The following is a 144,179-nucleotide window of genomic DNA, read 5'->3' as shown; positions in this document are numbered from 1 at the left end:
AGGAGTTAAAATCAGTGACTGCCGGGGCTGACATGGCATTCTGCTTATTTAGGTCAGTGTCGGATATTGAGCAAAAGCAAAGATGGAGGCTTGATGCTTATAGGGATGAGGGAGCGGAAATTTCAAATGTGGTACTGCCCCCTCGCACCGTGCGATGTCACTTGGTTCCATGGTGAGATGGAGCTGCTAGGGGCTCCACAACTTGCCTTCCATGCATGCACCACTCTGGCCCTCAATGAAATGTTCCAGATGATGCCAGCAGAACACTCTGCCAGCCCTTGCACTCAGTGATTTTAACTCCTGATGATGCCGATGACAGAGACAGCTATTGAAAGTTCAAGTATTTTATTCAAAACTATGCGGCTCGTAAACCAAGAAGATTTTATTGAGTCATGGTATTCATTGTAAAAGCTTTTTTCAAAGAAGATAATATGTAAGGGATTTTTGAAACTGACGTTTGGTACAACTGTTTAAAAATGAGAATCAGTGAAATTGTTTTACATAATTTGAATGTACCGTATCTATTCATACTGATTGTCTCCAGCACAAAAGCGTTGACTGACTTCTTTGATAATTTCTCTATGTTGAACTCAGCAATGGCACAAGACCTGTTAGTAGTACTTCCAAGCACTAAGGTTCAGCTCTTGGAAATATTTTGAACAGCACAAGCGTGTTATGGTACAAGCTCACAATGTGTAGCATGTATTTACATCACTTGGACTTCACTTGCTGAAACAAGATGACAGACAACAGAAAGCAGAAGATCGAGAAATCCAATGACATTCGAAAACTATAATTTTGTGCAACATATTGCAAAAAAACACTTTTGCGTGGATTCATCTCCAAAGACAGAAACAGCTCCTACAACCTATTTATAAAAATGTAGATAAGCAAATCACCTTTATTTACAGAGCTATTTCAGTCCTTCCAGTCTTTTCACAAACATATGTATTAATACAAAATGTATCAACTGAAATACATCAAATGGCTACATAAATAAATAAAAGTGGTCTACAAATACTGCCCTTGTGCTCACATTATTACATGCTGACTGTTCCTTGATTTGGCTTTCATAAGGGAGTGTATACAGAGAGAGACTGTATGCAGTCTCAAAGATGTGGTTTTGACAAAGCTACAGAACAAAAATTCCTGTGTTGATATATTCTGTGACTGGCCGAACTATTGGATTCTGCGCTTCGTAACATTCTACATAAAGATTTATGTAAGGTTCAGAACTGGGTCCACTACTTTTCTTTCAGTGACTTCAATGGAAGTCCAAAAACTTTAATTTTAGTGGATTTGACGTGATTTACTGTTTTTATTTTTGAAAAGCTTACAACATAGTATTAAATCCCTTTTCCAACAATAACCTTTTAACAGCAGCTCTGATTGGCTTCTGTACTGAGAAAGAAATGTGTGATCTTGATGAAATGCTCTCGGGTCTCCAGCCAGGTGGCAGTGTTAAAATGCTACAATGTTTTGACGAGTGCATATCATCATCTTCTGGTGAAGAAGATGGTGAGTATGACACTCATTGAAATGTTGAACACTGCCACTTTGCTGGAAACCCGAGAGCTTTCCATTTCTGGTAGCACAAATCACAAACAATTGTTCATTTGGCATTTTCTGTGATTTGTCAATGCCTTTGTGTAGATCATAAAATTCTACCGGTGAAACTAAAATGGTTTCTGCATTTACATTCATACTGTGCAAAACACTGACATGCATGGCAAAGGTACTTGTACCACATATTAATGTTTCTTCCTGGTCCATTTGCATTAGAACTGTGGAAATAATAACTGCTGAAATGTTTCTGTGTGCACTGTAGTTAGTCTAATCTTGTCTTTTCAGTCCCAAAAAAGTTGTTATTAAGGGGACAGTAGTATATTTATAGATTAATAACCTAACACTTATTCTTGAAACATTGTAAGTAGGTACTCACGAAATAGTTGGTGTCTATGTTCAGTCCTCTGCCAATTCAGTTTATCTGTGGTGCTTTTCTATAATTTAAACAAACCTGTGACATTTAATGATGGCCTTTTTTGTATGAATTATTGACACACTGTGTCTGCTGAACAATGTTCAGATCCACTGTATTGACTTCTGTCATCCAGGTCATGTTTTTGATGTTATCTAATGTGGAATGGGTTGTTGTATACACATCTAAACAGATTCTGCAATTGAAAATCTTCTTGTATCTAATGGTGATTGGTAACAATCGAAAATGATAACAAGAATAAAGAATTTACACAGTAGATTTTCAGTAAATATCTATATGCTGTGGGGACCAACTAATAAAAATACTTCTGTAACAGTCAATGACTTACTATTCAATATAATATATGGCACGCTGTCCAAGAATCCCTCAACCCAACCACAAATTTCTTCAGTTTAATATGGTTAAGAAAGGGGGTTAACTCAAGATGAAAATTCTGTGTAGGATATGATGAGAATTCCATCATGTTCTGAAACCTGTTTCAGTTTTGGTGATTTCAGCTCTTTTTCAGTGCTACTGATACTATAGCCTGTTTCACATATGACGGTACTTCCGCACATAGAGGCAGAGCAATAGGGAGGGGTGGAGGGGATGAGGTTTGCGCATGCGTGGCGGCAGAGAGCGGGCAAACGAAGTCCCTGTTGCTGAGGAGTGTTGGTGCGGACAACAGTCATACTCATTTGCCTGCCATTTATTGCTATTTGGAATGTATTAAAAGTAAAAATGTAATACGTAACAAAATAAACTTCAAACTAAAACCAAAATCATTACATTTGTTTGACAACTGCCTCTACTCCATATATTTTTTAAAATGTGAATAATGTGCACATGTGGATGTGTTTCACTGCTGTTCAGTGTAAACCACTATGCATAAAAAAGAATTACTGATTGCAAACATAAGTGCAAAAGATGATTGTAAAAATTGTCAGTATGTTATCGTATTTTTCAGTGTCAAAATGCATTAGGAGTTTAAACTAACTCATTTGACATTAAAGCAGGAGAATGCATTTATGATCTATTGAACAAGTGAACAATTAACCATCTTCTACATCTACATCTACATCTACATCCATACTCCACAAGCCACCTGACGGTGTGTGGCGGAGGGTACCCTGAGTACCTATATCGGTTCTCCCTTCTATTACAGTCTCTTATTGTTTGTGGAAAGGAGGACTGTTGATATGCTTCTGTGTGGGCTCTAATCTCTCTGATTTTATCCTCATGGTCTCTTCGCGAGATGTACGTAGGAGGGAGCAATATATTGCTTGACTCTTCGGTGAAGGTATGTTCTCGAAACTTTAACAAAAGCCCGTACCGAGCTACTGAGCGTCTCTCCTGCAGAGTCTTCCACTGGAGTTTATCTATCATCTCTGTAACACTTTCGCTATTACTAAATGATCCTGTGATGAAGCGCGCTGCTCTCCATTGGATCCTCTCTATCTCTTCTATCAACCCTATCTGGTACGGATCCCACACTGCTGAGCAGTATTCAAGCAGTGGGTGAACAAGCGTACTGTAACCTACTTCCTTTGTTTTCGGATTGCATTTCCTTAGGATTCTTCCAATGAATCTCAGTCTGGCATCTGCTTTACTGATGATCAACTTTATATGATCATTCCATTTTAAATCACTCCTAATGCGTACTCCCAGATAATTTATGGAATTAACTGCTTCCAGTTGCCGACCTGCTATTTTGTAGCTAAATGATAAGGGATCTATCTTTCTATGTATTTGCAGCACATTACACCTTTCTACATTGAGATTGAATTGCCATTCCCTGCACCATGCGTCAATTCGCTGCAGATCCTCCTGCATTTCAGTACAACTTTCGATTGTTACAACCTCTCGATACACCACAGCATCATCTGCAAAAAGCCTCAGTGAACTTCCGATGTCATCCACAAGGTCATTTATGTATATTGTGAATAGCAACGGTCCTATGACACTCCCCTGGGGCACACCTGAAATCCCTCTTACTTCGGAAGACTTCTCTCCATTGAGAATGACATGCTGCGTTCTGTTATCTAGGAACTCTTCAATCCAATCACACAATTGGTCTGATAGTGCATGAACCATGGACCTTGCCATTGGTGGGGAGGCTTGTGTGCCTCAGCGATACAGATGGCCGTACCGTAGGTGCAACCACAACGGAGGGGTATCTGTTGAGAGGCCAGACAAACATGTGGTTCCTGAAGAGGGGCAGGAGCCTTTTCAGTAGTTGCAGGGGCAACAGTCTGGATGATTGACTGATCTGGCCTTGTAACATTAACCAAAACGGCCTTGCTGTGCTGGTACTGCGAACGGCTGAAAGCAAGGGGAAACTACAGCCCTAATTTTCCCCGAGGACATGCAGCTTTACTGTATGATTAAATGATGATGGCGTCCTCTTGGGTAAAATATTCCAGAGGTAAAATAGTCCCCCATTCGGATCTCCGGGCGGGGACTACTCAAGAGGACATCGTTATCAGGAGAAAGAAAACTGGCATTCTACGGATCGGAGTGTGGAATGTCAGATCCCTTAATCGGGCAGGTAGGTTAGAAAATTTAAAAAGGGGAATGGATAGGTTAAAGTTAGATATAGTGGGAATTAGTGAAGTTCGGTGGCAGGAGGAACAAGACTTTTGGTCAGGTGATTACAGGGTTATAAATACAAAATCAAATAGGGGTAATGCAGGAGTAGGTTTAATAATGAATAAAAAAATAAGTGTGCGTGTTAGCTACTACAAACAGCATAATGAACGCATTATTGTGGCCAAGATAGACACAAAGCCCATGCCTACTACAGTAGTACAAGTTTATATGCCAACTAGCTCTGCAGATGATGAAGAAATTGATGAAATGTACGACGAGATAAAAGAAATTATTCAGGTAGTGAAGGGAGACGAAAATTTAATAGTCATGGGTGACTGGAATTCGTCAGTAGGAAAAGGGAGAGAAGGAAACATAGTAGGTGAATATGGATTGGGGGGAAGAAATGAAAGAGGAAGCCGCCTTGTAGACTTTTGCACAGAGCATAACTTAATCATAGCTAACACTTGGTTCAAGAATTATAAAAGAAGGTTGTATACCTGGAAGAATCCTGGAGATACTAAAAGCTATCAGATAGATTATATAATGGTAAGACAGAGATTTAGGAACCAGGTTTTAAATTGTAAGACATTTCTGGGGGCATATGTGGATTCTGACCACAATCTATTGGTTATGAACTGCAGATTGAAACTGAAGAAACGGCAAAAAGGTGGGAACTAAAGGAGATGTGACCTGGATAAACTGAAAGAACCAGAGGTTGTAGAGAGTTTCAGGGAGAGCATAAGGGAACAATTGACAGGAATGGGGGAAAGAAATACAGTAGAAGAAGAATGGGTAGCTCTGAGGGATGAAGTAGTGAAGGCAACAGACGATCAAGTAGGTAAAAAGACGAGGGCTAATAGAAATCCTTGGGTAACAGAATAAATATTGAATTTAATTGATGAAAGGAGAAAATATAAAAATGCAGTAAATGAAGCAGGCAAAAAGGAATACAAACGTCTCAAAAATGAGATCGACAGGAAGTGCAAAATGGCTAAGCAGGGATGGCTAGAGGAAAAATGTAAGGATGTAGAGGCTTGTCTCACTAGGGGTAAGATAGATACTGCCTATAGGAAAATTAAAGAGACCTTTGGAGAGAAGAGAACCACTTGTATGAATATCAAGAGCTCAGATGGCAACCCAATTCTAAGCAAAGAAGGGAAGGCAGAAAGGTGGAAGGAGTATATAGAGGGTTTATACAAGGGCGATGTACTTGAGGACAATATTATGGAAATGGAAGAGGATGTAGATGAAGATGAAATGGGAGATAAGATACTGCATGAAGAGTTTGACAGAGCACTGAAAGACCTGAGTCGAAACAAGGCCCCGGGAGTAGACAACATTCCATTAGAACTACTGATGGCCTTGGGAGAGGCAGTCATGACAAAACTCTACCATCTGGTGAGAAAGATGTATGAGACAGGCGAAATACCCACAGACTTCAAGAAGAATATAATAATTCCAATCCCAAAGAAAGCAGGTGTTGACAGATGTGAAAATTACCGAACTATCAGTTTAATAAGTCACAGCTGCAAAATACTAACGCGAATTCTTTACAGACGAATGGAAAAACTGGTAGAAGCGGACCTCGGGGAAGATCAGTTTGGATTCCGTAGAAATGTTGGAACACGTGAGGCAATACTAACCTTACGACTTATCTTAGAAGAAAGATTAAGAAAAGGCAAACCTACGTTTCTAGCATTTGTAGACTTAGAGAAAGCTTTTGACAACGCTAACTGGAATACTCTCTTTCAAATTCTGAAGGTGGCAGGGGTAAAATACAGGGAGCGAAAGGCTATTTACAATTTGTACAGAAACCAGATGGCAGTTATAAGAGTCGAGGGGCATGAAAGGGAAGCAGTGGTTGGGAAAGGAGTGAGACAGGGTTGTAGCCTCTCCCCGATATTATTCAATCTGTATATTGAGCAAGCAGTAAAGGAAACAAAAGAAAAATTCGGAGTAGGTATTAAAATTCATGGAGAAGAAGTAAAAACTGTGAGGTTCGCCGATGACATTGTAATTCTGTCAGAGACAGCAAAGGACTTGGAAGAGCAGTTGAACGGAATGGACAGTGTCTTGAAAGGAGGATATAAGATGAACATCAACAAAAGCAAAACGAGGATAATGGAATGTAGTCGAATTAAATCGGGTGATGCTGAGGGAATTAGATTAGGAAATGAGACACTCAAAGTAGTAAAGGAGTTTTGCTATTTGGGGAGCAAAATAACTGATGATGGTCGAAGTAGAGAGGATATAAAATGTAGACTGGCAATGGCAAGGAAATCGTTTCTGAAGAAGAGAAATTTGTTAACATCGAGTATAGATTTAAGTGTCAGGAAGTCGTTTCTGAAAGTATTTGTATGGAGTGTAGCCATGTATGGAAGTGAAACATGGATGATAAATAGTCTGGACAAGAAGAGAATAGAAGCTTTCGAAATGTGGTGCTACAGAAGAATGCTGAAGATAAGGTGGGTAGATCACATAACTAATGAGGAGGTATTGAATAGGATTGGGGAGAAGAGAAGTTTGTGGCACAACTTGACTAGAAGAAGGGATCGGTTGGTAGGACATGTTTTAAGGCATCAAGGGATCACAAATTTAACATTGGAGGGCAGCGTGGAGGGTAAAAATCGTAGAGGGAGACCAAGAGATGAATACACTAAGCAGATTCAGAAGGATGTAGGTTGCAGTAGGTACTGGGAGATGAAGAAGCTTGCACAGGATAGAGTAGCATGGAGAGCTGCATCAAACCAGTCTCAGGACTGAAGGCCACAACAACAACAACAATGCATAAGCTCTTACTTTGTCCATTAAACGACTGTGGGGAACTGTATCAAACGCCTTGGGGAAGTCAAGAAACACGGCATCTACCTGTGAACCCGTGTCTATCGCCCTCTGAGTCTCGTGGACGAATAGCACGAGCTGGGTTTCACACGACCGTCTTTTTCGAAACCCATGTTGATTCCTACAGAGTAGATTTTTAGTCTCCAGAAAAGTCATTATACTTGAACATAATACAGGTTCCAAAATTCTACAACTGATCGATGTTAGAGATATTGGTCTATAGCTCTGCACATCTCTTCGATGTCCCTTCTTGAAAACGGGGATGACCTGTGCCCTTTCCAATCCTTTGGAACGCTATGCTCTTCCAGAGACCTACGGTACACTGCTGCAAGAAGGGGGGAAAGTTCCTTCACGTACTCTGTGTAAAATCGAACTGGTATCCCATCAGGTCCAGCGGCCTTTCCTCTTTTGAGCGATTTTAATTGTTTCTCTATCCCTCTGTCGTCTATTTCGATATCTACCATTTTGTCATCTGTGCGACAATCTAGAGAAGGAACTACGGTGCAGTCTTCCTCTGTGAAACAGCTTTGGAAAAAGACATTTAGTAGTTCGGCCTTTAGTCTGTCATCCTCTGTTTCAGTACCATTTTGGTCACAGGGTGTCTGGACATTTTGTTTTGATCCACCTACCACTTTGACATAAGACCAAAATTTCTTAGGATTTTCTGCCAAGTCAGTACATAGAACTTCACTTTCGAATTCATTGAACACCTCTCGCATAGCCCTCCTCACACTACATTTCGCTTCGCGTAATTCTTGTTCGTCTGCAAGGCTTAGGCTACGTTTATGTTTGCTGTGAAGTTCCCTTTGCTTCCACAGCAGTTTTCTAACTCGGTTGTTGTAACACGGTGGCTCTTTTCCATCTCTTACGATCTTGCTTGGCACATACTCATCTAACACATATTGTACGATGGTTTTGAACTTGGTCCACTGATCTTCAACACTATCTGTACTTGAGACAAAACTCTTGTGTTGTGCCATGAGGTACTCTGTTATCTGCTTTTTGTCACTTTTGCTAAACAGAAAAATCTTTCTACCTTTTAAAATATTTCTATTTACGGCTGAAATCATCGATGCAGTAACCGCTTTATGATCGCTGATTCCCTGTTCTGCGTTAACTGTTTCAAATAGTTCGGGGCTGTTTTTCACCAGAAGGTCTAATACGTTATCACCACGAGTTGGTTCTCTGTTTAACTGCTCAAGGTAGTTTTCAGATAAAGTACTTAAAAAAATTTCATTGGGTTCTTTGTCCCTGCCACCCATTATGAACGTTTGAGTCTCCCAATCTATATCCGGCAAATTAAAATCTCCACCCAGAACTATAACATGGTGGGGAAATCTACTCGAAATATTTTCCAAATTCTCATTCAGGTATTCAGCCACAACAGCTGCTGAGCCAGGGGGCCTATAGAGACATCCAATTACCATGTCTGAGCCTGCTTTAACAGTGACCTTCACCCAAATCATTTCACATTTTGGATCTCCGTCAATTTCCTTCGATACACTGCACTTCTTTATCGCTATAAACACGCCTCCCCCTTCACTGTGCAGCCTGTCTCTGTGGTATACATTCCAATCTGAGTTTAGGATTTCATTACTGTATACGTCTGGTTTCAGCCAACTTTCTGTCCCTAGTGCTATACGGGCGTTGTGACTGTTTATTAATGAGGGCAGTTCTGGGACCTTTCTATAGACGCTCCTGCAGTTTACTATTAGCACATTAATATTGTTATTCCCTGTTGCATTTTGCCTACTCCTACCTTGCCGCATCTCAGGAGGCATCTTGTCGGGCCTAGGGAGGGAATTCTCTAACCTAAAAAACCCCCATGTGTACTCCACACGTACTCCGCTACCCTTGTAGCTGCTTCCGGTGTGTAGTGCACGCCTGACCTATTCAGGGGGACCCTACATTTCTCCACCTCATAGCGGAGGTCAAGAAATTTTCACCCCAGATCTCCGCAGAATTGTCTGAGCCTCTGGTTTAAGCCTTCCACTCGGCTCCAAACCAGAGGACCACGATCGGTTCTTGGGTGAGACCCCCTGGCAAGCAGACAGAGTGAACACTGGCCTTCTTCCCCGACCTTTCCGCCATTTCCCTAAGGGGCTCCATCACCCGCCTAACGTTGGAGTTCCCAATAACTAATAAACCCCTCCCCCCCTGTGCCTGCTCGGACCTTGCTGAAGGAGCGGCCACATGTCCACTCACAGGCAGAGCGGGCGATGCCACACGGCCAGCCTCCACATTTACCCTCCGCCTCGTGCGCCGCGAACGCCGCTGAACCCACCACTCCCCTTGGGGAGAGGGTGGCCCAACCGCGCCCGGTACCCGCGAAGATGTCTCGACAGCAGGGACAGTGGGTGAAGCATGTAACACCTGGGGTGTACCATGCGACACACCAGACTCCCCACTGCTGCTACACTCCGAGGCAGCAGCCTGAAGACGGCTGACCGCGGCCATCAACACGTTCAGCTGTTTGCGAACAGTGGCCAGCTCCTCCTGCATCCGTACACAGCAGTCACACATCGTATCCATCCTAAGAAATCAATTTACTGTAGAGAGTTAATCAACTTTTAACTAGACTGCTAATTCACTAAAGGTGGCTGATTGTTGACTAAACTTTGGTTGCTAGCCACTTCTTGTAAAAAACAATGAAAATAGCACTACATGTCTCTGGACTGTATTGAAAACAAACACTAGCACTACTGGCACTATGGTTGACTAAAGGGACTCTCTCTGACTGTATTCAAAACAAACACGAAATCTATGGAACACTATTACTAGCACTCGACAAAGCTTCCTAAAAGCAAAAACACACGGAAGAAGAAGTGACAAGTAAGAAAATTACAGTTAATACTTAAATTAAGGCAGCTCGCTGCACAGCAGACATGAAGCGGACGGCAGTTACGATGACACTGACACATCTTCTGTGAATAACTTGACGGAATGCTGACTGATAACGTTGAAAACCACCAATATCTCGACAAGCAACCCTCCCTTTCATTTTAAGGCATTTTCCAATTTGTGCCATGAAAATGGCAGTTGGAGTTTTTGACAAATTTATCCAGCCACATTCTTGCATGTAATACAACAGGCGGGGAAAAGTTCAACTTCTCCTTGGGCAGTGTGTTGAACATTATAATCTGATACTTCACAGGCTACATATTCCTAACCAATAAATCTAGGCAGTTCTCACGTACAGTGTATGCAATTGATATGTTGACAAAAACGTTAAACCATGAGTCTTTAAAACCAAGAAAGATCATTACTTTCTCTCAAAGTCTACATCGTAATACCATATACTATCTGAGTCCATGTCTGAACCATCTGATTGTAAATTTAGTATGATACGTTCAAGTTTTTTATCCATCTTCACCTCCCTGTGAAAGTCTTATTTTTGAAACTTTTCAGTGTGACACACACAGTGTACCCATGCTGAAAGTGGATGTTGTCTATTGCTTCATGCATAAGCCTTTCAGTATCTGTCTTATTTCCTCACATAGCTTGTAACCTGTGCACAAATTAATTCTGTCATATTATACTGACAGTAATATGTGAGTAAACACAAAACTGTATTATCACATTCACATGCAAGAAAGTCCAGTTTGTACATTCTGTCGCATGTCTTTTATAAATTAATGAGCTGCAAGAGCTCAGCACGAGTCTGGCTTATATTAGAATATTTTTATTTTTCAGCCAGAACACAATATCCCCTTTCCTGGTGCTCATACTTGGTCATTTCTCTGTAACAGCTGAATGATAACTGGCATGGCAATTACAATGACTGAATTTGAAGCTTTCATTTCTGAATGGTAGTCATTACTGTCTTTCTTACATCTAAATACGAGTTTACTCTCAGGAACCAAATCAGAAGAAGAGCCAGCATGTAGAAAAAGTATTTGAGAACCTTTTGTTAAAGGAACTTTAAAGCCGCCAGTACCATCACTCATTTTCCAGCAGTTATTCATGGAATGATTCTGATTCATCCATGTTTCATCAAGGTGTGTATTGTGTATTGAACCGGGGACCTAGAAATGATGGAGAGGCTTTGTCCCACCGTAGCCCTCTGTGCTCCACAACAGACCACTGCAGTCCACCCGCCCCACACCCACACCAAACCCTGGGTTATTGTGCAGTTCAGCCCCCAGTGGACCTCCCAGGAACATCACATACCAGGTGTGTGTAACCCCATTGTTCGCGTGGTAGAGCAATTATGGTGTATGCATATGTAGAGACAGTGTTTGCGCAGCAGTCACCAACATAGTGTAACTGAAGTGGAATAAGCAAAACCAGTCCACATTCGGCGAGGCAGATGGAAAACCGGCTTAAAAACCATCTACAGGCTGGCTGGCACACCAGACCTCGACACTAATCTACCGGGCAGATTTGTGCCAGGGACCTGTCACACCTTCCCACTTGGGAAGCACCGTGTTAGACCGCGCGGCTAGCTGGGCAAATTTCATCAATGTAATGCACTGTAGAACTACCTCCTCCTCTTGTATTGTACATCTTTATAATGGATGTGCTTTGTGCTGCTTCTATTTCACTTCTTCCAATTAAAAACTTTCTTCTTAACATGTTAAAAACAATTGAATTTTAAAATTCTTTTACATTGACGTAGCGCTACCTTTGAAGTCAATTTTCTCAGGCATAATTGTAATAAGTTTTTGTGATATTGGGTGTTCCCTTCTTATACATATTTCAAACATGGAGTGCATTAAAATATTGTTGTCCAAACCATCTGTTTGTGTTACAGGTTTCTTGCAATTTCGATGATTTACAGGCGACACGAAAACAAAATTTCCTGATTAATGAAATATTGTAGAACAGAAGCTAACTGGTGCTTTTCATTTATTATAATGTTGCTCTACCAAGAACCGATGGAAGATTCTGTTAAAATTTCTTGAGTTTTCTACAGCTCCGACATTTTTGTTTACAATTCTCTATACAGCTCCGACACTTTTGTTTACTATTCTGTATATAGTTCCTTTGCCGACACATGCTTCCGCAGTTTGTTCTTGAGTCTTAGAAACATCAAAAATAGAAGTATCTGTTTCAGATTCAGATTTGAAGAAGTTATAAATGCGGGACATAAACTTCCTTGACTGCTCGTGAAGCATCTACATCTACTTGATTACTCTGCAACTGACAATTAAGTGCCTGGCAGAGCGTTCATAGAACTGCCTTCAAGCTGTTTCTCTATCATTGCTCTCTCGAACGGTGCACAGGAAACAAGAACACTTTTATCTTTCCTTGTGAACTCTAATTTCTCTTATTGTATTATGATGAACATTCCTTCCTATGTAGGTGGGCGCCAACAAAGTATTTTCACACTCTGAGGAGAAGGTTGGTGACTGTAATTTCATGAGATAATCCTGCCACAATGAAAAATGCCATTGTTTTAATGATTGCCACCCCAATTCACATATCATATCCATGGCAGTCTCTCCTCTATTTCATGAAAATACGAAACAAACTGCCCTTTGAACTTTTTTGATCAATTCTATCTGTTGTGGATCCCACACCTGACAGCAATACTCCAGTAGAAGGCAAAAAAGCATGGTGTAAGTAGTCTCTTTAGAGGACCTGTTGCATTTTCTAAGTGTTATACCAAAAATTGCAGTCTTTTGTTTGCTTTCCGCACAACATTATCCATGTGATAGTTGCATTTTAAGTTATTTGTAATTGTAACCCTTAAGTGTTTAGTTGAATTTACAGTCTTTAGAATTGTGTGTTTTATCCTGTAAACTGAATTTTGTGAATTCCCTTTAGTAACCATGTCGATGATTTCAGACTTTTCATTGTTGTTGTTGTTGTTGTGGTCTTCAGTCCTGAGACTGGCTTGATGCAGCTCTGCTCGCTACTCTATCCTGTGCAAGCTTCTTCATCTCCCAGTAGACTTTTCATTATTCAGATTCAATTGCCACTTTTCTCACCATACAGGTATCTTGTCTAAGTCTTTTCTAATTTGTTTTAATTTCTGACGACTTAAGATGGTAAATCACAGCATCATCTGCAAACAGTCTAAGAAGGCTGCTCAGATGTCTCCTAAATCTTTTACTAGATCAGGAACAGAGGAGCGCCTATAACACTTCCTTGCAAACGCCAGATGTCACTTCTATCACTTTCGCTTTAGTCGATGATTTTCCATTGATTACTACATACAGTGATCTTTCTGACAGGAAATCACGAAGCCAGTCACACGACTAAGATGATACTCCATAGGCTCGCGATTTAATTAAAGTTGCTTGTGAGAAACTTCAAATTTATTGCTGTCACATGACATTTTTATTTGGAAATCACACTCAAACGTTTATGGATACACATTTACAGCTATACTGCTACAAGAAAGTAACATCGACATCTGAATGAATAATTCTGTCACTCTGTGAATGACACTGCATTGTCACACAATACGGCAACAGTGCAGTATGCAGGAGAGAGATTCTCGCAGTCCAGTTTGTAACTTGCGGCTAGCCGCTCGGAAAGAGAATGAATCTTATTGGCTACTAGCAGTTAAGGTTTGGAACATGGAATGTGAGGACACTACTGCAAGCAGGAAAGCTAGAGAATGCAAAACAGGAGATGAAAAGGAACAGATTAGATGCCCTCGGTTTATGTGAAATAAGATGGGGAGAGAATGAGGAGATAGAAAGTGGCGATTATAAGCTCTTTTACTCAGGGGAAATCAAGAGTGGTGAAAACGGAGTAGGAATATTGATAGGGCAAAAGTTGAAAAATAAGGTAATGAAGGTAAAATATACTGATGGAAGACTGATGATGATATGACTGAAGGGTAGTTCAAAAGATTTTGTATTAATACAGGTATATATGGCAACCAGCCAGCATAGAGATGAGGAAGTGGAAGAATATTATGAGAAAATACAAGAACTCACCGAGAAAGAAAATAGAAATGTCTGCGTTATCATCATGGGGGATTGGAAAGCAGTGGTGGGTGAAGGAAGAGATGAAGATACAGTAGGAAAATTTGGATTAGGAATAAGAAATGAGAGAGGTGAACAACTAATTAGTTTCTGTAAAGAAAATTCATTAGCAGTGGGTAACCATTATTTGCACACCACAAAAGGAGATGTTACACATGGATATAAAATTTGAATAGGGAAAGATATCAGTTGGACTACATCCTGATACAAAAAAGGTTTAGGAACTGTTTGAAGAATGCTAAAGCTTATCCAGGAGTGGATATAAATGCAGACCACAACCTAGTAATGGGAGAAATACAAGTGAAGTTGAAAAAAGTCTGGAGAGGTAAAGCAAAGGAAAGAATAAACATAGAAAGACTCAAAGAGGTAAGAAAGGCATCAGGTTTGGAGAACAGATTTATGGAAAAATGGCAAAGAGGTGGTGTTGATGAAAGTGTTAACGATAAATGGATAAAAATGAGGGAAGGACTCATGGACTCTGGCAAAGAAGTACTAGGAATTAGAGTATCCCTAAGCACCAGGAAAAAATGGATAACAGAAAACATGTCGAAAAAGATGGAAGAGCAGAGAAAGTGGAAAAGTGTAGAAACTGAAGAAGGCAAAAAGAGGTACAGGAAACTGAATAATGAATTAAGAAGAGAAACTGAAGAAGCAAGAGAAAAATGGATGAAACAGAAATGCGATGAAATAGAGAAAATGGAGAAAGAGGGAAGGTATGAAATGATGTATAGACTGGCTAGTGAGGTAGTTTCTGAACGTAAAAGAAATAGGAATAACATGGAAATAGAAAGAGCGGATGGTACTCTAGCAGAAGAACGACAGGAGGTTTTGAACAGATGGCAAGAACATATTGAATGTCTGTATAAGGGGGATGAAATGCAAAGCAAAATTAAGGTTAAAGAGGAGCAATATGTGCCGGAAGATGGAAAGGGATTTACCATCTTGGAAGCAGAAGTAGAAAAGGCACTGAAAGAGATGAAGAATAGGAAGGCATGCGGAATTGATGATTTGCCAGAAGAACTGTTGAAGAGTCTGGGAAACAAGGCAAGAAAAGAAATAGTCTACCTCTGTAACGAGATATATGACAAAGGGGAATGGCCAGAGGACTTCCTTGCAACAGTTATGGTACCAATAGAGAAAAAGAGAAACACTAAAAAATGTGAAGATCACTGGACCATCAGTCTAATTTCTCATGCAGCTAAGGTCTTGCTGAGAGTGTTGAATAGAAGGTTATATGGCAAGCTGGATAGAGGGATTGTAGAGAAGCAGTTCGGATTTAGAAGAGGAAAAGGAACAAGAGATGCTACTGGTCTGTTAAGATCTATAGGGAAAAGATATATGGAAAAAGGTAGAGAAATCTTTGCTGTTTTTATAGATTTAGAAAAGGCTCTTGACAGAGTTCAGTGGAACAATCTGATGGATATTTTGAAGAGGAAAGGAGTACATTGGAAAGAGGGATGATTGATACATAATCTATATTTACACCAGAAAGTAAGGATAGGGATTGGAAATGAAATGTCAGAAGGAAGCAGCATTCGACGAGGTGTTAGACAAGATTGTTGCCTTTCCCCACTGTTGTTTAACGTATACCTTGAACAGATTATTGTGAAAAGTTTAGATGGGAAAAGAGGAATATGTATTGGTGGAAAGAGAATATAATGTATAAGATTTGCTGATGACATGGTATTAGTGGCAGAAAGTGAATAACATGCTGAAAGATCTGAATGAAGCTTGTGTGGAATATGGGATGCAAATAAACACAGCAAAAACAAAGAGTATGGTCATCAGTACAAGATGAAGACTGTCCAATATTAAAATAGGACAATCTACCATTAGCCAAGTAAGTGCATTTAAATATCTTGGAAGCACAATAACTGAAGACTTGAGATGTCACCAGGAGGTGAAAACTCGAATTGCCATAGTGAAGGAGGCACTCAACAGAAAGAGGAGACTCTTATGTGGCAAATTAGATAAAGGATTAAGGAATAGGCTTGGCAAATGTTTTGTCTGGAGTGTGGTACTATATGGGGCAGAAACATGGACGCTGAGACGATAGGATTAAAAAGAGCTTAGAAGCATTTGAGATGTGGATGTGGAGGAGAATGGAGAAAATATGCTGGATGGAAAGAGTGAGTAATGAAAGGGTTGGTGAGAGAAGATGTCTGCTGAAGGTTATAGGAGAAAGAAAAAAGAACTGGTTGGGACATGCATTGAGAAGGGAGTGCTTGCTAGCAGATGCTTTGGAAGGATTGGTTTGTGGGAGAAGACTGAGAGGAAGAAGGAGATACAAGATGATGGATGACATAAAGGGAAGAGGAAATTATGCATCCCTGAAGAGGATGGCAGAAGACCGGACAGCCTGGAGAACTACCATGTGAAAACTTGCCTTTTGGCAGAACACTGTTGATGACTAGCAGTTAATGGTGGGGGTTGCGCAGAACTGCTGAAAACAGGTCTGCCTTCCAACATGATGTGTGCTATAATATCTATATAACTCATTGTAGCAGTGATGTGCTGATTAAACTGGGGCAGTAATTCTAGGAATTACTTTGTAAAGGAATATTTGTAAGTTGAGTTCATATTCCTTCTTTTGCTTTGCTACCCTGTATTTCGATTATTATGTCATCCACGAGAGTCTGAAACCTTTGGTGCCACCAACATCCTCTACATATGATCAGAATTTATTTGCATTTTGTGAGAGGTCTCTTGATAAGATTCTGCTTTGATAGTCATTAAAAACTTCATGCATTACCCTTGTGATGGATAAACATTTTCTTTAGGATGAGTAGCTTTATACTTTGTTTTACATCTATTGTACAGCAACTGCTATTTCTTTAAAAGTTCATTTACATTTTTACAGATACTGTATACCATGGAGTGGCCCTCCCATCACAAATTGTTCTAGTTGGTACAAATCTCTGCAGTGACGGTCAGTTATTCTTTTAAATTTTAGCTACAATTCTTCTACATGTGCCCTCTCAAAAATCAAATGAAGTTCGTGACTGAACTGAAGACTTCTTTTTAGGGAGGATGTTATCTTGTATGAAGAATCAGGCGTTGAATTAACTTCAGGCATAGCCCAGGGATTTGTGTTGGGATCTTTGCTGTTCATTTTGTACATTAGTGAGCTGGCAACAGTATTAACTTTAACCTCTAATTTCTTGAAGATAATATACTTATCTAAATGAGAAAATCTGAAAAATGCTGCACAAATATCCATTCGTATCTTGATAAAGGTTTCAAAGTACTTGCATTGTAGGACCAACAAGAGATACTGGAAATATACAAAGAAGGATGGCATGAATGGTCAGTTTGTTCGGTCCATCAGAGAGAATGCAGTATATTAAGTTGATCAAGGCCATTCATTTGATGTCACCGTTGGATTTTTCTTTCTTCGATTTCAATGGTGATACTCTGGTTGTGCGGTAATGTGTTTACTATATTTGTAAAGCCTTTTTTAGTGAATATGCACTTCTATTTCATGAGCTATTATACAGTAATGGAAAATGTCGTGCACTGTTGAGAGATTGATAAAATACAACCTAGTGGTACAGCTTCTTTTGACATGCATTGTGTATGGCAAGTAATGTGTGCTGTGCAGTTTCAATGTAACACAGCCACCTGTTCAAGAAATGGCAAGTTTTCAAACTGAGAGAAGAAATTGAGGAACTGTAGCACTTTATGTTCTTTTTAGAGATGTCAAAAATTAAACAAATGATTAACTTTTAGTATCAGATACCTCTTTCCTGAGTTACAGGGTTATATTAACCAGAACCAGACATGGCCAGGAGAAACTGGCCGACTGGCTGTGGACATCGATGGTGAGTTGCCGATACACACTGAAAAACAACAGCAATGGATGGACAACAAAGACGACAGGGCAGAATGACAAGCCTGGAGAGTGAAACAAACAGAGATCCTAGACATAGCAATATCATGAACCAAAACAATGATAAGTGCAATGATGACTATGAGAGCGTAGTCAGGACATGACTGAGGTCCGGGCTCCTGTATTGCTAGCTTCATAGCATGGATGCAGGTATTGACAGGCCGGTGCCTAGGGCATGGTCTGCACCTAGTGGGTAAAACATTAGGAGTGCTGCCTTGCAATTAGTGTCCTCGTGGAGGAGCCTGTCAGTGGTGAGAAGGAATGAAGGATGTAGTGCAATGCGCTGGGAAACTACGGTGTGGGAGATGGCTCTTGAGAAGTTGGATACTGCGGTGTGGTGTTTGATGCCATTGGTGTTGCAGTACTGTTCAAAGGCCGCAGCCATGAATTAGGGTCCATTATCTGACACAAGGGTGCGAGGAAGCCCTTCAGTAGTGAGAATCTGAATAAGTGCATTGAGTGTGGTGGATGTAGCGGTGGATGCCATGCTAACCACTTATGAGTAATTGAAATAAACGTCTATAACAATGATTCACATAGAACCCAGAAAGGGACAAGCAAAGTCCAGATGAATGCAGTCCCAGGGATGTTGGAGAGTGGGCCAGGGTGTGAAAGACTGAGGTGGAGCAGCCTGACGTTGCATAAATACAGAAAACAGGTGTGCACTATGACCCCTACATCTTTGTTCAGTCCTGGCCAGTAGGCATGTTGCCTAGCAAGGGATCTCACCCAATGTCCATGATGGAGGAGTTCCAAGACATTAGAGGACAAGGTAGTTGGGATAACAATATGGTGGGTACCTGCCTCCACATCCAGCTGGAGAACATCAAAGACGACAGACAAACAATGAGAAACGTGAGCCAAGGCCTGGAGTTGTGGTCAGCACATTTTTAAAAATAAGGCCACTCTTGTAGCACACAGTGCACACGACGCTACAAGACAGGGTCACGGTGCGTGCCTACAGAGATTTGAGTAGAAGTAATGGGGAACCCATCCAAAGTGAATTGTCATTCTATGTCACTGTGAAAACAGGAGATCTCCTGTTGGTCAAATGATAGGTCTGGTCCTGAATGTAGGCAAGAGAGTACATCTGCATTTACGTGTGCACATAGTGCACACGACACCACAAGACAGGGTCACGGTGCGTGTCTACAGAGATTACTTAATGGTATAATTGTAAGAACTGAGGAAAAGAGCCCAATGATGAAGTCTTTGAGCTGTCCACTGTGGAAGCAAAGAGTGTGGCCCAAAGAATCAAAACAGAGGTTTTCTGTCAGTAATGAGAGTAAACTTAGTCCCAAAAATGCACACACAGAATTTCTTAATGGCAAAGATGATCACCAAAGCCTCTTGCTTGATCTGCGAGTAGTTTCATTGAGCAGGTGTCAGTATCCTTGAAGCATAGGCGATGGGTTGCTCAGTACCATCACCATTACAGTGTAGCAGCTCTGCACCAGTGCCATAACAGGAAAGTGTCTGTAGCCAAAACAAGGGACGTGATGAAGAAAAGGGCAAAAGGCTGGGCACTGAGCATAGCGTGTGCTTCAGGTGGGTGAAAGCAGCTCACAAGGCAGTTGACCACCAGAACTGAATGCCCTTTATCCACAACAGGTTGAATGGGTTCATTAATGTGTGCTTCTTATGGGAAGAACTTATAATAATAATTCACTTTATCCAGGTTTTGGAGATGTGGGAGAGTGTCAACAGCCGCAAAGCTCAGTGGACTGAATCCCATCTTTGTTGAGCAAGTGTTCAAAGTGTTCCACTTGCTCCTGAAAAAACCAACATTTGTGTAGGCGGCACATGAGCCCTGCTTCATGCAATGTTGTAAAGATGGTGTAGGGGTTATGCAGGTGGTCTTGGAGTATAGCACCTTTAACTATTAAGGTAATTGGTACAAGCGGGAGTGGACATAGTTAACTGTTCCAGGTATCTCTGAAAGATAGCCAGAGCAGACAAGATCTCAAAGGGCAAACATTTGTATTTGTACAAGAAAAAGGATGTATTGATGACCATAATGCACTGCAATTTCTCATCCAGTGGGATCTGTACATAAGCATTGCCAAGGTCTATCTCAGAAAAATATTCACCACTGACAACCTTTGTGAGGAATTCCTCTTGATGTGGTATGGGGTAGTTCTCCACGTGTGCCTGGGCATTAATTGTTGACCCAAAATCTCACCAGAACAGGATGGAGCCATTTGGTTTCTTAATCACTACCAGAGATGTGGCCCAAGCACTAGTTTTGACAGGTTCAATTACCCCACCATTATGAAGGCAACAGAGTTCACTCCGTAGGCAGACCAGAAGCTGACGTGCCTGATAGAAACGGGGTACTGAATCTGGACATTGAGAAATATGTGCCTCAAAATTGGCCAGGTTCAAACAGGGACGTGAAGGAATCACAAAGGTTGCCAAGTTCCTGGAAAGGAACTGTGTCCAGTATGATCGAATTTTGTCCGTGATGGAGAACCCAAATATTGAGAAGGCATCCAGGCCGCAAATGTTGCCAGCTGAGTGACTATTGACAACAAAGTCCGCAGCTTGTGGTCTTGTGGTAGCGTTCTCGCTTCCTGCGCACGGGGTCCTGGGTTCGATTCCCGGCGGGGTCAGGGATTTTCTCTACCTCGAGATGAGATGGGTGTTGTGTGTCCTTCATCATCATTTCATCACTATTGACTCGCAAGTTGCCGAAGTTGCGTCAACTCAAAAGGACTTGCAATACGGCGACTGAGCTTCCCCGCAGGGGGCCTCCCGGCCAACAATGCCATACGATCATTTAATTTCATTTCATTGACAACAAAGAGTGTTGTTGATCATGTAACCTTCTCATACGCTGCTGTAGTTGTGAACTGATGGAGTTCATGCACCGACCCTTGACGCAAATGTGGAATTGGGTTTGACTGTCCTGATTCCCGATGGCAGACAGTTCAGAGATGCCCAACCTTTCCACAATGGGTGCAACGTGACCAGCAATCTCGACAGTTTGCACGTTGGTGCATCGTGAAGCAGTCAGTACAAGATGGGAAGGGATTGTCCAGTTTGAGGGCTGCAGTGTGTACTTCTGGATCAGGAGTCAATTGGACCACCACGTCTCGATCTACAAATATGAGATTTTGCAAGAGCGGTTTGTGCAAGTGAAATCACAATGTCGACTCAGTCCTTGCAAATCTGTCACCCACAATCATTATAACTGATCTGGTTGGTTGTGGTATTGATGAACTAAAGGCGCGACGTGACCACGTTGGGAACAATAGTTCGACAGCAACGTATACACATTATACTGAATGTGAGTGGTGAGTGCAACCAGATTTGAGGGGGGAACCAACTTCTTTAGTAAAAAAAATGTATCCGTGGATGCCCAAGAAAGGAAGAATGACCACTGGAGAGCATCATCAGAAATCCAAAAAGTGGTGAAGTGCTATTTTAGCCACTGCAAATACATGTCCTAATCTTCTTTGGAGTAATTAAATGTCAGAAACGCGGGTGGGCAGTACTCTGCCTGGGAAGCGACCACAGCCTGGATGTGTTGACACCCTGAACTTGGAAGCATTCAGATAAAAGCTGAATTTCTTGACTTGACAAGTCTGTTTGCTGCGACAACTGCTGTTGGAGCTGCTGCTGCAGGAGCAGCTGTTGCTGTTGCTGATCAAGTTGCACGAATTTTACATCCATAAGATATTGTTAACTTTTTTGCTTGTCACCAATTACAGTAATTGGAATCGGACATGGCCAGGTGACACTGGCCAACTGGCTGAAGGCATCAACAGTGAGTTGTAGATACACACAGAAAGACACCAGCAATGGGTGGACAACAAGGCAGAATGACCAGTCCGGATAGTGCACCAAACCGAGAGCCTAGATGGGAACCAAAACAACAATAAGTGCAAGCAGTCCAGGGCCTGGACCTCTGTCGTGTTCTGACTGTGCTCTTATATTCATAAGAGCACAGTCAGAACACGACAGAGGTCCAGGCCCTGGACTGCTAGCTTTGTAGCACAGCTGCAGGCACCGATGGGCTGGTGCATAGGGCGTGGCCCGCGTCTATTGCCAAGGCAGTGAGAGCAGTACTCGCAAATATTAGGAGCGCCATCTAGTGGCTGTCATCTAGGTCCACACATTCTGGCGGACTTTCGAACTTGTCGGGCCAGATACCAGATATTTTATTTTCTCCAGCATTCTGGGCTCTGGTTTAAGCTTCACAGTTATTGAAAACGCAGGAGTGGAAGTTTATACTTGCTTGTCTGTACTACTTTATCCATTTTGATTCTGTCTCATCCTATTCAGATGCATTATTATTCTCGTACTGATGTTTTGGCCTTTAGTAATTAATTTTAATTGAAACCAGAAGTGATACCATTATCTTCATGGCCACCTACCTAGTGGGTTATGGAGTCTCTTTAAGTGTTCTCATTTTCTGCTGAGTGGAATCAGTGTCTACGCTGTGTAGTTATCTCTTGTGCAGTCTAGTTTAACCGATATATTTACTGACTATGTCTCTTTAGTTTTTGGCAAAGCTTCGCAACATTGGATATTGCATACTGAACGGCTGACTTTTTTCTTTATGGGCCCCTTTTATTAGAGTACTTTATTTTGTATTTTAAGATTAGATACATAATTTATACATCCTGTATGTGTAAATATTTTGCAAGATGATTCAGTACGCGTGTGGCATAATGAGAAAATCATTCACCCATCAGCCACAAACTGGTCCTTTATTTATTTATTTTTTATACGGTTCTGCACCCTTGTCAGAACCTTCACACAGAAAATTTTACTAACACTCTGATCTGGTGGGATGAACTATAATGATTGTCTTTTGATGCTAGGCTTCACTCAATGAGCTTTTATTTATTTCTGTTGGGAGACACAGGTGTCTTGCATTGTCTTGAGTGTTGTTTGGTTTTGGAGTCTTCACCATAGCCCCATCATTACCATCTGCAATGATTTTAGAAAAAAACCTGGGTCAGTCTTGTACTGGTTTCTTAAATAACTGAAAAATTGTTTACAGACCCTTACAAGGTATAGTGTGGTAGGACAGCACTCTCACCAAGTGTTATTCGTTTCCATTCAATAAACTATTTGAATGGGAATAATAAGTCCAGTCCCAGCACAATTTCAGCATGAATTTGTTAGTAGTTGCTGAAAGATTACATACCCAATAACTGCTGATCTCGTTGATCTAGGAGATTTCATTGTTTTCTTTACCTGCAAAATGATCATCCCAACATCAAGCATGGCCTGGGTTTTCTTATGTTTAAATAAACTCCACCAGATTGGAAATACTTTTTGTTAAAGATTATATTTATTCAAACTTTTTTTTCCGAACAACACTACTTGCAATGTAAGTTTGCACTTCTTAACATTTTTACTATCATCATTGATTATCTGACTCCGTTATACATCACTGGACGACTGTCTTCCTCCAAGACTGAAAAAAAGTGGCAGGCAAGCCAACATGTGTCCGGAAGTTGCAGATATTCCCACTTCTTAGTTTCTTTGGTCTACTGACCTTGTACACTCCAAAGATATATATATATATATATATATATATATATATATATATATATATATATATATATATATATATATATATATATATATATATATATATATATATATATATATATATATATATAGCATCAACATCTTAAACAAGTTCATTATTTATTAAAAAAGGACATATTCATAATTAAATTAATAAATTAAGCACTTTTCTGGCAACATAATACAGTCATGAAATTACTTCAGTTCTTTACTACGGGTATCCTACTTTTCACTTTAGATAAACCTTATTTCCGATGGTCAATTACATTAGTCTGTAGCTGTTACTTCAAAACATGGCATATTTCCACTTTTTGGTGGTCCATCAGAACATGAGGCATCAATTTGGCATTCCCAAATCTTGTTACAATTGAACTGAGCTACAAGATACTCCTGTTAATTTCACATATGTTCAGTGGTACGTTGCTCAACTTCCAGCACAAATTTAAAGTTTCTGTTCAACATTTTCAACTGTTCAGGCAGTTGCCAATCAGTATGTTTTTAAATGAGAAAACCATGCATACCCTAGAATCTCCCAAAGTGTCATCTTTGTAAGCTGTATCCAGCATCAAAAAGTGTGGTGTTTTCCCCAAGCAAGAAAACTTCACAGCTGTATGTTTTTCACTTCAGTTTGGTTGCTTAGAAAGAGAAGAGAGCAAAACAGTTGTAATGAAAAAATTCACAAAATGCAGAAAAAAAAACTTAGTGGGAGATACTACAGGCATTAGTGAACTAGGAAGGAAAGGTATAGCACACTCCAGTAGGAGAAGTGCACACTACCCAAGCTCCATCCGAGGCAGCACTATTCTAGGCAGTTTTGGGTACATCTTTGCTCATCCACGTATTCATTTATTCATTGTGCACAGTAACAGGTGACTAATACATTAGGTTACGTTTGCTCCCACACTGTAAAAGCATGTTCAAAAGGAGATGGTTTGTATTGTCTTCTTTGACTGCTTCAATCAGTATCAGACGTGCATATGAACAATGTAAACAAGAGATACATTCACTACCAAGTGTAGTGTAATAACAGTGATGATTAGTACATTTGGAAACCAAATGATCAACTTTAACATCATGAAGACTATTTGCTCTTCGACATAGCTTAGTTTTAATCTCCTGAGCTAAATTGCTGGAATTTTACTCTGAGTTATGATGCGGAATTTCAGCTATACTGTAGGACAGCTGAAACTGTGGCAGGAAAGGAAAAAATCAGCTCTTCCACAAACTGTGTTCTCTTTAGGGATGGGAAAAACAGACTGGTTTAAACACAAACCCGTTATTTTAGTTCTGAATACGGTAACTGGTTTTGTTTGGTCTCAGTTACAACATGTAATTTTAATTTTTTACTAATAACAAAGTAAAAAAAAAAAAACTGAAATATCAATTAGTCATAGTAGCAATGTTGAAATTTTTCGTTTTTAAGCAAATCTTTTTTAGAAAAAGGGTAATTTTTATTCATAAAATTTGCATTGGTTTGAAACATTGCATTATTATAGAAAATAGTAAAAGCAATCAAATGTAATAACAATGCAGACAGAAATGAGCAACTAACACATGGCATAAGAATTGGTACAGCACTGCTGAAACAATAATTTCCCAGTTGCCATGTGCTGTGGCTTAAGGTATGCCTATATGTGCCATGTGCAAAACTTTCCCCCTATCTAATCTGTATGGTAGTCTCTCTCTGTTGTTGCCAGCCATCCGTTATATTGCAGAATGGCACCAATCCTAGTCTGGAAATATTTTTATGAAGTGACATAGAAATGAAGTACGATGCTTCATTTGCTTTAAAAGAGTAAAGGTTTGTCTGTATTTCTACGAAATAATAAAAGAGGAAGGAAATTATAATAAATTGAAACTTAAAGAGTTCATTCACAGTGTACATTTAAAGTAGAAAGTAGCCGATCTGTCGCCTGTGTCTACATAATTTGTCTCTATCTGCTTGTAGTCCTTGAAAATGGATGAATTAACCTGAAAAACAGAACCTTCAGCAATGACTATTCGTAATGCCCAAATAGTGATATGAACCCCAATTATAATATGATTTTTGAGTGAGTTTCAAAAGATTACAATCAATAGGAGAACACTGGCATTTTTTTGTAGAATTCAACCACTTATCACTTTTGAGAAAAGCAACGAATGGTGGCTGGACAAGTTTTCTTTTACTTGCCTATTAACTTAATATTTTCATTTTATGCCTCTTGAAACAAAGTGTTCAAATTTTTCAATCTTTGTTCTATTTTTATGTTTATTACAGGAAATAACAGGATTAAAAAATCACAAACGGGTTATTTCAGAAAGCTTTATAATCTGGTTTAACAGTCAGGTTAAATTGGTACTCAAAAGGGGTTGTTTCAGCAATAACTGTCATCCCTAGTTCCCTATTGAGAGTACCAATGAGAAGCTTTTATATCGACCAATGGCTGTAAACACCTGTGGCAGTCATGATGTAATTTTTACTTGTGATGATGTTCAAGCAGCATCACAAGTATATGGTTGTAAAACAGATATCTGATGATGATTATGTAGCAATACTGTGTTGGATTTGCATAGCTACTGCTGGCATGCCTCCCTCACTCAAGTCCCCAACAAAAGAAATAGAACCCGTATTTCGTGCTTTAGACCAAAGTTAAAACAGTGAAGGAAAACTAATGAATGCATTAATAAAGCTGAAATTGCTTTACCTGTCAACAGTTGTGCAGTAATATATTCTGATACTAGTTGTGCCTCACAATTTAACAGTTACGTCTAAAAAATGCCCGTGAATGTATTTACTCCAGTCTTCTATTAGTCCATCTCCCCCCCACCCCCCCACCCCACGCCATAAAGTCAATTTCCTATTCCTCTCTTCCTGTCCATCTCCTCCCCTCCACTCTCACTGTTCCTCCTCCTCTTTCCACATGATCACTCCCCTCCCCCCTCCTCCCACATGAGGCAGTATTTCTTTCCAGGTCGCAACTAATGTGTATACCAAATCTGGTCGAAATCATTCCAGTGATTTACGATTAGCTTTTTACCCACACCTATGGCCGCATATGCATGACAAATTTAACGTGTACTCTGTACACATATTTTGCCTGTATCTCTAGTGAATTTCGCCCTGCAGTTTCATTTTCTCACAGCACAATGTTTATGATGTCGCATCTCCTGAACTATGAGTCGTACAATGACGTAACTTTGGACATAAATCCAGTGGTATATGTAGCTACTGTTGGCAAAATGTGTTGTGAATAAATTTGATAGTAAAGAAGCAGTAAATCAAAACACCACGCAGGATGTGACAGTTTTTCACACATTTCAATATTTGACGTCATACCTCCTGAACTATGTGTCACACAAAGATATATTTTTGTAGGTACATTCAATCATGCAGATACTCTCTGTGAAACATGTGAATATAGTTATCATCAAAGAAGTAATAAAGTTAAAGGTCATACATGATGCAGCACATCTCAGTGTTTGACATCACATATCCTCAACTGTCGTACAATGACAATTTTGTTAGTACATTCAGTGGCATATCTGAATACTGACTGCAAAAATGTGTCACAAATACAGTTACTAGTAAAGAAGTAATAAATTAAAACATCATGCTTCATGCGGCAGTTTTACTGCACGTACAGGGAAAATTATGTTGTTGTTGTTGTTGTTGTTGTTGTTGTTGTGGTGGTCTTCAGTCCAGAGACTGGTTTGATGCAGCTCTCCGCCATAAACTTTTTCCTTTCATCATTTTACGGGGGTTGTCAGTGAGAAAGTCTTTTATAAAGAGGTTTGAAATTATGTATACAGTTTATTACAAGTCACTAACCCCCCATATGAGTACATACTCTTTAACATTTATGACAATGTGCATTGTAGGATATATGATGTTTTTAGCACACAGAACACAGCATGTTGTTATCAATGGAGAGACGTCTACAGACATTAAAGTAACGTCTGGCGTGCCACAGGGGGAGTGTTATGGGACCACTGCTTTTCACAATATATATAAATGACCTAGTAGATGGTGTCAGAAGTTCCATGCGGCTTTTTGCAGATGATGCTGTAGTATACAGAGAAGCTGCAGCATTAGAAAATTGTAGCGAAATGCAGGAAGATCTGCAGCGGATAGACACTTGGTGCAGGGAGTAGCAACTGACCCTTAACTTAGACAAATGTAATGTATTGCGAATACATAGAAAGAAGGATCCTTTACTGTATGATTATATGATAGCAGAACAAACACTGGTAGCAGTTACTTCTGTAAAATATCTGGGAGTATGCGTGCGGAACGATTTGAAGTGGAATGATCATATAAAATTAATTGTTGGTAAGGCGGGTACCAGGTTGAAATTCATTGGGACAGTCCTTAGAAAATGTAGTCCATCAACAAAGGAGGTGGCTTACAAAACACTCGTTCGACCTATACTTGAGTATTGCTCATCAGTGTGGGATCCATAGCAGATTGGGTTGACGGAGGAGATAGAGAAGATCCAAAGAAGAGCGGCGCGTTTCGTCACAGGGTTATTTGGTACACGTGATAGCGTTACGGAGATGTTTAGCAAACTCAAGTGGCAGACTCTGCGAGAGAGGCGCTCTGCATCGCGGTGTAGCTTGCTCGCCAGGTTTCGAGAGGGTGCGTTTCTGGATGAGTTATCAAATATATTGCTTCCCCCTACTTATACCTCCCGAGGAGATCACGAATGTAAAATTAGAGAGATTCGAGCGCACACGGAGGCTTTCAGACAGTCGTTCTTCCCGCGAACCATACACGACTGGAACAGAAAAGGGAGGTAATGACAGTGGCACGTAAAGTGCCCTCCACCACACACCGTTGGGTGACTTGCGGAGTATAAATGTAGATGTAGATCTTGCAAAATAAGAAGAAATAAATTAAAAATTTAATGATTTAACAATAGCTTTGGTTGCTACTTCTGTATAGAACTGTTTAATCACAAAGATTGATTGTAGCTGAAGCAGATGTATTTCCCTCAAGGAGTTTCTAATGACCGTGGACTTGAGCAAGAATGTAACTGACCTGAAAGCATAAAAAAAAAAAAAAGGTGGAAAAAGGAGGAGGGAATGGTGATAATCGTCCATACTTGGTTCTCCAGCTGCCACTTTCACTGCTCACGAGGTGTAGTAAGTGTAATGCTACTATTTTGTTTACGTATGTGACTAAATGCCACAGATTAAAACTTACCGCATCACTGGTGTCTGAACAAACTAACATTGGAGCAAGAAGCAGTCGAGTATGAGAGTTCTGCTACAAAGACAGATGTAAATGTATGCATAATGTCAAACCATATTTAGAAGATAATTTGTAACAAAATGATAAAAATACTGGTTTGTATCTTTAGTTTTTATTCAAAATGGAAAATGTACTTGCTTTTATTGAAACTGAACACAGATAAACATAATTGTTGGACAAGAAGTGTTCTTTCTCATTATGTTTGTAAGTAACCACACTAAAATGGTATACAAAAATAATTTTTCACATAACTGACCTAACAAGTACAAAATTTTAGCTAATAGCAACTGCAGACACTGTTAAAATTAGTCACTTAAACTGTGTTGCATAATGAATCTTTCTCAAAAAATGTTTTATCCTCAAATTATCTGCCCCCTGTTAACAAGACAATCATAATAAGTTATTGCTTTGCAGTAACACATATACGTGTATTTAGCTCAAGTGTCCTTAGTTACATAAAAACTGTATTCAAAAATAGGTACTCTGACATGCATTTTTAGGGCTAAGTACATTTTATTCAGTTATTTACTGCTGTGAATTGGGCTGCTTTCAGCACATAATGAGAAATTTTATAAACACTAGATTAGACGAAATAAAAGCTGTCAGATGTACATTGTCTCTAGAAAATCCAAATGGTGCTCCTATACACAAGAGAAAGATACCAAGGACAGTATTCTCCAATTCATAAATAATATTTTCTTTGAGCACCCTTTTAGTTATTTTGTTTGTTTCATCTGAATATTAACTCTCTTTTATCACTGTATTCAGAAACTTAGTAATATACTGTAGCAAAATTTAACGAATGTCAACTTGCGCACATTTTACAGGAAACACAAGTTGCTCATTAACAGTGAACTGCACAAGCTGCTGCTTCTCACAACTCTGTTATCAGTATCACAGCCACACATTCAACTCATTTTTTCCCACTTCCTTTGCCATCACATAATAAATATGTTTCCTTCCCCTGCTGCCATAGTTATTTATCAAGAAACACAATATTTGGAAGTGCTGTTTCTGATCAAAAAGATGGGTGTTACAGTTTTGGAGCAGGCGGTGCAACAAGATGATGAGAAAGCCACCACATTAATACAGGCTGAATACCAGCCATAAATAACAAAAAATATATTCTTCGTTTGTTTCCTGTTGTGGTCCTGTATGGATCATGCTGAGGTCCACTTACTTCAGGTAGCACTTGAACCTTTAAAGTACGGACCTAAAAAAAAAAAAAAAAGTTTTAGATCCCAAGAATAAAAAAGCTAAACTACTACATTTTTTACCAATCACTACATTCCTGAGAACTTACCAAGAAAAATGCCAATGATAAGCCAAAATATAGCAGTCCAGCATAATAACCAGTTTTCTGAAATACCAAACTGAGGAGCATTGCAAAAATCATCCTGAAATGCAAGGAAAGAAACATGTAAGGAATGGTGTGTTACAGTATTTCACAAGTAATTTTACATGTAACAGCTAAGAAACAGGTAGTGATAAGGGTAAAAGAAAATGTTACTGAACAGTTTGGTTACACTGATAGCATTCATCTCCTATTCCTTCATTGTGCTTGTTTATTAGAATATCAAATTAACAATTAAAATATTAAGTTAAACATTTACAAATACTCCTTAAGATTCAGTTTTCTCAGTGTGATGCTAAAATACTTAACACCTAGTATAATATAGCTGGAAAAATAAAAAAAAATATTCATCAAGTGGTGGCAGGAGAAAATGTACATGAAGGTTAATGAATTTGTAAGCTTCTGGAGTCAGTTGCTCATTCTTCTGGCAGAAGGGTTGAATGGGAATCTTGCCAGTCCTTTTTTTTCACCCCTCTTCCTTTGCCTTCAGTACTTACTACAGTAGTACAAGTTTATATGCCAACTAGTTCTGCAGATAACGAAGAAATTGATGAAATGTATGATGAGATAAAAGAAATTATTCAGATAGTGAAGGGAGACGAAAATTTAATAGTCATGGGTGACTGGAATTCGTCAGTAGGAAAAGGGAGAGAAGGAAACATAGTAGGTGAATATGGATTGGGGGGAAGAAATGAAAGAGGAAGCCGCCTTGTAGAATTTTGCACAGAGCATAACTTAATCATAGTTAACACTTGGTTCAAGAATCATAAAAGAAGGTTGTATACCTGGAAGAATCCTGGAGATACTAAAAGCTATCAGATAGATTATATAATGGTAAGACAGAGATTTAGGAACCAGGTTTTAAATTGTAAGACATTTCCAGGGGCAGATTTGGATTCTGACCACAATCTATTGGTTATGAACTGCAGATTGAAACTGAAGAAACTGCAAAAAGGTGGGTATTTAAGGAGATGTGACCTGGATAAACTGAAAGAACTAGAGGTTGTAGGGAGTTTCAGAGAGAGCATAAGGGAACGATTGACAGGAATGGGGGAACGAAATGTAGTAGAAGAAGAATGGGTAGCTTTGAGGGATGAAATAGTGAAGGCAGCAGAGGATCAAGTAGGTAAAAAGACGAGGGCTAGTAGAAAACCTTGGGTAACAAAAGAAATATTGAATTTAATTGAGGAAAGGAGAAAATATAAAAATGCAGTAAATGAAGCAGGCAAAAAGGAATACAAACGTCTCAAAAATGATATTGACAGGAAGTGAAAAGTGGCTGAGCAGGGATGGCTGGAGGACAAATGTAAGGATGTAGAGGATTGTCTCCTAGGGGTAAGATAGATACTGCCTACAGGAAAATTAAAGAGACCTTTGGAGAAAAGAGAACCACTTGTATGAATATCAAGAGCTCAGATGGAAACCAATTTCTAAGCAAAGAAGGGGAAGCAGAAAGGTGGAAGGAGTATATAGAGAGTCTATACAAGGGTGATGTACTTGAGGACAATATTATGGAAATGGAAGAGGATGTAGATGAAGATGACATGGGAGATATGATACTGCATGAAGAGTTTGACAGAGCACTGAAGACCTAAGTCGAAACAAGTCCCCGGGAGTAGACAACATTCCATTAGAAGTTCTGACAGCCTTGGGAGAGCTGGTCCTGACAAAACTCTACCATCTGGTGAGCAAGATGTATGAGACAGGCGAAATACCCTCAGACTTCAAGAAGAATATAATAATTCCAATCCCAAAGAAAGCAGGTGTTGACAGATGTGAAAATTACCGAACTATCAGCTTAATAAGTCACGGCTGCAAAATACTAACGCGAATTCTTTACAGACGAATGGAAAAACTGGTAGAAGCTGAACTCGGGGAAGATCAGTTTGGATTCCGTAGAAATATTGGAACACGTGAGGCAATACTGACCCTACGACTTATAGATTAAGGAAAGACCAACCTACGTTGCTAGCATTTGTAGACTTAGAGAATGATTTGGACAATGTTGACTGGAATACTCTCTTTCAAATTCTAAGGGTGGCAGGAGTAAATACAGGGAACAAAAGGCTCTTTACAATTTGTACAGAAACCAGATGGCAGTTATAAGAGTCGAGGGGCATGAAAGGGAAGCAGTGGTTGGGAAGGGAGTGAGACAGGGTTGTAGCCTCTCCCCGATGTTATTCAGTCTGTATATTGAGCAAGCAGTAAAGGAAACAAAAGAAAAATTCGGAGCAGGTATTAAAATCCATGGAGACGAAATAAAAACTTTGAGGTTTGCCGATGACATTGTAATTTTGTCAGAGACAGCAAAGGACTCAGAAGAGCAGTTGGACGGAATGGACAGTGTCTTGAAAGGAGGATATACGATTAACATCAACAAAAGCAAAACGAGGATAATGGAATGTAGTTGAATTAAGACGGGTGATGCTGAGGGAATTAGATTAGGAAATGAGACACTAAAAGTAGTAAAGGAGTTTTGCTATTTGGGGAGCAAAATAACTGATGATGGTCGAAGTAGAGAGGATATAAAATGTAGACGGGCAATGGCAAGGAAAGCGTTTCTGAAGAAGAGAAATTTGTTAACATCGAGTATAGATTTAAGAGTCAGGAAGTCGTTTCTGAAAGTATTTCTATGGAGTGTAGCTTGTAACTTGACGAGAAGGGATCTGTTGGTAGGACATGTTCTGAGGCATCAAGGGATCACCAATTTAGTATTGGAGGGTATCATGGAGGGTAAAAATCGTAGAGGGAGACCAAGAGATGAATACACTAAGCAGATTCAGAAGGATGTAGGCTGCAGTAGGTACTGGGAGATGAAGAAGCTTGCACAGGATAGAGTTGCATGGAGAGCTGCATCAAACCAGTCTCAGGACTGAAGACCACAACAACAACAACAAATTCGAATTCCACCAAACACCGCATGTTACTTTCCGAAGCATTGAAATCGAGATTGCGATGTGTATTTGTAAACCAGTCACAGCTCATGTCACGTAATCTTGCCAGCTGATGACAGCAGATATTCAGAGCTTTCGGACACATGGTGTAGTGAGCCAATAGCAACATCACTGTTAATGCGAGATGCCTTCAATAGGTTCCACAACGAAACATTGTCTCGAAATTTGGTAGAAAATTCGAAGAAATTCTGGTCGTATGTAAAGTACACAAGCGGCAAGACGCAGTCAATACCTCCGCTGCGCAGTGCCGATGGTACTGTTACCGACGACTGTGCTGCTAAAGCGGAGTTATTTAACGCAGTTTTCCGAAATTCCTTCACCAGGGAAGACGAATGGAATATTCCACAATTTGAAACACGAACAGCTGCTAGCATGAGTTTCTTAGAGGTAGATACCTTAGAGGTTGTGAAGCAACTCAAATCGTTTGATACGGGCAAGTCTTCAGGTCCAGATTGTATACCGATTAGGTTCCTTTCAGATTACGCTGATACAATAACTCCGTACTTAGCAATCATATACAACCGCTCGCTCACTGATAGATCTGTACCTGCAGATTGGAAAATTGCACAGGTCGCACCAGTGTTTAAGAAGGGTAGTAGGAGTAATCCATCGAACTACAGACCTAAATCATTGACGTTGGTTTGCAGTAGGGTTTTGGAGCATATACTGTATTCAAACATTATGAATCACCTCGAAGGGAACGATCTATTGATACGTAATCAGCATGGTTTCAGAAAACATCGTTCTTGTGCAACGCATCTAGCACTTTATTCGCACGAAGTAATGGCCGCTATCGACAGGAGATCTCAAGTTGATTCCGTATTTCTAGATTTCCGGAAAGCCTTTGACACCGTTCCTCACAAGCGACTTCTAATCAAGCTGCGGGCCTATGGGGTATCGTCTCAGTTGTGCGACTGGATTTGTGATTTCCTGTCAGGAAGGTCACAGTTCGTAGTAATAGACGGCAAATCATAGAGTAAAACTGATGTGATATCAGGTGTTCCCCAGGGAAGCGTCCTGGGACTGGGACCTCTGCTGTTCCTGATCTATATAAATGGCCTGGGTGACAATCTGAGCAGTTCTCTCAGGTTGTTCGCAGATGATGCTGTAATTTACCGTCTAGTAAGGTCATCCGAAGACCAGTATCAGTTGTAAAGCGATTTAGAGAAGATTGCTGTATGGTGTGGCAGGTGGCAGTTGACGCTAAATAACGAAAAGTGTGAGGTGAGCCACAAGAGTTCCAAAAGAAATCCGTTGGAATTCGATTACTCGATAAATAGTACAGTTCTCAAGGCTGTCAATTCAACTAAGTACCTGGGTGTTAAAATTACGAACAACTTCAGTTGGAAAGACCACATAGATAATATCGTGGGAAAGGCGAGCCAAAGGTTGCATTTCATTGACAGGACACTTAGAAGATGCAACAAGTCCACTAAAGAGACAGCTTACACTACACTCGTTCGTCCTCTGTTAGAATATTGCTGCGTGGTGTGGGATCCTTACCAGGTGGGACTGACGGAGAACATTGAAAGGGTGCAAAAAAGGGCAGCTTGTTTTGTATTATCATGTAGTAGGGGAGAGAGTGTGGCAGATATGATACGCGAATTGAGATGGAAGTCATTACAGCAAAGACATTTTTCGTCGCGGCGAGATCTATTTACGAAATTTCAGTCACCAACTTTCTCTTCCGAATGCGAAAATATTTTGTTGACCCCAACCTACATAGGTAGGAATGATCATCAAAATAAAATAAGAGAAATCAGGGCTCGAACAGAAAGGTTTAGGTTTCGTTTTTCCCGCGCGCTGTTCGGGAGTGGAATGGTAGAGAGATAGTATGATTGTGGTTCGACGAACCCTCTGCCAAGCACTTAAATGTGAATTGCAGAGTAGTCATGTAGATGTAGATGAATTAAACACTTCGTTTCAAATATATTGACTGCCTCAGTGGAAAATATTGATAAAAGAAAATTTCTTCAGCAAACCGATAAAAATAACTTCATTGTTCTGCATGGCAATTAATGCTTGACTGTCAAAAGGTGGAAATAAAATAAAATCTGAATTAATAACGTATTTTAGCCTTCCGTAATTATGTGAATGTATTTTATTTCACACGATAGCTCCCGGCCACAGAAATCAATTTTGTTTTCATTTGACGTGAGTGCAGTAGACAAAGAGGAAACAGCAAAATCACTAAAATGTAAACACGGGTCACATGGAGACTACCCGCTCCCCTATTATAACTCAGACTGCTCTGCGCTTCAGCCCCGTATCTACGATATTTCCGAACCGGGGCAATAGTAGATAAAGGCGTCCCTCGAGCGTTTGAGATAGGACATAAAAAATTTAAAAAAATCGAACTTTCAAAAATATGTTCATTTTGTAGTTCACATCTTTCTGAAGAGTCTGAGAAACATGTGTCCGAAGAATTGTAAGACATATTATTTGATCTTAAGTGTGCCAAAGTGAACTGCCACACCTCTTCACACAGCATTCTTCTATCACATGTAATTGTATTTCGCTCTGTGGAAATGAAACGTGTATATTTTGTAATGGATGCCATCAAACTACATTCAGGACAGTGGAAATTAAAATGTCCTACACTCCTGGAAATTGAAATAAGAACACCGTGAATTCATTGTCCCAGGAAGGGGAAACTTTATTGACACATTCCTGGGGTCAGATACATCACATGATCACACTGACAGAACCACAGGCACATAGACACAGGCAACAGAGCATACACAATGTCGGCACTAGTACAGTGTATATCCACCTTTCGCAGCAATGCAGGCTGCTATTCTCCCATGGAGACGATCGTAGAGATGCTGGATGTAGTCCTGTGGAACGGCTTGCCATGCCATTTCCACCTGGCGCCTCAGTTGGACCAGCGTTCGTGCCGGACGTGCAGACCGCGTGAGACGACGCTTCATCCAGTCCCAAACATGCTCAATGGGGGACAGATCCGGAGATCTTGCTGGCCAGGGTAGTTGACTTACACCTTCTAGAGCACGTTGGGTGGCACGGGATACATGCGGACGTGCATTGTCCTGTTGGAACAGCAAGTTCCCTTGCCAGTCTAGGAATGGTAGAACGATGGGTTCGATGACGGTTTGGATGTACCGTGCACTATTCAGTGTCCCCTCAACGATCACCAGTGGTGTACGGCCAGTGTAGGAGATCGCTCCCCACACCATGATGCCGGGTGTTGGCCCTGTGTGCCTCGGTCGTATGCAGTCCTGATTGTGGCGCTCACCTGCACGGCGCCAAACACGCATACGACCATCATTGGCACCAAGGCAGAAGCGACTCTCATCGCTGAAGACGACACGTCTCCATTCGTCCCTCCATTCACGCCTGTCGCGACACCACTGGAGGCGGGCTGCACGATGTTGGGGCGTGAGCGGACGACGGCCTAACGGTGTGCGGGACCGTAGCCCAGCTTCATGGAGACGGTTGCGAATGGTCCTCGCCGATACCCCAGGAGCAACAGTGTCCCTAATTTGCTGGGAAGTGGCGGTGCGGTCCCCTACGGCACTGCGTAGGATCCTACGGTCTTGGCGTGCATCCGTGCGTCGCTGCGGTCCGGTCCCAGGTCGACGGGCACGTGCACCTTCCGCCGACCACTGGCGACAACATCGATGTACTGTGGAGACCTCACGCCCCACGTGTTGAGCAATTCGACGGTACGTCCACCCGGCCTCCCGCATGCCCACTATACGCCCTCGCTCAATGTCCGTCAACTGCACATACGGTTCACGTCCACGCTGTCGCGGCATGCTACCAGTGTTAAAGGCTGCGATGGAGCTCCGTATGCCACGGCAAACTGGCTGACACTGACGGCAGCGGTGCACAAATGCTGCGCAGCTAGCGCCATTCGACGGCCAACACCGCGGTTCCTGGGGTGTCCGCTGTGCAGTGCGTGTGATCATTGCTTGTACAGCCCTCTCGCAGTGTCCGGAGCAAGTATGGTGGGTCTGACACACCAGTGTCAATGTGTTCTTTTTTCCATTTCCAGGAGTGTATATTGCCTCTCCTGCTTCCAGTCAGCTGGTTTGACATCCATCCCTCTTTCTTTTTAACTCTTCAGAAAATTTGCACTCTTTATTTCCTATTAGCTAACAACTTGCTGCTTTGTGTGACATAAAATTAAGTATAGGATACATAAAACCAGTAAAGACAAGAGACAAGCAAGACAGTACACATTTCTTCAAACCTTAGCTCCTAGATTCTTTTTCTCTCTAATCTTGCTATAGCTTTACATGGCGTGCTTTCCTTTCTGCGAAAGAATCTGTAACCTCATCAAAGTTCGTCAAACACTTTGCTGCATGAAAAATCGAAATGTCGTTGTCTAATACTGAAAAAAGCTGTTAATACAAATAGGACCCAAGACTGGTGTGGTTTCTCGACCTGATTACATGTATTTTGTCACTGTCTGCTAGATAAAGCAAAATAGGCCTTTCTAATACTGCAGCAATTGTAACACACGCCAAATAAACGAGACTGTTTTGGCACAAATGGTCATTTTTATAGCACAGCAGAATATAATTCACAAAGTACCAATATCAAATGCCTATTAGGCATACTACAAGCAAAAAGCTTTACGTTAACAAATAGTTTTACACTTCATTCATACGCTCCAGTTTGTCAAGCATGAGATCGAAAAGTAGTAGTGCGAAATTTTTATATAAATTTGGAATCATCATATTCTTCCATAATTTAAGTGGTGTCCCAGTTTCTTCTCCTTCCTCATTCTAACAAACAATGTTGTCATCACTAATTCTGTATCTATTCCTGCCATTGCCAAAACATATTCACCGATTAACTTCGCTAACCCCTCCAGAATCACCGGTTTAGTTATCCCGCTTTCATTCTCCGGTTAGGCATTGTTACGTGTTCGTACAATGCATTTTCCATGCTACTTCCAGAATAGACCTTAAGGCAGCTGCCAGCCGGGGACCGTACAACTGGCCCTTACTAGCCAAAAATTTTCTGACAAAATTTCATTTTCTTGGATACACCGAGAAGATAATACGTAATCTTTCTGTTATTCCTGTTAGTCTTTTATTCGCACTCTGGTAGTTTGAATTGATGGATTTTGCTGATAATCATAACAACGCTCATCATTCGCAAATCCAATCAACCACATAATCAGACAGTGGTTGGCTTTCTTTTGTTCAGCTATACTCTGCTCAGCTCGTATAACCACTTTTGTCTGCAGTAAAGTTTATTTCTAGATGTGACCAGGATTCCACTGACAGAGACATGACATACACTATGCAGAAACCGACAGGGACACGTTTCAAAGTCATATGAACAATCGATAGACCAACGTGCGTTGGATGCTAGGCGCTTTGTGAAACAAGGTTTTTTTCCTCAAGAATATTAATTTGCCCACCCTCCCCCCTCAACTCCTAGATCCAGGGCTGTTGTGCATGCATGAATCTGCCAGTACCACCCCCTTGCCCCCGCCCCCCCTCCCACTGCGAGTGCTTACACAGCCAACAGCCATGTTTCTGTAGCCAGAAGCAGAAGAAGATACTACTGAACTGCGCATGTGCATGATTCCACTTGTAATTGCTAAAACAAATCTATTGTTAACAGTTGTGATGTCATGCTCATCGGAGGCAATTTGTTGTTACGAAGCATTGCATAGTCCTCCTAAAGCTTTTGAAACATTTTGCTGTTGGCAGACGCCTGTATGAGCACTGTGTTTTGTTGTTGTATATGGCGCATTTCCTTTGCATTTAAGTTTTATTTTCGTTTTTTCTCTCGTTCATGTTTTATTGTTGCAGTATTATTCTGCAGTAGCAGGATACAGTAATATCCTTTGTTAGAGTATTGGTTCCTACCAGTCAAAATTACAAAAATTTAACTGAGAACAAAAACAATGAAAAATTACCGGAATTCAAAAAAATTCCTGGGTTTTTCCCGGATCCCCACTTGTCCCGGGTTGTAGACACCCTGCTACTACATTTTGAGCTATCAGAAATGTCTAGCAACTGTTTCATCAACAGGAGAACAAAGTAAAAATTTATGGAGGGAAAAAAGGCGAATCTCAACTCTGCATTAGGAGAGAGATAAATGGGGGAACGAAATGTTAACAGCTGATACTGGAATTTCAAAGATTTTACAACAAATAAACTTATCAAAATAAAGTTTGTGTCATTCATTGTAGTACTTCTTACAGTGACCCATTTCTGCAAAAAGCAGATATAAAACTCGAGACAATCACGATGTGGACATCCATAACATGTGACAGATGGCACTGTTACAGGCATTTGCAAAAAGATTAGCACAGGTCATATAAATGGTGGGTGAAGAAAATATGTACATCACTTTATGTATCAGAAAATTATAGAAAGTAATGTAACTCCCAAATGACAGACATCTGAAGAAATTAAGCATACTTCAAACAAATCACAGCATTTCTCTTGCCCTAACCAAGTACACAAAGAATACTTTTGGGCTGAATGTAATATGGAGAAATTTTGAGATACAAACTAAACAATCATGCATTGCAATATGTATGACATAAAAATAATGAAAATACAGTTTTCTTTATATGTTGAGAGACTACAGTATTACATGGCAACCAATGCTGAAGGTGTGTAACATGATTCCTCTTCCTTAATTAAGTATTACATTAAGCAACACCATTGAAATACTCGAAACTGAGACACCAATAAAATGAACATGTGCAGACTTTGTCTTGCTCTTACAGTAATGCAACTAGATTTGTGTAAGAAATATGATGGAAATGGGGAGATGAGGGGGATGGAGGGAGGGGGGAGAGAGGGGGGGGAGAGAGGGGGGGGAGAGAAGGAGGGAGGGAGAGGGAGAGGGAGAGGGAGAGGGAGAGGGAGGGAGGGAGAGAGAGAGAGAGAGAGAGAGAGAGAGAGAGAGAGAGAGTACTGTAAATCAGAGATGCTGCTAGCCATTGAAAGAGTTATGAGAGATGGATTGGACTGATTTAGTTCATCAACTCTTGTTGAGTAGACACTAAAAATCACACTAATGTTAAAATGTTGCTGCCTCTCATTAGATGCCATTTTATAGTAATGAAGTAGTGTTATTCATTTTGACATTGCCTCATGTTCCCCATTCATATTAAAACATGTACTTTGTGAGGCAAGCAAATCATAATTCCCATCGTATCACAGTAAGCCTCTGATAGAAGGTATTCACTGTTGGCTGCCTATGTTCATCATCACCGTCTTCTAATGGCCATGCCTTGTCACTGCTGCACTGTTTATTTTATGCTGTCCTCTTCATTTCTTGATAATTCTGACACTTTGTTACCTCAAATATATCTTCCACGATTTTATTTCTTGATTTCCTCTTTGTTTTCAATCCCAAAATTTTCCCTTCCATTGTCTGCTAAAAACTTAGGACGTCTAAAAAGCTTCAAAACATTTTGTTTTACTTTCTTGGATAGCTGCTAATCTCTTCCAGAATATATTCATTGGATTTTCTTTTTGTCCAGCTGCTTATCATTAGCCTTTTCAAAGTTACTGTTTCTGATTACTTCTGTCTATCTTCAACAGTGTCCAGCTTTTACAGCTATGTAAGACCACACTTAAAAGTAAAGTTTTTGACAGTTTTTTTCTGTGCTAAATGACTTGCTCACTAGTAGTTGTCTTCTTTTATGGAAATTTAACTGTTGCAGTAATGTTTCTGATTTCCATGCTGCATCTGATGTCTTATGTAATTAACTCATTAGTGTCAAGGTTACGTTAATGGCACACATGGCAGGACTGCATTTTTATTGAACAATGAACTACTATAATACTGTCATGTTTTGAACATTTTTTCCACAGCCAGAACCGAATCACAACATGGATAGATTAAGTATAATAATTAACATTCATTAGAGAAATGTCTGTATTTGACAGTGTATGTAAAGTTCACTGCAGTGTTCGTTCAGACATGCACGCAGAGACTTCAATGGAAACGCCACTGTCGAGTTGCAACAAACTATTATGCCTACAGGTAGCATCGCAGGCATCCTCCAAATTGAAGAATACACTGACTAGATGTTGTTTACGTGGGAAAGCTTGTTGAATTTCTGCTCTAGCAGGGTCAGGTTATTGAGTGTGGGGGGTACTACCTTCAGAAACCTCCACTGGGAGCAACTTCGTAGAGAGCTGGTTTTGAGAACCCACACTATTATCCACTTCATAATGACTGACCCCTGACTCTGAGCTCATATTCTGGTCACAATGCATTACAAATATTGATATGTTATACATTGCTGGAATTGTGGAAATGTCTACTTTTATTTAGTGTATGAGTACCACATCTCAGTTGAAACCAGTGCAACATACACGGTAATATTAAAAGAGAAACTATGCTTATCCTAGTTTTTTTGGTGAGTTTCAACTTTAAGTATGCATAACAATCAGACCATAATTAGGAGAAAAATTTCCTTTGCCCATTTTAAAGATACAATCTCATTCTACTTACAGGTGGATTTTTGTTATTTTCTGATTGCTCATTTCATCACTACAATGTCAAACGCAAGATGCCGCGATTGAGCTTACCATTGTAGCTATGGTGACAGAGAAGGCACTGGTGTTAAAGCTTGAACGTTTGTTGGTTACATTGCATGTCTTACTAATGAATACTCTTTGTGTTTGTTAGTTAAGAGTTTGTAAAGCAATTCTGTTAGTAGCTGCAATATATGGGAGGCTGTGATGAGGCATAGTTGTTGCTGTTGTAATGCACCATAAGCACCTGTTCATCAGTGAAGAAAGCTGCATTTCAGTACAGCACTGCCATGTTCAGTTTTTGTTGCAAGTACTGGGAAATTGCAAATAATTGCTCAATATGCAAGCAGCTCACAATAAACGAAAAACTGTATAGCATTTCACAATATATAGAAAAGTCGCTTAGCTTGAATAAATTTTGCAGTAAGGAATGATGACTGAAATAAAAACTACCTAATTGCTTTCGCTGCTGGCTGAGGTCTTGCTGCTGCTATTGCAGTATCTACTTGGATCAGCAGTGGTTCTATTGCTATGTCAAGACAGTGGGCTCTTTGTGCATAGCTGTTTTCAAGATTGTGTACATGACTCACTGAATTCCTCCAAACACTGTGGGAAACACTTTGTAGAGCAGTGCAATGCAACTGTAAAGTATCATTTGTCTTAATATTCTTGTTCTCCTCTGCTACCTTGTTCTTGACATGGCAACTAACTATGTTAAGAGCACTGTCTCACATATACAATAATGAATGGGTGCACGATTGTTTCCTATTTGATGGGAGGCCGCGATGTAAACACTGCAACAGTGAACAATGAAGTGGAAATACTGCTCAGAGGTCTGACAACATAGCTCATGCGAGCACACAGTGCATAGAAACGCAAAAGCAAACACATTAAAGATGTGATATTAGAACTTTATTGTAGATTTACGCGTATAAAAACAACAACTGTGAAAGGCAACTACAGAGCTCGCATTTACACTTTTTGTCTTGTTAATACATATCACCATTAGGCAAACTCCAGCAACCTACGTCCACCATTATTATGACAAAATAACTAATTGGAAAGCAATGGTAATTTGTCTGGAAGTTGAGTATAGTTGTATCTTTAAACCACACATAAAGGAAATTTTTCTCCTAACTGCGGTCTGACATCTACGACTCCTTGAATTTGATACTCACCAAAGAAAGGTTGAAAAAGCACACTTTCAATTAAATATTACCATGTATGCTACTCCATTTTGAACTAAAATGGAATAGTCATACACCAAATAAAGGTAGACACTTCCATAATTTCATCACGATTTAACACATTGATGTTCATCAGTCAATGTGACCAGAACATGAGCTCAAAGTCAGGGGTCAATCATGAAATGGATAATAGGCACTAGTTGGCCATATGCTACAGTGTCTTTCCTATGCAGCTAGTGAGACTGACGCTATGATAACTATTGGGATCAGTATGATCCTTTCCAAGTTTTAAAATCAGTATTAAAACAGATTCTTTCCACAATCTGGGATCTACTGCAGGCACCCAATTTCATTATGGTAACTTTTGGCTAGCGATATCACAAAAAACCTAAGTCATGATAGCTGGACATGGATTTGAACTGTCACCCTTCCGAATCCGAGTCCAGTGTGCTAACCGCTGTGTCTCCTTGCTCGGTGTGTTGCATTTAGTCAGACTTGTTCTAGTAATAAGTGTTTATGGCCATGTGGCAAACTTAAAACCGCTTATTATGCTGTAGACTTTGAGGACATAGGCTGAGTTACAAATAGGTTCTGAGAACTGCAAAGGCATATTAACTATTTTAGTTCTGTAAGTGGCTATGAACACACTCTACTATTTTATACTAGTCACTTAAACTAAATTATCTAAAACAGTTGCAGAGTAATACTGGTCCTAGTAACAGTCTAACTGCCTTAGGCTGCACAAGGTATCCTAACAATGTCAGAACTTTTAATATTTCCTATCTTTAATTACAACTACCATCTGGTCTTTAATTACAACTACCATCTGGTTTCACACAGTCCTAAAAAGCTAATTTTATTATTATTCAAGATTATTTTGAGTTCTAATTTCCCTGCTTTTAGTTGCTTCATTATAGTCTATCTTCATATGTTCATCTCTTTCTTAATACGAGGGCAGTTCAATAAGTAATGCAACACATTTTTTTTCTCGGCCAGTTTTGGTTGAAAAAACCGGAAATTTCTTGTGGAATATTTTCAAACATTCCCGCTTCGTCTCGTATAGTTTCATTGACTTCCGACAGGTGGCAGCGCTGTACGGAGCTGTTAAAATGGCGTCTGTAACGGATGTGCATTGCAAACAACGGGCAGAGATCGAGTTTCTTTTGGCGGAAAACCAGGGCATCTCAGATATTCATAGGCGCTTGCAGAATGTCTACAGTGATCTGGCAGTGGACAAAAGCACGGTGAGTCATTGGGCAAAGCGTGTGTCATCATCGCCACAAGGTCAAACAAGACTGTCTGATCTCCCGCGTGCGGGCCGGCCGTGCACAGCTGTGACTCCTGCAATGGCGGAGCGTGCGAACACACTCGTTCGAGATGATCGACGGATCACCATCAAACAACTCAGTGCTCAACTTGACATCTCTGTTGGTAGTGCTGTCACAATTGTTCACCAGTTGGGATATTCAAAGGTTTGTTCCCACTGGGTCCCTCGTTATCTAACCGAACACCATAAAGAGCAAAGGAGAACCATCTGTGCGGAATTGCTTGCTCGTCATGTGGCTGAGGGTGACAATTTCTTGTCAAAGATTGTTACAGGCGATGAAACATGGGTTCATCACTTCGAACCTGAAACAAAACGGCAATCAATGGAGTGGCGCCACACCCACTCCCCTACCAAGAAAAAGTTTAAAGCCATACCCTCAGCCGGTAAAGTCATGGTTACAGTCTTCTGGGACGCTGAAGGGTTATTCTGTTCGATGTCCTTCCCCATGGTCAAACGATCAACTCTGAAGTGTATTGTGCTACTCTTCAGAAACTGAAGAAACAACTTCAGCGTGTTCGTAGGCACAAAAATCAGAACGAACTTCTCCTTCTTCATGACAACGCAAGACCTCACACAAGTCTTCGCACCCGAGCGGAGCTCACAAAACTTCAGTGGACTGTTCTTCCTCATGCACCCTACAGCCCCGATCTCGCACCGTCGGATTTCCATATGTTTGGCCCAATGAAGGACGCAATCCGTGGGACGCACTACGCGGATGAAGAAGAAGTTATTGATGCAGTACGACGTTGGCTCCGACATCGACCAGTGGAATGGTACCGTGCAGGCATACAGGCACTCATTTCAAGGTGGCGTAAGGCCGTAGCATTGAATGGAGATTACGTTGAAAAATAGTGTTGTGTAGCTAAAAGATTGGGGAATAACCTGGTGTATTTCAATGCTGAATAAAATAACCCCTGTTTCAGAAAAAAAAAATGTGTTGCATTACTTATTGAACTGCCCCCGTACTACAGGGCTTTGCTTGGACCACCTCACTCGCCCTCCTGTCGCATCTCAACATCTGAGTTCTGTGATCAAAAGTGTCAAAATTATTCTCAGGGTTCTCCATCGTTGCTGTACTTTACTAATATTGCCAATCAACTTGACCTGGCTCCAAGTATATCGCAATCAAGGTGCAGAAGGTGCATGAACAAAGGTTTACTTTTACAATCTAACAAATGAGAGTAAGGGACTGGAGGCAACAAGATTTGTTAAGTCTAAAACAGGAAAATTTACCAGATTCTAGCAAAGGAAACAGGACATGATATGACGGAACAAAAAGAATCTTGACAATCAAATTTGGACAATGACCACGATTAGATGAGTGAGAGAAAACATAAAACTGGAAGCACCAAAGAAATCAGAAAGAGGAAGCATATAGTGCAAAATCAGCAGCCCAGTAACAAATATGGGGAATGAGAAAAGAAGCCACAGCATTAACTCCATTGGTGGGGTGTGTGGGGACTAGCTACAATCCAATTAAAATTACTTGATAGTTGACACTTCATTTGTTTGAGCTGGTTTCCTCCAATCAAACTGCTCATCATGCCAAACCGTTTGCTGTTGCTGAACAACAATTGGTCAGTTAATTTCAAATTCTTTGTCTGGCTTACTTTCTTGATGTGTCTGGATCCCGAATCTTGGGTTTGGCCTCTTTTTATTTTATATTTCACCACACACAATACACCCCCCCCCCCCCCCACCACCACACACACACACACACACACACACACACACACACATGCACAAATGTTACATTAGATAAGCTTCGCACATTATGTGAAACCAAATTTTTGAAGGCTGCGATTCATCCATGTGACTGGATCTCCAGAGTCACAAATAAAACATCATAATGCAGCACAGTGGTGGAGTACAGTTGTTAGCATATAAACTTGTCATGTAGGAAGATGTAGGTTCAAATATTGTCAAATGCAGTGAAATTTTTTTTATTTCTAAATGTAATCAAAATACTTTGATTATTATTTTTAATCAGTTAATTGGTTCAATGTGTGATTATTTTAAAATCACAATACTTTGCCATATCACTTTGCCCATTGTATTGACTTTTTTTTATTTGTGCTTACTTTCTTTTCGATCATTCTTTTTTTGCCTGGAATCTTCCTGTGTCACCCATAACCTGCAAGCAACAGCCAACCAGCACTGCTCACCAGTTGGTAATGTGGCAACTTGTGCAGCCACTGTGAGGATGGTTTCAGGGAACCAATCAAAGTGAAAAATTGAAACTGAAAATTTTCTGTCTCAAGTTTGTTCGCAGAGATTTGCTTTAATTGCCATGAACAAAGTGACTGTGACTTTTGTTCTGCTGCAGACTGTCGACTGCTGTTTTCTCATATACTTTGCACATCAGGAGGTTGTGGTTAGCTTAGGACAGCTGTTTAAATTCAGGACTACAACTAACAATATTGCTCCACATTCCACATTAACAACAACTGTGAAGTGACCCGCCACATTTGTGTGTAGCCAGTAACTGAGCAGCAATCAGCAGCCATTGTGCCAACACTGTCGCGGGAAGTGACAAACATCAACTGTCCAGTAATTTTAATTGGAAAATAGTTATGTGTTATTTCAGGAAAGCACTCCAACATTTGCCCAAAATGATTTCTGGGAAATGCATGAAGTATCTAAATTAGGATTAGAAATCAACTACTCCAATTTCTGCATTTTAACCACAAAACAATCTTTTAAGCTATGTGAATTTTTGTCATAACTTGTGTTGGTTTCCCATGCACTTGATCACTGGTAAACTTTTTGTACGAGTTCACAACATCTCTGTGGCAAAATCAGTCAAAGCAATGAGGCAGTTCCAATTACCAATTTAATCACATCACTTACCCAACATACTTGTACCCTCCAAATGCAACCAGGTCTAAAGTTTTGAGTTTTGTTTGTATGCTGGTTACATAAAGTGTTATCATCTCAACCACAATCTCAACAACTAACCACGCCAATGCAGAGCTTGCATGAATACCAATCATTTCTGGACTGAACCTGAAAATGAGCCATGGTCTTAGAAAACACAAGTTCATAATGAGTACTTTTCTTTATGACAATTAAGCAAGAAATTAAAAATTCAAATAATGATAACAATGATAACAGTAACAGTAGTAGTAGTAGTAGTAATCATAACAACAGAAGAAAGCATTGAATTCTCATTCATCTTTATGTATTAGATAAAACAAGAAATGTTAATGAAATATGAAGTGTATAACTAAATTTAATTCAATTTCATCAGATCCTGTGGAATCATTAGAACAAAATCTTCTTGTTCATGGAACATGTCACTACATAAATCACAGAAAGTTGATATTACCAGTTTCAAAATGAACAAGTAGATGAAAAAAAAAAACAATTAATATTTACACCAGTGTACATTATAAAAATAGGTCTGTTCAAGCAGCATTCCAAAAGAGCCACATGCATGCACAATGTGAAAACAGCATTCGAGCAGCACAACTGACTTCTTTCACTTGTCCTTGATGAGCAACAAGCTGTTTGAGTGGCAGATCCAAACTGGCCAAGGATGGCTGGCAATTGTCAAAACTAGTCTGAGGATTTTCCTCACACTGCTCTAAACGATAAGTCTTGTGCATACCCAAAGCTCCTGTTTGCACCTGTTTGTTGCACGTCATTCAATTCATGCCTAGTGTGCAGTTCTCCAACTGAATTAATTAGGATTTAATTTATCTCTGAATTTTATTTTATCTTTAAAGATTGCATATGAGAGGTGCAGAGTCAGCAAGATGTAGCATGAGCAATGACATCAACAGGCACATCAGCTATGTGCTTGTGTAGTGAATGAACTAGCTCATTCCTGTAGTGACTGTTTCAATGTTCACTTTGTTTGTTTGACTATGTTCAGAAAACAATAACTGAATCATAGACTAATAAAAGTAAGTAGTAAGGAAATTGTGTATAGTCTGAGCTGTGAAACTGTGTGCAAGTTGCTGAAGAATGAGGTTGATCCACACCATCCAATCAAGATCAAAAGTATTTAGTGACGTATTGGTCAGGCTAGGGTTATATCTGAGAGTAGCTCTTAGTGCACAGTGAATAAGAATAAAAGGACAGACAGTAAAATTGGATCATTCACCATGCTAAATTAGAAACATTTAGTAGTTGTTTGTTGTTGTGGTCTTCATTCCTGAGACTGGTTTGATGCAGCTCTCCATGCTACTCTACCCTGTGCAAGCTTCTTCATCTCCCAGTACCTACTGCAACCTACATGCTTCTGAATCTGCTTAGTGTATTCATCTCTTGGTCTCCCCCTACGATTTTTACCCTCCACGATGCCCTCCAATACTAAATTGGTGATCCCTTGATGCCTCAGAACATGTCCTACCAACCGATCCCTTCTTCTGGTCAAGTTGTGCCACAAACTCCTCTTCTCCCCAATCCTATTCAGTACCTCCTCATTAGTTATGTGATCTACCCATCTAATCTTCAGCATTCTTCTGTAGCACCACATTTCGAAAGCTTCTATTCTCTTCTTGTCCAAACTATTTACCGTCCATGTTTCACTTCCATACATGGCTACACTCCATACAAATACTTTCAGTAATGACTTCCTGACACTTAAATCTATACTCGATGTTAACAAATTTCTCTTCTTCAGAAACGCTTTCCTTGCCATTGCCAGTCTACATTTTATATCCCTTCTACTTCGACCATCATCGGTTATTTTGCTCCCCAAATAGCAAAACTCCTTTACTACTTGAAGTGTCTCATTTCCTAACTAATACCCTCAACATCACCCGACTTAATTTGACTACATTCCATTATCCTCGTTTTGCTTTTGTTGATGTTCATCTTATATCCTCCCTTCAAGACACCATCCATTCCGTTCAACTGCTCTTCCAAGTCCTTTGCTGTCTCTGACAGAATTACAATGTCATCGACGAACCTCAAAGTTTTTATTTCTTCTCCATGGATTTTAATACCTACTCCGAATTTTTCTTTTGTTTCCTTTACTGCTTGCTCAATATACAGACTGAATAACATCGGGGAGAGGCTACAACCCTGTCTTACTCCCTTCCCAACCGCTGCTTCCCTTTCATGTCCCTCGACTCTTATAACTGCCATCTGGTTTCTGTACAAATTGTAAATAGCCTTTCGCTCCCTGTATTTTACCCCTGCCACCTTTAGAGTTTGAAAGAGAGTATTCCAGTCAACATTGTCAAAAGCTTTCTCTAAGTCTACAAATGCTAGAAACGTAGGTTTGCCTTTCCTTAATCTTTCTTCTAAGGTAAGTCCTAAGGTCAGTATTGTCTCACGTGTTCCAGTATTTCTATGGAATCCAAACTGATCTTCCCCGAGGCCGGCTTCTACTAGTTTTTCCATTCGTCTGTAAAGAATTCGTGTTGGTATTTTGCAGCTGTGGCTTATTAAACTGATTGTCCAGTAATTTTCACATCTGTCAACACCTGCTTTCTTTGGGATTGGAATTATTATATTCTTCTTGAAGTCTGAGGGTATTTCACCTGTTTCATACATCTTGCTCACCAGATGGTAGAGTTTTGTCAGGACTGGCTCTCCCAAGGCCGTCAGTAGTTCCAATGGAATGTTGTCTACTCCGGGGGCCTTGTTTCGACTCAGGTCTTTCAGTGCTCTGTCAAACTCTTCACGCAGTATCGTATCTCCCATTTCATCTTCATCTACATCCTCTTCCATTTCCATAATATTGTCCTTAAGTACATCGCCCTTGTATAGACCCTCTATATACTCCTTCCACCTTTCTGCTTTCCCTTCTTTGCTTAGAACTGGGTTTCCATCTGAGCTCTTGATGTTCATACAAGTGGTTCTCTTATCTCCAAAGGTCTCTTTAATTTTCCTGTAGGCAGTATCTATCTTACCCCTAGTGAGAAAAGCCTCTACATCCTTACATTTGTCCTCTAGCCATCCCTGCTTAGCCATTTTGCACTTCCTGTCGATCTCATTTTTGAGACGTTTGTATTCCTTTTTGCCTGCTTCATTTACTGCATTTTTATATTTTCTCCTTTTATCAATTAAATTCAATATTTCTTCTGTTACCCAAGGATTTCTACTAGCCCTCGTCTTTTTACCTGTTTGATCCTCTGCTGCCTTCACTACTTCATCCCTCAAAGCTACCCATTCCTCTTCTATTGTAACATTTAGTATAAAGCTAAAAAAGGAAATAAATTATTTCAATAATGTGTAATTTGACAGATAATTATGATTCCCATACAATGAATTACGAACACCTAACAATGAGAACACTGCTTCCCCTTTAAAGCTGACAAGTCTTCTGGGCATCTGCTGCACTCTACAAAATGTTATAAGTGGCTTAAGATTTAGCTGCAGCAAAATGGCAAATAAGTCAAAATTACTAAAGGTAAAGGAAGCCCTTTGTGTGAAATGATGGTAATATTTACCAGCCATTCAGAAGTACAAAAAAATATTATATTATATTATATTACCATGGAATGATATTAAGAGCAAAAGACTTTTTAGCAATGGTTTCTAATCTGAAATGATCTATTGTTAAGCATATCTGTTACGATAATATATTCATGACAAACACATTATTAATATTTAGCCCTGAAATGACACTCAGTCATTATCACAATGACAAATTTAGAAAACTTCAAGAAATGGCTCAAAGCAAATTAATTCCAACTTTCTGAGCAGTGTAAGTAAATAATAATGCTTCTTGTCAGAACATTTATCTTTTCTTCTTGGATGGAGGAAATGATAAACTGTGCTTCACAAAGAGGTGTTCCTATTAAAAGCACCAAGGAAAAACTTGAAACATTTAAAAATATTACATTCACACCGGATAATACAATTAAGATCGTTGAAGAAATGTTTTGTATAACAGGATAAAACAAGTGGGATTCACAAGCAAAAATAAGCAATTAGTGGTGCAAGATTTTGACATGATAATGGAACAATTAATTGTTAGTTTACAGTTAAATAACAGTAAAGACAGTGAGAATAATAGTGGTGGAAGCAGTGACGATGAAAGTTACATGAGGTGCTGATACTGCCATTAGCAACAGCGACAATGACACAAGTGGAATCCTGAGATTTCAGCCCCACTCTGAGGGCGTCTCTCGTTTGACGCCCTAATATTTTTAAAGTGGGTAGTAACAGGGTCCGCACCCCCTCTCCCACTTGTCGTTCCCCAGACGCTGCTATTTTCTTACCATGATGAGCATCTCACAGTTCATGCTACATCTCGATGGCTATAAAGCACAATGATGCCGGCACAAGGCTGGCCAGAACCCCAATGTTTTGATGGCATTTTGGATATCCATACCACAATTAAGTCCATGGTCCACTGGAAAGGCAAACATCTGAGTAACCTTTCCAGGTTAACAGTAAATATGTTGATATCTACTGAGAATGAACTGATTGGATTACTGACATAATGAGAATAGTAGGCAAAATCTGTTAAAAATATTAACGTTATCGGTATGAACTATCTTTAGGTATGTTAGGTGCTTGAGGTTGCTACCATATATGTATTCCTTACTAGTAACCTTTCTGAGCGTTATTACTGTCCTCAGCACCTGACTCTCCACCCTCCCCACCACTTTTAAGGTTGCATCACTGCCACCAGTATTGAGTCGCCAAACAATTCATGGGTTTCACATATTAGGCACACTCAGGCCCTTGCGGTGGTGATTATATTGATGCCTTAATATTAAATTAATCAGTTCTTAGATTTGCGTAACTCTGAGACCATCTATGGACTTTGTCATGAAGAAAAATTCACAAACAATTGCTTTTGATTTTTCCTCAATTCCATGGTTATGAATTTGTTGAGACATCATTTTTCAGATGCTGTACAGATGAAAACTCTTATGTGCTTATCAGAGTTAATTGTATGGAATAATAAGCATTTCTTATTTAAATTCATTTCACTGGTTTGGTTTTTACATATCACTGATGAAGTAAATATTTTGTCAAAAAGTCTACTAGAAATCAATCTCTTCTACATGCTTATCTGCAATTTCACAATAATTACATAAATTTAGTTTCTAATTCAAAATATAACTTCTGAACATTTTAATCTGTAACATTACAAAATGAGAGGACGCACAAATTCATTTACCTGTTCTGTGTGCCCAGCATCAAACCAGCAACAACAACATACGTCAAGTATGCCATAGTTGGTATGTACAAATCTGGAGCATTAACTTCATACCTTGGTGCAACTGGTTCTTCATGCTCGTATTTTATAGACCAATCCTAAAACACACAATAGTGATGTAAATGTTATCCAAACAGCAATACACAAAATGGCTAAAATTCAATGTTACAGTTTAAGAGTCTGGCAATGTCAGTACTAGAGATGATATAGGAAGAGCAGAAAGTCTACAAGCCCTGCGCCAGATGTATAATTAACTGATATCGAACCATCTCATCACTAAAGGCCACAACGAAAGACGAGTGAGGAGAGGGCTACAGAATTACTGTAAAATAATTGCAATATAAACGATGTACAGATGTTTTTCATCAGTCATGATTACATGAGGAAAACGACACATCAGTATATGCGCATGATAGGTTTACACATAGAGAGGTGGCTGTTAGGAATTGCTGAATTGATAAAAGTCATATGAGATTGATTGCTACAGTCCGCTTGCCAATAGACAGCAACCTTAGCAAGCAGGTAACACAGTGTTTAGTGCATTTACAAAATAAAAACTGACACATGGAGCAAATAAGTACTGATAAGTTATGAGTGATTGAGTTCAATATCATCTTATTTAAGTGTTATTTTCAAAATGTTTTCCTGTGGATAAAATACTTCCTGGAACTCCTTGTGCAGTACATCTATGAGTGGAATTATTTTCCACAACTTGTTATACACCACTATGTTTTAATTATGTGTGGAGTAAATCAGGTGCAAGAGAAGTTCGTATATGTTGTGAGACATAACGTTTGCTGGAACAGAATTCTGGCATACTGGTTTGGTTGAACAGTAGGATTTGATAGCACAACATTCGTTCAAGCCAGTTGCGTAACTATTCTCAAAAACTTCTTTATCACTTCCATACATATCGGGATCCCCTTACTGATTCTGCTGTGGCTTGACATTCTGGCGCTACAGATAACTTGCTATTCATATCTGTTAGATCCAACTATAATTACATCTAATACTTCATTTTCCAAAGGAATCAAATGGTGAACTGTTTCTTTAAGGGGATTCTGCAAACAGCTTTTGTTTTTGCATGCTTAAAATTATTCATGACTTCTATGCTGAGGTCTCATGTTGGACATTACGATTTTTTATGTTATCCAATTGATGTTGTATATGTTCATGGACAATGTACGGATTATAAATACAAAAGATAGGACTGCTAAGTGCAGTGTTGAGAGGCTGGCTGTGCTGGGGGAGAGTATGGGGGGGGGGGGGGGCAGAAAGGAAGAGGAGGGAAGTAGAAAAAGGGAAAGGACTAGTAGGCACTTTGGTAGTATAGAAGCCATGTGTATTGCTGAAGTAGGAACACAGAAAGGGATAGGCAATTGAAGGACAGTAACTAGTGAAAGTTGAGGCCAGGGGGGTTTTGAGAATGAAGGATGTTTCCCCTCTTCTTGCTGTGGGTGGGGGTGGGGGGTGGGGGGTGGGGTACTGGAGACTGGAGAACGTATGCAGTCAGGTGACAGAGACCCACACACGTGGGGGAGCTCTGCACTTGGGCAGAATTCTTGGCTGCCCCTGAATCAGTTGCAGAATAAAGATCATATACAGGTTTCTTGATTGGAGGTATATCGTATCCATTTAAAGTATTAGCCTTTGCAATAAATATCTCAGTTGTAGTTTTTATTCCAGGTTTACACAAATAGTTGGGAAACGACTTAGTGTAAAATCTAACATGTATGAGGTGGAATCCAAAATTTTCAGGACGGGTGCTGCCATCTGGAAAGTAGGAGTAGTAGATCTTTGCACCACCAGGTGGCGAGAGCTGCATATCTGATGAGTCAAGTGTACTGGGAGGACGTGTTGCATGTCCACAGTGATATCCGTAATACTCTGTGTTTGGTGTGTGGCGATTTTACGATGGATCTGCAACAGAACAGCGCGTGTGTATCAAATTCTGTGGGAATCTTGGGAAAAGTGTTACAGAGCATGAGCTGTCCCAGTGGAAGAAACCGGGCTCTCCAAGACCAAAAAAAGCAAGACAGGTGAAGAGCATGATCGTCATTTTCTTTGATAGCAAGGGAATTGTGCACAAAGAATTTGACCCACCCAGCCAAACTGAATTCCGCGTACTACTGTGATGTTTTGCACTGGCTCCGTCAAAACATGCGGAGACGGTGGCCCAAACTTTGGCGTCAAGGGAACTGGCTGCTGCATCACGACAACGCACCCTGTCATATGTCCTCGCTCACATGAACCTTTTTGGCAAAAAACAACATGGCGGTTGTACACCACCCACTGTACTCGCCAGATTTGGCACCTTGCGACTTCACGCTATTTCCTAAACTGAAACTCAAGTTGAAAGACCGTCGGTTCTACACTGTAGAGAGGATTCAAGAAGCATCGCTGGTGGTGATCAACACCCTCAAAGAACAGGACTTCCTGAAAACGTTTGACCGGTGGCAGAAGCGCTGGCACTGGTGTGTACGTGCGGACGGGAACTACTTCGAGGGTGATGGTGACCATTAGTCCAAAGGTAAGGTTTACAACAGATGGCAGAACCAGTCCTGAAAATTTTGGATAGCACCTCATATATAGATGATTTATTTCTAGTTTTCTAAGTCTTGTGATGGTTACTGTAAGTTGCAGCAGAGAATCAATTATCTTAATATCGATCAACCGAAACATTGCTTAACCAAAAGGGTTCCAATCTGCAAATTTAAATCCGTGTGCCATACACTTCTGCTAATTCTTTGGCACTGATGCTCTTTCCCTCTCCTGCCATCATTGAGCAATGACGTGCCTCGCCTTGAGCCTGCAGATGTCACTATCAGCAGAGTGTGAGCCTTTGCTTTTGATGTCGCACTCGAGTTGTAGCATTAGCGTGGCAAGTAACTGTAAGCATTTTGTACTCAGTGTATACGATAAACTTAAAGTAATAGACCGATTGAAGAACGGTGCTAGTGGATGAAGTTTATCTAGGGAATATGGAGTTGGGCGTGTTATAATATTGGATATTTAAAAACGTACTGTAAAAGTACCACCCAGTGAAGAAACTTTTCACTGCCTTGAGATGGCTGTTAAACCATTCGAAAAACGAGAAGAGAGTGATTTCCAGTTGCAGTGTTTAAGACATATATGAGCTTTGTTGGCAAAAAAGCATGTGTCAGTTCTGCAGCAAAAGTCAATTTTGGACTTTTTTTCATAACCTGTATGGCTACTTTAACAGTAAATGACTACTTTATTACGGTATGTACAGTATTTGTAATACATATAAAATATACATATTATGCAAATTTCTTGCAGAATGTAGATGCCTAGGATTAAAGGACATCGCCCATCAAAAAAAACAGAAAGTGTTGCATTGTCCATTTACGAGATAGAGTAAAAATAACACACACACACACACACACACACACACACACACACACACACACAAGGTACCCACTAGACTGACAGTGCCAATGCTTGTTTTGGGTAGGCGAACTGGTTGTGAAGGGGGCAGTGTCGAGTAGGGTAAGTGGTGGAGAGGGAGGGGGGAGGCAGGGAGAGGTGTCAGATTTTCAGCCTAGTAATGCAGAAGGAAGGAGTGACAATGTGGGCTGGCATGATTGTAGTTGGTGGTGGGAAGCAGCACACCCCGAAGGCAACATGGGGACATGGATTAGGAGGGGATGGCAGGGCAGAGCGAGGGGAAACTGTTGGGTGCAGGGTGCGCAGACAGTGGGTTACCCGATATTGAGGCCACGACGATTACAAGAGTGGAGGATGTGTTGTAAGGGTAACAGAAGCACAGAGAGACAAAAAATGAAGTCTAACAGACCAGTGAGAGGATGCAAAAAACAACTGGGGTCATATGCGCCCAAGTCAAAACTATAGAACACAAAGACAGAGACGAGTTAAAAAACAACTATACATAAGTCCCAATTGACATAATAGAAGACAGCTAAAAACAGGCACATGGAAAAAGGGCTAAAAACATACAGAAACTGAGGTCCAAAACTGAAATTAAATCGCCATCGCCATATTGCTTTGGCGGATAAAAACGCGGTAAACAGCCTGTGTGTCATTTGCTAAAATGGCAGATAAATCAGACGGAAAACCCAAGCGGCAACGTAAACGGTTAAAAAATGGGCATTTCATCAGGATGTGACAGACAGTTAAAACTTGGGCACTATGTGTAGAAAGTGGTGGGGCAGCGCCACTTAGCAAATGACGATGACTAAAGAGGCAGTGACCAATACACAGCACACAAGGCAGACAAACGGCATGCATACCTGCTGAGGAGAAAGTCACGGCAGTAGGACAGGGGTAGTTAAGCAGCTTCAGCATACACACTCTCAACTGGGCTAGTGTAAAAAGCAGCCATAGCCAAACGGATGCCATGATGGTGGATAGTGTTGAGACAGCGTAAGAGGAATGGACATGCAGACGCATAAAAAAAAACACCCATAGTTGAGTTCCAAATGGACAAAGGACCAATATAAACAGAGGAGGGTGGTTCGTTCAAAACCCCGGGAAGTACGTTTGAGGACATGTAGGACATTGAGGGACCAAGTACAGTAATCTGCCAGGTAAGACACCTGGGAAGACCAAGAGAGTTTCCTATCGAGCATGAGCCCCAAGAATGGCATAGTTTCAACGAACGGAAGGGCAATGGGTCCAAGATGTAAAGATGCTGGCAAAAATCAATTGTGTCGCAAGAAATTCATACAGACGGTTTTGTCAATGGAATAGCGAAAGCCATTCTCAATGCTCCAGGAGTAAAGATGATCTAGACATCGCTGAAGACGCTGCTCAGTGAGACAAGTCCATAGAGAACTGCAATAGATGGCAAAATTGCCAGCAAAAAGGCAGCCGGAGATGCCTGGCGGGAGACGGCAAATATAGGGTTAATGGCAACAGTAAAGAGGATGACACTCAGGACGGAACCCTGAGGCACACTGTTTTCCTGAATAAAGGTGTCTGACAAGGCAGAACCCACACAAACACACACCTTGAAAACTCGGTCTCTTAAAAATGTCTGAAGGAAACAGGGCAGGCGGCCACCTAAGCCCCACGCGTAAAGAGTATGGAGGATACCAGTTCTCCAGCAGGTGTCATAGGCTTTCTCCAAATTGAAAAACACGGCCACAGTCTGGGATTTCCACAGAAAACCATTCTTGACATGGGTGGACAAAATAACGAGATGGTCAACTGCAGAACACCGCGCTCGAAATCCACACTGTGCATTCATCAGTAAAGTGCGACACTGGAGCCACCATACCAGCTGGGCATTAATCATATGATCCATCACCCTGCAAATGCAGCTGGTAAGAGACATGGGGCAGTAGCTAAAAGGAAGGTTTCTGTCCTTACCAGATATAGGTATGGGTGTGATGGTGGCTTCACGCCAGCATCCGGGAAATGTGCCCTCTGCCTGGATGCAGTTGTACTGTGTTAAGGAGAAATTGCCTGCCCACAAGAGAAAAGTGCTACAACATCTGAATGTGGATGGTGTCTGGCCCAAGGGCGGAGGATTGGGATGAACTGAGAGCATGATCTAGATCCTTCATAGTAAAGGCGGCATTGTAGCACTCATGATTCGGAGAAGAGAAGGGTATCGCGTAAACCGCCTCCACTCGTTTCCGATGGAGGAAGGCAGGGTGATGGTGGGACGAGCTCGAAACTTCCACAAAATGGTGGCCTAAGGTGTTAGAGATAGCAATAGGGTCCATGATAACATCGTCTGCTACTGCCAGGCAGGAAATTGGGGAATGGATCTTGGTCCCAGAAAGCTGTCAGAGGTGGCCCACATGACAGAGGAAGGGGTGGAACTGTTAAAAGAACCAGTGAATGAAATCCAGCTAGCTCTTTTGCTATACCAAAGCAAGTGATGACACTGCACACAACTGTTTATAATTAATGCAGTTTGCCATTGTAGGATGATGGTTAAAAACACAGAGAGCACGTCTCTGTGCACAAATTGCATCACGGCATGTCTCAGTCCACCAAGGGACTGGGACACAACATGGTAAAGAGGAAGTGCGAGGAATGGAACGTACTGCAGCAGTAAGGATAATTTGTGTGAGATATTCCTCCTGGTCATCACAACTGGGGAAATTTTGTTCTTTGAAGGTCGCCAAGGAGGAGTAAAGCTGCCAGTTAGCCTTAATAAGCTACCATTTGGGCAAGCACGCAGATGGGGTAGGATCAGCAAACGGATAGCACACGGGAAATGGTCGCTCGAGTGGGTATCAGAAAGAACGGACTACTATAGACAATGGGCAAGCTGGGTAGTGCAGAAGGATAGGTTCAAATGGGAACAGGTGTGCGAGGAGTTGGAAATGAAAGTGGGTGCTCCAGTGTTAAGGCAAAGGGGTTAAGTTGGTTAAGAAGGTCAGCCAAGAGGGCACCTCTCTGACAGGTCATGGGAGAAACCCACAGGGGATAATGCCCATTAAAGTCACCGAGTAGCAAAAACGGGGGAGGTAGCTGCCCAATAAGCTGAAGGAAGTCTGCCGTGGTGACATCGAATGACAGAGAGACATAAATGGTACGGTAGGAAAAAGTCAGGGGGGTAAGGAAAAGGCGAACTGCAACAGTTTGAAGATGGGTTGTCAGGAGATGGGCTGACTATGAATGTCATCCTGTATGAGCAGCATGACACCCACACGAGTTGGAATCCCGACCTCAGGGGGAAGGTCAAAATGAATCGGTAAGAAATGTGAAAGCTCAAAGCGGTCATGAGGGCGCAATTTCATTTCTTGAAGGCAGAGTACAAGGGCAAGCTGTGATGCTAAAAGCAGCCGTAAATCCTCTTTGTGGGACCAAAGGCCATGAATGTTCCATTGGAGGAGAGTCACGATGAGGAAGAGATGTAGCGGTGTCAGCTCGGCGGCTGCCGAGTGACAACTGGTGAAAAGTCGCTACTATAGGGCACAGATGCAGGAGAATCCTGCTCCATGGGGTCCACGGAAGGATTGGCTTGCTTGTGCGGTGGGTCCGCTGAGTCCAACACTGAAAAACAGTTGGTGGTGGGCACCACCGACAGGGAGGCTGGCCAGGCTAAGGTATCATGTGGCGACACCATCGAAGAGGACCGTCTAGTGGGTGAAGGAGAAACCGTTTGCCTTTGGTGGACTTCTTCGAGCTTTTCCGGTTAGAGGAAGACTCAGGTTTTGTTTGGCTGGAGAGACAGAGGAAGTCTTCACAGGAGTACTCCTTATGCCCTTCCCAGCCTATCGGCTGTATAGCTGGTGGCTTCGCCCTTTGATGAGAGAGTTTGATGGCTTGTTGCACAGCTGGATGGGGGGATGGTGATGCCACCTTGACACTAGGCAATGTCACAACCTTAGAGCTGAATTGGAAGTTGCATGTCTGCGTGGTCATGTCCTTCATGGAGTGAGGGGTAACAAGAACAGAACTATAGGTGCCAGATGGGGGAATGCAGGGTTTGCGACTAGCCAGTAACTTGCGAGCAACTGGGTTAGGTACTTTTTCCTTTACCCAGATCTCTTGGATAGCCGGCTCATCAAGATACACGGGACAATCCCGAGAGGAGGCAGCATGGCCGCCATCGCAGTTGATACAGTGGGGAGGAGGAGGCGGACAATCGCCCTCGTGCGCATCCCTACCACAGGTTACACATTTGGCTGGGTGTCGACAAGACGTTCTAGTGTGGTTGAAACGATGACACTAGTAGCAGTGCATTGGGTTCAGAATGTACGGCCGGACTGTGATAATTTCATAGCCTGCTTTGATGTTAGATGGCAGCACCACTCCATCAAAGGGGAGAAAGAGAGTGCGGGTGGGAACTAAGGAGGAAACTACCTTTTTCATTACACAATGGACAGCAGTGACACCCTGATCAGAGAGGTAAGACTGGATTTCGGCCTCGGTTAGGCCATCGAGCAGCCTGGTGTAAATTATGCCCTGGGAAGAATTCAAAGTTCTAAGGGCCTCTATTTCCCCTCCCCCCTCCTCTGAAACATAATCCACAAACAGATTTCTCATTCCATATCCTTACACACCCCTAAGAACCAGTTAGAAAGGAGGGCCCCCTTTGTTATGCAATCCCACCTTGGAACAGGGTAGCTGTGGAGAAGCAAGGCAGCGAGCAGTTGTTGTGCTTGAGAATCAGAAGTAGTCTCCAAAGGCAAAGTGCCATTCCGTAAATGAGAGCAGGATTTCACAGGGCCGGCAATTGCATCAACACCTTTCTGAATAATAAACGGATTTACCGTGGCGAAGGACTGACCGTCTTCAGTATGTGAGACCACGAGGAACCATGGTGCAGCAGGAAGGGTTTTTGAATCATTAGCCTCATTACATTTACGTTTCGTAGACACTGAATGGGAAGATGATTGACTCATTGTGAGAAAATCCCCCACGATTGCCAGCATCTCCGATGGCGTGCTCCTTCCAACTGGGTGACCCCTTCACAAGGGGGCACACCTGCCTTAGGTTACTGTTCACACCTCAGGTCACACCTCCCGAACATCCGACAGAGGGACCAATCAGCAATTTTGGAAGGTTGCAGCTCAGGCAATCACCCCTCCATGGGCCTGGCCTGTACCAGGAGGTACATGCAAACCCTACCTGTCGACCTGGGGCTGTGAATTAACCTTTACCCAACCACCTGTTACGCGTCAGATGCATGGGCCAGCCATCAGGAACGCACTGGGTGGAAGTAGAAAAAGAGGAACCTCAAAACCTAAAGCAGAGCAATGATACGAGAAGGGAAACAAAGAAAGGAAAAGGGGGTGACAAACAAAGGTGAGACTGTTCTTACGTCAGCGACAGACAATGCAGAACATTCCCAATAACACCCCATACATGTTCCCCAAGGGCAGGGAAAAAGAATAGCAAGAGGATAGAAATGCAGCATGGAAGGGAAAAAATTGCTGCAATGGCTGGAGCCCTGTGGTAGCCAAGCACAAATCTGCCAAAGAGTGGAGAGTCCCATGGAGGGAGTGGAGGATGTGTTGCAAGAGTAATTTTCATCTGTGTAGTTCAGAGAAGCTGGTGTTGGAGTGAAGGATCCAGATGGCTTGGCCTGTGAAGCAGCCACTGAAATGAGCATGTGGGGATCAGCTGCACATAATGCCACCAGGTGGTCAACTTTGTTCTTGACAATAGTTCAGCAGTGTTCGTAGACAGCTGGTTGGTAGTCATACCAACATAAAAGGCTGTGCAATGTTTACAGCAGAGTTGGTACATGACTTGAATGCTTTCAAGGTGACCCAAAGCCTGTGATAGTACTAGAATAGGAAGTGCTTGGTGGGTAGATGGGACAGGTCTTGCACATTGGTCAGCATCAGGGTTATGATCCATGTGGCAAGGTGTAGGGAGTGTGAGTGACATAGGGATGGACTAGGATGTTGTGTAGATTGGGTGGGCAATGGGACATTACTTTAGGAGGTTGTGGGAAGGATCTTGCATAGGATGTCCCTCATTACAGGGCAGGATGAGAGATAATGGAAGCCCTGGCGAAGAATATGCTTCAGCCCTGGCGAAGAATATGCTTCAGTTGCTCCACTCGAAGTTGGTATTGCATAACAAATGGGGCACTCCTTTCTAACTGGTTCTGGTGTGTAAGGATATGGCATGAGAAATCTGTTTGTGGATTATGTTTTGGAGTAGGGGTGAGGGGAAATTGCCCGACTGTGGTGAAGGGCACACCAAGAAATCCCTCCCGTACAGCCTAGCCATGTGTGGATGACGTATCTGCAGTGCAAGAACTTCCCTGCCCAGTATGCTGAAGGTCTTCACAGAATGGCAATAACCCCCAAACATAGTACACAAACAAATTTCCCACACCATATTCTCATACACCTCCAATCCTCCCACCACCACCCAAGAATCAGCTACAAAGGAGTGTATCCATCACCCAATGTCATCCCGTACTGGAACAGCTGCACCACATTCTTCACCAAAGCTTTGATTATATTTCATCCTGGCCTGAAATGAGGGACATCCTACCCAAGATCCCCTCCTAAAGTAGTGTCCCATCGTCTATCCTACCTACATAACATTCTAGTCCATCCCTATGCCACTCCCACTCCTAACCCTTTGTCAGGAGGATCATGTCCTGTGGAAGACAAAAGTGCAAGACCTGCCCAATCCACCCAGCCAGCACCTCTTACCCCAGTTCTGTAACAGGTTTATCCTACCCCATCAGAAGCTGGGCTACCTGTGAAAGCAGCTATGTCATATACCAGCTCTGCTGCAAACACTACAAAAGCCTTTTATGTTGCGTGTGACTACTAACCAGCTGTCCATCAAGATGAATGGCCACTGCCAAACTGTTGTCAAGAACAAAGTTGACCACCTTGTAGCATAAAGACATCTGAATACAACATGCTAAATCTCAATGGCTGCTTCACAGACTGTGCCATATGGATTCTTCTGTCCACCACCAGCTTCTCTTGAACCTCGCAAACAGAAGTTATCCTTACAACACATCCTGCACTCCCGTAATCCTCTTAGCCTCAATCTCAGGTAACCCACTGTCCCTGCATTCTACACCCAACAGTTTCCTCCTTGTTATGTTACTGCCACACCCTCCCAATTCACGTCCCCACACTGCCTTCAATGTTTCCCCTTGCTATGTCCCATCACCTCCCAATTCACATTCCCATGTTGCCTTCAGCATGTGCTGCTTCCCAGCAGCCACTACAATTGTGCCAGCTCATGTACCTGCCAACTCTCCATACCACATTCATAGACAGCAAACCGGCTGCCTCCCTTTGGGATGCTAGACACTCCAGTACATATATACAATCAACAACTCAACTCAATGCTTCTGCCTTTTGGTCAGTGGTTTCCATTAATCCTAATAAAAAAATATAGGCAGTTTTGTGCTTAATACACATAGCTGTTTCTTTGTTTCATTTTGCTTCCCATGACAATGGTACCTTTTTTTTTTTTTTTTTTTTTGTAAATGATCGGATATCCAGAAAATCATTTATTCAACCCCCTCCCCTCCCCTGTCTGTCAAGGGCTGTCTGGAGCTGAAGAGAATGTGAAACAATCCTGTTCACTTTTAGTTTTGGCTGGTTGCTACAGAAAATTTATAAAAGGACAGGCTACAAATGATCAAAGATGATTAAACCTACTAAAATAAGAAGCTAAGTGGGCATGGGATGATGGCACATATGAAGCTTTTGGTAATATCAAGCAAGCACTACTTGAAGCTAAAATTTTGCATCATCCTAAAATGAATCAAGTATTTAAATGGACCACAAAAGAGTCACAGTCTGGTTGTGATTATGAATTGCTCCAGCGTGAATGGGACCCAGCAGGAGGTGAACAATGAACTCTCTCTTTTACTAGTCGCAGTCTTAGCAAGCACTAGCTGAATTACTCAGTGAGTGATGAGGAAATTCTGTCTCTCGTTTGACGTCTACAAAAATGTCCGACTCTAATAATATGGGGCTCTAAAATAATAATATGTACAGACAATCCAATGTTGAATTCTTCATGGAAAGTAGATAATTACATAGTGAATTGATGGTATGGCTATTATTTTTACAGGAAATGAAATTAGAAATTGATTACATTACAGGTTCACTAAATATGGTTTTTGATGTAGTTTCTCATTTATCATTAGGTATGAATAATGAATACAGAGTTAATTTTAGCTCAACACATTATTTTAACAACAAAGTAAGATTGTTAGCATGAGGAATAAAATAAAGTTTAAGATCTGAAGCATATTTCAGTCCTATTGTTACATCTTTGAACGATGGAACATTTTCTAAAAAGGATAAAAGTAAGCGGTTGTTATGAGAAGAGATTTTATTTTGGAGAGTAGACGAAAATTCAAAGCATTTGACCAGAAAATTATTTATGTATAATGGTACGCAGTTTATAAGAAATACCTTTAAGGAATTTTTATCTTGGGAATGGGTACATCATATTACAATTTTACACACCACAAATATAATCTTATCCATCCAAAAGAGTAATGAAGGAAACTGGATGACTTTGTTGTAATTGTATGAGTTGACATACAACCTGGGTACGGCTGGTACCTGAATTCTAAGTATTTTAAACAAGTTACCTCATCTAACTACAGGATTTTGCCTTTGCATGTTTCAAACAGGAAGTTTATTGGAAAACCATTACTGAAATTACTTAAATGGCTAGAGAGTATAATTCAACAAAAAATGAATCAAATAAAAAGGTGCACAACAGAGTAAACCAGCTTAATCAAAACTCTTGATTTGAAGGAGGATGCCTTAGCATTAGTCAAGAAGTATCATATACGTTACTTTATAAAGAAAGTGACTCATAAAAACAAACAATGGAAAACCCGGAATGGGCTTCTCTGTGTCTCAAAACCTCCATTATATGGAAAGGGACTAGTAAGTTTTTCCATAGGTATGAAGGTCCTTATAGGGTGGCAGACATTCCACAACCAGAAGTAGCATTTCCCGTAGAGTCATTGAGTGCAAAAGATAAGGAATTATATAATACAGATATAGTTAAAACATTCATAATTCAAATGATGGCTTTCAGGGGATTCATGTTCTTTGTGAATTTCTGGGCTGATGCTTACAAAGTCCTGAGTCAGTCAGTTTATTATATTTGTTTTTGTACAACAATCCTTCTCTCCTACTATCCTGTATACTTTTGTTACATTTTCTCTAACTATTGTGATGGGAGTACGTAATTTGGTGGAAAGGGCAGGGTGCAATCAGGATAATTTTCTTTAATAGAGAATATGTAATCCTTACAGGTCTGCAATAGCAGGATGTTGAGAGCACTTTTCAGGGCCTATGGCGTTGATGCTGGTGGTGCCGGAGCTATCTTCTTTCCTTCTTTGGTCTTAAAATACTAGATCATTTTCTTCCCTCTTTTAGGTACTGATTTCATCTTGCACATTGCACATTGACAGGTACTCACTATGAGACCCTTTTTTTGTTACAATTTCAGTTTCCAATTTTTGGATTTAATAGCCCACAATTATGCATTTGCTATTACAGATGTCTCCTTTGGCCCCCTCCCCATTTGCTATTATTTATAATGTGCTATCATCAGTATCAAAATTAAAAATAATTATGTGCCTTTGTACCTGCAAAAACAACTGTGGAAGACTAATATAATTTAATAATGAGTAACTTAAAGGCAAGGAGTGCTAGCTAGAATAAAAAACCTTTAAATTATTTACAAAGATTGCCGGCTTAAGTAGTCTAGATGGGTACATAGTATATAGAGATAAAATCAGGAAACTACGAGGGATAAAACTTTCTCAATGCACAAAGAAGGAGATACGGTTTTCAAACAGGTGCTCTGCCCTAATGTGTGCAGTATGGTAGGAAATAAGGTACATGTACCAGAGGAGGAGGACCTACACTTGTGATGAGGTAAAGGAAAATCGTTACATACAGGAACACCATTTCTTTGGAGGAAGGGATAAAGTGTGGTGAAATATAAGAAAAAGGGAAGTGTGATAGGACTGTAGCCAATCCCCAATGTTATTCAATCTGTAAACTGAGCAAGCAGTAAAGGAAACCAAGGAGAAATATGGAAAGAGAATAAATGTTCATGGAGAGGAAATAAAACTTTTGCTGTTTGCCAATGACACTGCAATTGTGTCAGACAGCGAAAGACTTGGAAGAGCAGCTGAACATACTGAACAGTGTCTTGAAAAGAACTGGAAGACAGACATGAACAAGGATAATGGAATGTAGTAAAATTAAATCAAGTGATGCTGAGGGAATTAGATTCGGAAATGTGACATTAAAAGTAGTAGATGAGTTTTGCTATTTGTACAGCTAAATTACTAATGGTAGCCACAGAAGAGAGGATAGGAAACTTAGATTGGCAATGACAAGAAAAGCATTTCCGGAAAAAGAGAAATTTGTTAACATCAAATAAAAAATTTCAGTGTTAGGAATTTTTTTATATGACATTTGTATGGAGATAAGCAATCTACAGAAATAGTATGAGGGTGATAACCAGTTCACACAAAAAGAGAGCAGAAGCTTTTGAAATGTGATGCTACAGAAGAATGCTGAACATTATGTGGGTAGACCAAATAACTAATGAGGAGACACTGAATTGAACTGTGGAGGAAAAAGCAATTTGTATCACAACTTCACTAAAATAAGGCATTTGTTGACAGGACACTTGCTGAGACACCAATGAATCATCAATTTAGTATTGGAGGGAAGTGCGAGATATAAAAATTGTGGAGTGAGACTAAGAGATGAAACCAGCACACAGATACAGAAGGATGTAGGTTGCAGCAATTATTCAGAGATGGAGATGCACGCACAGGATAGAACAGCAGGGAGAGCTGCATCAAACTAGTCTTCGGACTGCCAACAACGACGACGACGACGACAACAGCAGCAGCAGCAGCAGCAGCAGCATCAACAACAAAAAAAATGTTTTAGAAGTAGAAACCAAACCTTAAATATAGTTATTATTTTTATTACAGCTAAATGTAGAATATAATCAAGGAATTTCAGTTTTTGCCAATCAAACTAACAGATATTCCAGAAAACGAGATTCAACAGGATGTGAGCTAATGTCCAACTAATTTACTATGCTGAAAGAGCAGCTTCTATATCTGAATGTCAGAAAAATTTAAATATTTAGGGGCACATATTGGCAGTAGTGGGTTGGGTAATACAGAAGTAAAATACAAAATACAACAAAGCAGAGAAGTAATAGGCCATATGATTTATTTTTTATTTTTTTTTTAAATTTACAATAACATTTCCAATAACGGTAAGAAATGAGTGGGCAAACTAATAGTTAAATCTATCCTATGCTATGCATCAGAATTATGGATTTTAAATGCTGACTTTACAAGATGACTGATAGGTGTGGAAATGAATTATTTTCAAAGGAGTACCAGAATATCAAGAACTGAGAAAAAAATTGATGACAAAGTAAGAGCTAGAAGGAGGACAAATGAAGCAGTGAAAGAAATGACTAAAAATAGCTTAAAACTGGTATGGACATTTATGAAAAATGCCATGTCACCGGCATACAAAGAAAATTTTTGAATGGGAATCACCTCGCAGATAGAAATGTGGCAGACGACGACATTCTTGGAAAGACTGTATCAACAAAACAATGAAGCACCATGGTGCACACAAGAATGACATGATGAATAAAGACGCGAGTGTATACCTGTCCTTTTTTCCCCCTAAGGTAAGTCTTTCCGCTCCCGGGATTGGACCTGCCAGCACTTTCGTTTGGTAAGTCACATCATCTGTGTTTTTAGAGATATTTTTCCCACGTGGAATGTTTCCCTCTAATTATATTCATATAATAATAATAATAATAATAATAATAATAATAATAACAACAACAATAATAATCTTCTTCCATTAATTACTGTATGAGTTCTGTAAAGAGGAATGACACAGCCACTTCACCAAGAAACTATTTACTGTTGTGACTAGTGTGAGAGAGTTTTCAACATAAGCAATTCCTTATGCTGTGGTAAGTTTCATCTTAGTCACAGTGGATGAGCAGTTTCTTAAGGATGTGTTTCTAAAGTAGGCTGGAAAATATCACGTACAGATCCAACCTAAAACAGACAAGAGGTGTGTGTGCGTGTGTGTGTGTGTGTGTGTGTGTGTGTGTGTGTGTGTGTGCGCGACAAATAGTTTCTAAATAATGAGAGCAGTCACATCTTGTAAATGTTTTTACAGTGTATTTAACTCATTATTTTAATAAATCTTACCTCAAAAATTTTCTACACACATAGATTAACATCAGTAATGTGAAGAATTTTTATAGAATCTTACCCCATGTGAGAAGGGGAATAACAGCAATCCAAGCTTCTTTGTTACATAAGCTGTGTCTACAGCAAAATAATACTTCAGTCTTGTAACAGGCACATATTTCTCCAGCTCTCTATCAACAATTTGCTTTCCTGATCCAACCAATGCCTGCCCATATTGCATAGCAACATTTGCAACCAGTGGTTCATTAAGAAACTGGCCAGGTATAGAGTACCCTTGATCCACATCCATTGGTGAATAACTGGGCCGCTGACTGTAACCTGTGAGAAACATAACAAAAAAAAAGTCAAATACAACAGTACTTGTTTTCAGAGGGTATGCAAGGCATATTGTGAACATTTTGAGACTGACTGGATTATCATAACTGCAGCACATTCCAAAAAGCACACGGCTGAAGCAGCCTACTTCATCCAGCGATAAAACGTTGAGAGCTGTGTGCCTATTAGAAGTACTTATATTACTGAGCCCTTCACAGCATTCATTTGCTATCAGCTGTAGGTCTTTAACACAAGTATTTCCATCAAAAGGTTTCTTAGTTCTTCAAAGTGAGTTTCTGGGTAAATTAGTGCCTTTGCTCACTGTATTTGCAGTTGAGAATTGCTCTGCTTTCACAATATTTCGATGGTTCAAATGAACTCTGAGATAAAGCAAATTCTCTTGAAAATTTGAGATGATATGAGCACACAGATACTCTTCCCTCTGAAGATAACACTTTTAGCTGCCAGAAACTGATTGAAGGTGATGCCTACTAACACATTCAGTTTCCATTCAAGATTACATCAACAACTGTCTCGTCACTACATACTTCAGAACATTTTTGTAGGTAAAGTTTGTAGTTAGTAGATGCCACACACGAGATAGGGGGCGAACAGTTTGAGTTCCACAACAAGTAACTGATGGTTTGATTCTCACAAGTTAAAACTGTTATTCAACATTGTAACTGAGGAGAAATCATAACTGTACAATCCTGATTTCTAGATAAAGCATTAGTTGTGTTTAATTCTACTCTGATGATGTTCAACAAAGAAAGGGAGGAAGGAAATAAAAGCTATTTATTTACTTGGCAGAAAATGGACATATTTCCGTAACCACAGAGGAAAGTAGGTTTGTAACCAAAAACTGAAACAAATTCGAGAGATTCACTACAAAATGGGCCTGTGTAGTATCTTTTCCCATCATGACAATGTGCTGGCTCAAATGTTTGTCAAAAGACAGGGTGGTTACCAGGAACCTCAAATCAAGACACTTCTTTGTTCTCCTGAAAGGCTTGATAAAATCCAAATAATTTTATTCACTTCCAAAAATTGAATTCATGTGTATTGAATAATATGATGTTCATGACCTAATCATATCAGACAAATATTTATTCTAAATGGAAACATCAAACTGAAAGGACAATGAACATGTAAAACTATACATACCATGTGGATACTAAAACAATCACAAGGAGATGCAATCAGGGAAAGCTAGAGTTATGTGCAACTAGGAAAGTGTGCGGCGGGGACAATATATCACACGACCTGCAACTAATAGCATTTTTCTGCCGCTTTCATGTCTTCTACATGTACGTACTTGTTCTGCAAATCACTAGAAGTGAATGGTGCAATATACTTAGCCAGGTACATGCTACTGTTTCTTCTCATTCTGATCGTGTGTGGATTGCAGGCAGATTAGTCGAATTTGGCATGGGTCCCACATCGCACATGTGATTTGTAAGCAGTCTCATTTACACCTGCATCAACATATGTACACTACAAGCCACCATACAGTGCAAAGCAGAGGATACACTGTACCACCCCCTTTCCTGTTCCACTCACAAATGAGTTGCGGAAAATACTGGTGTCTATATCTTTCAGTACAGGCCTTAATTTCTCTCATCTTGTCTTCATGATCCTTTCGCAAAATGTATGTTGTTGGCAGTAGAAGCATTATTGAGTCAGCCACAATTGCCGGTTCTCTAAATTTTCTCAACGATGCTTCAGAAAAGAACACTGTCTCCTTTCATTTGAGTTCAGGAAGCATCTCTTAATATTCGCATCTTCATCAAACCTGTTGGCAACAAATCTCGCAGCACGCCCCTGCACTGCTTTGATGTCTTCCTTTAAAGGGCGGTTTACTATCTTTTGGTTCAAAAATTCGATTTTTTTTAAAATTGCATTTTTGGATCTGTAAAAGTGTTTAGAATCCACCCCTGAAATGGTTTTTCCAAATACGGAATGGAAATGTTTGTAATTCACGGCTGAACAAAAATGCACCTGCCTGAAATTGGCCTTTCTCACGCATCAGTTTTTTTGGGAATTTCGACTTTGTAGCCAGGAAAAATTATTTTATGTGCTTGCCCAAGGATCAAGTGATCAAGGAGATTACGATGTACTACAGCTTGACAGTCCGACGGCATTCCAATTCAGTGGAACAGATGAAGAAGGCAATTTGGGCAACGTATTTCCACAAGTGTTCGGCGGATGACCGCCCACAACATCAAAATTGTCCAGCTGGGGAAACTAGTTGGTGAAAGTGGCGCATTGCACAGGCTACCGAACATCTGGACGAATATCAACACAGCCAGCTGCTCTCCAAAGAAGTTCAAAAGGTGATTCATCCGATCTACGAGGCCCTTTCGGAGGACGAGTTATTGTACCGGTGCTTGGGTGGAAACACACAAAATTCAAGTGAAAGTTTGAACACTTGTGTTTGGAAGTTAGACCCCAAGCATTTGCATTCTGGTGCGAAGATTGTGGAGATTGCGACTTTTCTGGCAGTGAGCAGCTTCAACGAAGGGTATTCCACAATTCTGAAGACCAATGACAATGATGGACATCACCCTGGGACTCTATTCGACGCAGTTCACCAAGCATTCGGACAACCACCAGATTCAAGCGGCTGAAAACCGCTTGTCACTGGCCGTATGAGCAGCTCTGGAGCAGCACAGGATGGCCCAGATTGAGCAGAACGCCCTCTATGAGGAAGAGGAAGGACCAGTTTATGGACCCAGAATATCAGATTGAACATACGTTGCATAATATTGCATTTATATGTAGTCAAAACTTCAAACGCGTTTTTCTCGAAATGACTTTTTTTTATCGCGCGGTGTGGCAACTTCAAATCTACTGAACCAACTGGCATGATTCTTTGTTTCTGATGAAGCTAACTAAATCGTCTAGGAGTTGTACCACTCTTATTCCGATCCATCAACTATAAATATTTTTACTTGGCCAACGAAGTTGAAAAATCGATGAAAAAACTATTTTGTTTCTAATGCCCACCATTTTGTTTCCTAAGGTCCAAATAACTTAAGTGAGGTACAACTGCTAAAGAATCTTATATACTTCTAACGTCAACTCAATTGTGATTTCAGACGTGACATACCGCACGTGGAGGTCTACATCGAAATTTTTTTTCGTTCTGACGGTACTTCCGCATTTGCTCTTCGAGATTTCCGGTCAACAAAATTCCATTTTGTAAAGGAAATATCAATAAACATTTTGACCAAATTTGACATTGATATCTATAAAATATCCTGAGAAAAAAAATTCTCTCAAAGAACATGCTTTTTTCAGGCCACACATAGTAAACCTCCCCTTAATCTGACCTGGTGGGGATCCCACACACTCTAGCATTACTCAACAACGGGTTGAACTAGTGTTCTACAGGTGGTCTCCTTCGCAAATGAGCTACACTTCTGTATCGTTCTGAACAAACCAAAGTCAACCATTTGCCTTCCCTACTACTGACATTATGTGCTCGTTTCATTTCATACTGCTCTGCACTGTTACGCCTAGATATTAAATAGTCATGTCTGTGTCAAGCAGCACACCACCAACACTGTACTTGAATATTACAGGATTGGTTTTCTTACTCATCTGCATTAACTCATATTTTTCTACTTTTAAAACAAGCTGCCATTCATTACATCAAACAAACTCTGTCTTAAGTCACTGTGTATTTTTCTACAGTCGCTCAATGATGAACACTTTCCCATACACTATCGTGTCATTAGCAGAGTCACAGAACACTGCTCATCCTATCCGTCACATTATTTGTGTATATGTTTCCTTTGTAGACAGCATTTTCCCCGTTTCCGACCAATAACCAATGTGTGAGTTGGCTGACTCAAATTATGACTAATTGATATTGCAGTCGTAGGATACTATCGTTTTTCATTTTGTGATGTGCATAATCTGACATTTCTGAACATTTAAATGAATGGAAATCTTTGCTACACTTTGAAATCTTATCAAGATCTGACTGAATAATTGTATAATTTTTTCTGTCATTATTTCATTACAGTTGGCAAAGGTCTAGAATAGGGCCAATGGCCTACTTACATGTTTAATGCAGGAATGTTGTCAGCACCTGCCGTGAGGTATGATCGGAACAAAAGAAGGTGTGTCAGCTGTTTGTATTACACAGCCAATGAGAGAGCAGTAGGCAGATAACGTATTTCAAAATAATACATTTGGAAGAAAGGGTGAAATATTGCTGTAAATGATTAGAAATTATCTGCTGTTTGTTTGAGTCACAACTATCTAAACTCTGCTAGCTAGTATCTGCAAATTAAGGACAGAATTGCAACCCAGAATATTTTTAAAAAATCAGTGGAATATGTCTCTGCTCTTTGATGCTACACAATAGGTCTGTGCAAGCATACATTTTTTAGTTGAATTATGGGAGGAGATAGGTTGATTGATGTATTTAATTAAATCATGGGAGAAGGTAGGTGGATCAATGCTTATCAATATATTAAAAGTGCATCTATTTATTAATAAAAACTGATCCACCTATGTTCTACCATGACTGAATTAATAAAACATTAATCCACTTATTCAAAGTGGCGGCTTTTGATGCACTTCCAGATCATTTCCTCCACACAAACCCTTGACTCTTGAGTCATTTCACCACCACATCTGAAACACTTTTGCGCCTTTGCAATTACTCCACTAGACATGCACCAACAGATGCCATTGTCGTGCACAGCTAAATCCCTTAAATTGATCCACTTTATAGCAATCACAGCCATAATCACAAAACATATTTCTCAAAACACACTAACACACCAAAAAAATCAAACTAGACAATGGTTTCCATTTCGGTGCTAGAAATACACTGTCTCAGTTTTTGCCTCTCATTGGTTATGTCAAAGAATCATCCTATTGGCTATGTAAAACTGATGTGTTGCCAACCTATGAGCAGCAGATAAGCACCGCCTTGACTTCCACTGGCCCTGATCTAGAATTTAGCCTACATATCTGCATCATCTGCAAAAAGTGTGAGGTTACTATTGGCTCATTCCATGTCAGTCAACCAGGGGCTCTAGCTCATAGTCTCAGATTTGACTGAAATTCAGTACACTAATTCTACCATGTGTGGAACACCTGTGTACAAAGTGTTAGTTTCCCCTGCCAATTAGCTCCAGAATTATGACTTGTGAAAGGAGGTGGCGTGACCCGCATCTGGCAATCTATCTTCAGATCCGACTTCAGGTCATAATAACTTTGGAACTATTCCACACAGTCCAGTGAAATTTTTACAGCCCAGTAACATCCATTTAGAGAACACACTCCATGAATCAAAACACCAACAACATATTTCTGAGGGAAAATAAAAAATTCCAAAATGCGATTAAAAATGTAATACATTAAAAGGTACATATTATAGGTGCCCTCTATGCCAAATATAATTCACTCAAAAAGTGTATAAATCTTTTTGTGGTAAGCTTAATGTTGCCTAAACACACACAGAACTCATCATGGCCATATCAGTCACAAAAACAGAGTTACATGCACACGAAAACAGAAAAATTTGAAAAATTACCTGAAAAACATGGATTTACAAAGTGTGGTAGCACAAAAGGGACAAATGGTATCCAAGCCAAATTTCACACACTGCATAAGTAGACCATAATTATATATATCTCAAAATTTCAGCATGTCATTGCAAGACATTTGTGTACAATCAAGTTGACAGATGTTTTTGGTGATGTGGCCATTGTTCCACAACACAATTTTGTAAAAACATATCGTAAACTGTTCTGCCTCTTCTTATCCTCTCCCACAACTGTTTAATCACTAAGCAACAACATACAGACAGATTAACACACCCTATCATTAATGTGTACTGCACCTTAACTGCTAAAAACCAGTCGATTGTCCTTCGAACAGAAGTTCTCCCACACTTTAGCTACTGTACTCTGTACATTGAGTTGCAAATTGTACTGTCTTCCTGACACTGTAGTAGGAACTGGAACTGTTATAACAATATGTTCAAAAGGAATCCAACACCTGTCTGTCAAACGTGGCCAATGAAATGATCTTGCTGGTGCCATGAAGTTCACAAATACATCACCTTCTGCTTCACAGCACTGTGCAACACATCCTAAGTACCATTTGTCATCATAAACAGCAATAACATAGCAACCTGGTTGTATGTTGCTGCTTTTGCTTCTGAATCCTGAGTCAGACACCCTGTGAACACACATGTTGTGCATGAACCTATAGTTGTAACCAGACAGTCTGTTCATCTGCACATTGTCAGAGTCCGCTGGAGAGAAGTGATGATGGCTCCTCGTGCCTGCAACAGTTTTAACGTGTTCTAGTCTGCTTTTTAGCAACTCTTCGACTGATTTCACCTCATCTTTCGAAACACAGAATGATTGTATGCCAGAGATATTTTTATGTACCCAGGTAAATAACTGAAGAGGTGTTAGAATGTGACCTTCTGTAGGGTGCTGCAGACTAGCTCGTGATACCATGCACTTAATGGTAGCACCAATACCATCACATAAATTTTTACCATGACTTGTTGCGAAAAAATTCCATTCTGCGTGAATCTGAAAATCGTGGTAATGCATGCATAAATTTTTGAGATTTTTACAGTTTTTGTACTGACTAGCTGTCCAATCACTGAAGTATTTCGCAAAATGTACGTGAGGCAGCTTGTTTTTCACATATGCCATGACAGTGCGAATGTGGGCATGAACTGCAATGGCATCATGAATTAAACAGTTACTAAAAACGCACAGGTTCATGACAGACACACCACCTGATTCACCTATATAGTAAATCGCAAATGGCTGGAGAGTTGCTTGACTGCTGTCCCAAGGATATCCTTGGATGGTACCTTGAACTATAAATGCATAATTTTCAGAAAAGTCTAGTATTACTCTAATTTCATCTTGTTTCAAATTATCCTTACAAAACTGGAGATTGCCGATTGTGCTGTTGCTGTGAAGCTGTGTGTGGTCAGTTTGTCCATATTTTGACAACACATTTCAACAAAATCTTCCACTGTATTTTGCTTTGTTTCAAGACTTGTGCAATCCATGTGTGTCCATTGTTTATAAGAAACAAGTTCATCGTCATCCATAAGTTCACCATACAGTTTGTTATTCATGTGTTCTGCAAGACTTGCCTTACCAGGACACTTTTCACACCTGTGTATCGTGCACTGGTAGGAACTCATGTCACACACTAGCAGCTTCATTGGACCTTTGTAATCCAGACCAGAATCCTTTACAGCAGCACACATCAGCTTAGCATTTTGATGGGTCTCACATACACAAACATTGTGTGTGCCCCTTGCACTTTACAGGCACAACCCATTTTGGCCGAAGATTGAAAAAAGATGATAAACCTACTTTAGTATTGGGATACTTTTCCTTTAATTCTACATATAGCTCTGATATGTTGCATAGCAAAAGTCTTTTTTGCATCTGTACATGTACATTTCCCATTTTCACCGTTACTTAGTCTTCTTTCCCAGGCATTATTTGGCTGTAGTCACTATTTTCATAAAACTCTGAAACTAGCACCTTTATTTCTGAACTCAATTGCTTGCCCTGAGCCTGCTGAAGTAGTGGAAGCACTCCTTGGGTTGCTTTTATTTTCCTAGCTTGCTTTACCATATATGTAGAAACATTGAATTCCTTTGCAGTGTAGTCAATAGACCAGCTGGAAGGTACAAGGGTAAGAATAGCTACCTTTTTCTGGCGTGTGGATATGGCACATTTTTCTTTCAAATCATGCACAATTTTGTCCAAATCAGAGCATTTCTGGCATGATTTCTGTTCCTTTGGAGCAGATAGTTCTTCCTCTTCCACCATTAATGTGTCAGCTATTTTGTGTTTTAATTCCATTTGAGTTTCTTGTAGTTTTCTTCTACCACAGCTGGGCCTGTCTCTTTTTCCAATTTTGTGTGTCTTCATGGGAGACAAACCAAGAGCAGTCATGTATTTAATTGCTCATCCGCTGTGGTTGTAGGTGGCTGATACTCTTCGTCACTGTCATGTAAATTATCTGAATATTCTTCATATTTTAGCAGTGTAACACGCCTGGAACACAGCTTTTGTCCTGGTTTCATGTTAAGTCCCATGCACAGATTCACTTTCAATACTGATTTTATATCAATTTCTCTGAGGCTACACTTCACTGTCTTCTTATGAATCCGAAATAGATCAAAACAACATCTTTGTAGAAAAGAATACTTATCCAGAAACACTTTCATATGATGATAAACACTAAAGTTTCCTGGAACTGTACTTCTTGTGCCCACAGGGTGTATCCCGGATCTCCATAGCAACAAATCTTGGTCCGATTCATCCAGATCATACAGCACAAAGCAAATGCCACATTTTGTCCCATGTGTTGTTTTATGACATTCAGATGCTTGTGCTCTATCAATACTGCAACTTGTTTGAACAAAAGCACCACTAGTACACTCTTCTGCCTCCATATTTACTTTCCACAGCAGTACTGACCAGTCTAAACTGGAATCTTAAAAACATGAGTAACCTGTAATTGTTGCTTGTTTCCTTTGTTGTTCCTGCCTAACAATGACTCATTCCGTCCCTGAAAACTACCATTGTTTAACTTTCTGTTGCTTCATTGTTCCCAACAATTGCTGCAGCTTTATCTGAAACAAGTTGTCTGCATCATCACTATTACTTGCTAAATCGTGTTAAAAGAAACGTAACCAAATACATCTCTGTCAACTTTTATTGTACACAAATGCCTTGCAATAACAAGTTGAAATTTTGCCACATATTATATTATGGTCTACTTATGCAGTGTTTGAAATTTGGCTTGGATATCACTTGTCTCTCTTGTGCCACCACACTTAGAAAATCCGTGTTTTTCAGGTAATTTTTCAAATTTTTCTATTTTCATGTGCATGTAACTCTGTTTGTGTGACTGATACGGACAAGATGAGTTGTGTGTGTTTAGGCCAAATTAAGCTTTAAAAAAAAAAAAAAAAAAAAAAAAAAAAAAAACTTTTTTGAGTGAATTATATTTGGCATGAGGGCACCTACAACATGTACCTTTTAACGTAGTACATTTTTAAAATCACATTTTGGATTTTTTATTTTCCCTCAAAAATATGTTGTTGGTGTTTTGATTCATAGAATGTGTTCTCTAAGTGGATGTTACTGGGGTGTAAAAATTTCACTGGACTGTGTGGAATAGTTCCAAAGTTATTAAGACCTGAAGTTGCCAGATGAGGGTTGCAATTTCCGGGTCATGCCACCTTCTTTCACAAGCCATAATTCTGGAACTAATTGCCAGGGGAACTAAAAATTTTGTACATGAGTGTTCCACACTTGGTAGCATTGGTGTGCTAAATTTCAGCCAAATCTGAGACTATCAGCTGGAACATTTTCTCAAAGTGGTTGAATTGACATGGAATGACCCTATTAACATTGCCTGCAAGGTCACAAATGTACAACATGAACAGCAAAAGTCCCAACACAAATCCTTGGTGCATGCTTGAAGATAACTTCTACATCTGCAGAGGATTCTTTATTCAAGATACATGACAATATTTCAACAGTTGAACACACCATCATTTTCAAGGCACAAATATGATGAGAGAGAACAGTTCAAGAAAATTTACACCCTCTGCAGGCAGGACTATGTCATTGAAGAACCATAATAAACAACTAATGCCATCACACAACCAAAGATGACCCACATCAGAAGTTATCGTGTAAGCATGTACCATTAACTCTTGTTCCTTTCTCTGACAAGATAGGGAAAGCACGGTTCCTAGCAGAATTTAAGCAAAAACTTGCTAATTTAATCTTAATTACTTCCTTATAACCACTATCCCAATAGCTGGAAATACATGCCAGAATCTCTGAAATTGTTTTGATACATTCCATAGAATGATTAGTAACAAGGCAACCTTCTGCAACAGCAGAATTGCTCCGCTGTTTAAAGTGTGTGTGTGGCATTCAGTACATCAGTTCTCCACATTCCTGATGGTCTGACCAACGTATGCTGTTTCACAACTGCAAAGGATACAATAGACACCTGCCTTATGCAAACAAAAATCATCCTTTACAAATCCTAAAAGGGCCCTAATCTTTAATGATGGTCATAAAACTCATTTGAAACAGTGTCTCCACAGAATAAGACTAATTCTGTTGGCATTGCTACCCGCACAAGGCAATAAAGCCTTAACGAAAGTGCCACGTCATTGTTTACATTAGTTACTGAATTCATGGTTGGTAGACAGTGTAATGCACAACTGATCTATCTTTCCTATAACTGAGCTGGCAAAAGGTGACTTTGAAGTGGACTGACTCAGCTGAAAACTTTAAGGGTTAGAGACAGAGTTGAGAAAAACATTTGTACTTAAAGAAGCCAGACAGTAAAATTGGTTTATATCATGTTGGACCTCCTTCTGCCCAGCATGGCACAGCAAGTCAATGTGACATTGACTCAACAAGTCATTGCGAGTTGCTGCACAAATACTGAACAACGCTGCTTCTATAGCTGTTCACAATTGCTAGAGTGTTGGCAGTGCAGGGTTTTGTGCACACATGGTTCTCTCAATTATGTCCCATAAATGTTTGGTGGGATTTGTGTTGGGCAATCTGGGTGGACAAATCATCTGCTCGAATTGTGCACAATGTTCTTGAAACCAATTGTGAACAATTGTAGCCCGGTGACATTGTGCACTGTCATCCATAACAATTCCATTGTTGTTTGGAAACATGAAGTCCACGAATGACTGCAAATGGTCTCTAAGTACGAACATAACCATTCCCAGTCAATGAATGGTTCAGTTGGGTCAGAGGACCCAGACTTGTAAACACAGCCCACACCATTATGGAGCCACCACCAGCTTTCACAGCAGCTCATTGACAACCTGGGTCCACGGCTTTGTGGTGTCTGAGCCACAGTCGAACACTACCATCAGTTCTTACCAACTGAAATTGGGACTCAGCTGGCCAGATCACAGTTTACCAGTCGTCCAGAGTCCAACCGATATAGTCACGAGCCCAGGAGAGGCGCTGCAGGTGATGTCATGCCGTTAGCAAAGGCACTCGAGTCTGTCATTTGCTGCCATAGCCCATTAATGCCAAATCTTGTCACAATGTCCTAACGGATATGTTTGTTGCACATCTCACATTGATTTCTGTGGTTATTTCACACAGTGTTGCTTGTCTGTTAGCACTGACAACTCTAGGCGAACACTGCTGCTCTCAGTCGTTAAGTGAAGAAAGTCGGCCACGGTGTTGTCCAAGGTAAGTGGTAATGACTCAGATTTGGTATTTTCAGCACACTCTTGACACTGTGGTTCTTACAATACTGATTGTTTAATGATTTCTGAAATGTAATATCCCATGCCTCTAACTCCAACTACCATCCTGTGTTCACAGTCTGTTAATGCCTGTTGTGCAATTATAATCACATTGGAAATCTTTTTACATGAATACCTGAGTACAAATGACAGTTCCATCAATGCACTACCACTTTACACCTCGTGTATGTGACACTACCACCATCCGTATTTGCGTTGAATCGCTGCCCCGTGACTTTTGTCTCCTCCGAGTAGTTCCATTTAAATTCCTATGATTAATTTATCTAAGACACTCACACATATTTACAACTACTGTATTAGTGTCACACGTCTTGCACTGCCAGCATTGCATCCACTGAGAAAATCTTTGCTATTTGCAAACTTTTAGGGCCAAATTAAGAAATTATTTTAGGAGAGAAAACACCCACGAAATTAGTGATGCTCTATAAATTTCTAGGTGCTTTCAGAAACGAGCAAATTGTAAGCACAATCATTATGATTCTACATAAAAAGGAGCAAATTGTACTTTACAGTCATTATAATTCTATGTCAAGTTAAAGTTTTTTATGGAAATGCAAATTTTTTCAACTGTGTTTCTCATATTAGTCAAAAAGTCAACAGACAATATTAATAAAATGAATTCTTGTGACAGTAATAGTTGTCTACAGTAAATATCGTGGCTTTTCTTAATTTTGTATAATGCTAAGTATGTAACATTTTGTGTGTTGACTAAATTTCCATAATTAAATATCCATGGGTTTTATGGTGTTTTTTAAGTGGGTTAGAAAAAATCTTTTTTTGGGTTGTGTTAAATTACAACCACCCTGGTCTAAGATGACACAGGCCCTATGAACCTCTCCGTGCTGAGCTGGATGGTGAAAACTATCAGCCTGAAGAAACAATCCAGTGTGAGTTGGCCACTTATGAGGTCACAACATACTGCCAACCCTCCTCCTGATCATCACACCACGGGAGGGAAGGAAGGCATTCTTTGGAACCTGCAGTGAACAAATATTCAGATGATCAAAATTTTGAATCACTACTTCCATGACAAACAACAAAAGTATCATCTCCATATTTAAAAAGGCATGCTGGCCCCTCGAAATCTTCCATACACAGATTGGCAATAATAATTAGATGACATAGGGCTCACCATAATGACTCCATCTGTCTGCTCATAGAACTGGACACTGAATTAAAAGTAAGTGGAAGTCAGCACATGTCAAACAGGTTAGTTAATTCAACACCAAACCTAACATCAATTAACAGTAATGAATGAGGCAGAGGAATGTGAGTCAAAACAGAGACCACATCAGCACTTAATAAAATGTCAGTCATTGAAACAAACTCCTATCGACAGAGAAACCCGCCAAGTTCCTAATTTGATGCACACACCGACCTACAAGGTACGTCAGGTCAACAATGTTACTGACAATAGGTCTCAGAGGAATCCCTTCCTTGTGGATTTTCGGACAGCTATATAGGCTATGGGGACAGCAGAGAAAAAGCTAAAACTCTTCTCTTGCAACAACAAACTTTGCTTCTGGAGGTTATTACTCTTCCTACCCACCCTTGTTTGTTGGATCAGCACTGAGGCTGTGATACACAGGATCTCAAAGAAAATAATACATCTTTTGAACATAATCTTGCTTCCAGAACATCACTGTAGCATTATCCTTGTTCGTGAGTAAGATAACAAAGTCAGGATCCACCCTGGGTGAATAAAGAGCAGTCCTCAGTTCTCTTGGATGAATGTGCCCTAGTCAACACATAAACATGCTTCTTCCCTGTTCTGTGCCATCCAAAGAATTCTCACTGAGAACGATCACAGATCAATTTTATTAACCAACTGAAATGCGTGATCACAAAAAAAGCAGAAAATAGTATTCTAAACAAAGAAGAAGGGAGTGTCACTAACCTGGTGGTGCCCCATATGGAGGAGGGGAAGCTCTTGTGTCAATGTACGGACTGACACCAGGTTGCAGGACTGGCCCTTGAGGACTTGCAGCATACGGATTGTATGGTGGTGGATAGTTTGATGCAGGTGAGCTGGTAACAGAACTGTCACTAACATAGTGCTTTTTCCTGCTTGCAGCTGAAACCAGTAATAAAAGAAAATATATGAAATGACATACAAGGACAACAGACACATATATACAATAATCACAATAAATTATCTTATTATTACTTGACTGAAAAATAAGAGTACAGTAAAGATTCAACATTGTAATAATAGTTTAAGGCAGCAGGCAAGTAATTGGTAAAAACAAAAGATAGTAACTGCAAGAAGTGAGATGCAAGTGAAAAACTTGAGCAATTCATACAAAACAGCAGAAAACAGAAAATCTGTGGAAAAAATTGTAAAACAAAAAGAAAGAGGAACAAATTAAAAGAAAAAGTGATACCCTTTCACAATAATTCAGACTTCTCAGGTTGTCGGGCACATGGAGGCTTCCACTCTTTATACACATTTTAAGTGACAAGGGGAGGGGGTTGCTTAGTGTTATATCCTAGCCAGTAATGCCAACTGAGCCCGCTGCCAAAAGGTTGGCAGCATCAAAGTCCAGACGCCGTCCGCATAAGCAGCGCCAGCGATACAGGAAATCGCCACAAGTCTGCGCGCGCCACCGCTGGCTTCTGGCTTCTTAAGCGCTGGAGTCGCGAGCGCTAGGACAGTTCTGGATTCGCCGCTCAGTTGTATACTCGCCACCGAATTGTGTACCTGCTAGTCAGTTGTGTGTTCATCGCAGCAGAGTTGTTGTTTGTCGTCAGCCGACGCTGACCAAGCCGCTCCGACTCGAAGTAGACAGATTTCTGTAGACCATGTTCACCACTGTGTTCTGTATCGTCGTTAATAAAGATAAGTACCGACTTTCATTTAATCCGAGTGTTTGGGTTTTCATCTTTCTGTTCACTGTTCCAGCGGACCGCTCGGCCCGCTATTAAAAGTGTGGCGGTGACTTCGTAGGCCGTTTCTACAGCGAAGTGTTGTCGCTACGAAGGCCGTCACAAAACTGGCGACGAGGACTTCCGAACTCGTGTGCAGGGCTGGTTCAACTTGTTTCTTGAGATAGAATTTTGGGGGCTGGTTTAATTTGTGTTCACTATGTCTGCCGAATTACAACAGTTGATCTTGTTACAGAGTCAGCAAATACAAAGTCTGGTGGAAGCAATCGCCAAACAAGCGGCTAATCCACCACCACACAAGGAACAAGCACAGGCAGCACCGCCTTTTCGTGCTTTTGAGGCATCACGAGAAGAATGGCAAGAATATTTCGCGCAGTTGCAGGCGCACATGTCAGTCTACAAAATCACAGGTAATGAGCGGCAGCTTTATTTAATTTCCACTGCAGGCGTGGAAGTCTATAGACTACTTTGTAAGTTGTTCCCGGAATCCAAGCCAGAAGCTTTAGACTATGACGTTGTTGTTACCAAGCTTGCTGAGTATTTCGAGTCGCGAGTTCATGTGGCAGCGGCCAGATTCAAGTTCTTCAGATTAAAGAAACTGCCACATCAATCTAATAAACAGTGGTTAACAGATTTACGGGGCCTCACCCGTCAGTGCCGATTTAATTGTGTGTGTGGAGCTTCCTACAGTGATGTCATGTTACGAGACGCTATTACTCAAAACATTGCAGATTCTCGTATTCGTGCTGCTATCTTAAAGTTGCCTGACCCGTCATTAGAGACTGTGATGAACATCATTGAAGCCCAAGATACTTTTGACTATGCTGAGTGTGAGTTAGATCAGCCATGTATTTCTCAAATTGCCTGTGCTAAGCAAGTTATGTCACGCCCGCGGCCCCACCGGCAGAGTCAGACTGTAAACACTAGCCGGCCGCGTCATGTTAAACACATTCGTCAGCCGCGTGTGCAAAATGATAGACTTAAGTCTTGCCCTAAGTGTGTTCTTGCTGATCCTCGTGAATGTTGCCCGTTACGAAACGCGGTTTGTCACTTTTGTCAAAGGAAAGGACACATCCAGACTGTTTGCGTAAATGCAAGAACAATTCTAGTGCTGCCCAGCCCATGGATATTCATGTTCTTCAAAGCCAGCCCGCCCAGAAGGTCGCGTTTAAAGACTCTTCCACGGTTCGTGTGGGTAATAAACTTGTTCGCAATAAGCCACCCACCCAGCCCTCTGCTATGCGACCCAAGCGTAATTCAAACGCTGTAAAAAGTAATGTACAGACTGCAAGTGAAGCGGGAGTTGTTGTTCCACCCGCCCAACCCATGAGTTGTCGTAAGCAGCGAACACGCGCTAAACGCGCAGATTTTGTGTCTTCCGCCTCCGCTGCACCGATCCAGAGACAGTGTAATAAACTATTTGTGAAGCTACGCATCCAGGATAAGACCTTCAATTTTCAATTAGACACTGGTGCGTCTGTGACTCTCATAAATAGTGCTACGTATGCGGCTATCGGCCGCCCTAAACTTTCAGCGGCAAAACATTCTTTGGCTACTTATAGTGGAGAACAAATTCCTGTGTTAGGTGTATGTAGCGTGCCAGCCACATTCCGTGGCAATACAAAAACAGTTTCATTCACAGTGCTCCGCGCTACAGACAGTGTAAACATTTTCGGATTAGACTGTTTTGACTTGTTTGGCCTGTCTATCCAAGACAATGTGTTGCAACTTAATGCTGTTGTTGTTCCTCAAGACAGCATAACCGATTTGTGTAAACGATACAGTGACATATTTAAAGACGAACTCGGTTGTGCTGCGAACTTTGCCGCTCATATTACGTTAAAAGATAATGCTCAGCCTCGATTTTTTCGTGCTCGTCCAGTGCCTCACGCCCTCCGGGCACCTGTAGAAGATGAACTTCGTCGTTGGCAAAACGACGGTGTTATTCAACCCGTTTCAGCGAGCCGGTGGGCTTCTCCCTTAGTTATTATAAAGAAACCGTCTGGCAAGTTACGTTTGTGTGCTGATTTTAAGTCGACAGTTAATCCTCAGACTGTCATTGATTCTTTTCCTTTGCCTAGACCGGACGAGCTGATGGATAAGTTAGGGGAAGCTCGTTTCTTTTCCAAAATTGATCTCCGTGAAGCATATTTGCAATTGCCCCTCGACGAGCAATCACAACAGTATTTTGTCATAAACACGTCGTTGGGGTTGTTCCGTTTTCTGCGTTTGCCTTTTGGTTGTGCATCAGCTCCAGCTGTTTTTCAACGTTTTTTGTCCCAACTTTTGGCTAATGTGCCATCGTGTTGCAACTATTTAGACGATATTGTTGTGTCCGGTCGGACGCCTGCTGAACATTTCCGTAATTTGGAGTGTTTGTTTACAGTGTTGTCTCAGGCAGGCCTACGTTGCAACATCGATAAATGTTCATTTTTCCTTACGGAGTTGGAGTATCTGGGTCATGTTATTAATGCTCAAGGCATTCATCCCTCCCAGTCACATTTAGCAGCTATTCGTGATTTGCCCGCCCCTCGCAATCTGCATGAATTGCAAGCAGTTCTTGGCAAATTGACATATTATATTAGGTTTATACCTAATGCATCACAGATTGCTGCACCGTTGCATCGTCTCCGCCGTAAGAATGTTCCGTTTGTGTGGTCAGCTGATTGCCAATCAGCCTTTCAGCAGCTCAAAGAGGCTTTATTGAATGATCGTTGTCTGGTCCATTACGACCCTAACAAGCCTCTGGTGTTAGCTTGTGATGCTTCTTCTTTCGGCCTCGGTGCTGTGTTGTCTCACCGAGTCGGTAACACCGAACGTCCTATTGCGTTCGCATCTAAATTGCTAAACAAAGCTCAGTGTAATTATAGCCAATTGGACAAGGAAGCGTTGGCTATTGTGTTCGGTGTCACAAAATTCCATCACTACCTCTATGGTAGACAATTCTATTTAGTAACAGATCACAAGCCCCTGACGTCACTGTTTCATCCGTCTAAACCAGTTCCTCAGCGGACAGCTCAGAGACTACAACGTTGGGCTCTTTTGTTATCACAATACCAGTATGAGATACTGTATCGCCCTACAGCTCAGCATGCAAACGCTGACGCGCTTTCTAGATTGCCGATTGCTGCGGATGATGTCTTCGATTCCTCTGACGACTCTTGCCATCAGATTGACGCCGATGAGCATCAATCCCTCCGGGATTTTCCGATTGATTATCGTCAGGTGGCACGTGAGACAGCTACGGATCCTCATCTGAGTTTACTATTACGTTTTGTTCAACGTGGTTGGCCGTCCAAGGCAAAGGACATATCGGATCCTGTGGTTCGTCGCTATTATCCGCAACGTCATCTGTTGTCCGTTTCGCACGGAGTTTTGCTGTTACGCACCGAGAATGACCAGCTTCGTGTAGTGGTTCCCCAAGTGCTCCAATCCAAGGTCCTCGACTTGTTGCATCAAGGTCATTGGGGAGTGGTCCGCACCAAGCAGCTTGCCCGCCGTCATTGTACATGGATCGGCATTGATAAGCAGATTACGCAGATGTCTACAGATTGTTCGACGTGTGCCGAACACCAAGCTGCTCCGCCTCAACGCTATTTTGAGTGGGCACGCCCTGCCGGTCCCTGGCAGCGAGTACATATTGATTTCGCTGGTCCATATTGGAATTCTCGTTGGCTCATCGTGATAGATGCATTTAGTAATTTTCCGTTTGTTGTGCCCATGCAGCCTACAACGTCTGCACAAACTATACAGGCGTTGACTTCAGTTTTTTGTATTGAGGGTCTTCCAGAAGTTTTAGTGTCTGACAATGGTCCACAATTTACCTCTGCTGAATTTGAAAGTTTTTGTTCTGCCAATGGCATTCGCCATGTTCTTACTCCGCCGTTCCACCCTCAATCGAATGGTGCAGCGGAACGTTTTGTCCGCACATTCAAGGATCATATGGACCACCTTCGTGCTACGCACTCTCGTCAGCAGGCCCTCATCACGTTCCTGTCGTCGTACCGGACCACGCCACGCGACGGCCCTTCGCCTGCGGAGCTTCTCCACGGCCGTCGTCATCACACCCTACTACGGTTGTTGCACCCCCCGGATCGACCCGCCGCTTCTGAGCATCGCACGCGTTTTCAGCGCAACGACGCCGTTTTTTTCAGAGTTTATCACGGTCGCCGTCGTTGGGAACGTGGTACCGTGATACGTGTCCAGGGTCGCGGTTTTTATACTGTTCAAGGTGCTACTGGGGTGCACAGGAGGCATCAGAACCAGTTGCGCCGCGCTGGCCGCCCGGATTCTGCCGCTCGTTCTTTGTCCACAGATTTGGTCCGCGGCGGGTTCCAGCCGCGCCTTCCGACTTCGCTGCCGCCCCCAGGGCAGCAGCAGCAGCCGTCGCCGCTACCACGCCGACAGCCCGTCCCGTTGATGCCTCCCGCGCAGCTTCATGCGGGAGCGCCCCGGGTGGTCGCTCCGGCGCCTGCGGTCCCTCTTCAGTCGCCACCGCCTTCGGAGCTGATGGACGTCGACCCCTCAGCTGGGCCGCCTTCCCAAGCGGTGGCTGTGCAGCCTGTACTGCAGCCGCTTTCCTTGGGCGCCCCCAAGGAGTCTGACACCGCAGCGCCTTGTCCGGCGCCCACTCAGCAGCCGTCGACGCAGCGTCAGGAGACGCTGCCTCTCTTCGTGGGTCCCAACGCCCCGTCGCGACCAGTACCAGAAGCTGCGCCCGTGGTCACAGGCGTGCACCCTGACCTCGGTTTTCAGTCGGTGTTTCCCGAGGCCCCGCGCAGCCAATGCTGGGGTGCGGACCGGGGACTGCCACCGACAACAGTCTCCGCCCCGGTCTCTTCTGCTACGTCTGCGGCCAGACCCCTCCCCCGCCGTCGACGCTCGCCACGTCATTATTCAACGACGGTGCGGCGATTTGGGGGGGAGGAGTGTTATATCCTAGCCAGTAATGCCAACCGAGCCCGCTGCCAAAAGGTTGGCAGCATCAAAGTCCGGACGCCGTCCGCATAAGCAGCGCCAGCGATACAGGAAATCGCCGCAAGTCTGCGCGCGCCACCGCTGGCTTCTGGCTTCTTAAGCGCTGGAGTCGCGAGCGCTAGGACAGTTCTGGATTCGCCGCTCAGTTGTATACTCGCCACCGAATTGTGTACCTGCTAGTCAGTTGTGTGTTCATCGCAGCAGAGTTGTTGTTTGTCGTCAGCCGACGCTGACCAAGCCGCTCCGACTCGAAGTAGACAGATTTCTGTAGACCATGTTCATCACTGTGTTCTGTATCGTCGTTAATAAAGATAAGTACCGACTTTCATTTAATCCGAGTGTTTGGGTTTTCATCTTTCTGTTCACTGTTCCAGCGGACCGGTCGGCCCGCTATTAAAAGTGTGGCGGTGACTTCGTAGGCCGTTTCTACAGCGAAGTGTTGTCGCTATGAAGGCCGTCACAAAACTTAGTGTTGCAAGTAGATGGTGAGGGCCAGAAACTGGTCAGAAGTTGGCACAACAGATGGAAGAAATAGAACTGGCTCAGAGTGCTTAATATTACAGATGGAAAACAGGGTAGTCAGTTGTCAAGAGTGGGGTGTATAGGTGCATAAAGTGTAAGTGTATGAGAATAGAGCAGACATAACAATACTGAGAAACTTTAACATATTGTGGGATGTTAAGAAGAAGCAAGTACCACAACTATGCAGCAGCCACGGGCTGCTGTAAGCTGTCAGTTACAGGAAATACTACAAGGTGTCCAACTTTGCTTCTGCCATTTGCCGATAGGTGGCAACAACGGTAAGTAGCGGTCAAAAGAGACAGATTGCAGACGTCATGCAGTTAGCTTGGATCTCAGTCAACATAACCTAATTCAAACATTAGTTGATTTGTGTCTGCATCATAAAGATGTTCTTGATTGAAAATGTCAGTTTACGAGCCTAATTCTCGTCATTTGTGGGAGATGTTACTGTTTTGTTTCAATATGATGAAAACAGCACCTGAGTCTCATCAAATGCTCTCAAATACGTATGGTAAGGATGCTAATAGTGAAAGAATGTGTCTTGAGTGGTTTCAATGCTTCAAGAATGGTAATTTTAATGTCGTAGACTGGCATAGTGGTGGAAGAGAGAATGTTCTTGAAGATGCAGAATTGGAGACATTGCTGAGTGAAGACTCGTGTCAGACTCAAGAAGAATTGGCATGCTTAGTGGGAGTGACACAGCAAGCCATTTCCAAAACGTCTCAAGGCTATGGGCATCATTCAGGAAGAAGGAACTTGGGTCCTGTGTGAGCTGAAACCAAGAGACATTGAACAGCATTTGTGGGTTTTGTGAACAGTTGCTTTAGGGGCAAAAATAGAAGGGATTTCTGCATCATATTATGACGGGGGACGAAAAATGGGTTCATTATGATAACTCTAAATGCAAAAAATCATGGGGATATCCTGGTCATGCTTCCACGTCGTCAGCCAAACCGAATATTCACGGCTCCAAGATCATGCTTTGCATTTGGTGGGACCAGCTTGGCGTCATGTACTATGAGGTGTTAAAACAAAGTGAAACAATCACAGGTGCTCGTTATCGAATGTTGCAGTTAATACGTCTGAGCAGAGCATTAAAAAACAAACGGCTGCAATACAGCAAGAGGCACAATAAAGTGATTTTGCAGCACAACACTCGACCCCACATTGCAAAAAGAGGTCAAAACGTACTTGGAAATGTTAAAATGGGAAGTACTACCCCACCCGCCGTATTCTCCAGACATTGCTCCCTCTGACTATCACCTGTTGAGATCAGTGGCGCATGGCCTGGCTGGCTGACCAACACTTCCGATCTTATGAAGAAGTCACACATTGGATCTATTCGTGGATCGCTTCAAAAGATGAACAATTTTTTCGACACGGGATTCATACACTGCCCGAAAGGTTGGAGAAAGTAGTGGCAAACGATGGAAAATACTTTGAATGATACATGTGTAACCAACATGTTTCATTAAAGCCTCAAATGTTGGGGAAAAATGGCAGAAGCAAAGTTATACACCTTGTAGGTTGGTCAGTTGCATGGGAATCAAGGACCAGAATGCTAGGAGATGAGCAGCAAACCAAATGTATATTAAAATCTCGAACAGGGTTGTATTATTGACAGCCACATATAAAAATGGCAAACAGTTCTTCCCTCCAAGAGGAGAGAGGGGTAGGTTGGGGGAGATTAAAAAGCAAGGGCAGGGCACTTGACCCCAGGATGTGGGGACCCACCTTTATAGTGGCAACGAGGGCAGACAAAGATAAAAGGAGAAGCATTAGGGTGAGTAGCTCACAACAGAAAATACTTTAACAACTTAAGACTTGTTGTTATAGTGAAAATAGTAGTGTCATGGAGCCTAACCAAAAAACTCAAAATCACTGAAGTGAGAGAATAATTACTAACAACACTGAGACATAAAAAATTAACTACTATTTTTGAGTCAAAAGGGATATTTGATATGTTTTATTAGCTTTGACTACTGATGTAATGTTAATGGCTGCTGTGACGTCATCTTTTGGTGCGTATATTCATAGTCTGATTGTTACTTGATGAAGCCAACGAACGTGGAAGTAAAAGAATTGTTGTTATTGTGACAGACTGATCTGTACATTAGACCATTTAAAAAAATCGCCATTGGTATTTTTCACTTTTTCTACATTACTGGAAAAACTCACAAATCATACTGAATATTCCTCTTTATCCCTATTTTTATTTACCTCTTGTGGTAGCCTAAAGCAAAATTTATTGTACATACCAATTACATATTTTTACACACATTTTTTAAAGGGAACAGCCCGAGTGAAGCCACTGAAGGCAAACAGTAACTTTCTCAAGTGCAAGAATTCAGATGACTCCACTGAAATACCAAATTATATAATGAACATTTGTGCAGCATATGCATAACATATTTGTTCATTAATCTCTTCTCCAAAACAAACTTAAATATTCTGAAGTATCTAGATAAAACAGGGAAAAAATTAATTGATAACTACAGCCATAGACAATGCACAGCAGAGTAGTTCCCTTTCTGAGCACAATTTACTAATAGATTTGCAGTCTGGTTTTATGAATGTCTTACTTGTTGACCAGGTAATATACAGTACTGCTTTTCACACAGCACAGTAATAGAAGATACTCACTGCAGCTACTGTTTATTTACTGTAACTTGACTACAGCTTTTAACAGACAGTATTTTCATAAATCAATAACATTAGACCACATTTTCGCTGTAGGAAGCAGACCCTTAAAGTGTTACAAAGCAGGAAATGAGCTTGCATTCAACAGGGAACAGTATGTGATGAAATGTTCTACTGGGTAATTTTATGCTTGAAAAATTAATGAGTTAACTAACTGTAGCAGATGACATGTTTTCTTTATAAACAATAAAGACGGTTTTTACAGTTCAGGCAGGAATATACAGCAAATCAAATAAACTATGAAATAACACAAAAACATAGCATCTGGCATAATCCGTGTCACTTCAGGCAGGGGGGTTACCTTCATAGTCCCGGATGTTATTGAATTTAGAATATGTTAAAATTCAGGAGTAAGTAAGAATCACATATTTTTTGTTTTCTTCCAAAAAATTCCTGCCCCAAGACACAGGCCTGCAAAGACTACACTGCAAACACCATCTTGAAGATGTGAAATTTGGAATTTTTTTAAAAATGCTGTCTGTATCTTGGTAACAGTTCTAGATACTTTGTTAGTTTTCTTTATTTGAAAGATAATTGCTTTATGATTCAACGGTATCCTTCGTTTAGTCATAACTGTGAAAGTTCTTTCACTGTCGCCTATTGAATTTTTTTTATAATTTACAGAATTTTTTTAAATGCCAATCCAGAAAAGTTAGATTTTTACTGTTGATTAGCACCATGTACTCTGTACATATTCTCTACAAAGGAGAGCTTCCACTTTTAAGTTGGACAGGTTTTATTTCAAAAAATCATTTTTTAAAACCTTTATGGGTAATTTAAGTCTTCACGGAATTGGTTTCTTACTAATTTCTTTGTTACAATGTTTATTTCTATTGTCTTTGTTGCAGTTATTTCTTTTCACTTTCTTTGTTGCAGATATTTCTTACCCTTTGTTGTAGTTTCTTTGTCATGGTTGTTCATCTACATCTACATCTACATCTACATCTACATCCATACTCCACAAGCCACCTGACGGTGTGTGGCGGAGGGTACCCTGAGTACCTCTATCGGTTCTCCCTTCTATTCCAGTCTCGTATTGTTCGTGGAAAGAAGGATTGTCGGTATGCTTCTGTGTGGGCTCTAATCTCTCTGATTTTATCCTCATGGTCTCTTCGCGAGATATACGTAGGAGGGAGCAATATACTGCTTGACTCATCGCTGAAGGTATGTTCTCGAAACTTTAACAAAAGCCCGTACTGAGCTACTGAGCGTCTCTCCCGCAGAGTCTTCCACTGGAGTTTAACTATCATCTCCGTAACGCTTTCGCGATTACTAAATGATCCTGTAACGAAGTGTGCTGCTCTCCGTCGGATCTTCTCTATCTCTTCTATCAACCCTATCTGGTACGGATCCCACACTGCTGAGCAGTGAGCGAACAAGCGTACTGTAACCTACTTCCTTTGTTTTCGGATTGCATTTCCTTAGGATTCTTCCAATGAATCTCAGTCTGGCATCTGCTTTACCGACGATCAACTTTATATGATCATTCCATTTTAAATCACTCCTAATGCGTACTCCCAGATAATTTATGGAATTAACTGCTTCCAGTTGCTGACCTGCTATTTTGTAGCTAAATGATAAGGGCTCTATCTTTCTATGTATTCGCAGCACATTACACTTGTCTACATTGAGATTGAATTGCCATTCCCTACACCATGCGTCAATTCGCTGCAGATCCTCCTGCATTTCAGTACAATTTTCCATTGTTACAACCTCTCGATACACCACAGTATCATCTGCAAAAAGCCTCAGTGAACTTCCGATGTCATCCACAAGGTCGTTTATGTATATTGTGAATAGCAACGGTCCTATGACACTACCGTGCGGCACACCTGAAATCACTCTTACTTCCGAAGACTTCTCTCCATTGAGAATGACATGCTGCGTTCTGTTATCTAGGAACTCTTCAATCCAATCACACAATTGGTCTGATAGTCCATATGCTCTTACTTTATTCATTAAACGACTGTGGGGAACTGTATCAAATGCCTTGCGGAAGTCAAGAAACACAGCATCTACCTGTGAACCCGTGTCAATGGCCCTCTGAGTCTCGTGGACGAATAGCGGAGCTGGGTTTCGCACGACCGTCTTTTTCGAAACTCATGCTGATTCCTACAGAGTAGATTTCTAGTCTCCAGAAAAGTCATTATACTTGAACATAATACAGGTTCCAAAATTCTACAACTGATCGACATTAGAGATATAGGTCTATAGTTCTGCACATCTTTTCGACGTCCCTTCTTGAAAACGGGGATGACCTGTGCCCTTTTCCAATCCTTTGGAACGCTACGCTCTTCTAGAGACCTACGGTACACCGCTGCAAGAAGGGGGGCAAGTTCCTTCGCGTACTCTGTGTAAAATCGAACTGGTATCCCATCAGGTCCAGCGGCCTTTCCTCTTCTGAGCGATTTTAATTGTTTCTCTATCCCTCTGTCGTCTATTTCGATATCTACCCTTTTTGTCATCTGTGCGACAATCTAGAGAAGGAACTACAGTGCACTCTTCCTCTGTGAAACAGCTTTGGAAAAAGACATTTAGTATTTCGGCCTTTAGTCTGTCATCCTCTGTTTCAGTACCATTTTGGTCACAGAGTATCTGGACATTTTGTTTTGATCCACCTACCACTTTGACATAAGACCAAAATTTCTTAGGATTTTCTGCCAAGTCAGTACATAGAACTTTACTTTCGAATTCATTGAACACCTCTCGCATAGCCCTCCTCACACTACATTTCGCTTCGCGTAATTTTTGTTCGTCTGCAAGGCTTAGGCTATGTTTATGTTTGCTGTGAAGTTCCCTTTGCTTCCGCAGCAGTTTTCTAACTCGGTTGTTGTACCACGGTGGCTCTTTTCCATCTCTTACGATCTTGCTTGGCACATACTCATCTAACGCATATTGTACGATGGTTTTGAACTTTGTCCACTGATCCTCAACACTATCTATACTTGAGACAAAACTTTTGTGTTGAGCCGTCAGGTACTCTGTAATCTGCTTTTTGTCACTTTTGCTAAACAGAAAAATCTTTCTACCTTTTTTAATATTTCTATTTACGGCTGAAATCATCGATGCCGTAACCGCTTTATGATTGCTTATTCCCTGTTCTGCGTTAACTATTTCAAATAGTTCGGGTCTGTTTGTCACCAGAAGGTTTAATATGTTATCGCCACGAGTCGGTTCTCTGTTTAACTGCTCAAGGTAGTTTTCAGATTTGTCCCTGCCACCCGTTATGAACGTTTGAGCCTCCCAGTCTATATCCGGCAAATTAAAATCTCCAGCCAGAACTATAACATGGTGGGGAAATCTACTCGAAATATTTTCCAAATTATCCTTCAGGTGCTCAGCCACAACAGCTGCTGAGCCAGGGGGCCTATAGAGACATCCAATTACCATGTCTGAGCCTGCTTTAACCGTGACCTTCACCCAAATCATTTCACATTTCGGATCTCCGTCAATTTCCTTCGATACTACTGCACTTCTTATCGCTATAAACACGCCTCCCCCTTCACTGTCCAGCCTGTTTCTGCGGTATACATTCCAATCTGAGTTTAGGATTTCATTACTGTTTACGTCTGGTTTCAGCCAACTTTCTGTCCCTAGTACTATATGGGCGTTGTGACCGTTTATTAATGAGAGCAGTTCTGGGACCTTTCTATAGACGCTCCTGCAGTTTACTATTAGCACATTAATATTGTTATTCCCTGTTGCATTTTGCCTACTCCTACCTTGCTGCGTCTCAGGAGGTGTCTTGTCGGGCCTAGGGAGGGAATTCTCTAACCTAAAAAACCCCATGTGCACTCCACACGTACTCCGCTACCCTTGTAGCCGCTTCCAGTGTGTAGTGCACGCCTGACCTATTCAGGGGGACCCTACATTTCTCCACCCGATAGCGGAGGTCGAGAAATTTGCACCCCAGATCTCCACAGAATCGTCTGAGCCTCCGGTTTAAGCCTTCCACTCGGCTCCAAACCAGAGGACCGCGATCGGTTCTGGGAATGATACTACAAATAGTTAGCTCTGATTCCACCCTGCGAGCGAGGCTTTCCGCCTTCATCAATTCCGCCAACCGCCTGTACGAACTGAGGATGATCTCTGAACCCAGACGGCAGGAGTCATTGGTGCCGACATGAGCAACAATTTGCAGTCGGGTGCACCCAGTGCTCTCTATCGCCGCCGGTAGGGCCTCCTCCACATCTCGGATGAGACCACCCGGCAAGCAGACAGAGTGAACACTGGCCTTCTTCCCCGACCTTTCCGCTATTTCCCTAAGGGGCTCCATCACCCGCCTAACGTTGGAGCTCCCAATAACTAATAAACTCCTCCCCCGGTGTGCCTGCTCGGACCTTGCTGAAGGAGCAGCCACATGTCCACTCACAGGCAGAGCGGGCGATGCCACACGGCCAGCCTCCACATTTACCCTCCACCTCGTGCGCCGCGAATGCCGCTGAACCCGCCACTCCCCTTGGGGAGAGGGTGGCCCAACCGCGCCCGGTACCCGCGAAGATGTCTCAACAGCAGGGACAGTGGGTGAAGCATGTAACACCTGGGGTGTACCATGCGACACACCAGACTCCCCACTGCCGCTACACTCTGAGGCAGCAGCCTGAAGATGGCTGACCACGGCCATCAACACGTTCAGCTGTTTGCGAACAGTGGCCAGCTCCTCCTGCGTCCGTACACAGCAGTCACACATCCTAAGGAATCTATTTACTGAAGAGAGTTAATCAACTTTTAACTAGACTGCTAATTCACTAAAGGCGGCTGATTATTGACTAAACTGTGATTGCTAGCCACTTCTTGTAGAAAGCAATGAAAATAGCACTACCTGTCTCTGGACTGTATTGAAAACAAACACTAGCACTACTGGCACTATGGTTGACTAAAGGGACTCTCTCTGACTGTATTCAAAACAAACACGAAATCTATGGAACACTATTAATAGCACTCGACAATTAAAGCTTCCTAAAAGCAAAAACACACGGAAGAAGAAGTGACACGTAAGAAAAATACAGTTAATACTCAAATTAAGGTAGCTCGCTGCACAGCAGACGTGAAGTAGATGGCGGTTAGGACGACACATCGCAGATTTCTGTACTGTAGTTGTTCAGTGCTAATTTGTTTACTGAAGAGGCTTTCAACAAATCTCAGACCATCCAGTGAGTTCTGTATTTTTGTGAGGAACCTGCCAGTTGACACAGTTGCAGAGCATTTTGCAGAAAGGACTGTTTGAAATGTCACCTGACTGGGGCCACTGAAGAGTGAAGTGTGCTGACTATTTTCATCTCGATTAACGAGGAAGTCTAGTCATAAGCTCTATGCATCACGAAAGTGCAGTCAAATTACTAAAGCTATGGATGATTACACTACAGCAAAACTGACCACACTCTTTAAAGTAGATATTACATCTTCAGAAGAAAATGAACCAAAGCATTCTTGCATCTCTTGCCAGGAATTTTTCAAAAATATCAATTCAGCTGTTGAATATTGTGTATCCTACAGAGAAAAGATGCAAGTTTTAACTATTATTCCAGAGACATTTTCAAACAAAACAATTCTGAACCACATTCCATCAGTATCAAAGTACATGGCAGACAAATCAAGAAATATTAGGTCTGTAAAAGGAATCTTTGGAAGACAAGATTCATATTATGGTCATGTAGAAGCAGCTCAAGTTCTAACAGTGCAGTCATTTTATCTGGAAAATAAATGAAACTGTTCTTGCCAGAGTGCCAACAAAAAAGGCGGTATAACTGTAACAGCTGAAGGTTAAAAAGTTGTGAAAGTGAAGAGGTACATGACTTGCAGTCTTAAACTTTTGCAATTTATAAGAGCAACTATACAACTTCACATATTGGAAGATCAAAATTTTATACACTACGACCTAAGATGGTAATTCCACACCCTTCACCATCCCACTGATGTCACTCATGCCTCGTCCTTCCTCCAGAAGACAATCGCTGATGCTGTGGAGGCCCATGTTCCTACCAAACATATCCACCCTCGCTGCCCTACTCTTCCTCCACAGGCCGTCCTTCTTCTCTGTGAATCTTGCAGGATCTGCCCCGCCCCCCCTTCCTGTGCACCCATGATTGGAGGCCGCGAGTGTAGAAGTGTGTAACACTAAGACGAGAAAAAGTTACAGTTATGTACTAAAAAAGGGAGTGTGCGAGAATTGTAACGTCGAAATAACAAATTAAAGTGAACGAGTTTCATGTCTACAATTCTTAGTCAACACATTAAGAAGCGAAATCACCACACTCAAGAATGAAAATCGGGAACTACGGTTGAAGAACAAATCATCCGAAGTGGCACCTGACGAAAGGCACAAATCGTCCGAGTGGACAGAAGTGAGACACAAAGGTAGGACATTAACTGGAAAAATAAAAACGAACTTTGCAACAGCAGTTACATTTACGGATAAAAACAAATACGGTGTTCTGCAGTCCAGTGACGGTGTTAAAGACAGTGTAAATTATCCAGACCATTCAAAAGACAATGCGCTGAAAACGAATGGTCACTCTGAGAAAAATGTTGATAAACGGGAAACAACAGGTAAAAAGAACAGTGTGCTTTTTCTAACAGATAGCCATGGCAGGAATTTATCAAGTATGTGTCGAGAAATAAATCGAGACTTAGCAGTGACCAGTGTTGTTAAACCTGGAGCGGGAACTAAACACGTTTTAGATGCTTGCATTCAAACAAAATCCACGCAAGAACATGACTTCGTCGTATGCATAACGGGATCAAATGATGTTGCGAAAAATGAAGCAGATGTCTGCGTAAAAGTGCTTCAGAACCTTCTAGAAAAAAATAAATCAAGGAATACAGTTGTTGCTACAGTGCCTCATAGGCACGATCTAATCAATAGTTCGTGCGTTAATAAAGAAATTCGAAGAACGAATATTAAAATAAAGAAACTGTGCTCTGAATACGCCAATTGTCGATATAAGTAAACTTAAGCGTAACCTTCACACCAGACACGGGCACCACCTAAACTATGAAGGGAAAAAGTTTGTGTGCGAACGTGTCAATGAAATAATTAAAGAAAGACTCACACGGAATAAAACGATCTACGAAAGTAGCGGTTTGAGTAATACCTGGAATGTACGTCATTTTTTAGTATAAAAGTTTGTGAATCGGCGGGTAATAAACCTCCTGTACTTGAACTGGGTGCTAAAAGCGACATTCGAATGAGAGAGTGTTCTCAGACAATAAGCAATAAAGATAAATCTGCTACTGTGATGCAAACGAACATTTGCTGAATTAGGAACAAAGTATTACAATTAGAACATTTTTGCAGTATTGAAAACGTTGATGTTGTTTGTTTCTCAGAACATTGGCTGACAGACGATGAAGTACAATATTTTGTTCCTCAGGGGTATGCTGTTGGAGACATTATGTGTAGAAGTGAAAGAAAGAATGGAGGTGTCCTAATATTTGTTAAAGATAGTATAATGTTTACTAAAATAGATGTTAGCTCTTACTGTACAGAACTAGATGGAGAATTTAGCTGTATAAGACTAAACGTAGAGAATACTATAATTGTTAGCTTACATAGATCACCAGGAGGAGATTTAAATATATTTTTCGAAAGATTTGAGCTGCTTATGAGGAAAATACTAAAATCTAACATAAAACTAATTATCTGTGGCGATTTCAACATTGAAATGGCCAACAGTGATGAACATGTTACTAGAACATTTTTTAATATCTTAAGATCACTAAATTTACAATGTACAAATTACACACCAACACGGGATAAGGCGTGCTTAGATAATATTATAGTAAATCTTTCTAGAGATATGTACGACGTCAGACTTGCCAGTGGAGCCCTAGCTGATCATGAACCATTGATTTTAACATTCTCCTGTGATCAGTTGCCTAAATCAGTCAGAATCAAGTCTAATGCCACATGGGTAAGAGGGCAGAAAGATGAATATATTAATTTATTTATTGACAGAATATCTTATGTTAACTGGGACTTTGTATACAACACACAACCTGGAAAGGGTGCTGGTGAAATGGTGTTTAACAAATTCCTGGAAATACTCATAGAGTTATGGTACTCCTGCTCACCATTAATCAAAAGTAGCCCTAAGCATAAACAGAAAAACAAACAGCTAAAATGGTATACAGATGAGCTAGCTCTCACTAGGGAGGAGATGCTCAGACTGTACAGAACATATAAAAATTCTTGTAAACAAGGACCTGAGCTAGATAATACTTCTTATAGAGCTTATCTAAAATGTAAAAAAATCTACAAAGACAAACTGTCCTTGGCCAAAAAACAAGCATGTGAACATTACATTGAAAGTGCTCCCAACAAATGTAAAGCAGCGTGGGATATCATCAACCAATATAATTCACAAACCCGTACACAAGATGCAATGCTGGTCCCAGAAGAAGTAAATAATTACTTCCTAACCTCAGTGAGTGAGCTGAAAAACAAAATCAAGCAAAATGGCACTTGTGCACTAGATCATCTTGGTGCTGTACCCCATAGTATGTATACTTTCCACTGGAATGTTGTCACCCCAGAGGATATTGTAAAAGCTGTGGCAAGGTTCACCAACTCAAAAAGTATGGACTGTTATTGGTTTTCTAACTATGTAATGAAAAAAATAATACACCTTATCTGTCAACCTCTTTCTTTCATTTTTAATATGTGTTTAGAATCTGGAGTTTTCCCAGATGCACTCAAAACTGCTAAAGTAATACCAGTCTTTAAAAAGGGAGATAAGCATCTGCCCCAAAACTATCGACCAGTTTCTATTGTCCCAATTTTCTCTAAAGTTTTTGAATATGTAATGTACAGTCAACTAAATAACTATTTTGATAAGCATGATCTCCTCTCCAACAGACAGTTTGCATATCAGCATGGTAAAAACACCACTACTGCTGTCACTGAAGTTGTTAACCAGGTGTTAACTGCATTCGAAAATAAGGATCTAGTATCAGTCGTACTGTGCGATCTTAGCAAAGCCTTCGACTGCATACCATCTAACACCCTACTTGCAAAACTGGAATTTTATGGCATACACAAACCATCTTTGGATGTAATCGAATCATACTTAAGTAACAGGAGACAGTATGTATCAATTAAAAATAGATGCTCCTCACTGAAGGAAGTTCGGACTGGAGTGCCTCAGGGCTCGGTCCTAGGTCCTTTTCTATTTATCATTGCAATTAATGACTTACCTTACCACGTAGGAGCAAATTCAGTTGTGTGTTATGCTGATGATACAACGTTGCTCAATACACACCATGACACAACAGAACTGCATCAGGCAACACAGGAAAAACTAGAACTAGTAATGGATTGGTTTTCTTCTAATGAACTCCTGTGTAATCCTGATAAAACACAAGAACTAATTCTGGGTTTAACTACAGCTGTTGAAAGCAAATCAATAAAATTGTTGGGATTCCACATTGACTCAAAATTAAACTGGGAGGAACACATTAGCCATATCTGCAAGAGAATAGCAAGAGTGTGTTATCTCATCTGGAGACTGACAGATGTAGTCACTAATGAGTATCTAAAGGTGGTATATTTTGGCCTCTTTCAATCACACATTTCCTATGGCATATTGTTATGGGGACATTCTTGCTTTGTCAGTGAAATACTGAAAATTCAAAAAAAAGTAATCAGAATAATAAGCAAAGCTAAGCCCAAGGAACACTGCCGTCCCCTCTTTATCAAGCACATGATATTAACTGTGGTGAATCTATACATCTACACAGCACTGCTTTATGTCAAAAGCAACTTAAACGAGTTCGAGACCAGAGAGAACATACATCCCCACAACACCAGAGGCAAACTGGACTTTGACATACCAAGACACAGACTCACAAAGACTGCAAACTCGCACAAAATAATGAGTTTAAAACTCTTCAATAAACTTCCAGCATCTGCTCGGTCACTGACCAATAATATTTTCAAACGTAAGGATTATGACTGGCTTCTCAAACACCCATTTTATAAGATAACAGAATATTTTGAAATAAGCATTGACATTAGTATATAAGAATATTCCTAAAAGAAAAAGAATTAAATTGTAAAAACTTTACTGTAAAGTTATTGTTAATTGTATATTTGATGTTCAGACCTATTCCGCTGTAAGTGGTCAATGGTGAATAAACTGAATACTGAATATGTTTGTTTATGTGTGTACTGTGCGAATTTTGAACTTTGTGTGGTAACTCTGAAGAAATTGCCGAAGCACGTGACATATGACACCTTGGTTGGGCGCGTGAAGTCATTAGTAATCTGTGACGTAAAGCGAAAGACTTATTTGTTTCAAGAATGTGGTGAGTGCCCTGGAAAGGGAGGACTGTCTTTACACACAACTGGCCTGGAAGACGTAGAAGATAACACTGCAGAAATTATATACGTGGCATGGGATGAAAATAAACTAAGAAAACTGTTGCCTTTGACAGTTTCAGTGAGAACTTAGTAAATGGTCAGTGAAAGCAGTAACACACCAGTACCTGAAGAAATTGCAACAACACATTGCAGAAGTGAAAGGGTGCCTACAGGCTAAAGAACTACGTTTAGTGCTTCACTGTGATTTTGCTGAGAACTGGTCTGTAATTCTCCCACAATAAGTACAAGGATATCAATGGAGTAATGACCAGGTTTCAATTTTTACAGGAGTGATATATTAGGACATGACACGCTAACAACGCGCAAAATTCTTCAACTGCAAACAGGGGCAGAGAAGATCATCATTATTGCTGATGGTGCTCTTAGTCATTTTAAAAATCGTACCAGCTGTTTGAATTGAGTAAGTCGCTTGTGCCAACTGACTGGGTATACAGTGCTACTGGCCACGGGTAGGGGCCATGTGATGTTGTAGGAGGCCTCCTGAAACACCATGCTACAAAACATAATCTTACCAGACCAAATACAGACAGCTGTGATTCAGAATGCTGAAAGGAATTCAGAAGACACATTTTTGGGCTCAAAGTGATGGGCGAACTCGTATTGCATGCACTTTAGAGAGCAAAAAAGAACAAATTTCGTTCATTCGGCCAACATCTCAGAAACAGCAGGATAATATTCAGATTCACAACATGAGAAAGGGGATGTTTGTGGCGTATGATTGTGACTGGTGGATTGCAGAGATTATGGACACTAGTTATGAGTGAACTTTGTGCTGCCACACGGGCCAGCTGTTGGATATATAGGTTTCCAGCTGAAGGACAGCAACAACACCATCAGTGCTCACTTCCTGTTCACAATGTTTTGATTATTGTTAAGTGCTCCAGTTCCTATTCGTTCAACAGGAAGGCATCACTCTTGCATAAATTGAAACCTTTAAGTCTTTCGCATATAGGCTATTTTGGAACAATTTAAAATGTTTGAAAAATGAGTCTCTTACTCATCTTTCATAACTAAAATTATGTTAAATAAGGCTAGATTTTGATTTTTATGAGCCTGTTATGTGATAATAAAACAGGTTTTATGTATGGCAAAAATTTCAACTGTTTATAAAATTTGTTGAATCTAAAAGTGGAAGCTCTCCTTTTCAGGGAATTAGAGCTATATGATACTAATCAACAGAAAAAATTTATGGATTGGCATTTTGGAAGGAAAAACCATTCCAGAAATTTAAAGAAGTTCAGAAAGCTATAGTAAAAGAACTATGACAGATAAGTCCAAATGGTGGATTTCTTTTTCATCATAAAGCAATTATCTTAGAAATAAAAAGAAATAAAAAAAGCACATAGAATATCTAGAACTATTCCAGAGATACACCATTTCAATATTTTTTCCCAAAATTCACATCTCCAAAATGGTATGCACACCTTCATCTTTGAAGGGCTGTATCTCTGAGCAGAAACTTTTTTAGAGGGGAAAAAAAGTGTTCCTTACTTAATCCTCCATTTTAACATATGCTAAATTCAGTAACATCTGAGACTATGAAGGTCCTAGCCTGCCTCAATTGGCATGGACTATGTCATACTTATATTAAGGTGGACTGTGGTTAAAATACACATCTGACCAGAATGAAATTTTCACTCTGCAGTGGAGTATGCCCTGATATGAAACGTCGTGGCAGATCGAAACTGTGTGCTGGACCAAGACTCAAACTCTACCTTTCGCAGGCAAGTGCTCTACTGACTGAGCTACCCAAGCATGGCTCATGACCTGCCTTCATAATTTTACTTCTGCCAGTACCTTGTATCCTGTTTTTGAAACTTCACAGAAGTTCTCCCATGAAACCTGGGTGACTAGCACTTCTGGAAAAAATGATATTGTGGACACATGGCTTGAGTAGCTCAGTCAGTAGAGAACTTGCTCACGAAAGGCAAAGGTCCCGAGTTAGAGTCTCGGTCTGTCACACAGTTTTAATCTGCCAGGAAGTTTCATATTGGTGCACACTCTGCTGCAGGGTGAAAATTTCATTCAGAAAACATCCCCCAGGTTGTGGCTAAGCCATCTCCACAACATCCTTTCTTCCAGAAGTGCTAGACCCGCAAGTTTCGAGGAGAACATCTGTTAAGTTTGGAAGGTAGGTGACAAGGTACTGGCAGAAGTAAAATTGTGGGCGTGGATCACGAGTCGTGCTTGGGTAACTCAGTCGGTAGAGCACTTTTCCTGCGAAAGACAAAGGTCTCGAGTTCAGGTCTCAGTCCAGCACACAGGTTTAATCCAGGAAGTTTCATACATTTGACCATTTACATTTCCCACGGTTAGGCGATGTCTCTTCAGCTGATTGCTGAGATGGTGTCTTCACAAGGCTTGCGGTTAATTCCCTCTCTTCCCATTTAGGTAAATCATATGTGATAACAGAAGAGGAAAAGAAAGTACATAAAAGTGAGAGGTGAGATATTGCACTACAAGAAGAATTTGACAAAGCTCTGAAAGATCTAAATCAAAACAAACCTCCAGAGTTGACGCCTTCCCCTCAAAATTTACTGAGACCCTTGAGAGAGCCAGCCATGATGAAACATTTTATATGGTGTATACAACAGATGAAATACTTTCAGATTTAAAGAAGAATGTAATAAGTAATTCCAACTGCAAAGAAGGCAGGTGCCGACAGGTGTGAATAATACTAAACTATCAGTTCACTAAGTTATTCTCAGAAAATAATGAAAAGAGAAAAAGAGAAGAGAAAAATTGGTAGAGGGCTATGTTAGGGAAGGTCAGTTTGATTATAAACATGCAAGGCAACACTGACCCTATGACTTATTTTCAATTGCAGTTACGAGCTGAAGTGCATGAAAGGGAAACAATAGTTGAGAAGGGAGTTCTTCAGCATGTACATTGAGCCACAAGTAAAGGAAACCAAGGAGAAATTTGAAATGATGAATAAAGTACAAAGAGAAGAAATAAGAACACTGAGATTTGCTCTTGACATTGCAATTCTGTCAGTAATAAAAAAGGACTTGAAAGAGCAGTTGAGCAGAATGGCTACTGCCTTGAAAAGAGGATACAAGATGAGTATTAACAACACTACATCAGGTGTAATGGAATATAGTAGAATAAATCTTGTGATGCTGAGGAAATTAGATTGGCAATGAGACACTAAAAAAGGAATCTACAAGCTGTTGTTGTTTGTGCATCAAAATACCTGAGGACTAATTAAACAGAAAGGTTATAAAATGCAGGCTGACAATAACATTAAAAGTTGGTCTGAAAAAGGAAATTTAAAAAAATAAGTATTAGTAAATCTGGCGTGTAGCCTTGTATGGAAGTACAATGAGGTCAATAAACAGGTCAGAGGGGAAAAAAAGAACTTTGAAAATGTGATGCTACGGAAGAATGCTGAAGATTAGATGGGTAGAGCAAAACACTGAGGAGGAACTGAATCGAACTGCGGACAACATGAATTAATGGCACAACATGACCGAATTATTTGATATGACACATCACGTGGCATCACACCATCTTTAGCTTGTCAATGAAAGGAAGGGAGAGGATGGGAGACCAAGGCTTAAGCGTAAATAGCAGATTTAGTGGATGTAGGTTACAGTACGTAAAACTAGAATGAAACATACACTGGGACTGAAGACCACAACAACAAAACAGGGTGGAAGAGGTACAGTAATAAACACACACCTGACAGCATAGACAGAGCACTAGAAACTGTGTATTACATGTGACACACACACTGGTGCTTGAGGGTAAATTGCCTAAAAACATTTCTTCTAATTTCTCTAGAGTACTACATATGCGATTGTATTACTGGGCGACACTTTGGAGAACAGCAGTGGTCCACGCTGGCAAACATCGCTGATTAATGCAGAAGCTAAATTTTAGGAATGTAAAAGAGAAGAAATTCCTTTTAAAATTTCATATTTGGATCCCACTACGAAAAGCAAGAATGTAGGCCTACTGAAAACACAGCAGTTATGAAAATGCGTTCAATTTAATGTACAGCAAGTATGAAATCTATTAAATAATCACTATTCCTACCTCAAGTCATTAATTGCATGGATAAGCTCTACATATAAATTTGTACAGATAAAGAAATATAAAAAACGTAGACCTAATTCCTTCCATTTGCATAAATGAAGAATAAATTACTTTTCACAGAGTACATGTAAGGGTGAAACTCCACACATTCCGTGCCCCTAGTAAAGGATCCACTGGTGGCACAATACATTACATCTTAACCAGATAAGTAGCCTAATATTATGACCACTGCAATAAAACGTTAAGACCTTGGATTATATTTACATCCCATGATGGTCACAGTTTCCTTTTCTTCTTTCACTTGTCTGGAAATGAAACTCATGCACTCTTATTTTATAATGAAAGTAGTGAGAAAGTTATTGGACATCAAATTTTACCAGTTATAAATTTTAAAAAGTTACAATTTTGGGAGCAATTTTTGAGGGAAAGACTACCGAAAACATATGTACTGCAAAGTATGTTTGCCATGAAATGAGATGGCGAGAATGAGCTTAACCCATGACATTTAATGTTTATCCATTAATTTGCTTTTAAGCGTGCTGTTGAGTATGCAGCCCATGGGAAAAATGTTTTAATTAAACGTCTACCGATATGTTATGCATTATTCGCGTAACTATTACGTAAATTGCACGTAAATGAATAGCTACAACTATCAACTACAAATGATTAAAGTACAACGGCACACACACGATACTTACGTGCACTATGTTGCATAACTACACACAAACTTTTTTTCAGTGGTAAATGATATGAAAACAAATCACTATGGCGATGCAAAAATTTAAGTGTAAGCTGCATATTTGCTGTAAGCACCCAAAACCAATAGTTCTACACTAACTGTTTTGGTCACAAATAAACTAGGTGTGGTGATCACAAACTACTATCAACTGTCAACGCCACCTTAACTACAGAAAAACCAAAAAGTTGTCAAATAGTCCAACTGCAGTTTAACATCAAGATTCTAATGGCAAAAGAGCACTACAATTAACCTCCAAAGCTACAATGTACGTTACAGTCAACATTTAATTTTTGTACTATACATATTACTTTGCTGACTACTGTGCAAATCTACCCAAATGCTTCTAGCGAACGACAGATTTGATTAACCAGTTGTTCACCACATCTGATTTAAGTGAGACCACCTACACTTACGATGTCTTGCTCCTGCTGAAGCGTTATAGTTCATTTCAGTGCCCTATATTTACTGAAATCTGTTGTTTCTTTCTATGAGTTCTGTGGCTACCAGTTAACACTTTTGAAATTACACTGCACACTCACATTACACACGGCCACATACTCACCGCTTCCAACACGCAAAACAAAACACTAACGAACAACATGTTTCGAAGACATCTGACATATGGTATGCAGAGGACATGGCGAAATTCTTTTTGTCTCCGTTAGTGTACAGTCTTTAAATACACGATAGTGTGCATCCAATTCACCATCATAACTATAAACGAACTAATCGAGAAAAAAAAACATCAAAATTTAAGGGGGCACCCGGGTTTGAACCGGGGACCTCTCGATCTGCAGTCGAATGCTCTACCACTGAGCTATACCCCCAAGGTGACAATATTCGAAGTAGAATATGATATAGATAGTTAAGCAATCTGATATAATGTTTATAATTAATATGCGTATGATTGCTGTATCCCACTTAACTGGAAAATAAAATATTTAAACCGATATATATATATATATATATATATATATATATATATATATATATATGATGTGCAACAAACTTTCTCCTGTGAAAATTTCTTACGCGTTGCTGCTGTTATTGCATTTTACATAAAGCAGCAATAATTTACACATCTGTTGTGACTCAGCGCAATCCAATCCATAGACACGCTAGATCATACACAGTGTAAAACAAGTCAATTAACTGAAGATTGTTACAGAGTTAATAAGGGAAAAGTGGTGATTTTCTGAAAGACAAAACTACAACAAATGTGTGAAACTTACGCGTTGCTGCTGTTATTGCATTTTACATAAAGCAGCAATAATTTATACATCTGTTGTGACTCAGCGCAATCCAATCCATAGACACGCTAGATCATACACAGTGTAAAACAAGTCAATTAACTGAAGATTGTTACAGGGTTAATAAGGGAAAAGTGGTGATTTTCTGAAAGACAAAACTACAACAAATGTGTGAAACTCTGCTGGCATCAGCGCGCTTCGTCCGTTGCTATTCGGATAGGCATAGCCGTGTATGATAATAAGTTTTTATAAAGGTAATGAGTGCCAGTAACCATTTTACATTTCCAAACCGCAAGATTATTTTTTCAGTCACTGCCTCTCAGAGTTGCGATTCAGTAGTGAGTACAGACGTTTTTATCGTTTCTCCTGGCGTACCGATAAATATATGTAATGCCGCCTTGGTTGATCGACGCTTGAAAATGCACATTTGGGCAACGAAAAGTTAATACGCTCCTCATAAGGCGTACTACATAGATAATCTGAGCAGGTTGTGATAATCCTGTATTCAACGATCAGTGATAAGTAGGAAAATGGTAATAGCCACCGACACTTAATTTATCTATCTTTTTTCATTATGTCATGTTTGCTGCTGTTTTTCAACGGACTTTTTCTCAATAATTCTTAGTCTACCGTTTCTCCTCATTTCGAATAAGAAAGAACGAATCTTACTAGACGTCGATCATTAGATTAGCTGGACAGGTAGCTGTGGTGTAATTGAAAAGGCCATCTCGGAATTCGCTGTAATTAACTTTGAAAAAAAGCTGAAGAGAGCTGTGCGGCCAGGCGGGGATTGGAATCCCTCTTCTCTCAGTCAGTCTACTCTCTGAACTACAAAGCATACACATCCTTCGTTAACATATAAAAGACGCATTGTAGAAGGATGCTATGCAAAATTCACGGTTAGTATTTCTTTATCACTCTGAGAAATTGTTTCCAAATTAGGTCGTCAGTTGCTAGGATTTGACAATGTGCGAGTTCAGTCACAACAGTGTTTTGAGAACGTAATATTTCAACTGAATTCTTCTTCTGTGGAAACTATCCCTTCTGCAGGAAATGAAACTGTCCCTTCTGCAGGAAGTATATTATCTATGACTACTTGTGCATCTGACTATGAGTGGCGTGTAAGTGGTAGGTCTGAACGTAGCATACAGTGGAGCCAGGGACCAGGGCGAACTCAGTATGTTACACCCATCCATCTAACCTAAAACTGCCTTCCACTGAAACCAAAACTGAGACAGTGAGACTCACTTCACCTGCTTGGAAATGTGCTGCATCCCATGTTAAGGGGAGACAAACACAAAAATACGTGTCTGTTAATCAATGGTGGTTCAAGTGTATGGCAAATAATGCATTCAGTGTGCAGGAACCCCATGTTGAAAAGGCTATTCCATAAGTCACTGAGGGAACCAACTGCAGATTGTAACACACGTTGAGACGAACGATGCCTGCCATCTGGTCTACGAAGTCATACTGGCAGCTACTGGCAGAGAAGACTGAGAATACCAGTCTTGTCAGGGATTTTCAACGAAGCTCGCTATCTGCAGCATTATCCCCAAAACAGATCGTGGCCCCTCTGGATCTGAGTCGAGTGGAAGGCTTGAACCAGATACTACAAAGGTTCTGTGACAAACTAGGCTATGACTTCTGAGGCTTGCGCCATAGGACTAAGAACTGTAGGTTCCCCCTAAATGAGTCAGGTGTGTACTACACCCCTAGAAGCTGCTGTCTATGTTTCTAGATCCATACGACAGTTTGAGGGGAGGGTGGGGGGCGAGGGTGAGACCAGGGGTATGGAGTATTTTTAATATTTTGAAAGACGAATGGCAACTTGTAAGTAACCATAAAAAACCTCTAGTCCTCATCCTGTTAAAAACTTATGAAATACCGATTTTTAAATCACTTTCTTGAAGTAAAAGCACCATTGTACACTATATATTTTCCATTTATTTGAGAGCTAGGGGCAGGGGGGGGGGGGTGGAGTGTGCTCCCCCCCTCCCCCATTACCTCTGGGGATGGGTGCCCTCAGCTGATTGTGGGTGTGGTTTACACGAGAATTCTTCACATTATGCGACGCTCCATCAATTCCAGATAATGTTAGGTGTACGAGACCTGGAAGTATCAGTATAAGAACGAAAGCAATGGCCCTCACAGGCGAGAGCATTAAAATCCTAGTGGTTAACAGAGTATTCACAACAAAGTTCCAGCATTTAAAGCTCCCCTAAAAAGCAGTGAAGCCCACATAGTACTAGATAACTGTACAAAAAGCTGATCAATACCTGAAATTAGCAGCAGTGAGATTTTTGTGAAAAATTATTCATACATTGAAAGGATGGGGCAATGGGAAATGGAGGTGGTGTAGTTATCATAGTAGACAAGAAACTCAAATCTACAGAGACAGAAATTGAAGCTGCATTTGAGATAGTTTGGATAGGATTCAATATCAGGGGTGAGTATAAAATTATAACTGAATCCTTCTATCGATCGTCAGATTCACCTCCTTATGTAACTGTAAACTTTCAGGTGTGGAATGACTGACTGTATTTCATGTGTGACTGAAGTCACTCTTTGCTGAAGTTCTTAACTTAGGTATGGGCTGACTAAGTGAATCGAAGTGTAATTATCGTCTGGTATGGTAATCCTTGTTACAGCAAATCCAGTTCTTGTCTTGAAACCCCTTCAGAATCTTCTGTTTCCCACTGAATTCTAACCATATCAAAATTATAGCTTTAGCCTTGTACATTATAGCTTTTGTCAGGTGATTCCACCTCTATTTGCTGAATCTTGACTCCGCACACAGGATGCTATCAGAGGTAAATGTTACATGGATGATTTAGGGTAGCTCAGCAACATGACAAAAAAGTTCATGATACCAGTCATGGTGCATGCCAGTTGCATTATTGCACTCTGAACACTGATAGGAATAGGCAATAACTGAATAACGTCAGACACAAAGATGTTATGGATCTGAGATTCCATTTAGTTTGAAGAACCTAACACAGCAAGCACAAGGTATAGCGCAATAAAAATGACAGGAAGTATAAGATGTTGGATAAGCGGGGCCAAGAGTCTTGTCTGGCAACAATGAGAACACCGCCAAGGATCCACGCACTGTGAACCTGAAGTCAGTGCACCAGCCAATAAGCAACAACGGATGTCTAAGGAAGCCACCAGCGTACTGCACCACACTGCAGCCAGCGTGTGGCATCACTGCCACTGACACCATTGTCACTGTTATTGTCACAGCAGCACCATACTCACTGGCATGTCTCATAACAGTCAACACACCAGTATCCATGCATCATCTTGACATCCCATAATAGCAATTCCTAAACTGAAGCACAGTAATCCAGACAGCACATCAGTTTAAATGAGGCACTTAAGCTCATTTGGCAATACTTCGATGGGAATAAAGTACTAATAAATTAATTTTTAGATAACTACAGTACTGCCTTTGAAATTTTCAATAAAGAGCATCATTAAGTGATGCTTCAATTGATTAAAAGTAGGATTGTAGAATGATCTTGAAGTGTATTATCAGTTTGTGATCTGACTTCCACATAGCTTGGCGTTAGGGACATATTAATGGAAAGTTATAGATGCAAAAGTATATTAGATTTTTATGCTTGTAAAATGTTCGTGAGCAAACTGGAATGCTCAAAGAGAATAGCAGGTTGGGGATCTCAAATAGATGCTCTCAGGGAAGCAGCCCAAAGAGTACTACAAAGTGCAGAACTAGAAAGTACTCTAGCCTCAACATGGAAGCTGAGTAGAAGCCATATCCAACCAAGGTAATAGTTAGATCTTGAGGAGAGAACTTGAGTTTGGCTGAGGCTGTTGAAGTGGCTCTCACAGAAAAATTCGCGATATTATCAGTAAATGAGAAACACTTTGGGAGGCAAGTAACTCACAGTAACAAGAAAACAAGGCCATTAAAGTGTTTCTCATATGGTAAAATGAGGAACATGTTGAGAACAAGCTGTAGCTTTCAGTATTACAATGTATCTGGTAAACGAGGTCATACAAAGCAAGACTGTAGACAATCTAAGAGGCAGTATATGGGATGCAGTTTGCCAAGGCAATAATGGCTTTCTAGCAAAGGAAAAAATCCGATGTGCTACACTTGTAAGCAAGCAGGACATTATGCTATTAGCGTTAGGAAAATCCAGTGTTAGCACTACGAAAAATGGGGCAGAAAGTTTCGAAAAACGACGAAAAAGCTTACTAAAACAGTTGTATTATATCCTACCAGGTCGTATATTTAAAATAGACTGAAAGAATTCAAATGCATTTATTCAGCTAAAGTGTCAGGAAAGTAACATGCAGCTGTTGACATTCATATTTCACAGTGGAGAACAGATTTGTTTAATCATTAAATAAATCGTAAAAGATGGGACACGGTATAGCCCTTAAAGAGCATTCAGATAAAATGCATTTTGAATTAGATAAAATAAGTATGGAAGGTACAATAAACCTTGAGTTGGCAACAGGTGACAACATGCTGGTGAAAGATGAATTTCACATTATAGGGGAAGAGTTGGATCTTCCATTTGTGGTTCTAGTGGGTAGAAATTTCTTTACTAGACTCAGAGTAGTGATAGACTACACTGCTCAGACAACATAAATTCGTGGAAGAAATATGAAAATGAAAACAGCCCGAAAGGTAGCTCGACATAACATAGGAAACACAATAATACCTCGAAACATTAAAAATGAAACCAAAGATTAAAGGATCAATGGAAGTTATGGAAAAACGAGTCCTGTGGAAACCAGGAAGAGACTAACACACAGATGGAAACACACTAGAACTGTAAGGAAATGTAGGGAAGCAGAAATTACACTACAGTAAGCAAGGGAAACTACGAAACTGCAGGAACAGGCGAAACATTACCATGGAATAGTGTTAGTTGCATTAAACAAAGAAAGGAGGAAAATTTTGAATCCGCTGAAGCAGGTAACGAATGTTTAAGAAATAATTGGAGCAGGCAAAGAATGTATAAGAAATAACGTGAAGAAAAGGAAAGTAAAAAATTATCACAGGTCACTGACAAGAAAGAGCTTTTAGAGTAAAAACTGACACAAAGGAATAAATGGAGCAGATGTGCCAAGTCAAGAAAGCAATGAAACTTGTACGAGAACCACCGGTAGTCGCACAAAATCATACATGTCTAATCAGTGGACCAACCAACATGCATGTAGAATTTGTATGGCCTAAATAAGAGAGTGTATTAAGAGGAGAACAGGACACACGGAGAATTCCAAAGACAGATGTAAAGGAGGGAAAGCAAGAATCATTGTTTTCAACGAGAAGATGTGAACAAAGCATTTAAGCTGTGAAGAAAGAAACGTGATATTAGAACTGCGTACAGCTTGCTATGACACATTTCACTTGTCATATGATACATTATCATACACCGAGAGTATAAAGAGTGAAATTACCCTTCTGCCATAAACAGAGGGTCAAGTAATAAATTGTAGACCATATCAAATTCCGCACTCTCAGAAGGAAGTATTACAAATGTTGCAAAGAAGATGGACACTAGTGAAAAGAAGGTATGGAGAGTGGCAGCAGACTGCTGCAAACTCAACGATATATCATGCGATTCAGTGTTTTCTTTACCAAGAAACAGAACTGACGAGATCCTCGATGGGCTGAGGAAAGTGAAGTACTTTTCGACATTGGATTTATCCAGTGGGAATTATCAAGCATTGATTGACGAGAGAAGACTGTGTTCAGTACATGATATGGTCATTATGAATGGCAAATTCAAAACTTGATGAATTCCTTATTAACAGGACTACAAGGAGAGAGATTATTTACATACCTAGATGATATGCTAATTTTTGGGTTATCATTAGACAAACACATTATCTGACACATGGAAGTTCTTGAAAAATTAGGGCAATGCCATCTCAAACTAGGTGCAGATCAGTGCAAATTTCTTCAAAAAGAAGTCACTTACGTAGGACACATGAGAAGAACTAAACCAGAACAGGATAAGGGAGCAGCCATCAAAGAATATCTGGCACCAAAAAACATATTTAGGTCTGGTAGGATATGACAGAAGACAGAAGACTTACTGATGGATTCAATAAGACAGTGCGATCCCTGCATGTGTTATTAAAGAAACATGTTACATATACTTGGACTTGAAGCAAAAAAACGCGTTTCTGGAGATAAGGGAAAAGCTGGTGATTCCCCCAGTCATACCTGGATTTTATAAGGAATTCATAATCATAACCAATGCAAGCCAAGATGATAGTGGTGCAGTACTAAGTCCAAGAGAGGTGACAAAGGAACTTCCTGTAACATATTCATTACAGACCATATGTTTTTGGACGTAGATTTAAGATATGATCATAAGCAGCTAATGTGGGTCAGAACTATTATGGATCTCTTCTCAAGATTAATGAAATTTAGACTGAAGCTACAAGAGTATTTATATGAAATTCAGCATAAAAGCTGTAAGAACAGTCAGGACACAGATGCACTATCGAGGAACCATGAAGTCAAAAATATAACTGCAGTCATAGAGGCAACTGACCCACTTGTCAAGATAGCAGAAGACACAGAAGATGAGAGAGTATCTACTATCTCAACTAGAAGAAAGAGAAATCCAAGAGTGAGCAGTGAAGAAGTAAAAAGAATTTTAAAACAACATATGATGCACTTATTGGAGGTCATCAAGGGATTAGCAGAACAACTGAAAGGATTAAAAAAGTATCTCACCTGGGATGGTATGAGAAAAGATATAAATGAATACATAGGAACATGTGTAAGTTGCCAAAGGAACAAAATTACGCAGAATAAGATAAAGATGCTGTTACAAATAATGAAAACACCAGAAAGTGTATTCAAGAAATGTGCTATTGACAATGTAGGTCCATTAGTTGAGACAGAAAATAAGCACAAATATGCCTTGAAAAAAAATTTAGAGTGGCAGAGCCAATAGAAAAACAATATGCCAAGGCAATAGCAAGGATACTAGCACAGAAAATAATTTTGAAGTTTAGAATACTGTCATTTCTTCTCAGTGACTTGGGAAACTATTCTGTCAGTGACATGTTTAAATGAGTTTGTAGAAGATGGGAACTGAAAAGATTCAGACAACAAGTCATTGTCCGGAGAGTAGTGGTCCATTAGAATGATTACAACATACATTAACTGAGTTTCAGAGGCACTTTGTAAATAGAAGTCAGACCGACTGGGATTCATGGAAACCCTCTCCAGTACTTGTTTTCAATGCAACACCACACAGTGCGACAGGATATAGGCCTCATGAAATGTTTTATGGCAGAAAGTTGTAATATATTTGGGATGTAGGAAAAAGATCGCACCAGATTAATGTGCAATTATGATGAGTATGCACTGGAGCTCAAAGAAAATGCAACAAATGCACCAGTGTACAAAAGAGATCAACAATAAATGTAAAATAAACAATAAGGTGCATTACAACCAGAATCAAAATGCGAAAGTATTAAAGCTGGGAGACAAAGAATAGATATCAGTGAAATGTATGACGAGATCGCTTCCTTTTGTGCAAGGTGTAAGATTTATTTCTCCTGTTGGCAAATGAAGGTGAATAGTGGCAGCTTGCTTTAAATGTAGAAAAATACGTTAATGCAGCTAAGTAGGAAAAATGAATTTATAATGCTCAGATACAGGATTAGTAGTGTCCTGCTCGACACAGCCACATCAGTTAACTATCTAGGCAGAGGGATATGAAATGAAATGAGCATGTAAGGATGCCAGTAGGGAAGATAAATGGTCGCATTCTGGTTATGAGAAGAATTTTACGAAAATTTTGCCCCTCTGAAAAGGAAACCACATTAGAACACTAGTAAGACCTGTTCTTGAGTACTGTTCGAGTGTTTAGAAGGCATCAAAACAACTCAGAATTGGGCTGCTAGACTTGTTACTGGTAGCATTGATCAATATGTGAGTGTTATGGACATTCTTCGTTAACTTCAGTGGGAATCTCTGGGAAGAGGATGTTCCTTTTGTGAAAAACTGCTGAGAAAATTTAATGAACTTGAAAATGAAGCTGACTGCAGAATGATTCTACTGCCGCCAACATAAGTAAGGTAGGAAAAATTAGGGCTCATATGAAGACATACAGACAGTCATTTTACCCTCGCAGTATTTACGAATAGAACAGGAAAGGAAATGATAGTAGTGGTACAAGGTACCCTCCGCCATGCAGCATACAGTGGTTTGCGGAGTATGTATGTAGATATAGATGATGAACTATAGATTGTTTATTAAACTGTGTTATTATCGACGATTGTTACGATCCTATGACATGTAATACACTGATTGTGTGTTTAACAATAAATGATAACTGTAATTATGTCCAGTTAAACTACCGGGATGCTCCACTCCCCACATCCACGTTCCCTATCAATATAGTAGCAATGAATGATTATTTGTGGCTCCTGGGGAAGAAGAATTAACTGTTTCGTGTAACAATGTGAAGCCCACAGGCACTCTAACAATGGGGATGGTAAACTGAAATTTCATAGAAAATGCCAAGGTTATGGTGCCCACATATTGCTTCAACTAGGAAATCTTCGCGAGGAAAAGGTGACAAACAGCCAAATCAATTGGAATAGTAAAAACGCTTATTAAAACCCCTTGATCTAAGTTAGCGACGTCTTTAAAAAGTCTTTTTCAGAAGGATTAATGATTGACGCCTATAATGGTTAACATTATTTACATGTTAAAATATAGGTATAAAGTAAAAGTGACAACAAATCACTGACTTAAAAAGAATTTTTACACATACTGGTTACATAATGTTGTGGAGGTAAGTTAAAAATGTAGCCATAAGGCGCAAACAGAGATAAGATTCACCTCCATAATGATAAAATCACAATATATCATGATGATATGTAATAAGCACTAGTGTCACAAGGAATGTGATTCCTTGCACTCCAGTTGGAGGCTGATTGCTGCATGATTAACAATGAAAAAAATGAATTTAACGAAATCAAAGCTAGGTATGCCTCTAGACCATGTGAATAGGCATCTAGAGATATAAAGATCGTTGGACACAAATTAAGAGAGTTAGAGGAGGAATTAAGTTACCAAAGAGACATATCTTACCACACATACCTTGGATACATGTGTCAGCACTGTAAATGTTGCAGAGACTGTCACCGATTTATATCCAGAATAATAACATGTGACTGTTGTCGAAAAATTATGTGCCAAAGTAGGATTAATGAGCATATGAAAGCTGTCAGCCACTGAAAAGCATAACACTACAAAATGAAACAGAAGAAACTAAAGAAAGTGTGTCCTTTGATAGAGCCGACAAACTATCAGAATATGTTGTTAATGCATAATGGTTCACAGGAAAATAGTAACCAAATGTGAGTTTTGTTTTCACGGTACCTAGTATATGTGTGTAGAATGAAAAGTGAATCTTTACAGCAGACATTGGAAATTACTTATTAAGTGTGATATGCGTTCGTTCTCAGTTAAAGTATTTTAATTGCGGGTAGGATTGATATAATCCACTGTAAATGGTATCTTTTCAGTATAAGTATTGTAATCACTGATAGGAGTGACGTAATGTAATGTAAACAGTATCTTTTTCATACAACAGAAACGTAATGATGGTAGTGATAGGAAGTGGCTTTTTGTCTTACTTAGAAGGATAAGAGACTTAACTGATGGACTGTGGACTTGGAAAATTTGCATTCACAGGAATGTGGTGAGATGGACGGAGATGTCATGTATGTGCAACATAATCAAGCCTCTGAAATTAATAATGGCAAGCATTAGTTAGTACCAGTGCAGACGCTGGCTAGAGCCATCCCCCCTAAGGCACCACCAAATGGTTGTGGACATTTATTGAGTTTTGCAGAATAAACTCAGAATTAGACTGTATTTCAGATACTGTTATCGACAGAAGCGCTACTTCTGCGTTCACAGACTTGGGAAATAAGATAATGTTGCCAAAGGCAGAGGCCATCATTGGCAGATGTGGTATGTGGTGTAAGCGAGTGACTTTCTGGATAATGTTCTGGATTCCACGAGACGTTCGATGGAACATCAACTATGAGCATCTCATGATATGGTAAAGGGCAGGTCAGACTTCACACAGAGTAGTGTATCACCCCAGACCAGGGGTGTGACAGTCAAAGAGTGACTCAAGAGCCAGGAGTGATTAGTCTAGAGCCTAGTTGAGAGACTGTCCATAGTTGCGCTGCTGGTCTAAGTTTTGCCTTTGTACTTGAGAACTCTACCGAATGTAGATAGCAGTTAGTTCCAGTCATATATTAGTCTCAGTTGTGGATCGACTGAATGTATTTCGTGTGTGATTGTCGTCGTTGTTCTTTTAAGTTCTTGACTTAGGGCGGGCACGGACAGAGAGCACAGGGGGGCCCAGTGTGAGGCAGCTTGACCCAACGTGGAAAGCACCCCCTTGTTATGTAATGAGGCAGCACTCAATGGAGCTGGGTGGCGGCGCAGACTGGCGCGGCATCGCGCCTGATGGTGAACCACAGTGAACGAGACATAGTTTGCTGGCTTTCGGTGTGCCAGTTGGTGACACGCTGTACTGACGGAATCGAGTTTCTCAAACGATTTTACTGAAACTAATCGATAAGAAAATTATTTTCATGTTATTGATAGTTTTGTATGTCAGCTTCATGGTGAACCTCTTAGCCACAAACAATCCAGAGCTGATAGAGAGCATCATGACTGATACAGGGATTAGTGATCACAAGGTCGTTGTAGCTAGGCTCAATACCGTTTCTTCCAAATCCACCAGAAACAAACGCAAAATAATTTTATTTAAACAAGCGGATAGAGTGTCACTAGAAGCCTTCCTAAGAGACAATCTCCATTCCTTCCGAACTGACTATGCAAATGTAGACGAGATGTGATTCAAATTCAAAGATATAGTAGCAACAGCAATTGAGAGATTCATACCTCATAAATTGGTAAGAGATGGAACTGATCCCCCGTGGTACACAAAACAGGTCCAAACTCTATTGCAGAGGCAACGGAAAAAGCATGCGAAGTTCAAAAGAACGCGAAATCCCGAAGATTGGCTAAAATTTACATACGCGCGAAATTTGGCACGGACTTCAATGCGAGATGCCTTTAATAGGTTCCACAACGAAACATTGTCTCGAAATTTGGTAGAAAATCCGAAGAAATTCTGATCGTATGTAAAGTACACAGCGGCAAGACGCAGTCAATACCTTCGCTGCGCAGTGCCGATGGTACTGTTACCGACGACTGTGCCGCTAAAGCGGAGTTATTGAACGCAGTTTTCCGAAATTCCTTCACCAGGGAAGATGAATGGATTATTCCAGAATTTAAACACGAACAGCTGCTAGCATGAGTTTCTTAGAACTAGATACCTTAGGGGTTGCGAAGCAACTCAAATCGCTTGATATGGGCAAGTCTTCAGGTCCAGATTGTATACCGATTAGGTTCCTTTCAGATTACGCTGATAAAATAGCTCCCTACTTAGCACTCATATACAACCGCTCGCTCACCGATAGATCTGTACCTACAGACTGGAAAATTACGCAGGTTGCACCAGTGTTTAAGAAGGGTAGTAGGAGTAATCCATCTAACTACAGACCTATATCATTGACGTCGGTTTGCAGTAGGGTTTTGGAGCATATACTGTATTCAAACATTATGAATCACCTCGAAGGGAACGATCTATTGATACGTAATCAGCATGGTTTCAGATAACATCGTTCTTGTGCAACGCAGCTAGCTCTTTATTCGCACGAAGTAGTGGCCACTATCGACAGGGGATCTCAAGTTGATTCCGTATTTCTAGATTTCCGGAAAGCTTTTGACACCGTTCCTCACAAGCGACTTCTAATCAAGCTGCGGGCCTAAGGGGTATCGTCTCAGTTGTGCGACTGGATTCGTGATTTCCTGTCAGGAAGGTCGTAGTTCGTAGTAATAGACGGCAAATCATAGAGTAAAACTGATGTGATATCAGGTGTTCCCCAGGGAAGCGTCCTGGGACCTCTGCTGTTCCTGATCTATATATATGACCTGGGTGACAATCTGAGCAGTTCTCTTAGGTTGTTCGCAGATGATGCTGTAATTTACCGTCTAGTAAGGTCATCCGAAGACCAGTATCAGTTGCAAAGCGATTTAGAAAAGATTGCTGTATGGTGTAGCAGGTGGCAGTTGACGCTAAATAACGAAATGTGTGAGGTGATCCACATGAGTTCCAAAAGAAATCCGTTGGAATTCGATTACTCGATAAATAGTACAATTCTCAAGGCTGTCAATTCAACTAAGTACCTGGGTGTTAAAATTACGAACAACTTCAGTTGGAAAGACCACATAAATAATATTGTGGGGAAGGCGAGCCAAAGGTTGCGTTTCATTGGCAGGACACCTAGAAGATGCAACAAGTCCACTTAAGACATGGAGGTATAAGGAGGGGAGATGCCATGACGTCACAAACTTGAAGCCGACAGAAACCGAGCTCCGCCATTGCAGTTTGGTCAGAAGACTCGTTTCCGATTGTGCTACTGTCTAGAGCTGCTGAAGGTTTTTTCATTTTAAAATGCCGGTTTACGTTGTTTACGGGTGTACTAACCGTTGGAATAGTGCTACCAAGTTAAAAGGAATCACGTTCCATGCGTAAGTGGCCCCGTTCGTAAAATATTGTCGTTTATATTCGTGAGATATGCGGCCTTGTTTACGTTTTGTGAAACTGTTTTCTTCTTATTTTATTTCAGATTTCCGATCAATGAAGCTCGTAGGGCTCTGTGGGTTCATATGCTTATTTTTCTTGACAAAGCACAAACGATGTTTGTATTTACAAATTTTGTATAAGTGTGTAAACGAGTAAGAAATATCATCCGGTATGTAAACTAGCATAGCTTTCGGGTTCTGCCTTCAGTTTACATCGACACAAATACAGTAAAAGGTGATTTGAGTTTGAAAAGAGCTTTGTACACTGTTATTTTTCATCATTCGAAGTTCGTATCCAAAAGAAACACTTAAGTTAGCGAGACCAAATCAGTTGTATTGCTGGGGCAAAAACGCATTAAAAACAAAACGAAAACACCTGAAAAAGCTATTCTGACGTTGTGTTATGCATGTAAACATTGTAACACTCATCATCTGAAATTATTTCGCAGACATAACGTTAAATATGAAGAACACGCAATTCTAACAAGAGCTCTGTCACTGTTTTGACCAATCAAACATGGCGGCCCACCGGCTTCAAACAGACGTACAGCAGACGGCCATAGTGCCATCTCCCCTCCCTATACCTTCATGACTAAAGAGACAGCTTACACTACACTCGTTCGTCCTCTGTTAGAATATTATTGCGCGGTGTGGGATCCTTACCAGGTGGGATTGACGGAGACATCGAAAGGGTGCAAAAAAGGGCAGCTTGTTTTGTATTATCATGTAGTAGGGGAGAGAGTGTGGCAGATATGATACGCGAATTGGGATGGAAGTCATTACAGCAAAGACGTTTTTGGTCGCGGCGAGATCTATTTACGAAATTTCAGTCACCAACTTTCTCTTCCGAATGCGAAAATATTTTGTTGAGCCCAACCTACATAGGTAGGAATGATCATCTAAATAAAATAAGAGAAATCAGAGCTCGAACAGAAAGGTTTAGGTGTTCGTTTTTCCCGCGCGCTGTTCGGGAGTGGAATGGTAGAGAGATAGTATGATTGTGGTTCGATGAACCCTCTGCCAAGCACTTAAATGTGAATTGCAGAGTAGTCATGTAGATGTAGATGTAGATGTAGATGAACTACTTAAAATTTCGATAATGGTTATACTTAAGGTGATATTCGCATATAAGTACAACACTGAGCGATATTCAATAAAGTTTGCAATGAAAAATAGTGGCCACTATGATTCTGCCTTTAGTGCATATTACACCATACGTTGCTTGGAATGAAATTTAGCTAAGATGTTGGATTTTCCTATAGACTTGGGAGGAGGTCTCTATCTGTCTCCCGGCTCAAGAAAATGTAGCACATTCGCTTCCCACCGCATGCGCTCGAGACTGAAACATTCATAACATATTACGGTATATTGATAATTTTTACTTATGGACCATCTGACAGCAACTGAATAAAACACAATTTTAGTGCCATACGCGTTTCGCCTTTATTTTCTGCAAGGCATCATCAGTGGCAGGTTGCGTGGACAATTTCTTACATATTACGCTCCTGTTACGTTTTGGTGTTGTTCTTCTTCTTATGAACGCCAATTTGCGGTTTTTTCCACATTCCACAGCACTATGCACTTAACGCTTGTTTAAACAAGTATGGCACTAAAATTGTGATTTTTCAGTTGCTGTCAGACGGTCCATAAGTAAAAATTATCAATATACCGTAATATTACACGCAACTGAGGAAGACAGGACTACAAAAGTTGAAGATGTCATTCATAACATCCCTAATGAATATCCTAAATCGTTCGAGATATCGGTACGGGATTTAGCAGGTGACAGAACACAAGGAGAGTGTCTCTGCTATATGGTTAACTTACGGAACTTCCATATCTAAGCCGATACAGCAGAAGCTATGGTTTTTATTTTATTTTTTCAGTCTAGTACTGTAATATTTGTAAGTGTCTTCCACAGCTATTGAAAACAGAATTTAGTGTGAGAATATACATGAAATGTCTTCTCTTATGTAACTCCAAACCGAAACAGTGAGTTTTTACGTAATCTATTAACCACTTTTGTCGCCAAATGGTTATTTAATATGACTATGTCGCAGTAGATAATGCAAGGCGATTTTGTCCAAGTTATACTGTGTCTTGGCAGAAGAAGAAAAATTAAATATGTCAACAAGAGAAATTGAGCCGTTACTCATAACTGATGATGTTTATTCAAATGAGAAAAGATTAAAGGTTCAGATAAAATAGCTCGCCGGTTCTGTTGCAGTTTTGGCAGAATCCCATAATCTATTACATTTTTAATAGTGAACGACTGGAATGTGACCTCACCAAAGTACTTTCTCGTCGTTTTTCATCTGAAAAATTTGAAAATAATTTTCAGCAAATAGTGTACCAGCTATCGTTCCTCTCCTCTTCCAGAATCAAGTCGTGATATTCACCTTGTTTTCGATGTGTTAATGATTATATTTTTTGCAACCTATTTTAACCTCAATGAGTAGTCTCAAGGGGTTCATAAAGTAATGGCTATCATGTTTTTGTAACGTTGTTATCCACAGACACACAGGCAACAAATTTGTTATTTGTAGCAGAACAACGCTGCAATTTTGCTGGAGAATAGAACTGACCCAATAAAACACTCTCGTAACTCCGAAGCAGTGAACACACAGACAACTTACAGAACCTTGCCAGCTCTTCGTCCAAGTCGTTATCACTGATGAATTAAAGATATTGTAAGATGATTCAATCGCTCACTCTGTACGGAGATAGGAATGGAAAGATGGTAAGCTGTTTGCTGTAATTTTTCGTATGTCAAATGTAGACTGTCAAGTGTAGAAAGAAAATCCTTGGGAAGTTTCAGTCCCAGCTGTTCATTATTAAAGATACACTTTGTTCCTGGATTCCCCTCAAATTCCGACAGAATTGGCGATTTACTTTCATCTGAGTTGTTAAACCTTTTTTTCTTCAGAGAAGTGTCATCAGTTATGAATTTTGAGTAACACATACATTTATCTAACTGCCACGTTAAATTTTCCTTTTTTTGCCACTGCACAAACTCACCTTGCAATAGCTATAACGACGGAAACTTGAAACAGGGTGTCTTAATAAACAAGCGATATGCAACCTTACAGAAAACGTCACTGGATCGGTTTATTGTAACATAAGAGAAAAAATTGACTGTTATTTACATATCAGCGAATTCTCTTTCCACTACCCATTAATGACTTTTTAAAAATTAGATTAGTGGATTGAAAATAAATAAATAAATAATAGCTGTAGGTTCGCCTAAATCGACGTAGGTAAGAAAGTTCCACATGTTAACCATACGACAAAATACTCTCCATGTTGTGCGCTATCATTTGTCGAAATCTCGTTTTCGTATCTCGAACGGTTTAGAAGATATGCGGTATGTTATCAGTATTTCACTGTCGCACGCGTGCGATCGGAAGAGAACGTGCTGCACGAATTCAATTTTCTCGAGACTGGGGACAAATAGAGATCTTCTCCCAAGTCTAAAGAAATAATATCGTAGCTAAATTTCATTCGCAGCAACGTGTGATGTAATATGCAACAGGCACAAAACCATAGCAACCCGTATTTTTCATTGCAAACTTTTTCGAATTTGACGTTGTGTCTTACAGAAGTGCGTATGACCATTAGCGAAATGATGGGCACTCCACTGTGAAGCTAACATATAAAGCTGTACATAAGGTAAATATCATTTTTATATGAATAGGTTATGTAAAAGCGTGTAAGAAAGACCACAGAGCTAAGGCAGTGCATGTGACGTTCTGCCTGTAACAGCACTGCTGCAACTTGAACAGCAGACTAACCAGCAGTCCCTGTGTGCGCTGTAAGTGTGTACAGCTGGGCTGGACAGTGTGGCGAGTCAGCACGCAGACTACCTGGTTTCTTTCTGTTCTTACACTTATTTGTGGGTCACTAAGTCAACAAAAGTGTAATCATTGTTTGATTAATTAAAACTTGTTGGATCAAATTGGTTCAAGAATCATAAAAGAAGGTTGTATGCATGGAAGAGCCCTGGAGATAGTAGAAGGTATCAGATAGATTATATAATGCTAAGACAGAGATTTAGGAACCAGGTTTTAAATTGTAAGACATTTCCAGGGGCAGAAGTAGACTCTGACCACAACCTATTGGTTATGAACTGTAGATTAAAACTGAAGAAACTGCAAAAAGGTGGGAACTTAAGGAGATGGGACCTGGATAAACTGAAAGAACCAGAGATTGTAGGGAGTTTCAGCGAGAGCATAAGGGAACGATTGACAGGAATGGGGGAACGAAATGCAGTAGAAGAAGAATGGGTAGCTCTGAGGGATGAAGTAGTGAAGGCAGCAGACGATCAAGTAGGTAAAAAGACGAGGGCTAATAGAAATCCTTGGGTAACAGAAGAAATATTGAATTTAATTGATGAAAGGAGAAAATATAAAAATGCAGTAAATGAAGCAGGCAAAAAGGAATACAAACGTTTCAAAAATGAGATCGACAAGAAGTGCAAAATGGCTAAGCAGGGATGGCTAGAGGACAAATGTAAGGATGTGGAGGCATATCTCACTAGGGGTAAGATAGATACCGCCTGTAGGAAAATTAAAGAGACTTTTGGAGAAAAGAGAACCACTTGTATGGTTATCAAGAGCTCAGATGGAAACCCAGTTCTAAGCAAAGAAGGGAAAGCAGAAAGGTGGAAGGAGTATATAGAGGGTCTGTACATGTGCGATGTACTTGAGGACAATATTATGGAAATGGAAGAGTAAGTAGATGAAGATGAAATGGGAGATATGATACTGCGTGAAGAGTTTGACAAAGCACTGAAAGACCCGAGTCGAAATAAGGCCCTGGGAGTAGACAACATTCCATTAGAGCTACTGACAGCCTTGGGAGAGCCAGTCCTGACAAAACTCTACCATCTGGTGAGAAAGATGTATGAGACAGGCGAAATACCCTCTGACTTCAAGAAGAATATAACAACTCTAATCCCAAAGAAGGCAGGTGTTGACAGATGTGAAAATTACGTAACTATCAGTTTAATAAGTCACAGCTGTAAAAGACTAACACGAATGCTCTACAGACGTATGGAAAAACTGGTAGAAGCCGACATCGGGGAAGATCAGTTTGGATTATGTAGAAATGTTGGAACACGTGAGGCAATACTGACCCTACGACTTATCTTTGAAGAAAGATTAAAGAAAGGCAAACCTACGTTTGTAGCGTTTGTAGACTTAAAGAAAGCTTTTGACAATGTTGACTGGAATACTCTCTTTCAAATTCTAAGGGTGGCAGGAGTAAATACAGAGAACGAAAGGCTCTTTACATTTTGTACAGAAACCAGATGGCAGTTATAAGAGTTGAGGGGCATGAAAGGGAAGCAGTGGTTGGGAAGGGAATGAGACAGAGTTGTAGCCTCTCCCCGATGTTATTCGATCTGTATATTGAGCAAGCAGTAAAGGAAACAAAAGAAAAATTCGGAGTAGGTATTAAAATCCATGGAGAAGAAATAAAAACTTTGAGGTTCGCCGATGACATTGTAATTCTGTCAGAGACAGCAAAGGACCTGGAAGAGCAGTTGAACGGAATGGACAGCCTCTTGAAAGGAGAATATAAGATGAACACAAACAAAAGCAAAACGAGAATACTGGAATGTAGTCGAATTATGTCGGGTGATGCTGAGGGAATTAGATTAGGAAATGAGACACTTAAAGTAGTAAAGGAGTTTTGCTATTTGGGGAGCAAAATAACTAATGATGGTCGAAGTAAAGAGGATATAAAATGTAGACTGGCAATGGCAAGGAAAGCGTTTCTGAAGAAGAGAAATTTGTTAACATCAAATATAGATTTAAGTGTCAGGAAGTCGTTTCTGAAGGTATTTATATGGAGTGTAGCCATGTATGGAAGTGAAACATGGACGATAAACAGTTTGGACAAGAAGAGAATAGAAGCTTTCGAAATGTGGTGCTACAGAAGAATGCTGAAGATTAGATGGGTAGATCGCATAACTAATGAAGAGGTATTGAATAGAATTGGGGAGAAGAGGAGTTTGTGGCACAACTTGACAAGAAGAAGGAACCTGTTGGTAGGACATGTTCTGAGGCATCAAGGGATCACAAATTTAGCATTGGAGGGCATCGTAGAGGGAGACCAAGAGATGAATACACTAAGCAGATTCAGAACGATGTAGGTTGCAGTAGGTACTGGGAGATGAAGAAGCTTGCACAGGATAGAGTAGCATGGAGTGCTGCTTCAAACCAGTCTCAGGACTGAAGACTACAACAACAAAAACATCAAATCTAGTTATTCTCTTGACTCTCCTTCAGACTCTCCTGGTTGCATCTAAGCTGTTATGATCTCTAAATTCTAACTTTAGCCTCATGCATTTTAGCTTTTGCCCATGTTTGCTGTGATCTTGAAACTGGTCACAGTACGCAGTCAGAGCAAAGTGCTATGTCGCTGGCTTATGATAGCTCAGCAACACGACCCTTCTTCACCTCCATACTGCCATCATTTTTTGCTTCCAGATTTGAAGGAACAGGAAACAAAATTTCGAAGGTACACACATTCCCCCCCCTCCATGACCCTCCATGAACCATGGCCCTTGCCGTTGGTGAGGAGACTTGCGTGCCTCGGCAATACAGATACCCGTACTGTAGGTGCAACCACAATAGAGGGGTATCTGTTGAGAGGCCAGACAAACGTGTAGTTCCTGAAGAGGGGCAGCAGCCTTTTCAGTAGTTGCAGGGGCAACAGTGTGGATGATTGACTGATCTGGCCTGGTTGTGCTGGTACTGCGAACGGCTGAAAGCAAGGGAAACTACAGCCGTAATTTTTCCCAAGGGCATGCAGCTTTACTGTATGGTTAAATGATGATGGCGTCCCCTTAGGTAAAATAGTCCTTCATTCGGATCTCCGGGCGGGGACTACTCAAGAGGATGTCGTTATCAGGAGAAAGAAAACTGGCGTTCTACGGATCGGAGCGTGGAATGTCAGATCCCTTAATCAGGAAGGTAGGTTAGAAAATTTAAAAAGGGAAATGGATAGGTTAAAGTTAGATATAGTGAGAATTAGTGAAGTTCGGTGGCAGGAGGAACAAGACTTTTGGTCAGGTGAATACAGGTTTGTAAATACAAAATCAAATAGGAGTAATGCAGGAGTAGGTTTAATAATGAATAAAAAAAAATAGGATTGCGGGTTAGCTACTACAAACAGCATAGTGAACGCATTATTGTGGCCAAGATAGACACAAAGCCCACACCTACTACAGTAGTACAAGTTTATATGCCAACTAGCTCTGCAGATGATGAAGAAATAGATGAAATGTATGACGAGATAAAATAAATTATTCAGGTAGTGAAGGGAGACGAATATTTAATAGTCATGGGTGACTGGAATTCGTCAGTAGGAAAAGGGAGAGAAGGAAACATAGTAGTTGAATATGGATTGGGGGGAAGAAATGAAAGAGGAAGCCGCCTTGTAGAATTTTGCACAGAGCATGATTTAATCATAGCTAACACTTGGTTCAAGAATCATAAAAGAAGGTTGTATACCTGGAAGAATCCTGGAGATACTAAAAGGTATCAGATAGATTATATAATGGTAAGACAGAGATTTAGGAACCAGGTTTTAAATTGTAAGACATTTCCAGGGGCAGATGTGGATTCTGACCACAATCTATTGGTTATGAACTGCAGTTTGAAACTCAAGAAACTGCAAAAAGGCGGGAACTTAAGGAGATGGGACCTGGATAAACTGAAAGAAACAGAGGTTGTAGAGAGTTTCAGGGAGAGCATAAGGGAAGAATTGACAGGAATGGGGGAAAGAAATACAGTAGAAGAAGAATGGGTAGCTCTGAGGGATGAAGTAGTGAAGGCAGCAGACGATCAAGTAGGTAAAAAGACGAGGGCTAATAGAAATCCTTGGGTAACAGAAGAAATATTGAATTTAATTGATGAAAGGAGAAAATATAAAAATGCAGTAAATAAAGCAGGCAAAAAGGAATACAAACGTCTCAAAAATGAGATTGACAGGAAGTGCAAAATGGCTAAGCAGGGATGGCTAGAGGACGAATGTAAGGATGTGGAGGCATATCTCACTAGGGGTAAGATAGGTACTGCCTGTAAGAAAATTAAAGAGACTTTTGGAGAAAAGAGAACCACTTGTATGGATATCAAGGGCTCACATGGAAACCCAGTTCTAAGCAAAGAAGGGAAAGCAGAAAGGTGGAAGGAGTATATAGAGGGTTTATAAAAGGGCTATGTACTTGAGGACAATGTTATGGAAATGGAAGAGTAAGTAGATGAAGATGAAATGGGAGATATGATACTGCGTGAAGAGTTTGACAGAGTACTGAAAGACCTAAATCGAAACAAGGCCCTGAGAGTAGACAACATTTTATTAGAACTACCGGCAGCCTTAGGAGAGAGAGCCCTGACAAAACTTTACCATCTGGTGAGCAAGATGTATGAGATAGGCGAAATACCCTCAGACTTCAAGTAGAATGTAATAATTCCAGTCCCAAAGAAAGCAGGTGTTGACAGATGTAAAAATTACCGAACTATCAGGTTAATAAGTCGCGGCTGCAAAATGCTAATGCGAATTCCTTAGCGACGAATGGAAAAACTGTTAGAAGCCAACCTCGGAGAAGATCAGTTTGGATTCCGTAGAAAAATTGGAACACGTGAGGCAATACTGACCCTACGACTTATCTTAGAAGAAAGATTAAGGAAAGGCAATTCTACGTTTCTAGCATTTGTAGACTTACAGAAAGCTTTTGAAAATGTTGACTGGAATACTGTCTTCCAAATTCTGAAGGTGGCATGGGTAAAATACAGAAAGCGAAAGGCTATTTACAATTTGTACAGAAACCAGATGGCAGTTATAAGGGTCAAGGGGCATGAAAGGGAAGCAGTGGCTGGGAAGGGAGTATGCAAGGGTTGTAGCCTATCTCGAATGTTGTTCAATCTGTATATTGAGCAAGCAGTAAAGGAAACAAAAGAAAATTCGCAGTAGGTATTAAAATTCATGGAGAAAAAGTAAAAACTTTGAGGTTCGCCGATGACATTGTAATTCTGTCAGCAAAGGACTTGGAAGAGCCGTTGGGCGGCATGGACAGTGTTTTGAAAGTAGGATATAAGATGAACATCAACAAAAGCAAAACGAGGCTAATGGAATGTAGTCGAATTAAGTTGGGTGATGCTGAGGGAATTAGATTAGGAAATGAGACTCTTAAACTAGTAAATGGGTTTTGCTATTTGGGGAGCAAAATAACTGATGACCGTCGAAGTAAAGAGGATGTAAAATGTCGACTGGCAATGACAAGGAAAGCGTTTCTCAAGAAGAGAAATTTGCTAACGTCGAGTATAGATTTAAGTGTCAGGACGTCGTTTCTGAAAGTATTTGTATGGAGTGTAGCCATGTATGGAATTCAAAAGTGGACGATAAATAGTTTAGACAAGAAGAGAATAGAAACTTTCGAAATGTGGTGCTACAGAAGAATGCTGAAGATTAGATGGATATATCACGTAACTAACGAGGAGGTATTGAATAGAATTGGGGAGAAGGGAAATTTGTGGCACTACTTGACTAGAAGAAGGAATAGGTTGGTAGAACATGTTCTGCGGCATGAAGGGATCACCAATTTAGTATTGTAGGGCAGGGTGGAGGGCAAAAATCGTAGAGGGAGAATAGAAGCTTTCGAAATGTGGTGCTACAGAAGAATGCTGAAGATTAGATGGATATATCACGTAACTAACGAGGAGGTATTGAATAGAATTGGGGAGAAGGGAAATTTCTGGCACTACTTGACTAGAAGAAGGAATAGGTTGGTAGTACATGTTCTGCCGCATGAAGGGATGACCAATTTAGTATTGTAGGGCAGTGTGGAGGGCAAAAATCGTTGAGGGAGACCAAGAGATGAATACACTATGCAAATTCAAAAGGATGTTGGTTGCAGTAGGTACTGGGAGATGAAGAAGCTTGCACATGCTGCATGGTTGCATTTGTTGGCAATATCCGCAAAATGTTGCGGTAAAAAACTTAACTGCCACTGTTTAACTCATGTGTGGGAATGCGTGTTAAAGTCGTGCTATCGCTTCTCAAGTGTCAGAGCAGTTGCAAGAGGCAACCGATATCTCCAGTAGGCGAGAATAGATATGCATTTGGCCGAGTGGCACCAGACGCGTTCACACTGTCATTCGTCAGCCTTCTGTCAAGGTTAGCTCGTATTATTGACTCAACAATTCCACCCATATTTTCAGTTCTCCTCTGAATTCGAATATAGTTCCTAAGTATATGTTAACAAGGTTCAACGCATGACGTCTGGTATGTGAAATTCTACGCGGTAATCACGTGAAACACACTTTTTGTAGACATCTTTCAACTTCTCACTCTGCAACTGAATTTTTCACTTTATTATTTCCGAGAGCCGTTTTAATCTTTAAGGAACAATATATGCTTCCCGAAGTACCTCTTCAATAGATGTTATTTCATTATCATGTGACTTATTGCCTGCTATTTTTGAAACTATCAAGAAAACTAATTGCTCCACCAATGCATTCGGATTATTCCACTGAACGAAATAGATACATGCTGGCAGTTCATAGGAGAGTGTCTTTCAGTTGTGAATGTCTTATGCAGTTTCGTGCTCTCTCTTACTGATATGTATGTCATCAGCTGTCAATAATGATTCGCCAACACTTTTATCTCAAGCTTGCATAACGAGTTGATACTTTTATGGTCTTTGAAGGAGAAGCTATTTTTTATGACCACTGGAAGCCCTGTGAATTATTTTCAAGATATTGTGGTGTGTTGTTCCTTTTAGGAGCTTAAATTTCAAATAATAGTTTATATAACCTCTTCATAACATCTATCTGTGAATCAGCAATCATCCATACTTTTGCTGTCAGATCAAATCTGTTACCATGTAAAGTGTTCTGTATTTTGGTGTACTAAAAAGTGTTCTTGATAGTCCACGTATGTGCCATAATTTTCTTTTGTGACTCTATTTTTTCATTTCCATGACCTTGTTCCTCATGTTATTGATCTTCTTCTTCTGCTTTCTAAATACACTGTTTGCGTTGGCCCCCTCTCCTTCATCTTCGAATTTATTCTTCTCCTTTTGAAATAACTGTCTTTCTTGAATCAATGTCTCTAGTGGTTGAGAAACAGCGCTAACTACTCTTTCAAGTACACACTCAGCTTCAGCTTGCTTTTCTTGTGGCAACACCAGTGTCCTGCAGATATTTGATTGAGTTTTCAACACCTGATTGTTAAGACTAATCTTTTGGTCAATGGAACTGAGACACTTGTTGACAACCACAATGCTCAGTCAACATTTGAACAGATTGTAAGGAAATGTCTCAATTTATACCGCAATACAGAATTGTTTCTGAGTAGCTTAAATGTGAAATATAAGTATAGTTATCGAAATTAATATAAGAATGTATGTTTAAATCATTATCTTTGGTTGTAACTAGTAAACTTCATGAATTCTCATCCCATGCTCATTTGCACATTTTGAAGAATGCTTTAAAAATCATATGTAGGTAAATGATCCCTGAATATATGGCTCAAATTAAGTTCATCTTGTTTGAAAAGAATAACAGCACTAGCGTTGTTTCTAATTAACTATTAAGAATTTTGCTATATGTTTGATGTATATAAAAACTGTTTACACCATAATGGCGACCCATAGGAAAGCAAGCCTTGCAACAAAACTGAAGAAGGTAGTGTTTCATCCGGCGGTATTACATCCTCATTACTCAAACAAGCGAAATATTCAATATAATTCAAGTTTTCTAAGGCTTGCCCTAGAAATTTATACTTATAGTGCTGAAGCGGTTTGGAATATATACAGATGTTCTTAAATTTGAGATCGCTTTCATGAAGCAGAAGGTTGATAATCACATTTGTTTTTTCCAGTTGGAATTACTAGGTGTAATTCATTTAACTGAGCCTGGAAATAGACCGCCACGTTTGCGATTTTATGGTTGTAACCCACTTCATCAGTAATAGTCGAAGCACATACTTCTCGAATCAGATCTCGTAACGCACTAAGGATTTTTCTGCCTTGAAGCAAACAGTATATAACAGCATTGTCTAGATTCTCATACATCATACATGTGATGGAATTTTAACAATGGACAAGAAGAGAAGAAGAAAAAGGAGCAAGTTGGAGCTCCCCTTAACTTGTTATTAACAACTTACCCTTAGAACTTCATGTACATGGCCACCCATACTGCGTGCCAAGAACAAAGTTGATGGAATGACTACACAGAAGTGATTCTGGCATGAGTCCGTTAGATGCAGCTGGCAAGGAATGTGACATCGCTTGCACGATGCACCCAGCCAGTTTGTCAAATAGACATCGAGCAGACCAGATTCTGGCTGAAACTGCTAGCCTTAGGGTGAAGGCGAAAGATTCTAAGCTCAGTGAGTTAGCCGCTTTACCAGTGGCTGATGTGATGAAAGAAGTTAAAATGGGCACGGGTATGAAAAACATGGAGAAGAACTAGAAGAAGAATGCAGAGAATGCAACGAACAAAAAAATTAAAATAGTTCAAAACAGTTTGAAATGTGTGAAGCTGGGCAGTAACCTCAAAGCAGCTGCGAAAATAGCTTCAGTAACTGCTTCAAAAGCAAAATCGCTCTGCAGAAAGCGATAGTACCATACAGAAAAACAAGTGGGTTATTACCTCTTATTCTAATATCTCCTGTGCTTGAAGGATTAGTAGATGGCAAGCATAGCTAAGGCAGTTAATAATGCAAACAGCTGACTGAGATGCAAAGAAATAATCATGCAACAGAAGCAATAGGGAACACCTTCTATTGAGTACCATGTAGGATAAATATGCTTGGTCTGTGTTTGGGCAAAAAAATGTCGTCCTTGAACACTCTTCCAACAAGAGCGATTACTAATATTGACTTATATTCGGTTAAAAGATGGAAACACCACATCTTTGGTATGTGTTATTCAGAGATACTTTACCCAAAGCACCAAAAACACACGACAGCGCGATTGTTACTCTCTAAACAGGAAGTGACGCTGATTCGCTACGTATCTTACAGCTACTTCCTCTGGAAACAGTGAGATATTTCAATAACTGTACAATAAAGTATAACTGCAACACATTTCAATCATCTAAAAGTCATGCATGTGGGCATTATATGAAAGTCATGCGTGTGAGCACCTTTTTTTTTTTTAAGTTTCTGCACTCTTTAGCTCATACTGGCAGTCGGCTGTCACAATGGATTTCGTTAGCATTGCTTAACGTATAGAACATGCGGTAGAAACTCAGTTACAGCTTCTGCCTTTAATCCCATGCTAAGTTTGTCTCATCATGGACACACAATTATCTTATTCAACTTATTTGCTAACAATTCCATTCCGAAGATTACATCGACAAACAATAACTTCTATCTTTACAGTGTAATCAGAGAGGGTATCAGGAAATTCCGGACAGAGTTTCTGTAAATCGTGGAAGTTATGAACTCGATGACATTATTTTCACCTAGCTGAGGGAGACAGAATCGTACATCAAGAAAGACTACGAAGGTGACACAGAAAAAAGAAGGAAAAACAACGCCAAACTGAACATCAGGTAAAATAAAAGTCTCGAACGAAGCGAGATGAATGCATATGTTTATTTTAAGCTGGATGATAATAAAGGCTCAGTTTTAGGTTTTGAGGGAGAAGTAATTGAAAAATAAGCCATAAAGACAGTCAAACATCCAGTAAATATCCAGAATGTTAATGTCCCGTGCATTTACTGTTAACATGCGTGTAGGTTCATTCCCCAATTGTGCTCCTACGCACACATTACGTCAGTTCTGACCTACAGTACCACCTGGATGTAAGACCATTAAACCTACCCATTCACATGACAACTATCTTAAAATATATTTCAGAATTAACTATACCACTTAGAGATCAAGACATAAATCTTGTGGATTCCAATGGTGAAGAGAGAACTGTTCGAATACACTTAAGGAATCGAAATGGGCACTGTGTACAGGCAGCATGATGTGTCTGGAAAGAAAAAAAGAAAACGTTTACAAAGAAGAAGAATGAGGTGAAGAAGATTAAGAAAGTTAATCACTAGGGTATACAGTGCTATAAATATTGACATTTTCTGCGAGCTCTCATTCAACATTGTGCTGAGTGGAGAGGAAGAACACGAAGAAGATGAGTCATATCCTGAATGTGAGAGGAAAAATTCTCGTTAACATCTGTATTACTCTCTTCGAATATCATTAGTTAAACTAGTCCGTCGACCACTTTTGGCACACAACTATTCTATTCGAGAGCTGTCTGTGTTTAAGAAAGAGCTGTTGATGAATCAGGACAATAGAAAGCTACTGACATTGACATTTTTGGAAGTTGACTATCAACAGCCGTCAAGTAATGTGTAAAATGTATGTCTGACCATCAGCTCCTTTTATTTTAAATCCAAATATCAACCGGATTCATTCATGGACCATCTTTACGGATAAGGGTAAAAATGGTTAAAGCCATAACATTACATTCGTCATTACTTAAATAATGTGTAGAGCATGTGATGAATATCAATATACGACAAAGGAATTTTGGAAGCAAACACATTAATAACAAGTGTACACAGAGCAGCGCTGAAGAGAAGATCAGAACTATAAGTATTACACTGTACGATGCACTCACTTGTTATTAGTATGTTTGCTTCTAAAAGTCCATTGTCGTATACTGATATTCATCACATGCTCTACACACTATTTAAGTAATGACGAATGTAATGCGATGACTTAAACCATTTTAACCCTTATCCGTGAAGATGATCCATTACTGAAACCAGTTGATATTTGCGTTTAAAATAAAAGCGACTGATGGTGGAACATGCATTTTATACGCTACTGACATTGACTTAAACAAAAATTGCACACTTTACTTATTTTCGGAAATTCAATATCGTCTGAAAAACCAAATTATTGATCATGTGTATAATCCAGAAACTCCAACGCTAATAGAAGGATATACATGTTTTACGTCAAATAACGCATTCTCATAGGAGAAATGAACTAAATGAATTTATTGACAATGGAAGTTCAGTTTCTGTTTCCCGCTCAGTATGGTATTGGGGTTCGCAGAGGATTAAAGGAGGATTATTTTCAACGCTCGCCACGAACTTGTTTTGATACTCGCCAGACAAGACTCTAAACGTATTGTCTCCGATAACCCAGGCACCAAGTTGAAAATTGTGCTCTCTAAAATGTACTGGGAAATGGCAGAAAGAGCAAATATCATCACGTAACATTTTATGAAATGATAAAACCTAGCTCTAGCTTCCTTTACTCGGATTTAATCGAATGTGTTACATCATAAATTATAGTACATGGGCATGACAAGTTGAGTTCAAACCAACTCTCAAAATATAAGTAATTTTAGTCTTTCGTACAAACAGAAATTCGATTTCCTGTGATTGCAGAATATTCGTTGCAATACACTTAACAGAACAGATGATACATCTCAATTCACGTATGCTGAGGGGAAATATTAATTCAGATTCAGCACAAAGAATACTGCGCAAGTGTATGAAATGTACTGCAAAATCCAGTCGCTGTATTATGGAGAGAGAGGTCTAGCCAGAAATCTGCTCATGAGTCGTTGACAGTTCCAGAAGTGTGCCATATATTTCATCGATTGTTCGCGTCAAGAAGAAGAAACGTTGAAATCCTCTGTCATTGATATGAGAATCGAGGTGCAAATAAAAACACCGTTCCCGGAAAAGGTGATAGCATTCTGTCATGATGTTCACAATTCCGTTATTCAATTTATTCCTTCAACCAGCTGGGGAACAAGGCCTACCTATATATAGGAGATTTAATGCTTTACTTAAGAAAAGAATCTCGTAATTTCAAAACCAGATGTGACGTCATGATCATGTGATCGGAAGTACAGCCATCTTGTATCTTTAAAATGTTTAATAATCCATGAGAGCCACATAGACATCTTGATCAAAGTAAGAGAAAAACTTTCAGGATTAGGAAGAGAGTTTTATTTTGCGGGAGATGCTCATTGCTAAACTTTCTTTCTTTCACTTGAGTGGCACAATAACTTTTTGTTGGGATGCGGCTCCAAAAAATGTCAAAGTTAATTGCTCAGTTCGTTTTGGAGTGAAGAAGTTAGTAGCATAAAGCAGTATGATGGCCAAATCCGGGGTTCACACGTGTTGCTGGTGCAAAGGACACATCTTAGCGAAGGCTGCTGACAGCTCTGGCTGTTCTATGTAGATGATATTGATAGTTGGAACACAGTGCTGAACATCCTCTTGGCTCTTTACCGAGGCTCTGATTGGTGAACTGCTCTTGTAGTCGGTGGCTGGCCCAAAGAGCTCATAAGGCATGAACTGCCTGTCACAGTCCACATGCCGGCCTAAATATCATGAAGGCACCAAGACACAGCTTGGTCTATTTGCGGCCGCAAAGCACTGTGGACACAAGTAGATTTGCGGAGCCAATAACCCCTTATAGCAATCACGCTGTTGCTTGTTAGTCTGTTGGATGTGCAAAATCTTTTGGCTGTCGTCTGCTAGAGTAGCCCTGTGGTTTTGTTGTGTAGGCCGCCCCCTGATGTATAAATGGTTAATATGTGAGAGGACAAATGGTGCCAACATAGCACCCCCTCCCCCCTTCCCGTGGACGAGAGGGTATGGCACATCTCGAAGTCCCAGGGAGCGATGGTCTCCCTGTCAGCGACCTGCAGAACTGGCGAATGTAGGGCTGCTGTTGACGTTCATGGATGTGGGCACTGGGTTGTGGCAGGGTTGACCTCTCGAACATTTGGGGACCACATGCCCTGTAGCAGTGGCGGCTGGAGGTTGCTGTCAATGATCCTGGGTGTCGAAGTGTACAACTCTGGAACAAAAAACTGTGGAAGATCTCGTCTGGGGGGGGGGGGGTTGGTGTGTCGCAAGGGAGCACCTGCTTAGTGTGTTTGTAGCATCTGAAGATTGCACTTCGACCATTACTCATACTAACAGGTGTGTGACGACTGTCAGCATCCAGCATTGGTGGTCTTCGGCGAAGACGAGCGTCCAGATATCGTCCTGTAGGGAGTGTTACTGATGGCTCGATTGCCGGAAAGGGTGGGTGAAGTACAGAGGTGAATAATCAAGAGATGCGATCGATGCTGCCTATCATGTGGTTTATCATCTGGAATAAATCCATCTTGGGTGAGGAAGGGTAGCAGGCTAAGAATGATGTGCACACATCATCCAATGCACGATGCTGGTGCAGCTTGGTCATTTGTGTCTTGAAAGTGTGGAGAAACCTCTTCACAAGACCTCTGGATGCTGGTGGAAGGTTGCCACATGCAACTAGGAGACGCCATCTTCTGAACAAAAAGTGCGAAATTCAGTGGATGTAAACTGGGGGAAGGGGAGGTGCTATCTTTCATGATGGTTTCTGGGAGACTCTTGATGGAAAAGATATGGGCCTGAAAAATCTAAATGGAGTCGAGTCCATGGTGATGATGTATCTGGCCAGGGAAAACATCACCGTGTTGGATCTGCCTGTTTACTCTGACAGGTGGTGCAGGGTCCAATACCTTTATGTCGGTGAGTCAGTCATTTGGTCAAGGAGCTTTGTAGAGGAGCATCACCGCGCATTGTCTGACGGTTTGTGGATCCCCATTTGCATGTAACTGTTCTCCCGCTGAAGACACAGGACATCGTTAAGAGATGGTAGTTACTTTCGACATTACCAGTATGGTTACAGCTGTGGGTGGTGTAGTTGTTTGCTGTCCACTGGGCAACCAAGGTCCACTTATCGAATTACTTGCCAGATAACTGGGTCACCTAAAGATTGGCGGGCAATGATTGCTGAACGCAAGTAGAAGTTGGCCATCACTTCTTCAGATTCAGTATCTGTATGGAAACAGCGCTCTGGCGGAGTAGAACTCCGGGTCTTGTCCAAGTGCAAGGCTCCAGAGGATATCTGCAGTTGAGTGTTGCTTTATTGACCTGTATGTTCTGGTTGTACAATGACCATCATTGGAGATGACACACCTTTCTGGTAGGAATGTTGCAGTTGGCCCTGAACAGTGGCAAAACAGGTTTATGATCAGTTAATGGAGTAAAATGTAAGCTGTACACGCAATTGTGGAACTCTTTCAGGGAGAAGATAAGTCAGGGCTTCCTTCATCTACATCTACACCTACATCTACATCTACATGGATACTCTGCAAATCACATTTAAGTGCCCGGCAGAGGGTTCATCGAACCACCTTCACAATTCTCTATTATTCCAATCTCATATAGTGCGCGGAAAGAATGAACACCTATATCTTTTCGTACGAGCTCTGATTTCCCTTATTTTATCGTGGAGATCTTTCCACACTATGTAGGTCGGTGTCAACAAAATATTTTCGCATTCGGAGCAGAAAGTTGGTGATTGGAATTTCGTGAGAAGATTCCGTCGCAACGAAGATGTCCAGCCCAAATCCTGTATCATTTCTGTGACAGTCTCTAACATATTTCCCGATAATACAAAAAGTGCTGCCTTTCTTTGAACTTTTTCGATGTACTCCGTCAGTCCTATCTGGTAAGGATCTCACACCGCGCAGCAGTATTCTAAAAGACGACGGACAAGCGTAGTGTAGGCAGTCTCCTTAGTAGGTCTGTTACATTTTCTAAGTGTCCTGCCAATAAAACGCAGTCTTTGGTTAGCCTTCCCCACAACTTTTTCTATTTGTTCCTTCCAATTTAAGTTATTCGTAATTGTAATACTTAGGTATTTAGTCGAATTTACGGATTTTAGATTAGATTGATCTGTCGTGTAACCGAAGTTTAACGAGTTCCTTTTAGCACTCATGTGGATGACCTCACACTTTTCGTTATTTAGGGTCAACTGCTACTTTTCGCACCATTCAGATATCATTTCTAAATCGTTTTGCAGTTTGTTTTGATCTTCTGATGACTTTATTAGTCGATAAACGACAGCGTCATCTGCAAACAACCGAAGACGGCTGCTCACATTGTCTCCCAAATCGCTCATATAGAAAAGGAACAGCAAAGGGCCCATAACACTACCTTGGGAACGCCAGAAATCACTTCTGTTTTACTCAATGACTTTCCGTCAATTACTACGAACTGTGACCTCTCTGGCAGGAAATCACAAATCCAGTCACATAACTGAGACGATATTCCATAAGAACGCAATTTCACTACTAGCCGCTTGTGTGGTACAATGTCAAAAGCCTTCCGAAAATCCAGAAATACGGAATCGATCTGAAATCCCTTGTCAATAGCACTCAACACTTCATGTGAATAACGAGCTAGTTATGTTTCATAGGAACTATGTTTTCTAAACCCATGTTGACAGTGTGTCAATAGATCGTTTTCTCCGAGGTAATTCATTATGTTCGAACACAATATATGTTCTAAAATCCTGCTGCATATCGACGTTAACGATATGGGCCTGTAATTTAGTGGCTTACTCCTACTACCTTTCTTGAATATTGGTGTGACCTGTGCAACTTTCCAGTCTTTGGGTACGGATCTTTCGTCGAGCTAACGGTTGTATATGATTGATAAGTATGGAGCTAATGCATCAGCACACTCCGAAAGGAACCTAATTGGTATACAGTCTGGACCAGGAGACTTGCTTTTATTGAGTGATTTAAATTGCTTCACTACTTCTACGTTACTGATATTGGCAGCTGTTCTCGATTCGAATTCTGGAATACTTACTTCGTCTTCTTTTGTAAAGGCATTTCGGAAGGCAGTATTTAGTAACTCTGCTTTGGCAGCCCTGTCTTCGATAGCATCTCCATAGCTATCGCGCAGAGAAGGCATTGATTGTTTCTTACCGCTAACATACTTCACATACGACCAGAATCTCTTTGGGTTTTCTGCCAGGTTTCGAGACAAAGTTTCTCTGTGGAAACTGTTATAAGGACCTCGCATTGAAGTCCGCGCTAAATTTCGAGCTTCTGTAAAAGATCGCCAGTCTTGGGGATTTTCCGTTTGTTTAAATTTGGTATGTTTATTCTGTTGTTTCTGCAATAGTGTTCTAACCCGTTTTGTGTACCAAGGAGGATCAGCTCCGTCGTTTGTTAATTTATTTGGTATAAATCTCTCAATTGCTGCCGATACTATTTCTTTGAATTTAAGCCACATCTGGTCTACACTTATATTATTAATTTGGAATGAGTGGAGATTGTCTCTCAGGAAGGCGTCAAGTGAATTTTTATCTGCTTTTTTGAATAGGTATATTTTTTGCTTATTTTTAGATGATTTGGGGATTACAATATGCAATCTCGCTTCGACAACCCAGTGTTCACTAATCCCTGAATCGGTTTTGATGCTCGTTATTAACTCAGGATTATTTGTTGCTAAGAGGTCAAGTGTGTTTTTACAACCGTTTACTATTCGCGTGTGCCGGCCGCTGGTGGTCGAGCGGTTCTGGCGCTACAATCTGGAACCGCACGACCGCTACGGTCGCAGGTTCGAATCCTGCCTCGGGATTGGATGTGTGTGTTGTCCTTAGGTTAGTTAGGTTTAAGTAGTTCTAAGTTCTAGGGGACTTATGACCTCAGCAGTTGAGTCCCATAGTGCTCAGAGCCATTTGAACCATTTGAACTATTCGCGTGGGCTCATGAACTAACTGCTCGAAATAATTCTCAGAAAATGCGTTTAGCACAATTTCGGGTGATGTTTTATGCGTACCTCCGGAATTAAACATGTATTTTCGCCATCATATCGAGGGTAAATTAAAGTCACCACCAACTATTATCGTATGAGTCGAGTACGTGTTTGAAATCAAACTCAAGTTTTCTTTGAACCTTTCAGCAACTGTATCATCTGAATTGGGAGGTCGGTAAAAGGATACAATTATTATTTTATTTCGGTTGCCAACAATGACATCTGCCCATATTAAATCACAGGATGTATCTACTTCAATTTCGCGACAAGTTAAACTACTTCTGACAACAACAAACACGCCACCGCCAACCGTGTTTAGCCTATCCTTTCGGAACACCGTTAGGTTCTTCACAAAAATTGCGGCTGAGCTCATCTCCGGCTTCAGCCAGCTTTCAGTACCTATAACGATTTGAGCATCAGTGCTTTCTATTAGCGCTTGGAGCTCTGGTACTTTCCCAACACAGCTACGACAATTTACAACTGTTATACCAGTGGTTCCTGTATCTACGTTCTTCCTGTGTTCAGCGTGCACCCTTTGTGACTGAAGCCCTTGTGTTTTCCTGAGACGCTCTAACCTAAAAAAACCACCCAGTCCACGCCACACAGCCCCCTGCTACCCGTGTAGCCGTCTCCTGTGTATAGTGGACACCTGACCTATTCAGCAGAACCCGAAACCCACCGCCCTTGCCGGCCGAAGTGGCCGTGCGGTTAAAGGCGCTACAGTCTGGAACCGCAAGACCGCTACGGTCGCAGGTTCGAATCCTGCCTCGGGCATGGATGTGTATGATGTCCTTAGGTTAGTTAGGTTTAACTAGTTCTAAGTTCTAGGGGACTAATGACCTCAGCAGTTGAGTCCCATAGTGCTCAGAGCCATTTGAGCCACCGCCCTTTGGCGCAAGTCGAGGAATCTGCAGCCTACACGGTCGGAGAACCGTCTGAGCCTCTGATTCAGACCCTCCACTCGGCTCTGTACCAGAGGTCCGCAATCGGTCCTGTCGACTATGATGCAAATGGTCAGCTCTGCTTTCATCTTGCAAGCAAGACTGGCAGTCTTTACCACTTCTGTTAGCCGCTCGATACCAGAATCTCTTCTGATGCAAAGTGACACACTCACTGGTACCTACGTGAGCCACCACCTGCAGTTGGCTACACCCTGTGCTCTTCATGGCATCCGGGAGGACCCTTTCCACATGTGGAATGACTCCACCCTGCATGCACACGGAGTGTGCATTGGTTTTCTTACCCTTCTTGTCAGCCAAATCCCTAAGGGGCCCCATAATGCGCCTAGCTTTGGAGCTCCGAATTACCAATAATCCCACCTACTGCGATTGCCCAGATCTTGCAGGCTGAGTGGTTTCCTCTGAAACATCACAGGCGACAGCATCTGACTCAGCGACAGTGTCAGCCACAGACAGCACCTGGAACCTATTTGTCAGACAAACCGGTGAGGCCTTACGTGCGGCCGCCTGGGAAGTCTTTCGCCGCCTGCTTCGCCCCTGGCGACCACCCACTCGACCACAGGTGAGGGGTCAGTCTCAGTGCGAGCAGTAACTGGGTTGTCCACCGGTGAGGACCGATCGGAGGACTCTGACGTGCTGGACGTCCGTTGGATCTCCATGGCTGGCCACAACGGTGATGTCCATCCACTGCAGCCTCAAGCTGTGTAACCGAAGCCATCACAGCCTGAAGCTGAGAGCGAAGTGTCACCAACTCGGCTCGCATCCGCACTCAACAGTCGCAGTCCCTGTCCATACTAAAGACCGTGGAAAACTAAACTATGCAGATAAACGGACTATCGGCACGTGCTGCGCTACTCTACTGTAGACCCTGAGGAAAACGCAAGAACCGTGTCTAATAATACGCAGATATTCAAAAAACCTAATTACCGAAGCACTCAGGTGAAACTAAATAATTTGCCCCTGATTAGGAACTTGTAATATGTCACAAAATCGGTTTACTTTGCGATGCAAACGAAAAGGCGAGAACTGTTGCTATGAGATTTTAAATTTACACGCAGAAACTCAAGAAACTAAACTATTAAAGCACACAGATGATATAATAAAATTCGCTCCTGGTTAGGCACACGTAAATGTCACAAAAGCGGTTACTTCCCTGTTGCTGCGTCTGACTCGGTCGGCTACTACTGCCTGACTCCTTCTCTATTTAGTAGTAATGACGTTGTGCTTGTGTTTGTGTCTTGGAGATGAATGCAGTAGTGTGTTCCACCCCATCAACTTCATCGGACGGGACCACTCCCAAGCCTTAATTCAATGTATCTGCTGCCACAATTAAGGTCTTGGAAGGGTTGAAGGCCTTAAGACATGCTGGATGAAGAAGAACTCTTTAGATATTTTGAAAAGCTTTATCACATTCCATTTAACGTTTTTCTGCATCAACTGAGGGAGTTGTTCTGTGATGGTCACCCCATGTGAAGAATGAATTTTCTGTACTAGTTGAGTTGTCCAAGTACGGATTTTATTTGTTTGGCATCGTTAGTAATTAGGACTTTCTGGATGGCCTGGATGTAGTGCGGTGCGGTCTGTATCCTTGATACACTTAACATATGTCCCAAATGTTCTACTTGTGGTAAAAAAAAGCAACATTTGTCGTTCTTACACTTGACGTTGGCCCGCTGGAGCAAATAAAATGAATCGAGGTTGACTGTTACATCTTGAGCGTTCTTACCAGTAAGAACAATGTCATCTGAGTAGCTGGCCATCCCTGGCACCTCCCGTGTAAAATGTTGTAAGTAACATTGAAAGATATGTGACCGATTATACTGGCATGGATTGTTGGTGACCAAGATGTTCTTTGATGCTTCGTCTAGCATGAGTTGGATACATGCACTACACAAATAAATTTTTCTAAAGATCTTGAAACTGGTGAGATCTAATATCTGCTGCATTAGGTGCAGGGTAGGCATCAATGATGAACTGTGCATTAATCGTGGTTTTGATGTCTCCCCATATTCTTAGCAAACCCTTCGGTTTTTCCACATTGACAATGGGAGTGACTCACTGACTATTGATAAGTCAGGTCAAGATGCTCTCATCCTGCAGGCGTTTGAGCTCGCTCTGAAGCATATTCCAGAATACAAAGGGAACAATGTGCGCTTTAAAGAAACAGGGCGTGTCTGAGGGAAGGAGTGCGACGTTTGCCTCAAATCTTGCGGCGATGGTAGAGAGAAGTGAAAAAACTTATTCATATTGGGTGCAAAGATCCTGAAGGTGTGAGCTAGTCACTAACGGTTCGATACTGTTAGTAGAGTCACGTACTTCCACCTCAGGACGTGAAAACGGCTTAAACCCAAACTGTTTGTAGCCCCTGTTGCATCGACCATGAGGTGTGCTATAATCAGGCTGCCTGGTACTGGACTTGAACATTAAACTGGCTCTTGATCACGAGAGTGTCATTGAGTTGTTTGTAGAACATCTGAAGTGGGGGGGGGGGGGAGCTCTGACAGCTGTATATTTCCCAGTCTATAGTGACTGTTGACACACTTGTCTCGATTTGGTAAACCACTGGAATGGGATTGACAGCCACTGTCAGCAT

At 40.7% G+C, this 144,179-nt stretch overlaps 1 protein-coding gene and 1 non-coding gene across 2 annotated transcripts; both read right to left on the bottom strand.

Moving 5' to 3' along the window:
• Positions 1-29,108: 29,108 nt before the first annotated feature.
• LOC126202228 (protein YIF1B) lies at positions 29,109-106,740 on the bottom strand. Its single transcript, XM_049936846.1, has 7 exons — positions 106,461-106,740; positions 81,699-81,875; positions 68,204-68,460; positions 52,416-52,552; positions 47,174-47,329; positions 30,319-30,412; positions 29,109-30,228 (listed from the first exon to the last, which is right to left on the bottom strand). Exons 1-7 carry the CDS (start codon positions 106,492-106,494, stop codon positions 30,049-30,051), a joined length of 1,035 nt encoding a protein of 344 aa, XP_049792803.1. The 5' UTR covers positions 106,495-106,740; the 3' UTR covers positions 29,109-30,048.
• Positions 106,741-106,802: 62 nt separating this feature from the next.
• On the bottom strand, positions 106,803-106,874 carry Trnac-gca (transfer RNA cysteine (anticodon GCA)). Its single transcript has one exon. It is a non-coding gene; the product is annotated as a tRNA-Cys (tRNA).
• Between the last annotated feature and the right edge of the window lie 37,305 nt (positions 106,875-144,179).

The sequence above is a fragment of the Schistocerca nitens genome, chromosome 1, assembly GCF_023898315.1.
Source record: "Schistocerca nitens isolate TAMUIC-IGC-003100 chromosome 1, iqSchNite1.1, whole genome shotgun sequence".
NCBI classification, from domain to species: Eukaryota; Metazoa; Arthropoda; class Insecta; order Orthoptera; family Acrididae; genus Schistocerca; species Schistocerca nitens.
The sequence above is the reverse complement of the archived record's forward strand: the minus strand, read 5'-3'. Positions and strand labels throughout refer to the sequence as shown.

Bases quoted from the DNA above. Each gene is read 5' to 3' on its own strand.
- LOC126202228 (XM_049936846.1), bottom strand. From the start codon at position 106,494: ATGAACTATAACGCTTCAGCAGGAGCAAGACATC. The intron at 81,876-106,460 runs GTAAGTGTAGGT...TACTGGTTTCAG, and splicing joins TTCAGCAGGAGCAAGACATC to CTGCAAGCAGGAAAAAGCAC. The intron at 30,229-30,318 runs GTAAGTTCTCAG...TTTTTTTTTTAG, and splicing joins TATCATTGGCATTTTTCTTG to GTCCGTACTTTAAAGGTTCA.